General features: G+C 40.0%; 4 protein-coding genes across 11 annotated transcripts; 3 read left to right on the top strand and 1 right to left on the bottom strand.

Moving 5' to 3' along the window:
• Positions 1-14,871: 14,871 nt before the first annotated feature.
• Positions 14,872-90,012, top strand: LOC147040010 (pleckstrin homology domain-containing family A member 5-like). 8 transcript variants are annotated; one of them, XM_085901994.1, is made up of 32 exons: positions 14,872-14,890; positions 15,577-15,691; positions 15,791-15,867; positions 16,384-16,441; positions 55,798-55,881; positions 56,361-56,414; positions 62,264-62,420; positions 63,152-63,256; positions 63,919-63,991; positions 64,102-64,202; positions 64,436-64,581; positions 64,910-65,920; positions 70,926-71,194; positions 71,880-72,112; positions 74,459-74,542; positions 77,026-77,145; positions 78,378-78,431; positions 79,850-79,930; positions 80,941-80,997; positions 81,078-81,158; positions 81,237-81,389; positions 81,692-81,793; positions 81,876-81,981; positions 82,134-82,177; positions 83,930-84,154; positions 85,016-85,154; positions 85,229-85,353; positions 85,431-85,634; positions 85,701-85,844; positions 86,903-87,045; positions 87,158-87,318; positions 87,405-90,012. In XM_085901994.1, the coding sequence occupies exons 2-32, from the start codon at positions 15,600-15,602 to the stop codon at positions 87,437-87,439; spliced, it is 4,518 nt and encodes a 1,505-aa protein (XP_085758120.1). In that variant the 5' UTR covers positions 14,872-14,890; positions 15,577-15,599; the 3' UTR covers positions 87,440-90,012. The 8 variants fall into 8 exon arrangements, with proteins under 8 accessions (XP_085758120.1, XP_085758114.1, XP_085758112.1 ...); XM_085901988.1 differs by lacking the exons at positions 14,872-14,890; positions 78,378-78,431; positions 79,850-79,930; positions 83,930-84,154 and having other exon boundaries at positions 81,105-81,158; XM_085901986.1 differs by lacking the exons at positions 14,872-14,890; positions 78,378-78,431; positions 79,850-79,930; positions 83,930-84,154 and having other exon boundaries at positions 85,247-85,353.
• Positions 90,013-92,931: 2,919 nt separating this feature from the next.
• On the top strand, positions 92,932-96,848 carry aebp2 (AE binding protein 2). Its single transcript, XM_085902109.1, has 8 exons — positions 92,932-93,803; positions 94,715-94,946; positions 95,065-95,172; positions 95,251-95,437; positions 95,811-95,935; positions 96,013-96,080; positions 96,167-96,280; positions 96,347-96,848. Exons 1-8 carry the CDS (start codon positions 93,322-93,324, stop codon positions 96,357-96,359), a joined length of 1,329 nt encoding a protein of 442 aa, XP_085758235.1. The 5' UTR covers positions 92,932-93,321; the 3' UTR covers positions 96,360-96,848.
• A 1,825-nt stretch (positions 96,849-98,673) lies between these two features.
• ndufa5 (NADH:ubiquinone oxidoreductase subunit A5) lies at positions 98,674-103,003 on the top strand. Its single transcript, XM_085902110.1, has 5 exons — positions 98,674-99,004; positions 99,955-99,999; positions 102,458-102,574; positions 102,636-102,701; positions 102,843-103,003. Exons 1-5 carry the CDS (start codon positions 98,984-98,986, stop codon positions 102,942-102,944), a joined length of 351 nt encoding a protein of 116 aa, XP_085758236.1. The 5' UTR covers positions 98,674-98,983; the 3' UTR covers positions 102,945-103,003.
• cog5 (component of oligomeric golgi complex 5) lies at positions 102,288-116,522 on the bottom strand. The gene is made up of 22 exons (XM_085902112.1): positions 116,369-116,522; positions 116,110-116,249; positions 115,729-115,786; positions 115,579-115,633; positions 115,259-115,328; positions 115,014-115,134; positions 113,842-113,972; positions 113,558-113,717; positions 111,239-111,351; positions 111,077-111,154; positions 110,410-110,491; positions 110,111-110,306; positions 109,887-110,048; positions 109,425-109,524; positions 107,799-107,909; positions 107,656-107,718; positions 107,386-107,489; positions 106,369-106,606; positions 106,215-106,291; positions 104,072-104,198; positions 103,637-103,716; positions 102,288-103,422 (listed from the first exon to the last, which is right to left on the bottom strand). Exons 1-22 carry the CDS (start codon positions 116,421-116,423, stop codon positions 103,302-103,304), a joined length of 2,442 nt encoding a protein of 813 aa, XP_085758238.1. The 5' UTR covers positions 116,424-116,522; the 3' UTR covers positions 102,288-103,301.
• Positions 116,523-122,194: the final 5,672 nt, after the last annotated feature.

The raw sequence follows: 122,194 nt of genomic DNA, 5'->3' as shown, positions 1-122,194 counted from the left end.
CTTCAGGCAGAGAAGAAAATGTCGGAACAGCGAGAGCCATTGTGCTGACGAATTGGCAAAATAATTTGCAGTGTGACTGACAAGGGTGGAAAATGTGAAAGTGATTAGTTTTTGTGGGACACTTATATTCTTACACCACACTGTAGGAAATAAAACAAAGAAAGCAGCTTGAAGTTATATGATATAAAACCTCCCATATAGTAAATGGCAAAGTGGTATCAGTGTTGTGGTATTGAAGCACTTTATGATACAAAATATATCTGCTATCTATTTTGGGGCATCCCTGGTTTTTTTTTCTCCATCCTCTTCCACTGTTGCATTGTAAGGTAATATACAGTGAGAAGAATTTATTTAGTGGACCGTTTATGCAGTCTAATCCTCCATTTATAAATGGATTTCACTCAACTGGCTGTAATCCTTTTTGCACCCTGGGAGGCTGCCCTTTACTTTTCGACTCTCTTGATCTCTCTCAGACATTATTTGGCGTGTTTCAGCTTTGATGCACAGCTTGATTATAATTGTTTGGCCTCTTTGCCATCAGCCCAGGAAACAAGGACATATGTTTACATTAGGTTGTTATTCTTGAGAACCGGGGTGGGGCATTTATCTAAATAGATTCTGATACTGAAGTCAATGGTTGTTAGCTATTACTGTTAGCACACACTGGCAGATTCACAGGGAGATTGCTCACTCCTGAAATATATTATATTTAGTCGATTATAATATGCCTTTCTCAGGTGCCAAGCTGATAAAAGACTTGTTTTTTATTTTATTTGGATACTCTGAACCAAGGGTACCCAAATATTAAGCTTAAACGGCCAAATATGTTTCAATAATTCAAAAGTTAATGTACTGAAGTCAGTCAGACCAAATTTGACAATCGCATAATATCCATCCATCCATTTTCTGAACCGCTTTGTCCCCACAGGGGTCGCAGGCGTGCTGGAGCCTATCCCAGCCGTCATCGGGGGACACCCTGAACCGGTTGCCAGCCAATCAATCATCTGCACTTGCATTCATACCTAGGGACAATTTAGAGTCTTCAATCGGCCTACCAAGCATGTTTTTGGGATGTGGGAGGAAACCGGAGTGCCCGGAGAAAACCCACGCGGACACGGGGAGAACATGCAAACTCTACACAGGGAGGGCCGGAGGTGGAATCGAACCCGGACCCTCCTAACTGTGAGGCGGACGTGCTACCCAGTGCACCACCGAGCCGCCACAATTGCATAATATTAAAAATAAAATGCCCCTTTCATCCAAAACAAAAATTCAACTAGAGCTGTCACTTTCAAAAATTTTAAGAATAGATTATTCTATTGATTTTTGATTAATTCAATCATCAAATACAATTTGATTTGCTTTTAAGTGTCTTAAAAAATCCCACTTACTCCATATTAATCAATTATCTTTTATTTGGTGATTAAAAATTAAACTAAAAAGCAAACTTTTATTAGTCTGCTTTCATAAAGTTCTAGACAAATCAGAGAATTATTACGTTTGAGAGGCTAAATTCAGATGATTTGGACAATCTTCAGTTAAAAAATGGCTCTCAACGATGCCTTGATTATTTAAAAAAAACGTGGTAATTAAATTGATCAACAGTTTGTTGTCGATGAATCAATTAAATTTGATACCTCTCAATACAAACTAAAAGAAAATATTTCTATTTTGACATCTGTAAACGAAACATGACCTCTGTCATAAATCCAAAAATATGTATCAGGAGTGGGGTGAAGAATCTTTTTAGAAACATTTAAGACTTTCTGTTGGAGAAACAAACGGGCTGGACAACCAGGTGCTATTTATTGCGGAAATGAGGGGATTGGGTGGCGTTGGATCTTGATCGTTGGACGGGTGCTTGGTCAGGGCTGGTGGCGAAAACAGGTTGGCAACTGGGCAGCAACAAGGTACAGTGCAAGCACACGAACGGGTAGCGTACTGGGACGAACTGACAAGGGAAGGAGTGATGTGTGATGTTTAAACAGGAACTGTTTGATGAGCAGAAACAGGTGTGGGTGATGAACTCAATAGAAGGGGCATGACTGTGAATGAATGACGTCATGGTGTCCATGGTGACTGTGACAGAGTGTTACCGACTGATGACAGTTGGCACGGCACGTGACACTTTCCCTGTCTAACATCATGTATAAAACCAGCGGGGTAAGAGGGGACCACTTGACGGGGGGAGTGACCACTGGACTGTCAGTAAAGAGAAGGGGTCCCTGCACAGAGCCTTGAGGGACACCATGGTGTCTATTCATAGCTTTATGATTTTGAAAAGGCCCATAACGCTTAGTCGGCAAGACAGGGGTGTGTTTAATTGTGACTACGTCTGCTTCACAATTCTGCTTTGTGGTTCAAATATCCGCTCGGATCTTCCTGTTCTCACTGCGTTTGCCAAGGCTGTTCCTGTTTCCTGCATATACGACCTTCAAGGAACCATGTCGGTCATGGGAAAAATATTTACAGAATTGATCCTTTATCTTGCTTGGAATTGTTTCTGGTAATAGTAGATGATTATTTTAACTTTATTCTCAAGAGAATAAAGTCACAACAGTCAGTCATTTTGTTTCTGCATACTCAGCAGCATCTCCTTGAGTCTTGAAAAAAAGGGGGTCGTCTTATAATCAGGGTTGTCTTATGTTCGGGCCAATACGGTAATAATAATAATAATAATAATAATAATAATAATAGTAAAAGTAATAACAATAATAATAATAATAATAACTAGAATTTGCAATTCCTGAGGAAATTGCGTGTGAAGGTGAAGAAGTTGAAGAAATACTCGGGGAATGCCGAAGAATGATGTTGAAACGAGTCGAATCGGTTGAAAAATGTCGAAATTAGAGTGGAAAAAGGAAATTTCGGAAAATTTGGTTGAATTTCAAATTTGAAAATTTGGAATTTATGGTAAGTGTGAATTTGTGGAATAGGGAGGAAGAATATGAAGAGTTGAAAGTTGAAACGAGTTGAATCGGTTGAAAAATGTAGAAATTAGAGTGGAAAAGGGAAATTTTGGAAAATTTGGTTGAATTTCAAAATGTGGAATTTATGGTAAGTTTGAATTTGGGGAATAGGCAGGAAGAATATGAAGAGTTGAAAGTTGGAATGGGTTGAATCGGTTGAAAAATGTAGAAGTTAGAGCAAATTATAAATCCCCATTGAGAATGAATGGGAATTTTAAAAAAAAATTGCGCCAAAAAGTTTTGAAATTTGGAACGAAACGAAATATACGGCCGTCTAGTTGTCACTCTCGGAGTTAAATGTTGAAACGGGTTGAATCGGACAAAAATTGAAAAAGTTAGCGAAAATGCATAAGTTGAACATAGTGAATACAATTGGAATGGGTTGAATCGGTTGAAGAATGTTGAAATTAGAGTGGAAAAAGGAAATTTTGGTTGAATTTCAAATTTGAAAAATGTGGAATTTTTGTTAAGTGGGAATTTGGGGAATAGGTAGGAAGAATATGAAGAGTTGAAAAGTGGAATGGGTTGAATCGGTTGAAAAATGTGGAAACTAGAGGTGAAAAACGAGAATTTTGCAGAATTTGGTTGAATTTCAAATTTGAAAAATGTGAAATTTTTGCTGAATGGGAAGGTGTGGAATAGGTAGGGAAAAGATGAACAGTTGAAAGTTGGAACGAGTTGAATCGGTTGAAGTATGTTGAAATTAGAAGTGAAAAAGGAAATTTTGTGGAATTTTGTGGAATTTTGTGAAATTTTGTGAAATTTTGAAACGTGAATATGTGAAAATTTTGAATTTGCCAAGTTTGGGAATGTCCCCAATGTGATTTGAATGGGTTGAATGATGTGAATTTCAAACTGGAACAACGTAAATGTGAAATGTTGAATCTGCCATTAAGAATGAATGGGGAAAAATTGCCGGAAATTTGTGAATTTTGTGAAAACGGAAAATTTTTTGAATGTATAAAATTTGAGCGCGCGATTCCTGAATATTTGGAATAAGTGAAAAGTGGAACGGAGTGAATCGGTTGAAGTATGTGGAAGTAGTTTAACGGCGAAAAAACAGGCAGAATAAGTAAAATAATAATAATAACTAGAATTTGCAATTCCTGGAGAAATTGCGTGTGAAGGTGAAGAATGATGTTGAAACGAGTTGAATCGGTTGAAAAATGTAGAAAACAGAAGGGAAAAAGGAAAATTTGAAAAATTTGGTTGAATTTCAAATTTGAAAATGTGGAATTTTTGGTAAGCGGGAAATTGTGGAATAGGTAGGAAAATGATGAACAGTTGAAAGTTGGAATGGGTTGAATCGGTTGAAAAATATAGAAATGAGAGTTGAAAAACGAAATTTAGGAGAATTTGGCGTGAATTTCAAAATTAAAAATTTGGAATTGTTGGTAACTTGAAAGTTGTGGAATAGGTAGGCAAAAGATGAACAGTTGAAAGTTGGAACTGGTTGAATCGGTTAAAAAATTTAGAACTTAGAGCAAATGATAAATTTGATAAAATGATACATTCGACCAGCTCAGTGGCCTAGTAGTAGAGTGTCCGCCCTGAGACTGGAAGGTTGTGGGTTCAAACCCCGGCCGGGTCATACCAAAGACTATAAAACTGGAACCCATTGCCTCCCTGCTTGGCACTCAGCATTAAGGGTTGGAATTGGGGGGTTAGATCACCAAAAACGATTCCCGAGCGCGGCGCCGCTGCTGCTCACTGCTCCCCTCTCCCCCAGGGGATGGATCAAAATCACATGGGGATGGGTTAAATGCAGAAGACAGAGCCCTTTGAGACTGCTTGTGATTTAGGGCTATATAAACTTGACTTGATTGATTGATTGATTGATTGATTGATTGATTGATTGATAAATCCCCATTGAGAATGAATGGGAATTTAAAAAAAAAATTGCGCCAAAAAGTTTTGAAATTTGGAACGAAACAAAATATACGTACGAGTTAAATGTTGCAACGGGTTGAATCGGACAAAAATTGAAAAAGTTTGGGGCACTTTGTGGTGAAATAAGGTCACTTCCGGTTTGATTTGGGTCATTTCCGGTTTTATTTAGGTCATTTCCGGTTTATTTGAGTCACTTCCGGTTTACCTGGGGTCACTTTTGGTTTGCCTGAGGTCACTTCCGGTCTATTTAGGGTAACTTCCGGTTTGCCTAGGTCACTTCCGGTTCAATTGGGGTCACTTCCGGTTTGCCTGAGGTCACTTCTGGTCTATTTAGGGTCACTTCCGGTTTGGCAGAGGTCACTTCCGGTCTATTTGGGGTCACTTCCGGTTCATTTGGGGTCACTTCCGGTCTATTTAGGGTCACTTCTGGTTTGCCTGAGGTCACTTCCGGTTCATTTGGGGTCACTTCCGGTCCATTCAGGGGTCATTGGGGTCACTTCAGGGTCAATCCAAGATGGCCGCCACACTGGAAGTGGGGGTCAAGGGTTGAATTGTGGAAGGATAGTGGAAGTGGGGTTGAAGGGGTTGAATATGGTAAGCATAAGTAGAACAAAGTGAATAAAATTGGAATGGGTTGAATCGGTTGAAGAATGTAGAAATTAGAGTGGAAAAAGGAAATTTTGGAAAATTTGGTTGAATTTCAAATTTGAAAAATGTGGAAGTTTTGCTAAGTGGGAAGGTGTGGAATAGGTAGGCAAAAGATGAACAGTTGAAAGTTGGAACGAGTTGAATCGGTTGAAGTATGTAGAAATTAGAAGTGAAAAAGGAAATTTTGTGAAATTTTGTGAAAATTTTAAACATGAAAACGTGAAATTTTTGAATTTGCCAAGTTTGGGAATGTTCCCAATGTGATTTGAATGTGTTGAATTATGTGAATTTCAAACTGAAACAACGTAAATGTGAACTGTTGAATCTGCCATTAAGAATGAATGGGGCAAAAATTGCCAGAAATTTGTGAATTTTGTGAAAACGGAAAATTTTTTGAATGAAAAAAATGTGAGCACCCGTGTCATGAATATTTGGAATAAATGAAAAGTGGAACGGAGTGAATCGGTTGAAGTATGTTGAAGTAGTTAAGCGTCAAAAAAGTGGGCACAACAAAAAAGTACAATAACAATAGTGTGAAGGTCTTCACCTTCACACTAATAATAAAGGACAGGAATAACAATAGTGTGAAGGTCTTCACCTTCACACTAATGAGGGTCAGCACCTCCAAATCCGAGTCCATGGTCCTCGGTCGGAAAAGGGTGGAATGCCCTCTCCGGATCGGGGATGAGATCCTGCCCCAAGTGGAGGAGTTCAAGTATCTTGGGGTCTTGTTCTCGAGTGAGGGCAGGATGGAGCGCGAGATCGACAGGCGGATCGGTGCAGCGTCGGCAGTAATGCGGACTCGGTACCGGTCCGTCGTGGTGAAGAGAGAGCTGAGCCAAATGGCATAGCTCTCGATTTACCGGTCGATCTACGCTCCTACCCTCACCTATGGTCACGAGCTATGGGTCGTGACCGAAAGAACGAGATCCAGGATACAAGCGGCTGAAATGAGTTTCCTCCGCAGTGTGTCCGGGCTCTCCCTTAGAGATAGGGTGAGAAGCTCGGTCATCCGGGAGAGACTCGGAGTAGAGCCGCTGCTCCTCCACGTTGAGAGGAGCCAGATGAGGTGGCTCGGGCATCTCATCAGGATGCCTCCTGGATGCCTCCCTGGGGAGGTGTTCCGGGCATGTCCCACCGGTAGGAGACCCCGGGGTCGACCCAGGAAGCGCTGGAGAGACTACGTCTCTCGGCTGGCCTGGGAACGCCTTGGGATCCCCCGGGATGAGCTGGAGGAAGTGGCTGGGGAGAGGTAGGTCTGGGAGTCCCTCCTAAAGCTGCTGCCCCCGCGACCCGACCCCGGATAAGCGGAAGAAGATGAAGGTGAAGAAGGTAATAATAATAATAATAAAACAAAGAGAGGCACTGGGCAAAAAATAAAGGAGAGAGTGTGAATATTTTACGGCTCTTGATCACGCCATTCACTAGCTGCTCTCGTATAATTCTCAAAGAGACTCTCCACGCTTCTCTTTTTAGCCATATGACATGGTGAAAATAAGTAATTATTCATGCAAAACATAAAACTGTAAACTACATCAACTTCATTAATTTATGTTAGTACTGACCAGATGAAGAAAGCCTCATATCGGTTGCTATTTTCGATTTGAAGCTGCGAGGCCACTCACCTTTGATTCAAATTTGAATCGCCAACAGTCATTCACTTGTGAATATTGGTGGCAGAACACTGCACATTGTGCAATAGTCTAGTGGCATTCGGCCGCATGGTGCGGTACGCGGCGGGCCTAAGCGACCAGATGGCAGGCGTTATCTCATCCCATAGAGCGCCAGTCTTAATCACAGATCACTCTATACTTGACACACACATTGAGCAGCTTCTGTACGGACACCACACAGCAGTAGGATTAGTATGGACCCCTGCTGACAGTTGATCCGTCTTGTTTGTGTGTAGAACCAATAAAACAACAGAGTTCATGCTTGAGAGTGTATATATGAAAAGTCAGATCGTACAAAATCCCAAAATGAAGTTTGGCTGCACAGGACTCCAAAATCAGATAAAGCAGATTCCCACGGACACAGGTGCCACCCTGCTTCTGTTTTAGTTCTGATACTGTATCTGAAGATGCTATATGAGAACTAGCCCTCGTGTCAGTGTCGTGTATACAGAAAAACAATCCAGGAAAAAAAACGGGCGGAGGAATGCCCCATCGACTAATTTTGCTCTCAGTCTGTCCCTGCTCTTCTCTCTATACTACTAAATCTGCAGACTTGGTTCAGTTCTCCTTCACAGTCTCTTCTGCCTCCTTTTCAATTTGTGTTCTGCACATGCACTGACGATAGACTTGATGTCTACTTTCACGACACTACACTACACTACACTACACTACACTACACTACACTACACTACACTAACTTTGGTAGACATTGGGGCTCTTTTATTTTGATCTTGTGATCTGCCTGCCTGCCTGCCTGTCTGTCTGTCTGTTTCACTCTATCAGTCTATCTGTTTGTCTGTCTGTCTGTGTCTGTCTGTCTGTCTGTCTCTCTCTCTTGCTCGCTCTCCCTCTCCCTCGCTCTCATATATGCAAAATGTTATCACTGTAATGTCACCTTAAGATTTGTGTGATTTTTTTTAAAAGATGGTTTTTAGAGATGTGATTCCATTAATTTATCTGTCTTTATTTTGAGTTCAACACAAAGTACTCTAATTTACTCTTATCACGGGAGCACAAGAAACAATGGGCTGTATTCAGCAGTTGTTATGAAAAAAATATGTTTTGCAGTCCAAGCCTCACAATGTTTGAGAAAAATGTGACATTCAGCAGAGGATGTTTCTTATCAACGCTCAAGAATGTTCTCAGGTACACTTCAGAGGGAACTTTCTGGATGTTTGTACTTTATAGACTCGAACTCCGCCATTGTGAATTCTTATTTTTTCTCAAAATTTAAATTCAAAATATAATCAAAAGCACTGAAATGGGCAGTTGTTCGTGCGCGTTTAGTTTGTTTTTTAAGATCCAGTAATCTATAAAGACCCCTTCGTGAGTTGTCACCTTATCGTGGTGGAGGGGTTTGCGTGCCCCTATGATCCTAGGAGCCATGTTATCTGGGGCTTCATGCCCCTGGTAGGGTCACCCATGGCAAAAGGGTCCTAGGTGAGGGGCCAGACAAAGCACGGCTCAGAAGACCCCTCATGATGAAAAAGACAAATGGACCTAGTTTTTCCTCGCCCGGATGTGGGTCACCGGGGCCCCCCTCTGGAGCCAGGCCTGGAGGTGGGGCTCGAAGGCGAGTGCCTGGTGGTCGGGCCTACGCCCATGGGGCCCGGCCGGGCATAGCCCAAATAGAAAACGTGGGTCCCCCTTCCCATGGGCTCACCACCTGTAGGAGCGGCCAAAGGGGTCGGGTGCAAAGTGAGCTGAGTGGCCGTCAAAGGCGGGGAGAACCTTGGTGATGCGATCCCCGGCTGCAGAGGCTGGCTCTAGGGACATGGAATGTCACCTCTGGCTGGAAAGGAGCTGGAGCTGGTGTGTGAGGCAGAAAAGTTCCGAGGAGGCCCCCCCGATCTGAACCCGAGCGGTGTTCTATTATTGGACTTCTGTGCTCAACACGGAATTTCTATAATGAACACCATGTTCAAGCATAAGGGTGTCCATGTGTGCACTTGTTGGTGCCTGTCGTGGCGGCAATCCCCGAACCCGCTGGTGGACACCGGCGGTAAGGGATGCCGTCAAGCTGAAGAAGGAGTCCTATAGGCCCGTTTTGGCCTGCGGGACTCTGGAGGCAGCTGACAGGTACCGGATGGCCAAGCGGAACGCGGCTTCGGCGGTTGCTGAGGCAAAAACCCGGGCGTGTGAGGAGTTTGGCGAGGCCATTGAGAATGACTTCCGGACAGCTTTGAGGAAATTCTGGTCCACCATCCGGCGTCTCAGGAGGGGGAAGCAGTGCACGGTCAACACTGTTTACAGTGGAGATGGTGTGCTGCTGACCTCGACTCGGGATGTCGTAAGTCGGTGGGGGGAATACTTCGAAGACCTCCTCAATTCCACCGACACGCCTTCCATTGTGGAAGCAGGGCCTGAAGACTCTGAGGCGGACTCTCCAATCTCTGAGGTCGAAGTCACTGAGGTAGTTAAAAAACTCCTCGGTGGCAAGGCCCCGGGGGTGGATGAGATCCGCCCCGAGTTCTTAAAGGCTCTGGATGTTGTGGGGCTGTCATGGCTGACACGCCTCTACAGAATTGCGTGGACATCGGGGACGGTGCCTCTGGATTGGCAGACTGGGGTGGTGGTTCCCCTCTTTAAGAAGGGGAACCGAGGGTGTGTTCCAATTACAGGGGAATCACACTCCTCAGCCTCCCTGGTAAGGTCTATTCAGGGGTGCTGGAGAGGAGGATCCGTCGGGAGGTCGAGCCTCGGATTCAGGAGGAGCAGTGTGGCTTTCGTCCTGGCTGTTGAACAGTGGACCAGCTCTACACCTTCGGCAGCACCTCGAGGGTGCATGGGAGTTCGCCCAAGCAGTCCACATGTGTTTTGTGGACTTGGAGAAGGCGTTCGACCGTGTCCCTCGGGAGGTTCTGTGGAGGGTGCTTCGGGAGTACGGTGTGCCGAGCCAACTGATAAGGGCGGTTCGGTCCCTGTATCACCGATGCCAGAGTTTGGTCCGCATTTCCGGCAGTAAGTCGGATTCGTTCCCAGTGAGGGTTGGACTCTGCCAAGGCTGCCCTTTGTCACCGATTCTGTTCACAATTTTTATGGACAGAATTTCTAGGCGCAGCCGAGGCGTTGAGGGGGTCCGGTTTGAGGACCTCAGCATCGCGTTACTGCTTTTAGCAGATGACGTGGTCCTGTTGGCTTCTTCAGGCCGTGATCTCCAGCTCTCACTGGAGCGGTTCGCAGCTGAGTGTGAAGCGGCCGGGATGAGGGTCAGCACCTCCAAATCCGAGTCCATGGTCCTTGGTCGGAAAAGGGTGGAATGCCCTTTCCGGATCAGGGATGAGATCCTGCCCCAAGTGGATGAGTTCAAGTATCTTGGGGTCTTGTTCACGAGTGAGGGCAGGATGGAGTGCGAGATTGACAGGCGGATCGGTGCAGCGTCGGCAGTAATGCGGATTCTGTACCGGTCCGTCACTGGTGAAGAGAGAGCTGAGCCAAATGGCAAAGCTCTCGATTTACCGGTCGATCTACGCTCCTACCCTCACCTATGGTCACGACCTATGGGTCGTGACCGAAAGAACGAGATCCAGGATACCAGCGGCCGAAATGAGTTTCCTCCGCAGGGTGTCCGGGCTCTCCCCCCTAGAGATAGGGTGAGAAGCTCGGTCATCCGGGAGAGACTCGGAGTAGAACCGCTGCTCCTTCATGTGGAGAGGAGCCAGATGAGGTGGCTCGGGCATCTCATCAAGATGCCTCCCTGGGGAGGTGTTCCGGGCATGTTCCACCGGTAGGAGACCCCGGGGTTCACGAGTGACCGAAAAGAAAACGGTATATAGGACCCAGGACGCGCTGGAGAGACTATGTCTCTCGGCTGGCCTGGGAACGCCTTGGGATCCCCCGGGATGAGCTTGATGAAGTGGCTGGGGAGAGGGAGGTCTGGGAGTCCCTCCTAAAGCTGCTGCCCCCGCGACCCGATCCCGGATAAGCGGAAGAAGATGGATGGATGGATGGATAATCTATAAATAACATTTTCATGTACAGGGAAGTCTTCAATTCCTTCAAGACACTGTCTTTTAGTGTTTTAGTGCTGGTGTTTTGCACAGCAAAGAGGTGCAACTGATTACGCAATTCCCTTTTGCACCACACATGAACTAATAAAAGAATGTAGGTGCTCAGTGGGTCATCTGGCTTGAAACCTTCTGGAAACTTGGTTGTGGAGAAATTTAACCTGGAACAGCCAGCCAGTATCTCCAAGATCATAATTGCTCTCTGGACTAAAACAAGAAGATGGCGCAAGCGTAAAGATTTCAGTTGACCGGGGAAGTTTTGAGACAGGCTCCTATTTCTGTAATTGATGTGTCATTGTCCTTTTTGTTGGTAAAGAACAACACATATTATAATATCTTTAACCTTTACCACATTTTTCCTAATTTCTATCCCATTTTTGATATTGTGTTGCTTTTTTTTTTTTGCTTTTTTTTCACGTAATCTCTTAATCCAGGGCTGTCAAATTCCAAATTTGGCCCGCAGTGTAATTATATTTGGCTCGTAAGAAAAATTGTGCATCCACTTTGTGTCAATGCTACAATTGCAAATTGTCTTCACTTTTGAAAAATAGACATGTTTCCAGCAATTTTTATCACCATTCATCTTCTTAAAAATTTGAACTGAATTATGTCTTCACATCAAAACCATAAACATATTTTACTTTTAATTATTCAGTCTGTACAGAGATATTTTTTTCTATGGTAAATTTATAAAGTCTGTATGAGGGAATGTGTGGGTGAGGCAAACCAGAGGTAGAAGGTGCAACAATCCACACGTGTGTAACATTCCTCGTGTTTGGCCTGCATCGTCTTCTTACTATATGACATCACGGTGTGAGTAGGGCAGGGTGTGCCCGTGAGGGCCTCTAGTTTGTAAGCAATATGAGACCTTGAGGAGAGATTTAACGTCTATGTGTTTTGTCCAACCTCATTAACGCTTGTTCCTTATGGTAATTAATACATTTACAATATCTAAAATGTGAATGTATTGCCATAATCCTAATGTTGTTTTTGAGGAAGTTATTGCATATCGTTTTTGTTTTTTTTTAAATATCCTCCCGAGACCCAGAGGGAAAAAAAAATTGTTTTGAATTTAATTTATTTAGACCACATAATTCTTGACAAAACATTACCACGGTAAAAAAAAAAAAAAAGTCAAACTCTGTTTAATTTTTTACAATATGTCTTAAGAGACTTGCTTATGACAAATGTGAAAAGCCTCGTATGTCCTGTATAAGGGCCAACAGGAAGTAACACAGTGGCATGAATGGCTTCAGAGATACAAACCAAAAACATACGTCCTCTACAGAGGACAAAAATGAATTGCTGGGTCTCAGGAGGTTAAACTTGGTAGTGTCAAATGGGCTGTCCCATACTATTGTATTATAATGAAGAACATTTAAATTACTCACCATATCCTAATATGCAAAATATATGTGTGTAAATATATGTTGAAATGTCTTCTGGTGGCTTGATTGTGAATGCTACAGTACTCTGATTGGAGATCAATACAGCAGGAAGGGAAATGCTCCAGAATATGTTGTGCTCTGACAGACAGTTCTTGCAAAATGAGCCACTCATCATTACAGAGCATTAGCTCTGTTATTAGACTGTATTAGGGCTGAAAGAGAGGATTGAGGATTAGTTGGGTCTGCTACCAGCTGGAGATATTCTTTCACCTGGACTGGCTAAGGTTGGCTGTGACATTTTTGAAAAATGCAAATACAGGAAATATGTAGTAAAATGCTAAAAAAATAAACGGTATACGGTTTGAAACTTGTTGAATCTCACTGACTAAACTGTGTCCATCTGAGGTCACTTTTTGCCACCAGCCTTCTTAATGAGTGACCGGAGGGCCGTTGTTGCTACCCAAACATTGAAGGTACTTGCAACCCCCACCTGGTCGGATATCTCCAGCATTTTGTTGCACACATTCAAGGAACTGTGTGGATGATTAACATGACTACAATTTTCAATATGAAAGCATGCTTCTGCAATCAAAAAAGCTTTCAACACCTCTAAGTCAAACGTACCGTAAAGTTGTTTCAATGTATTGATAAAGTTATTCTAACGTAAATGATGAAGTCATTTGACCGTATCTGTCAGGGTACTGACTTGCTGATGCGCAATTGTGACGAAGCTCAGCCAGTGAAAATTAAGAAATTAGACATACCGTAATTTTCGGACTATAAATCGCGTTTTTTGTCATAGTTTGGGTGGGGGGGGGCGACTTATACTCAGGAGCGACTTATATGTGATGTTTTCACAAATTTTCAAAATTAGAAAAATCCGCGATGTAGTGAAACCGCGATAAACGAACCGCGATGTAGCAAGGGATTACTGTCATTTGAACTGCAAGTGACGTCACCCGTGCCACGCGGCGGTTGTTTACATAAAGGGCAAAGGATTCGATCACGGGATGACGAAGATGACAAAGGGCCTCACGTACTACCGGCATCATTAGCGGCTTTGTATGTAAGTGACATGAAGGACGAAGAGTTTGAAGGATTTAATGATTTGGAGTGACACAGAAGGTTTGAAAAACTATTATGGCTTTTACGCACGCCCGGTCCTTGTCGACGGGAGCTCTCTTTCACTTTCGTGGATGAAAGTCGGGGGCCGGCGCTCGGCCGGGTGGCTGTCCGGGGACGGTGGAAGGGGCTCGGACATGGCTTTTACGCACGCCCGGTCATACTCTACGGAGCTGTCTTTTACCTCCGTGGATGGAAGTCGGGGGCCGGCGCTCGGCCGGGTGGCTGTCTGGGGACGGTGGATGGGGCTCGGACATGGCTTTTACGCATGCCCGCTCCTATTCTATGGAGCTCTCTTCCACCTCCGTGGCTGGAAGTTCAGTAGTTGTTGGCTCGTTGAACTCTTGTTTTGAGCCGTTTACCAAACCCACGTCTTTCCTGGTACTTTGTTAACGCCTCAATGTAGTTATATACTAGATCTCTGCTGCACACGCGCGGCGTTGTTGACATAAAGAATGAGGAATTTGATCGATGGATTTAATGATTTGGAGTGACACAGATAGTTTGATAATATTGTTGTAATATGATAGTTATTTGAAATATACTTTATATATCGTTATATGGGTCTGTGGAATAATTAGAAATGCAATTTACAATGGGTCCAACATCAGCATATGCGGCGCATACGCGGCATTGTTTACAGAAAGCAAGATCGATGGATTTAATGAACTGGAGTGACACAGATGGTTTTATAAATGTGTTATTTATGTAATACTTACTTGAATAACCAGGCCCGTTCTCAGCTCCTCGTTTGTGTATATGTCACGTTAGCATACCGTATCATTTAGCCTGTTGTTGCTGGTTCATGTCTGTTCTTGGTGTTGGATTTTGACAAATAAATTTGCCCCAAAAGTGCGACTTATACTCCGGTGCGACTTATATATGTTTTTTGTTTTTCACTTTATTATGCATTTTATGGCTGGTGCGATTTATACTCCGGAGCGACTTAAAGTCCGAAAATTACGGTAATTCTGCTGCGGCTATTGAAGGTCATTTTTCGGCATCATTAAATTGTCAGCGTCTAAAATCGAAGGTAATGGATAGTAAAGTTTGATACCATTTTTTTTCAGACCAATACGAGTACCAAACTCTCGAGTAGTCAAAGATACTGGTAGAGTACCAATACCACTCGTACCTTTGACATATAAAATCCCCATTCCCCGAAGAAATGACACACAATTTTAAAGAACGAGGTATGTATCCTAATATAGCACTTTCCATTACAATGCACGAAACAAATGGCAATTATCTATTCTTCGAATTGCCACTTCCTGATTGGAAAACAGCCACAAAGGGCAGCAGATTCTCGTATTGGCTACTGTTATGAGTACCACTGCCTTGAAATATAGGCCTGATACGGTAGCTGGTATTGATACTTGTCCATTCCTAGTAATGGGAATATCTGACATTTTCTTTGGCAGTTCCATGCTGTCTTTTGCATTTAGCCGAAATTTCCACAATACATTCAAATGACTTTACTAATTACGTATTTTATACTTGCCTCATAAAAAAATGAGCAAATCACAAATTAAGAATTGCAATGTGTTTCACGAAAAAGCCACAAAACTGTCATTCTAGAATATTAATTATTTTCCTATCTTAATGATCTCATTTGCATGCACTTGACGTCTACCAAGGCGTTCTCAAGAATTGACGCTCATACTTTCTTTCAGACTCATGATTTATTTTAAAGGCGTTAACTCTCCGAGCACAACTTGAGTCTTACGTAATTGTGAAGGAAAGCGAGCCCGCCTTCTGACATTTGGCAGAAATCATTTGCCGCCGCTGTCTTGTGTTTTCCAATGCGCGTTCTCGCCCGTTGGTTTGCCGCGGACGCGCGCACCCCAGCCCCCTTGTTTGACTGTGAAGTCACCCGCAGCTCGAGAGGCTTTTCGGCTAGACATGGCGGCGGACCCTAAACCGGACTGGCTCTCCTGTCTTCCCCCTTCTTGGAGTTACGGTGTCACCCAGGATGGACGTATATTCTTTATCAAGTAAATATCGCGTGGATTTGTGGATTTATAACTGCTCCTTCGTCATTTTTTTCCGAAGCGCTCTTATCCTCATTTCCCTTCGTTTTCTTCTGTTAACAGCGAAGAAGCCAAGAGTACAACCTGGTTGCAGCCTATTAGCGGAGAGGCTGTAATAACTGGGCACAGAAAAACTCTAGGTAAGTCATTTTTTTTTCTCTCGATCTCACGATAAAATACGTGCTAGCGAGGAAGAGAACGCGGAGAAGTTGAGTGAAGACCTCTGCAGCAAAGCAACAAGCCTCCTCTTCTCTCCTCTGGCAGCCCCCTCACGAACGCCCCCCCCCGCTAGTCCACCTGGCTCACTTTGCGACACACTTTTTAAAAGTTCCGTCACGTAGGCGTGCGCTGATGTAGCAAATTCCCCCCGCAGTGCCACTTGGAAAATACATTTTGAATCCCCGAAGCGTCGTGATGCTGTGACGTAGGCGTATGGTCAAGTAAAACACACATCTGTAGGGTAGCGAGGCGAACATCTGGATGTGATGCAGACCTCGCAAAAAAAAAAAAAAGAGGAATAGGAATCGTGGAAAACGATACTCGCCAAATCAGATCTTTATCGCCCAGACGTTGCATGTATCACACGCGAGTGAGTGTTGGTATGTACCATCTCCCATGCCCAGCTGTAACACTCGTTCTGTTGCTGCCCTTTCCAGATTTACCAACAGGATGGGAGGAAGGCTACACATTCGAGGGCGCTCGCTGCTTTATCAAGTGAGTTTGGGATTCCCATAAATGATGAGTGATGCAGATATGTATAGGGCTGCAGTAGCCATCTTCAAGGGGGGCTTGCTTTGTTTAGTAGGCAAGGCAGAGATTTCCCTCCTTGTCTTCGCCACCCACTAAGATCCCTTGCTGCCCTGCTGGAGGAATACGCGACATTCCCGGCAAATGAACATGGCCTTCTCTTTGTCTGCTGATGTTGAAGCTGTGTCTGCGGTTATCCTCTTGATACGTACGCAAAACACATGTAGCGTAGTTCCTCAAAAGAGCTTCCTCCAGTAGACACTGGAAACTTCAATCGACTTTTCATTTTGACTGGGCTATATTGTTCGAACATACTGCAAAGTCATTCAAACACATTTGGGGAAATGGTAACTTATAGTGTGAATGCTAAAAACAGCATCCCCCCCAATGCCACTGGGTATTTAATGGAAATGTTAAAAAGACCGATCTCCCCATTACCTTTTATTTTTGGCACCAACAATTTAATGATGCAGAAAACAACATTCAATATTTGCAACATTTTCTATCAAAAAATATTTGCTTTCAGTGTTGGTGAGCTTCCTTCTGTCCATACCGTCTGGCCTTATGGTATTTTTTTAGCCTACGTTTTAACAATATGTTCAAATGACTTTGCAATGATTTTGTAATGGGTTTTTGGTATTTAGCATATGTTTTACCTATATTCGAGCATTCAAAGTTTACCAAATACGTTCAAATGACTTTACCAATACATTTGAAGGACATTATCAATTGTTGGAACTATGTTTTTAGCATTTAAGTTATGTTTTACTAATACATTTGAGCAGCATTACTCAATAAACTAACACGCAAAGACAATTTCAATTAGAATTTAGAAATGTGGATCCAAGCTGACAAAAAATGTATCTGGAATTTATACACATAATGAAATAATAATAATAATAATAATAAAGAAAAATACACATCAGTGATAAAAATCATTAAATTGTGGTTCAACAGAATTATTAAAAAAATAAATAAATAAATCATGAAACATGCCTGGGGGCAACATGGCTCAAGTGATAGAACTGTTGTTTGATTGTCAGCCTTTTTGATTGTCAATATCCTTGAACAAAATAGTGATTTCCAGAGTTGCTCATGATGCTGTGTCATCACTTGCTCAATGAGAAAATACTGAGTATTTTGTCGGTAGAAAAGCTCATTCACCATTTGCTTGGCCAAAATGATGGTACCCATAGAAAAGAGTGAAATAGTATATGCAGTGATATGAAACCACTCCAAGTCGGTTTACGTTCCCATAACCACATTGCTGTTCATAAGACCACCGTGTAGACTTAAATGAATGAAAACAAATAATTGTTGAGGCAATGGACACAAAGGATCAAAATGGGCATACTTGTGTGTCAGTAAAACAGATGGACAGTCCACAATTTTATTGAACCATTTGGCCACCCAGTAAAAGTGAACGCGCGTTATCATTTTGGGTGCGGGCGTCAGTTGGTTTTTGGGGAATCCTGTTATTGTCCAATCGGGGTGAATTGTCTGCAGTGTCAGTTAGAATCATGTTTGTCAAACGAGTGTGACTCAGAGCTGAACAGGCTCTTCTTGTTGGTGCACTGTTTGCGTGCTTCCTTATTAGGCTTATTAGAGTGTGGTGTGCATTTGCATGTATATTTATTGGACCTGTTTGACAGAAAAAATGACTCCTTGCTCACTCTCACTATGTCTCCGTCTGTCTCGCTTTCTCCAAGTGCTAATGGGTTCATTTGTTCGATGACTTTCCTGGCTAGTTTTGCCGCATGTGGTCTGTGGCCATTATGAGAACAGCAGCTGACACATATGGTGTGCTAATATAGCTGCTCTAAAAATAGCACAGAACCGCTGCTCATCTGTACGTATGAATGCATGTAGGATGCACAAAGGCATGCGTGTATGCAGACAGGTAAATACAGTATGTAGGACGTGTGCAAAAAAGGTGCCATCATCACGTCATCACATGGTAGGCTGTGAATGCAGATGTGAAATTTCTATACCCCGAATCCGCATTACGATTGCAGCATCAAGCAAAGGCCTTGTTAAATTTTCAGTCTGTGATCCACCTCCACTGTACCAAAACCATTATAATGGGATAGACATCTTGAATTTAAAAAAAAAATTTTTTTTTTTGCTGCTCCAAATATTTTTAATCGATAAATTAATGACGCCAATTTAGTGAAATTTTGAACGAGAGTCCAGGGCAGCCTGTTGTGCCATCAATACAAGGAGTTTCAATATAATAGTGGAAGGGGAGGCTTGCTTAGAAATATTGAAAATAAGAAATACCATAATTTCAAAATCAGTTTGCCTTGAATCAAATGTTTCCCCTTTTCCCCTTTCGAACGGTTACTTAGACAAAGTAGCCTTGATTGTACTTGAACGGTTATGCTAATGTTAGCCTCTGTATCTATGCTCTCGGCTACATGTTTATTAGAATTTGGGTGATAATGTTAGCTTGAAGTGCTTTGATGATAAGCAGTCTTTGTTGTACAATTAGTACTGTTGCGTTTTGTTCATATTCTCCAAGCATCAATTGGACATTTTTGTAAAAAGAAACATAACATAAATCAAGGTGTCAGTGTGTTAAAGATAAGGGGCACTGAGAACTGTTTTGTGTCACTGGAGTTGGCAGAATAGACACTGTTTTTCAAAAATGTTTGATATGTTTTGAATGATTGTTAAAACTCATGACCTTTCTTATTTGCACTGATCAGAAGTAACAACAGTTCATCTGTTTTTATAACTGAAGTGCAAAGTTAAAGGACTAGAAATGGTTCTATCACCACAGAAGAATGACTTCAATATTAGGACCAATCTAGATTAAGATGTGTCTCAAGTAATAATGTGGAATTTTGACTTTCTGCCATTGCAGTTAGCCCGACGGTGCCAAAAACTATCAACAGAATGAGTCAGATGAGCATGTCAAGGATTGTTTGGCCTAAGCCAACTGAGATTTTTTTAGCACATTCAGCAGACGTCATAGAGACACAATCCTCTTGATGTATCGAAAAGTTTGTGTTTGATTTATCTATGGAACCCTGAGCAAGTCGACAGAAAGCCGTCACAATCTGGACCTTAGTGACAACTCGCTGAGGGTTTTAATTTTGTGTTGAATTTCTTATTTACTGAGTACATCGTGTCTATTTACAAATTCTTTCCCAAGGTCTTTCACAGCAAACTGTTTGGGCTGCCAAGATTTCTAAGCGCTTTTATTGGTTTGAAGCTCTTCGTGGCTAAATTATTTCACTCAACTTCAAGTGTCTACAAGAGTGGTTTCATGAACTGCATTTTCTGAGCAATTGATAATTGTATCTAACCGATGTCTCACGGTTCTTCAAGCGGTGGTCATGTAATATAGAGCCACTAATTGCTTCAGTGCTATTATTAAAATAATCACATTAAGGTGGGAATGCTTTACAAAAATGTATTGCAATGACCCCGATTACAACCTTATGTGGATCCTTGCTGGAGTTCTATAAATTCCCAATGTCTGTGAGGCAGTGAAGGTGTCAGAGTGATTTGTGATTGGATGAGCGTGTAGCTGGAGTGTGTAGACTTGGATGTTTCTCTTGGAGTTCTGTTGTTCATTGTCACAATAGAGATCTTGTTGAGCGATCACTGCTTGTCCTCGTTTCATCGTCTGAGTAGACTCCTCACTATACTCTCTTGTCTTTCTTCTCTGTTCCCAAAAGGGCGTTTGGTGAATTTGCTAATTGACAGCTGACGTGATGATTTAGTCTTTTCAGATGGGAATGCGTAGCACTTTGATTATGCAGCGTTTCCACGGGTCATAAAAAGTCTTGTCATTAAATGGTTTTTATGAAATTAAAACCATAAATTGCATTAAAAGCATTAAATTTGATGTTGAGAAGCATTAATGAAATTAAAAGTGGTAGACTGCTAATTAGCAGTTAGCACCGTGCTAGGTTACTACAGCTCTCAAAGAGGTCTACGTGTATTGTACACTAGGCACTAGTTGTAATTTACAATAGTATATTGAATGGGCAGGGGTCCATGAGTTCATTCATGGTCCAATTAATTTGCTCTTAATTTGAAAAGAAAAATCAACAGTTCCTTTCACAATCTTCCAACACGTTGTGGCAGAAAATGTTTCCCAACACAAATCTGACTCCCTCTTACACTCATTTTATAGCGTTTTAACCTCAAATAACTTACTAGAAAATTTCAGTATCAATGACATAGTTGTCCACTTTTATGTCAATTAACAAGAGTATTACCGTAATTTTCGGACTATAAGTCGCAGTTTTTGTCATAGTTTGGGTGGAGGGGCGACTTATACTCAGGAGCGACTTATATGTGATTTTTTTCAAAAGTTTTCAAAATTCAAAAATCCACAAAAAACGAACCGCGATGTAGCAAGGGATTACTGTCATTTGAACTGCAAGTGAAGTCACCCGTGCCGCGCGGGGGTTGTTTACATAAGAGACAAAGGATTTGAGCACGGGATGACGAAGATGACGAAGGGCCCCAAGTACTACCGCCATCATTAGCGGCTTTGTTTGTAAGTGACACGGAGGACAAAGAGTTTGAAGGATTTAATGATTTGGAGTGACACAGAAGGTTTGAAAAACTATTATGGCTTTTACGCACGCCCGGTCCTTCTCGACGGGAGCTCTCTTTCACTTTCGTGGATGAAAGTCGGGGGCCGGCGCTCGGCCGGGTGGCTGTCCGGGGACGGTGGATGGGGCTCGGACATGGCTTTTACGCACGCCCGGTCATACTCTACGGAGCTGTCTTTCACCTCCGTGGATGGAAGTCGGGGGCCGGCGCTCGGCCGGGTGGCTGTCCGGGGACGGTGGATGGGGCTCGGACATGGCTTTTACGCACACCCGGTCCTACTTATGGAGCGCTCTTCCACTTCCGTGGCTGGATGTTCAGTAGTTGTTGGCTCCTTGAACTCTTGTTTTGTTAAATGAAGAGCCGTTTACCAAACCCACGTCTTTCTTGGTATTTTGTTAACGCTACAACATAGTTATGTACTAGATCGCTGCAGCCCACGCGCGCCGTTGTTGACATGAAGAACGAGGAATTTGATCGATGGATTTAATGATTTGGAGTGGCACAGATAGTTTGATAATGTTGTTGTAATATGATAGTTATTTAAAATATACTATATATACCGTTATATGGGTCTGTGGTATAATTAGAAATGCAATTTGCAACGGGTCCGACGTCAGCATATGCGGCACATAGGCAGCATTGTTTACATAAAGCACGATCGATAGATTTAATGAATTGGAGCAACACATATGGTTTGATAATATTGTTAGTATATGATAGTTATTTAAAATATACTTTATATATCATTATATGGGTCTGTGAAATAATTAGAAATGCAAATCATGACGAATCAGAGGGCGAGCGTACTCTGCATTGTTTACCTAATAGACGATCGATGGATTTAATGATATGGAGTGAGTGACACAGATGGTTTGATAATGTTGTAGTAATATGATAGTTATTCAAAATATACTTTATATATCGTGATAAGGGTCTGTGGAATAATTAGAAATGTCCGACGTCAGCATATGCGGCGCATACGCGGCATTGTTTACATAAAGCACGATCGATGGATTTAATGAATTGGAGTGACACAGATGGTTTGATAAACGTGTTATTTATGTAATACTTACTTGAATAACTCTGAATGTTACGTCAGGCCCGTTCTCAGCTCCTCGTTTGTGTATATGTTACGTTAGCATACCGTATCGTTTAGCCTGTTGTTGCTGGTTCATGTCTGTTTTTGGTGTTGGATTTTGACAAATACATTCGCCCTAAAAGTGCGACTTATACTCCGGAGCGACTTACATATGTTTTTATTCCACTTTATTGTGCATTTTATGGCTGGTGCCGGAGCGACTAATAGTCCGAAAATTGCGGTAATTGTTTGATTTTAAGTTTAGAACAGATGTGCAGTTTGTAATATTACTAAGATTAATTTACAATTAATCTGTACACCAGTACAACTGACTTTGAACTCATACAGTACATTGTACCGTTTTTAAAGTACACATTGTAGCCGTTTTACGGTAACAAATAAAGCAGTTGAGCAATCGTAGCGTTAGTTTAAGTTTTTGGACAAGAAACTGTTCATCAAAAGCAAAGCTCAAGTCAACAAATAAGATCTTGTCATAAACCCTCAGGTCTTTGAGATGCTAAAGGTAAAAAATACTTATTCTCTGGAGGATTGGATAGCATACTTTAGGAACAGTGCTGCTTTTTGTTTCCCAAAGCACAAGAACAGTATGAGTCTCCAGAGACAATAAAAAATGGCGCACAAAATGGTCAGTTCAAATGAACAGAATTTATGTAAACGAGCTAGTAACCCATCCGGCACGCCAGATATCTTAATGCACACACGCTGTGTGCATTTTGGCCCATTCAAATTATGGAGCGGCAAAAACAGATACTGTTGCCCAATAGCTGTTGAACGGAATCTTCATTTGGAGGGGGGGTTGCAAGCAAGTGTGTGTGTGTGTGAGTGTTTGTGGGAGCTACTGAGTACTTTGGGAATCTTGCAAAAATAAATAGAGTAACACTAATGTAGCCTCTTTGTCCCCCATGTGCCAGTAAACAATGGTGGTGCTTTCAGTGCAGAAGTAGCAGCTGATTCTGGCACACTATGTACAGATCAGCAAATCGACAACAGTTAATTAAAGCGGTGCACAGGCCCTTGCACCCTCATCCCTGTGGGGTGCATTTGATTTGTGAGGTGTGCCAGAAGCAGGACTCAAAGTGACTAAGGTGTTCTTGTAGAACGTTATCTAGCTGTCTGCTTCAGAAATCTTACTCCAAATCCCGTTTTAATGAGTTTAAATGTGTTTTGAGGCAAGGCGAGGCAGCTTTATTTATATAGCAAATTTCATACATAGGATAACTCAATGTGCTTCACATAAATAACAGTCCAACATGAAAATTATTTACAAACAACAGAGTTAAAGATATTTAAAAGTAAAGAGATGAAAAGAAGCTTACTGAAATTACTAAAACAACGTACAGCGTAAATACAAGATTTCTGAATAAATTATTTAAGAAATGGTTTCTTAGATCTATGTCTTAGGTATGAGGGGGGTAGCATATTTTGTTTTAACCTGGATTCACTTCATTTGTCAGCTTTTCATTTGTTTCATTTGTGTGCAGCATAACAGCTAAATGCTGCTTCACCGTGTTTACTTTGAACACCGGGCCGAGTGACTCGAGTCTGTGTGTGTGAAAAAAACAATCACTCGAAGCAGGGCTGGTCTGGAATGTATCTAGATGTATACATTCCTGCCATTAGGGTCCCTATAAATCTCTTGAGGGCAGGACCTCCATCACCCACCAGACGTTTGGTCTGACTCTGTCCTTGTAGAGCTGATTTCTGTTTCGTGTTTTATGCCGAGTAATGATATTTCTCTGTCATGCCCCTTATACTGTAGATGCATTGATGAACATTTGAGTTTTTAACATTGTCTATTTGTTGAGAGTACATATACTTGGAGGTTATTAGAATATCAGACAGGTTTATTTTTAAGGACTATCAGAAATTGACAAAATGGCTGCTTAAAAGCAAAAGTGGACTTTCTGTATTTATTTTCCAGGGATAGTTTCATCACATTTTTTGTTGTTGATGTACCTATGATAGGGTAAGTTCATATTTATTCACTTATTCTTCAAACACATTTTTAGTGGGCTGGATATGTCACTTATAAGTTAAATAAAATCATGGCTATTGCATGATTGCAGTGTGCCGGATCAATATCACCGAGTGGCTCTTCCATGATACATATTGAACACATAATTGAATTAGAGAAGTGAGTGAATATGAGAAAATTGCTAGAAACAAAGGACTTTACATCCAGTCTTAGTGTAGTCATAATATTGACTAGTAGCGTAATTGCCTAAATAATTTGATCTTACTGTTGCCAATTCAACAAAAAATACTCATGTACTTTTTGGTTTGATTTCCTGACACGACTTTTATCTCGGGCGGGTCGGTGGCGCACTGAGTCGCACGTCCCCCTCACAGTTAGGAGGGTGCGGGTTCGATTCCACCTCCGGCCCTCCCTGTGTGGAGTTTGCATGTTCTCCCCATGTCCGCGTGGGTTTTCTCCGGGCACTCCGGTTTCCTCCCACATCCCAAAAACATGCTTGGTAGGCCGATTGAAGACTCTAAATTGTCCCTAGGTATGAGTGCGAGTGTGGATGGTTGTTTGTCTCTGTGTGCCCTGCGATTGGCTGGCAACCGGTTCAGGGTGTCCCCCACCTGCTGCCTGATGATGGCTGGGATAGGCTCCAGCACGCCCGCGACCTCCGTGGGGACAAAGTGGTTCAGAAAATGGATGGACTTTTATCTCTTACATTAGAGCTATATAATTTTTCGAGTCCATAATTTGCTCACTATTTTCAAGATGCTTTATGGGATACATTGAGAGCACTATGCTAACTTGACATTTAGCATTAATCTATTCTCACAACACATTCAAAGAGCATTACAAGATTGCAAAGTCACTTTAAAGGCAACAATAGAGTGGATATAAAATGATTCTTAACACAGCTTATCAAATTTGTTGTTCTTTGAGGCAACCTAAAATGGACTAAAACTTTATGTAGGTCAGAATGCTACTGCGTCCAACTCTGGTAACAGCATTAGCGCAAGAAAATGTGCTTCCTGTTTGATTTGTTCTGCAGTGTGGTCACAGAGCCCACAAGTTTGATTCGTGCAAAAATCTCAACAGTTTCTTTGTTCGGAACACATTCATAACATAAATGTGGATATTATGGTGTTTTATTCAAGCAAAGAAGAAATACTGCTAGCTTGCGAGTAGCTTCTATACTGCAGTAGACAACCATATAGCGAACAAGCCCTTTCAAAGAGCAAATAGCCTTCAGCTCTCAAAAATCAGACTCCTCACCACCCACCTTTCACCAACACAAGACACTAACTATGTGTTTAAAATGTTGCTGCTCTAAAAGAAGCCTGAAAACAACAGTAGCCGTTGTCATAAGTTAAGTGGCGCCGTGACACCCCCACCTACTGCACTCTAGCGTGAGCAAATATTAGCAAGGGTAATAACTTGAGGACCGTTTGACACCTGTGGAATAGTGTGAAAGTAATGGCTCAAAAATCAAATATAATAATACCGAGATTTTTTTTATGGTATGGAAGATTCTTGGAAACAAATTTGTACGTGTTTCAATGCCATGTAGTGGAGATCTGGTTGGATGCAACTCAAACTTTCATAGCTATCACGTTGCTCCACTTTAGAGTACAAATTTGTTGAGGCTGTTTTTTTTTTTTTTTTTTTGCCTTAGCTGCATCAAGAACGATGAATGAACAATCAGTTTCCACAGACTTCTTAAATATCAGTGAATCAATTATACCCATGCTGAAAAAGTATAAGTATGATAATACAAGATTCTTCAATAAAAATATTAAATGTTAGGGATGGGCAAGTACGTACTGATATCAGGTACCAATAGCTGGTATTGTTACCTGTACCAGGCATCGGCATCGATACTAGGCATCGGTACTAGGTATCGGTACTAGGTATCGGTACTCGCGACGTTGGTAGATACCAGTATTGAACTTCCTCTTCTGGTTATTTTCAGGATTGCAATATTGGTGTATATATAAGTCTTTAAAATGATCTGTTAGTGTTCTTTGGGAAAGATTTTATATATCTAAAGTATTTGTGGTATTGGTACTTGGTATCGGTATTGGTGACCACTCAAGAATTGAGTGCTCGTACTTGTATTGGTCTGAAAAAACTGTCATCAGACATCCTTACTAAATGTATCAATCTCATGCAGATTTAACAAAAGACCGCCGTTGTACCGGTTGTCCCATGGATTGATCAACATGGCTCGTCAAGCTTTAGAGATTAACTTTAGACTGAAATAAAATCCCATGGAAGAGAATCTTTGCCAAAGTGCAGTACAACAAAACAGTCCTGCAATAAATCCTTAAATCCACCCTATGCAAGGATTAGCTTCATTTTTTCATCGAATCTGTTTGAGAGATTGATAGTGTTGAGTTATTTCAACAGTGTTTTGGAGGCTGCACTTTCCATTGCACTGAGCTGTTCCAGATATTGTCCTTTCTATTTATATGAATTATTGTTGCATAATATTACATAAATGTCAAATTCTTCATATACTATGTAGTGCATGACACTAAACCTGTCTCGTTGATGATGACATCTAAGTCCCATATGGGTGGGTGTGTCTGATACAGCGTATCATACACTACAAATAGTTCTTAAGTAGGTCATGGGCAAGGTGGGGCAGATCTTCTCCTTAATTATTTCCTGTACAATCAGCACAGACCAAACACACATGTTGTTTGAGTCCCACTCTTGAATTGAGAGCTGCTGATTTTGTGTTTGGTTCCTTCCTGGTTTGGAACAAATGCCAGATTCAATGTTTTTGTAAAACATTTTTTATAGTGATAGTAATTTTAGACGAGAGTGTTCACTGAAGGGAAAGTGGGCCAGCAAAGGGGTCGATTACCAGAATCAGAGACATCTGAGGAAATTTGAAAGTTCTGCGTTTTTTTTCATTCTTATTATAATCCGTCAAGGTGAAATTCAACTGTTTATTTTGTGTAGCACACCACACACACACACACACACACCAGATAATACAGATGGGGGCATGCAAGGAGAGATGTCAGAGTGAATGAGGCGTGCAAACAGTTCTGCACCTCTTGAGCTGCGGGTTGGTGCCTTGCTCAAAGGGCACCTTGAAAGAAGCCAAAAAGCAGGCTAGCTTCTTAAATCGTCTGGTTCCAGAGCTTCTGCCGCTAATAAATTACTTGATGCTGCTCTTTGAGGTGTTATGTTCTGTACATCCTTTGAATATGGTACAAGCAGTGTGAACGTTCCCAGTTCAAGAACCAGCATGGACACTTTATCGCATTATGTTATAGTACTGACATTGACATGTTCACAGAAATAAAAATACATCAATTGCATAGCTTCTTAATTTGTAAAAATGAGTATAGCATTTATCAGTTTACTAAAAAAAAAAACATAAAACCCATCAGACCCAGTTGAGTTCGTGTCAATATGAAATTGTTTAATTTCCTTCAAAATCGACAGTTTACCCTACAAACGGGTGTACCTTATGTATGGATTTCAAATGTAAGTTGAATTAAAATGGACTCATTTGTTGTACTCATTTTTGTCTGTTCAGGTGCAGTAATGCGCCTTACAACCGGTAGCACACTATACATGGAAATTTCTATAAATAGACCTGTTCATTGAGAATGCAATTTCTAATCCTGTGTGTGTGTGTGTGTGTGTGTGTGTGTGTGTGTGTGTGTGTGTGTGTGTGTGTGTGTGTGTGTGCGCCCACATGTATATTGTATTGCACCTAAATATATACGTATATATATATATATAAAAACATTATATATACATTATAAAGTGGGTTCAATGCAATTTGAATTTTAAAGAATTTATGGAATCTTGATGTAGTATTGTGAATCCTCAGTCTGCAATTCGTCAAAACGGATTTACCAATTCAAATCGGTCATTCGTTATACTCCATTTATTAGTCTTTTTTTTCCCCTTCTAAAAACTCATAAAAAATTCTAATTGAAGTTATTCTTAAGGTTACTGGTGCAGAAGAACTGAATCAAAATATCCTTCATTCATCTCCCTGGCCCTGAATTTAATAAGACAGATATTACTTATGTTTCTACGTCACAAATATTTTAACTACATTAACAATTATATTATGCATTTGGTTTCATCTGACATGTTATTGTTAATTATATTCACATGCTCTTTTAAAATTTGTTTTCTTTATGCAAATCAAATAGCCACCGGCATAAAAATGTACAGTTGTACACTGTATAATGCTGCAAGGGAATGTGAATTTTTATTTTCCTGATGAACAGGTGTCTAGCAGAAAAAAAACATGAAATACCAGTTGAAAAATGGACTTAAGGCTAATGAAAGCGGGACGTGACTTTCAATGACCTCTGCCGGATTCTTTTAGCGGTGCTGGAATTTTGTGCCATAGGATTATGATGTATGTTAATGGTCACACGTTCCCTTTTACATTTATGGATGCCCTTTAACAGTAATGACTTCAGATTTGGAGGTCAATGCTGAAGCACATCAGGACAAGGGGGAACCAAAGTTTCGAAGATGCTCATGAATTAACTGAAAAAGATGTATTGTGTAGCATGCCAAATAGAAGCATATTACCGAGTTGTACATGCGAGGTGTCCATGGTCAATGAGTCGTGCAATTCACATTAGTTCATGCAGCTACGAGCTGCTGTCTACATCAATGCACGAGCCGCTAATCATTTGTGGGCCCAAGGCAAACATAGTCATACAGAAGTTAGCGGTTCGTCACGCCGCCTCAACATGGCTGCCTTGTAAACATAATGGGCTTTGGCACTAAACTGCGGCTCAGATGAGCCAATGTGAACTATATGACCAAACAGATGGAAAACAGCACTGTGGAAATAAGTATAGCACAAACAACAAAAATCTGTCTGTGTTTATCAAAAATTGTTTTGTGTAAATCACCATCTTGTTGCTTCTACTGGTAATTATAAATCTTTTTGGGTGGGTGAAATACTCTTGGACTTTTGCCAACCCTCTCCCCCGTAAATATCCGAGGTTTTCCCCGACTGGGGAGGTGGTTAGGTGACATCCAAGCTGACAGCGGCTATCTAGATTCTCGTGGACCAAATTCAGGATGAGGGAACTGCAGCGGATTACCCTCCTCGAAGACACTGCCAGGACGATCGAGGGCACCTCCGACAGCTCTTCGCTTTGGCCTGGGCATCCACTTTTTGATTTCCATATTATGTATTTTATGTGCCCTCTTTGCATCCATTGCAGCCTGGTGATCCTGAAAGCGGGATCCTTCCATCTGTGGTCCCTTCTCAAGGTTTCTCATTTTTCCCCTGGTAGGGTTTTTTTTAGTTTTTCCTTGCCCTTTTGGGAGCTCAAGATCAGGGGATGCTTTGAGAATAATTGTCAATTGTTTGTCTATGTGAAGCCCTATGAGACTGCTTGTGGTTTAGGGCTATACAAATAAACTTGACTTTCTGTAATTGTATCTTGGACTTTGACTTAGTATTTGTCATTCTATTGCCAGAGATTTGTCATGTGCGCAAAACACAGTTTGATTTGGATCACGTTCAAATCGAGTTGCTAACAATGTTTGTGCTATCCACCTTAATATTGTCTCATTAGATTAATTTTGATGAAGTTAAAGCAATTGGCAGCAAGCCAGTGGTGGGTTCCTTTCGTGCAGGGATAACGGTGGCAGACGTCAGGTAGGCCGAGATGGTAGCCAAGTTCAGGGACAATCTGAAGATGGTTGTGAAGCCTTTAGCAAGAGTTAGATCATGAATATTCCTGGGGGTGACCCTGCTGAGCAAAAGCTATGTGCTTCCAAACGCAAATATTTTTCCAAGATTACCTTGCCTCCCTTCGAGAACTATGCACGAGAAAAATAACTTGATATCTAGAAAGGCTGCACACATGCAGAGTTGTCAGATTTCTGTCATGATCACACCAGAGTTTTCAACAAAGCTAGGTTTGGGAAGAGTAAGTGGTTTATTATGTCTAGTGTCTTATACTTCATAATAATTTGCTAATTATTTTAGGACCACGAACACCATTACAGTTATCCCAAGAGTCTTAGGACCTTAGAAAAAAACATTGCCTTGGGCTTAAACAGACGTCTGAACTGAACTTTGAATGATCATACATGTTCTTTTTTTCCTGGTCTTTGTTTTGATTGATGGCATTTCCTTAAAGTCTTGGTTTTGGTGTTGCTTTGTGTGCTCTTGAAATTACTGTCACTGGTGATGTCAGTGGTCATATTGTGGTCAGTGTACACTGGAACGTAGAACTTTCCGCCAGAATCCAAATAGCTAATTGAGATATCATCCCCGAAAACAATAGGAAATGGCAGAGATCTGATGTTTTTGTCCAATCTCCAAACCTTATTGTTTTTGCTCTCATCTCATTTTGGGAGCAGAGGACTAGCAGGTTAAATGGGAGCTTCCTTCTTTTTTCTGCACATTGGGCACATTATTTTCCCAGAATGAAAAGATAATCTGCTACTGAGGCTGGCCAGGATTACAATGATCAAGGGGATCTCGTCCAGGCTATGCCAAATTGATGAAATTCTCTTGATCCAGTCCAGCAGGTGATTGGCTGTTTGCAATATGTTCATGTTTTCATTCTGGTTTGTGAAGAGTTGAGCTAAAAGCACGCAAATCCACTTGGCATTGTGTGCACGTGTATTCGTACATGTGAGCCTGGAAGCATTTGTGCAGAACAAACAAACGCACAACATGAATAGGATTTTGAGGCGATCCTTCTCTTCTGGAATCAATAGGAGGCTTATGGTTTATGATTATGGATTTAAAAGCAGCAGATGGAAGCACAAACAAAACTTGACTGTTTAGAATAACTCAAGCAGAAGCATTTTTTGCGTTACAAAGCAGAAAGTTAAGGGTAATATTCACTTCAATTAAATGGGTACTGTCATTCGAGTCGAGTTTGCTGTTGATTCACTTTCCCTAATTTTTCTTTAGGGAGGTGCGACTTATCACGAGCGACTTATATGTGAAATTATTAACACATTATCACTTGATCATTAACACATGACTTACTTACTAATATAGTTAATCACTTCACGTTATTTTCACTTCAAACCACATGAGGGCGCGCTAGGCCTGTGGAATAATTGGAACTGCAATTGACGACAAGTCTGAATTCATCCACTGACTTCCGGAGTCAGTGGAGTTTATAAGCAACACAGAGGACGAAGATTTCGACTGTTGTTGCCTATTCATGTCTGTTCTTGGTGTTGGATTTTGTCAAATAAAGTTCCCCCAGAAATGCGACTTTTACTCCGGTGCGACTTAAATATGTTTGTTTCCTTCTTTATTATGCATTTTATGGCTGTTGCGACTTGTACTCCGGATCAACTTATAGTCCAGAAAATATGGTACATACCATATGATTATGGTTTATAAAAGGCATTACCGCCGACAGCTCAGAAACTTGTCGGTTTTTGTATACTGCGCATGCGCAAAACCCTCCTCCCCACCCACCCCTGTTGTTTTTAGGAACTGCCTCCACACTCACATGCATAAGCGGCATATTTCTTAAAGACATCAAAAACAGACTTTCTCTTGCGAGAACCTACATCCTTACGACGTTCATCACCCATTTTCACTCAGAAGTCAAGCAGGGAACGCTACAATTAAACCAGAGTGTCCAAAATTCGCAGAGTTTTAATCACAAGTTACGTGCATGCATAGGAACGTGAGCAAGCATGGAACAAGGAAATAAAACCCGTAAAACAGATTGATTGATAAGTAAACTGACCAATGTTTCCATTATTCACGCCTACAATGATTGCTTAAGGTTTTTCTGGTCCCACAGAGCGCCCGGTTCATATATACAGTAATCCCTCCTACTTCGCGGCTTCAACTATCGCGGCTTCGCTATATCGCGGGTTTTCAAAAATGCGGAAATGAATTATTTTATCGCAGAAATTTCATCATTTCACGAGGTTTCGCGGCCACTTGAGTTTCTTCATTTTCCTTTAATAATGATAGCTTACGTTTAAAAGTGAAATGAATAAATTAAAGAGTCAGTACAGTATACTTTATCGTCACATGTGACTTCAGGGCGTTCTCGCTGTTGTATATTTTGGACTAACTCATGTTCCGTAGTGGGAAAACCCCGGATGTGGGAGGGGGAGCTTCGGGGACGTTCAGTGTCGCGATGTACGGCCAGTGAACTGACTGTGATGAAAGGAATAAAGCAGTACCCATCACGTCGTTGTCCGAACCATGCTTGCTACATCAGAACCTGGAAAATAGTAAAGATATAACACTCTCCACCGGCGGTGGCCTTCATCTGGACATAGCAATACACTGTTAGTCTCGTCGCTAAGGCATGAATGCGGAGCGCACAGTCCATTGATATGAAAGTCCCCTAGCAGCGAGCTGGTTGATGTCAGCGATAAAAATAGAATATCTTCCAAGAATAGCTAAAAAAAATCTAGTTTCTATTTCGCGGAAATTCCCATTTCGCGGTTGGGTCTGGAACGTAACCCCCGCGAAGTAGGAGGGATCACTGTATTAATATATATATTTTAAGATGACCTATGTAACAGTCAGTTTGTGGTATGTGGGGAGAAATTTGATAAATATTACCAAATAAATTTTAAATAAGATCCTCTAATACTTTTGACCAATTATTTTTCTTTGTTTGATATTATTTATTAAAAAAAACAAAAAACAAAACAACAGTTAAGCAATATCACACAAAATAGATTGATGGTCATTGTCTTATTTTGACTAAACACAAAAAAATTAATCAATCTGCTTTCATGTAGGACTAGAGCAGGGGTGCTCACACTTTTTCAGCATGCGAGCTACTTATAAAACAACCGAGTTAAAACAATCTACCTACACACCACAAAAAATGCAAAACATATCACTATTTTCAAATGTCTTAAGGATTCTTTGTATGTACAATGTATGTTGATGTACCTTGCATAACTGAATAGGCCAATATTGCACAACACACATAATAAATACAATTTTTTTTTGTAATTATTTGATGATAGGCTGACAAATTTTTTTTAACGTCACGCTGCGATCGATCAGTACTGCCTTCGATTGGTCGATCGCAATCGACGTAACGAGCACCCCTGGACTAGAGAAATGAAAAAATGTGTTAACATTTTTTGTTAAACAATGTCTCTAACAATTATTTGATTACTTGGTGATTAACTTGACAACCGGTTTGCTGTCGATTAATTAACCTTCGAGTTCCTATAATTCTCTAAGGTGCCTAAATTGACGCCGAAAACTTCTCTAATAAGATTTGGTTTTAAGGATGTACAGTATAGTGATATATCCAAATTAGCTTTTGTAAACTGGGAAGGAGCCTGACATGTTGTAGATTAGCTTGAATTGATGATTGATGTGAGTTTATAGGTCTTTTTTGTTATTTGTGATAGGGCTTATAGTCCCTATCCCCCGCAAACACTGTTTTTAGATGTGGTCTTTTCAGACATGACTTTCCTGCTTTCGTTTTTACACAGCGTGAGTGGAGGATGTGGAGCTATTCGCATAAAGCATTACGTTCAAGGAGAAAATCACCCCTGTCACAGACTACAGTCATAAATCAGATGATGTTAGCTGTGCAGTAAAGCCCCACTGTTCTCCCTCTGGGCTCAGCAGATAGGTGTCTAACCACCACTACTGCCCATTTATGCCGTAATGTTATTTCTACTTTATTGGATAGAAGAAACCTGGACTACAGCGACAAGAATACTCAAAGAAAATAATGTGCTGCACTACTGGGTGGACAGCAGGAATTTGAAGGTTCTAAAGGTTGTAAGATGAAAGCTTCACTTTTTATGTAATATTAATTCATACTTTGCTCTTGCAAAACTTGGATAAGTGGTAAATGAGTCATCAAAAATTCTTTTTGACAGGAGAGTGACAGACAGCCTTGAGGTGTAATATAGGATTACGAGCAGCGTGACAAGCAATGTGCTAGCTGTGAAGCAATGCTCAGTCTCAGTCTCCTGTCCGAAAAAAGTAAAAAATTCAAGGAAAACGTCTACACTAATGCTAACGCAATGCAAAATTCCTCTGATAGGCTAACGAAATTAGTGTCAATAAAACAATGTCGCAACACAAACACAGGACTGCAGCTATTGAATATTTGGATATTTTTATTCTATTGATAATTGGGTATTCATATAAAAAAATAAAATATATACAGTCAAACCTCTACATATGAATTTAATTGGTTCCGGGACCTACTTCGTATGTTGAAATAGTGCTATGTTGGATCAAACATTCCCATAAGAATACACTGTAATTAGTTTAATTTGTTCCACAGCCAAAAGACAGCTATAACTCCTTAATAAATACTCCTCAATAAATAGTTGTATGTTGGAACAAACATTCCCATAAGAATATACTGTAATTAGTTTCATTTGTCCCACAGTCAAAAAATAGTAATAAGCAATAGCATAGCAATAAGCCAAGGCAAGGCAAGTTTATTTCTGTTGCACATTTCAGCAACAAGGCAATCCAAAATGCTTCACACAAAACATGAAAGGCATCAAAGAAAAAGAAAACATTGAAAGCATCAGGGCACAGTTAAAAAAAACAATAATAAAACATTAAAAACAATTTGATTAAAATTTAAATCCGTAAAAATCTAAATAAAACAAGAACTGAATTACAGTGCAGTGTTAATTCAAATAAAATCAGCAATAGGCAGCAGCAAACAGAAAAGTCTTCGGCTCTGACTTAAATACATTGAGTTACAGCAGACCTGCATGTCTCTGGGAGTTTGTTCCAAATATTTGGAGCATAGAAGCTGAATGCTGCTTCTCCCTGTTTAGTTCTGACTCTGGGAACAGAGAGCTGACCTGGTCGATCGCAGCATGACGTTAAAAATAAATAAAAAATAAATTGTGAGCCTATTTTTAAATTTAAATATTTATTATGTGTGTTGCGCAATATTGGCCTATTCATTATGCTAGGTACATCAACATACATTGTACATACAAAGAATCCTTAATAAATTTGAAAATAGTGATATGTTTTGCATTTTTTGTGGTGTGTAGGTAGATTATTTTGACTTGGTTGTTTTATAAGTAGCCCGCATACTGAAAAAGTTTCAATAGCCAAAATGCACATTTTCCTTCTTTTTTTTTTGTTGAGACGTTTAAAAATCCACACCTGACTTTTGTGCGAATTTTAGGCCCCACATTTTTTTTTTTTTTACTTTGTCGTGTTTTCATTTAGGTTTATTATTTGCAATTCTACAAAATTTGACTTAAAAATAGGTGGCTGGAACAATTGGGTCCTCTTCCCAGTGGGACAGGCTTTGAACACATCACTTGGCTGGTGTTCAGAAATGCTGAGTCTGCATCACTGCAAACAATAGCACAATCTTACTTTCTGTTCTCCCACACATACTTGCACTCCTACCCCTCTCACAAAGATTGGTTCTGGAGCCCAAGCTGTGTTGGTTAAGGGAAAAAGAGTGGGTGACCCTGCTTGGGCATTGAATATATATAATTGGGATTCACAAACCCTTCTACCATTCTAAGGTGAAGGCTCAAAGAGGAGTTATTTTACTTACTGAATAGAATTCTATCCAGTTTTACATAACATCCCTTCAGAAACACGTTTGCCACCATTTTCATTTATCCTCTGTGAATAAGTGGGTTCACTCCATGCTGTTTTTGTTCTCACTCTTGCTATGCTTGATTTCAATCGTTTATTTTCACGCTTTAACATTGGTCTAGAGACATGCCAATGGAGAGAAATGACAAAAATGTTTTCAAGGCTTACCACAACTGAGAATGACCTCTTGCTAGTTACAGGGAGACATGATATATGTGGCCTTTGGGCACATTTCTATAAGGTAGAATCGACTTCATTCAGGGTCTTGGAACTCGCCATCAGTATCATAACTGGAGGTGTCAAAATGAATCAATTCATCAACAAGAAATCCATTATGAAATTTACTGCCTCATATTTGAATAAGTAGTCGTTGAAAGACATTTTTTAACTTAAGATGTCCCAAATCTTCTGATTTTAGGCTCTCAAAAGTAAAAATTCTCTGATTTCTATAGTCCTTCATTAAAGCAGGCTAATTTATTTTTTTTATTTACTCAAAATAAGACTTTTGCAAACATCAGTTTTTATTTTGCAAAACAAAGACCATCAATCCGTCTTGTGTAATATTGCTTGATTGTTGTTTCGTTGCGTTTTAATTGCTAAATATGATCAAATAAAATATCGAATTAGTTAAGAGTAATTGCAATAAACTTTTATGGGATTATTCAATTTATCGATGGAATAATCGATAGAATATTGATTCTAAAAATATTTGATAGTGTCAGCTCTAATTACAACTGACGGTGGAGAACATGCTTCAAATGAAACTTCATGATTTGAACAACTGTTTTTTTACATTTCACTATTGGCCTATAAAGTAAAACAATTAGGCTTTTAAAGCCCTTATTTTCGCAGTTAATAGCACAGATGATCCAATTAAGATTAAATCAATTCCACGATTTCTTCATCAATGCTGGAATATTATAGTGTATTACTTATGTATTAAGTGAGGTTAAAAAAAAGTCTAAAAAACAAAAAAAGTCTAGGAAACTGTAATAGTCTTCTTCGCTAGAAGTATCTTCTTCTTTGCTAGAGCTAGTATGTCCCCATGAGCCTTTGTGAGCTGCGACGTGCGTGACCAAATTATTGACGCATCCCTCGCTCAGGCCGTCTGTCTCTTCAGTCACTAATTGTTTTATTCATGCCACAATACGTCAAGAAATAATAATTAAAAAATAAATTAGTATAATATAATATTCGACTATCAGGTCAAAAAGACAGCATTAGCATGTATGACAAAAAGTGGTTTTTTTTTATTAACTATCCCACACTTATTAATTAAACTGAAAGCAAGTGACAATGGAAGCGTGTCGCTAGCTCGCTAGCTCACAACTCAATCGGCGAATGTAAATGCCTGCAAATCTTTCTTGGCACATTTTTCCTGGTATTCTAGAAATGTTTCAATCTTTAAAGCTTTCAAGAGTTAAAGTTCCAACCAAATATTTATTGCCATTCATTATAACTGGAAACTGTTTAATACTAGACTTACTAAACTATCGCGTAGGAAATACAATTCAGCAACAAGAGGTGACATTGTGGGACACAGGCTGAAAAAAAGAATACTCAAAGGAACAAGAGAGTATGGGCTCAAAGGTGAAGCGTGGATATGTTTCAAATCAGCAATTCAAGAGAAGACAGAGGACAGAAGAAGGCAGAATCAACTCGTATGTATGCAAAATAGTCGGTGGAGGTGGAGGCATTTAATAAGGGCATTAGCATTCTTTAGCTCCCAGTAAGTGTAATACTCTATCCCGTTAACTAGTACTTCATATTTGTGAATTATTCATTTGCTGTGCCTGGATTTTTATTTTATACTTCTCAAAACAAATGTGTATTATTGAATGGGATTTTGATTGAATCTGCTTTGAATCTAGTTTTTACAAGGCTTCCATATTATGTATGTTCTTTTCCCTGCTTTTGTGTACAGTGCTTTTTTTTTTAGAACAAAAAGTATTAACTTATTCACTGCCATTGGCAGCTTTAGACGTCAAAGATTCGTTTTAGCAAAGCTGACAATGAATAAGTTGAAAACAAAAACAAATGACATGTACATAAGTATTCAAAACCTTTGCCTATTGCTTTGTTGATGCACCTTTGGCAGCAATATAATCTGAAATCTTTTTGAATATGATACCTGAAGTTTGGCAAACCAAGCTTTGGGTAGTTCTGCCGCATTCTTCCTCACAGCACTGAGGTGCACACATTTTCAGATCCCTCCAAAGATCAATCGGATTCAAGCCTGAGTTCTGGCCTGGCCCCTGCAGCACATTTAAAGAGTTGTGCTGAAGCCACTCTTTTGATATCTTGGTTGTGTGAAGGGTTCGTTGTCTTATTGAAAAATAGATCTGCTCTTTGGCAGGTTGCTGTACAATTTTGAATATTTTTTCCTGTCACTCCTCATCTGGTAAGGGAATTTTCTCTCTTGTGGTCTGAGAGTCCTTTTGGTAATTCTGAACAAGCAAACTGCAATTGGACTTCCTGATTGGTGAATTCCTGGTGGTCCTTTGTTTTCCTCTTCCCCCAGAGGAATGCTGAATCTCTAACTGAGGAACCAATAGGTTCTTTGCCACCTCCCTTCTTCGGTTCTTCTGGTCTAAGAAGAACCCTGGTCCCCTTCTTGACTGACGCCACTGTGTTCATTGGGACCCCAAAATCTGAGGACAGTTTTCTATGTCCTGTCGTGAAGGTCTATGGAAAATTCAAGACATTGTGCTTTGTGCATTGACTTGTGTACACATTTTCTTACCTGTCTATCTTTCAACTCTGCCGTGAAGTTCCTTTGCCAGAAAGCTGTTTTGCTTACCGTTCCCATCTGTGTTCTCTTTAACGATGATTATTCTCATTGACAAATACACATTTTACTCCAAGCAGCTGGCTCTGCTAGTTAAGCCAATCTTTTTAAGACAACACAGGTTAGCTAAAAATTGTGTGATCTGGCTTGATTTCCGATTGATTTGGAAACGAAACAACTCTATTTAGAACAGAGGTCAAGATCAAATGAACTTAGAGATTCACTTTTAAGATCCTCTCAAATCTGAATTTGTGGACAAACCTTAGCTTGTTCTTTCTCTGAAGCACGTGCTGTGCTCATGACTTGTCTTGTTCACTCAAGCTTTTTCATAAATATTACGGTCTTGGGTTAGTAAAGTCCCTTATTCCGAATGGAATAATGCAGATTGACGATCTCTGGTAATGTCTGCATTTTGCAGATGTCATGTGATTTATCAAGATGGATGTCAGTCATCTATTCAGCACAGTAATGGAAATTTTGTTTGATCAATGTTAACATTTTTATTAGGTTTGAGTATTCTGTTTCATTGTAACCTGAGTACACTTCATGGAAACGCTGCTGCTGTTGTTTAAGTTTACATATTTCTTTCTAGTGACCAAATATACCGTATTTATTCTAATTATCGCCCATATTCTAGTAATCACCCAGTGTGTGTTAGCAATGACATAAATAAAAAACATTGATACCTCTAATTATCGCCCATGCTGCTAAAAATTACCCCCAAAACTTACATTTTCCTCCGCGACCGCATGGCGACGTCATTGCGCAAGTTTAAATATGACTGATTTGACAGCACGTCGAATGTCCCTTTTAAATTCTTTTCACTAGTAATGTAATTCACTATGCTTATTATCGGGTTCAAGTTCACAATTCAGCACAGTATCAATTTTGGCATTTATCACACAAAGCTGTTCTTCCGACAAGTGTGAATTTGTAGCCATTTTATCAAACACCTTCACTCGCTGCCTGGTTCTGAGAGAGAGGGAGAAGGAGCAAAAACAAACTCCAGCCGAATCGGCCACTACAGGTTAATTAAAGGCCATATCATAGAAATATGTCTTTAAACGTGTCTTAAATGTTTCTACTGAGGTAGCAGTTCTACCTTCGCTTCTTAGAATTACATCGTTTCTATAAAAAGTGCAGTGAAGTATAAAGATCATATCTCCATGTTCCAGGCACACTTAGCAAAAACATTTTTTTTCCACATTAAGCCATTATTTTGGATTAGTTCATTGTGTTATCTTTGGAAAAAGAGTTGAAGTTACTCCCTTCATTTGTAAAACAAAAACAAAAACAATCTGATCATATTCTTCTTGTTGTAGAGATTTAGAAATAAGAGCATGCTTTCAAGATAAATGCTTACAAATTGTAGTAAAGCATCACTCCTCACACAATGTGTCCAGCGAACCTTGTGTCACCTTGATTTAAAAATACAGACTGCTCAGTTTGCTCTTTTTGTTTCGATGTGCTAGATAGTAGTGGTGTCACGATACCAGAATTTCAGTAGTCGGTCCCAATAGCTGTGATTTAACACGATTCTCGATACTAATTCGGTACCTCGGTAAAAAACAACAAAACAACAGAATCGACTTACTTTTGAAATCACTAATTTATTTAAAACTGCTTAAACCGTATAGTAAACTTTGTACATTAAAAAAGAGCAGCAGTGGCATGGAGCCTTCAAGTCACACATCTATAAAAACAAGCAAGACTGATAATAAATAACAATATTCAACTACCGTAATTTTCAGACTATAAATCGCTCCGGAGTATAAGTCGCACCAGCCATAAAATGCACAATAAAGTGAAAAAAAAACCCCATATATAAGTCGCACCGGAGTTTAAGTCGCACTTTTGGGGCAAATTTATTTGTCAAAATCCAACACCAAGAACAGACATGAACCAGCAACAACAGGCTAAACGATACGGTATGCTAACGTGACATATACACAAACGAGAAGCTGAGAACGGGCCTGACGTAACACTCAGAGTTATTCAAATAAGTATTACATAAATAACACGTTTATCAAACCATCTGTGTCACTCCAATTCATTAAATCCATCGATCGTCCTTTATGTAAACAATGCCGCGTATGCGCCACAAATGCGCAGCTGACATCAGACTCTTTGTAAGGCATTTCCAATTATTCCACAGACACATATAACGATATATAAAGTATATTTCAAAACCCTATCATATAACAACAATATTATCAAACCATCTGTGTCACTCCTAATCCATCGATCAAATTCCTCATCCTTTATGTCAACAACGCCGCGCGCGCGCCGCACAGATCTAGTATATAACTATATTGTAGCGTTAACAAAGTACCAGGAAAGACGTGGGTATGGTAAACGACTCTTTATTTAACAAAACAAGAGTTCAACGAGCCAACAACTACTGAACTGTAACGATAAAAACATATACAAGTTGCTACACGAAATATATCAAATAACTATAACATAAATACGTTTTTCAAACCTTGTGTCACTCCAAATTATTAAATCCTTCAAACGTGGGGCCCTTCGTCATCTTCGTCATCCCGCGATCTAATCCTTTGTCCTTTATGTAAACAACCGCCGCGCGGCACCGGTGACGTCATTTGCAGTTCAAATGACAGTAATCCCTTGCTACATCGCAGTTCGTTTATCGCAGTTTCACTACATCGCGGATTTTTGAATTTTGAAAATTTGTGAAAAAAATCACATAAGTCGCTCCTGAGTATAAGTCACCCCCCCACCCAAACTATGACAAAAACCACGACTTATAGTCCAAAAATTACGGTATACGTTTTGCATTTTTGTGGTGTGTAGGTGGATCATTTTTACTTGGTTGCTTTCGCCTCGAATGCAAAATATTTCCACACATGACTTTTTGAGCGAACTGGCTTCTCAACAAGCCGGCGTGTTGGACTTCCATTCCCACTTGCTGAAGCCATTGTTATGAAAGACCAAACGTTTTCTTCTTCTTCAGCGCCGCTGACTGCTGCTCCGTGCTGCTGGCATGTGTATACTGCCCCCTTCAGTTCCGGCAAGAATTGACACAGCTCGCTGAGTGAAAAGTTAAATATTCGGTCGTCCGTACCACAAAAAGCAGGTAGCGATGTATTTTTCGCGTGTTGGTACCGAAAGTATCAGTTCTTTTGACAACACTGATAGCATGACATTGTCCTTCGCACAGCAATGACAATGTCTTTGTAATCGACAGGTGCGGAATGTAAATGAGACAGGTATGAGTAGAGGCCAAAACAGTAGCTGCTGTTTATGTATTTGTATCCCATGATCGGAGAAAAATGCAAACACTACCATTTCAAAGGGGAACTGGAAAAGGAATGAAACAATTTTAATCTCTTGATTGACCCACCCATGTAAATTTTGAATCGATAATCACAATCAGATGAGTGCCTGGATCAGTGCTGATTTGCTCCATTTTATGTCATGAAGCGTCTCTCTCTCACTCGCACTCTCGCTCGCACTCGCTCGCTTTCTCGATCTCTGTTTCTGTCTCTCTTTCCCTCTCTCTCATGACTGCAGTTAACAACCCAACAAACTGCTCTGGGATTACAAAGCATTTTTAATTTGACGTAGTTTAGAAAAAAAAAAGACCCCTTAACCGTAGGCTTCACGAAGGATTTCTCATTCAACAGCTCTCGCACTGCATGACTTAATTGTCCCCGCACTGTAAATTCTTTCAGTTGCAACGACCCAGAGGTCGTCATTCATCACTGGAAGCTGACGAACTGAAATACATGATAAATCAATCCATGGGCCTGTTTCTAAAAATAGCTCTAAATAGGGACAGGTCATGGGATGATGTAGTTCATCAGTACATGACAAGTTGCTCTGCGTTTCCAAAATTCTAATGACCCTTGTATGCATTACAGTACATTTGGTCAGTGCAATCTGGCTGCTCACTGCTTTAAGCCATGATTAAAGAGCTACAGATAACTATCTTGTATCACCATGTCATAGATGTTAGATTGTGTTATTGCAGTTGTAAGCAGTTCAGATGATCTTGAGCTTCTTTTTAACTGTAATGGAAGTGTCAAATTACATTATATGCTTGGCTGTTGAGGTTCTTCGCATTTGCTATTTGTGTATCTGTGTTTACTTTTTGTTTGGTTTTAAGGTAGAGGTCAAGCATCCTTCAAAGGCACACAGAGAGAAAACAAAATGCTTTTTTCATATTCTAATATGAAGGTTGACCTTGTGCCTAATTTGCACATTTTGTTAGTAGTGGGTTCCTGTAAAAGGAAGGTCATCCATTTGTCAGTTTCATGCACATCCCCCTTTCTAATCTCTTTTCCATTTATCTTTTCACCTCAATTGTTTGTGGCTTTTTAGGTTTAAATAATTGTATAGTACACTGACAGGAGAAAGCTCAATTTTCCTTTAACAGCACAATTCCCAGAATCAATGTCACAGCAGTTCCCCCACATGTTAATTTGGCAGTTATTACATAACTGTTATTCCCTGAAAGGCAGCACGTGAATAAGATGTTAGCACAGTTGTGAGTTTCCCTGTGGAATCTATATATTCGTCTTATTGACGAGCTGAGCCAATGATCAACATCTCGGTTATATCGGTGTTAAAAAGACATCCTTTGTTTTATCTTTGCAATGCACGCCTTTCGGTTACACCGGTTGCGTGGGCTTGTTATTGCAAATGGCCTATATAATTGGGTGCCATCGACATAACAGCAAAAATTAACGTTATATTTAAGTTAAATGTCTTTCAGCGAAAGCATGTCGATGCTAAACAATTGAGTACCAAGTACCCATCCCTGCAAGATGCTTTTTGCTAATTACCCATTGCAAAACTCAAAAGTCGCATTGTCTTCATTCAACTTTCTGATTGTTTTTATGCTTGAATTCTGAGCCAAGTGAAGGTTCCTCAGTATAAAAATATAATATTAAGAATGAGGAAACCAACACCAGCTATTGCCATCCCAATTATGCCAAATGTCTGCCTCGACATGATGCACACACGCACCAGTCATACTTTATTACAAAACCCTAAGGATATATGTATGCTGTCCTTCCATGGCTAATTGAACTGATCTACGTCGCAACGACACGGTCTCTTTTGTGCGTGTGGTCCGATGTGCTCGGTCAGCCTCTCTCCTTTGGCTCACAGGCATTGTGCCATCCATAAATGGTCCTCCCAGTTTTCACATATCTGTCATGAACTCCATCGCCCAGATGAATGGAAGTTGCTTTGTGGTTCACGCTGTATTGAAAACTAGCAAACTTTATTTGGGGTCTGAGTCAGAAGCAAACAATATTGTTTTAGATCTTTTTGTTCAACAATAGTTTGGGAAGTTGGGCTGTATGGTGTTTTCGTGGTGGGGATGTCTGCACGACAATCGAGATTTAGTGTTCAAATCTTTGCTTTGTGAGCAGGAGTTGTTGTTGGGGTTTTTTTTCTTACCGGTTTGACTAGAACTGCTTTTCTTGCATGTCGTTTTGCCTCGTGAAAGTTACTTCTTATTTCCATGCGCATTTAAAAGATCTATTATAAATTACATGTACAGGTACTCTTATATGAATTAACTTTCTTCATTGTATAGTCTTGAAACAATGCAGATGTTATTCAAGATTTTCAAAATGTACAGTTTATTGGGAGCGTTTATGCTATTCCGTGACGCTATTTTGAATATTCACTTTCATTTCTCAATGGAACTATCATTCATACTTCAATGAAGGAATTAATATTTCATCCCTGCGAGGCTTCTGAACTCTAAATCCTTTCCCCGACACAAAGAGGGAATCTCCTCATTGCTGTATCTGCATTATTAAACCACTTGTCAGAATCCAAAATCTGCCTTTTAATGCACTTCATTCTATGTACGGTGAAATAATTCTGCACAGAATACTCGGCTTTCAAATAAGTTGTGACTTTGAGATGATACATAAGAAAATGAGACACAAGGTTTCGTCCTTTTACGATGATTCAATTGTTTATCCCCGTGGTTGCCTGGTTTTACTCCAAGCACTTTTCCTGGCACAGTCTAAAACCTGATACTATTGTAGATTCCAAAACTGTTAAGCGTCAGGTGTGCATGTGTGTGATTGATTACTGTAATTTGTAACCAATATACTTGATACATGTCTTTTTCTCCAGCGATACGTGTACCGTATTTTTCGGCGCATGGGAATGTAAGGCACATTTGTGGAGAAATAAACCAGGACAGCTAAAGAGTCAAACTTTATTCAACTTCAATTTGACACCATACATAAGGATGTTAATTTTTGATAGAAAAATAACAGTTTTAGGTGTACCTTATAGTCGGAAAAATATGGTAAAGCTGTATATTGTTAGAAATCTTCAAATTGAGTGAAGTGAACTGTGTGTGTCAACTTTGCAAATGGACGTTGAGGTCTCTTGAACTCCTGTTACTCATCTCCTCCCATCTTTTGCTCGAAGCTAATTGCCGCAATCACGGGGAAATTTGGGTGGAGCGGATAACGCTTCAGTGTGCTCTTGGCACTGTAAGCATGCTTGTATCAAATCCGGCTTTGATCACAACAATCTCTTGGGATGGAGCCAGGAAAGTTCGGCTTTTTTTTCCCATCCTTGTCTGCTTTTATTTACAAATTCGAATGAAGTCTACACTTGACTTCAACACATTTAAAGAAAGGGAGATCCCATCCTTTGCGTGCTCCTAACTTTTAAGATATTTTCTGTGACATCTTTCCCTTTGGAATAGATTATTTTGGCTGTCTGTGTCAATATACTCAACAGTTGCCGTCTTTCCCCATTTTGTATTTTTGTTTCTTTTTATGGCATAATAAACACACCTAAAGGCAGAACTTGATAATATTTTGAAATCTAATTAATGTGATTCATTGGAATGAATCAAATTATCAAGTAATTGTGTGTGGGTTTTTTTTTTTTTTCAATTGATTATGTTTTAATGACTTTTTCTGAACTCAACCACTTTGTCCTGGAAAGTGTGATAAACAATTGAGTTCATTTAATAACAACAAAAGCTTCAGCTCAACTTATCTTTGTTTGCTTCAGCCAAGAAAATTAGACTTGTTTGTATTAAAACTCTCTGATGTTCTCATATTTTTCATCAGGAAAAACAAAATCCATGCTCCAAATGTGGTCAATTTGTAATATATCTATCACCTATAGGGAATTCAGAGATTTTGGAATAAATACTACCCGAGGGAATATTGTACACTATTTCCATAATATGTCAGTGGCCACAAGAGGGTACTAAAGTACTAGAGTAATATTGCTTCTCTCTCAGTTCTGCAGAGAGTATGATCTTAATATCTTGGGGCTTCATGAGGTAGCAGAGGAAGGAGAAAATGTCTGAAGTAAAAATTAAGAAAATAATTTGGTGGTCAGTAACAGTTACTTGTGAAATGTGGAATCACTCAATTCTGTGAAAAACAATTATAGATTCGCTCTGTAAATTTCCATTCGCCTAACACCTGTTTTGTATTAGATCTGCTCTTTAGTCTGCAGTTAAACAGGAGTGATCACACCTTGAAGAGCTTTTGCATCCAGTGCATTGAGATGAATCATGGCTCACGGACCAGAGATGTCTATTGAAACAAAGGAGAAGATGATCAAATTAATAAAACTATATAAATAGTATAAAAAGGACTAAAAAAAATAAATCAGTGAATATTCAAATCCGCGAGTGCTCTATGCGGAGGTCGACTGTACTTTTATTATCACTTTATTGCTTTTATTCAGCATCATTGGGATTGTCAATGTAGTCGTGCATGAAGTAGCTAATTATATGTTAGCACTTTAGCCCATCTCTATAACAATACCATTCAACTTTAGTGCTTTGAACACAAATTCCCATCTTCAAATATGTTAGCTTACCAAATATTTGCATGTTATCATCTGAGCTATTCTCACAGGTGGGGTGAATGTAGTTGTAAAATCCATATCACTCTTCCTCAAAGCTTTCTAGAAACAGGTTGCTGTCCGAGTGCATGGTAGCAAAACAAATGTTAGCATACTAGCACTGTACTGTATAAATTTTCATTGAGTGAATGCTGGAGGGATTAACTTGCAACAGTTAGCAGGCTCTAAGAATTTTCACACGACATTTTCAAAATTTTAAATTACCGTATTTTTTGGACTATAAGTCACGGTTTCTTTCATAGTTTGGGGGGGGGCGATTTATACTCAGGAGCAACTGATTTGTGAAATTATTCACAAATTTTTACATTAAAATATCCACGATGTAGCAAGGGATTACTATATTTTGAACTGCAACTGACATCAGCGGCGCGGCGCATACACGGCGGTGTTTACATAAAGGACAAAGGATTTGATCACGGGATTTAATGACTTGGAGTGACATAGATTGTTTGATAAAATTGTTGTTTATAATTATATGGGCCTGTGGAATAATTTGAACTGCAACCGCCATCAGCAGCGCGACGCACACCCGGCATTGTTGACATAAAGGATGATCGATGGATTTAATGATTTGGAGTGACCCAGATGGTTTAATAATATTGTTGCTTATATAATAGTTATTTGATATATAATTTATATATCGTTATATGAGCCTGTGGAATAATTTGAACTGCAGCCGACGTCAATGGCTTGGCGCACACCCGGCATTGTTGACCTAAAGGACGATCGATGGATTTAATGATTTGGAGCTACACGGATGGTTTGATAGTATTGTTGCCTGTATAATAGTTATTTGATATATAATTTATATTTCGGGCCTGTGGAATAATTTGAACTGCAGCCCACGTCAGTGGCGCGGCGCACACCTGGCATTGTTGACATAAAGGACGATCGATGGATTTAATGATTTGGAGTGACACAGATGGTTTGCTAAAGGTGTTATGTTATAGTTATTTGGATAACTGTCAATGTTACGTCAGGCCCGTTCTCAGCTCTTCCTTTGTGTTTATGTCACGTTAGCATACCGTATCGTTGAGCCTGTTGTTGCTCGTTCATGTCTGTTCTTGGTGTTGGATTTTGACGAATAAATTTCCCCCAAAATGCAACGTATACTCCGGTGAGACTGATATGTTGTTGTTTTTTTCATTTTATTGTGCATTTTATGGCTGGTGCGACCTATACTCCGGAGCGACTTATAGTCCGAAAATTACGGTAATTAAAAAAAAAAATCATATTAAAAAATAAAGGGACCGTTTTTCTTCATAAAAAGAACTAACAAACCTGGTCTAAAAACAAATTAAAATAAGTCAAAGAGAAGTAATATCTACAATTTTATCTATTATGAATCAATCCAAAATGTATCATGATTTTCTAATTTAATTTATTATAACCCTATTTTTTTCTACTCACTTTTTCTTTGATGTACACAGCACTTATATTCCGAGCGATTTTTAGTCCGAAAAATCAGTTGTTTTTGTTTTTTTTACAGGTTTTAAGGTTTACTGCTGTAATTTGGTTGAACAAGTTCATATCTCAGATGGTTAAATAGGCCACTCAGAAATTAAATTAGTATCCTTGAGTATAGCACTTCATCCTAAAATACTCTTTCACATAATTGTAGAAAAATTCTATTGTGATTTTATCTTTTCTGTGTAGTTTATTTTTTTAACATTGTTTATAAAGATGTTTTCATTCATGTTGATTCAGTTATGTGTGTAAATACGTAAATGAGCATTTATTTTTTTTATTTTTTTAGGGCTAGTGGTAAAATAATGAACGGCCTTGTAATTGTTTTCTGTCAATCAAATGATTACCCATGAGATTTAACATGGTATCTACTGTTAATATATTGTACCTCTGTGTAGATGGGTTATCTGAACCGTGAGTGTGTTGGTATGCTAATTTATATGTGTGCTTGAGGCACATGCATTTGCGTCTGCAGATGGGTAACCATGACAACTGCAGCCTGAAGCAGGGATACGGTGGCAGCAAGCATAGCACAGTTCACCATCTCGTTTTTTCCCCCTCCCCTCAATAGATCCAGCTATTACATGTCTCTTCATTTCATCTTCACCCTGCCTGCCTTTTTGAATTATCAGTACTTGTATCTTTTTGTCATTCAGAATGAATGCAGTTTTTCAGAGACCTGTAATTTCAGTCTGTAATTATGCAGACCATGCATCATCACGTGGTAGCTCCAAGAAAGCATTTTCATGGCTTTGGATGTTTGTGTTAAGCATTCAGTGGTTGTTTAGATCGCTGCTTGATATTCACCTGGAGTGCTGCACAGCACCACTGGAAGCAGTGTTTGTTTTGTGGACCAAAAAAACAGACATGAAATTGATACACTTGGGGATGTAATCCAGATTTTTTTGTTGTTTTCTCCAAAATGACCTCTAGATTCAGTCATTAGTACTTCAAGAGCGGTCGGTGTCTTTCTAAAGACTTAAACATATAAAAGAAAAATCATTATTGATGAGTGAACGAGTACCAGGGCAAATAGAACTGAATGTAACGATAGTCTCATTGGTGAAAAGATGCCATGTCAAAGATTCCTAATGCATTTTAATTCCGATTACCGTATTGTCCGCACCATAAGGCGCAGCTAAAAGCCTTGAATTTTCTCAAAAAAGGAAGTGCCTTTTGTGTGGACCAAATTCCCAAATCTGTAAAGCCGTTTTGTGTGGCTTCCGTAATATACAAGCGTAATATGTAGACCCGATGAACCAATCAGAGGACATTACGTTTTACGTAGATCGGTGTAAAAAATAATCAGAGGACTGTGTGTAACACATCGAGTATGTACCTCCGCCGCCATTGATAACTAAATACCATAATTTTTGGACTATAAATCACTCCGGAGTATAAGTCGCACCAGCCATAAAATGCACAATAAAGTGAAAAAAAACCCCATATATAAGTCGCACCGGAGTATAAGTCGCACTTTTGGGGCAAATTTATTTGTCAAAATCCAACACCAAGAACAGACATGAACCAGCAACAACAGGCTCAACAATACGGTATGCTAACGTGACATAAACACAAAGGAAGAGCTGAGAACGGGCCTGACGTAACATTGACAGTTATCCAAATAACTATAACACCTTTAGCAAACCATCTGTGTCACTCCAAATCATTAAATCCATCGATCGTCCTTTAAACGGCTAAACGATACGGTATGCTAACATGACATATACACAAACAAGGAGCTGAGAACGGGCCTGACGTAACATTCAGAGTTATTCAAATAAGTATTACATAAATAACACGTTTATCAAACCATCTGTGTCACTCCAATTCATTAAATCCATCGATCGTCCTTTATGTAAACAATGCCGCGTATGCGCCGCATATGCGCAGCTGACATCAGACTTGTTGTAAGGCATTTGTAATTATTCCACAGACCCATATAATGATATATAAAGTATATTTCAAATAACTGTGATATAACAACAATATTATCAAACTATCTGTCACTCCTAATCATTAAATCCATCGATCAAATTCCTCGTCCTTTATGTCAACAACGCCGCGCGCGCGCCGCACAGATCTAGTATATAACTATATTCAGCAATGAGAAGAGCTTTCAAAGCTTTAAATAACAGAGAAACAAAGTCAGTCTGAAAAAGTACTGAGAGCTGACTGCATAAACAAGCTAGTTTCCATGCTAAAATTACAACGAAGGCTTCTTATGTTGAGGCCTCAAAACATTTGATTGAGGTTTTGGAAATTTTGGGTTGGGGGGGGTCAAGTCTACGGAAGAGGATTAGGGCCAGTGAAGAAAAAAAAACGAGGGGTGGCAGGAAAGTCAGAATTCTGACTTTATTCTCAGAATTTTGACTGTAAAGTCAGAATTCTGACTTTATTCTCAGAATTCAGAGAATTCAGAATACTGAGAATAAAGTCAGAATTCTGACTTTAAAGTCAGAATTCTGAGAATAAAGTCAGAAATTGGGAATTCTGACTTTAAAGTCAGAATTCTGACTTTATTCTCAGAATTCTGACTTTAAAGTCGGAATTCTGACTTTAAAGTCGGAATTCTGACTTTAAAGTCAGAATTCTGAGAAAAAAAGTCAGAATCCTGTCACCCCTCGTTTTTTTTTTCTTCACTGGCCCTAATCCTCTTCCGTACAAGTCAAGTTTATTTGTATAGCCCTAAATCACAAGCAGTCTCAAAGGGCTTCACATAGACAAACAATTGACAATTATTCTCAAAGCATCCCCTGATCTTGAACTCCCAAAAGGGCAAGGAAAAACTCAAAAAAACCCTACCATGGGAAAAATGAGAAATCTTGAGAAGGGATCACAGATGGAAGGATCCCCCTTTCAGGATCACCAGGCTGCAATCAATGCAAAGAGGGCACATAAAATACATAAAATGGAAATCAAAAAGTGGATGTCGTACTGGCAGTGTCTTCGAGGAGGGAAATCCGCTGCAGTTCCCTCATCCTGAGTTTGGTCCACGAGAATCTAGATAGCAGCTGTCAGCTTGGGTGTCACCTAATGTCACCTATGTCTACCAGTGGGGTCGGGGAGAGGGAGCAAAAACAAACTCCAGCCGAATCGGCCACTACAGGCTAATTAAAGGCAATATCATAGAAATATGTCTTTAAACATGTCTTAAATGTTTCTACTGAGGTCGCAGTTCTAATATCCATTGGTAGGGCATTCCAGAGCTCTGGGGCCCGAATAGAAAATGCTCTAGAAATAGCAATAGGACCCTCTAAAATGGCATAAACAAAGAGAGATGCTTACGAGGCAGAATTAAAGCTTTCTGAAAAGCCAGGATCATTGCAAAAGAGCAACGTGACAATAATGAGACAACAACGAGAAGGAACTTGGCATGTTTAATGGCAAACTTGCCCAACTGTTTAATTCGGATACAGAAGATGATGGATTTACGTAGATATTGATTAACAATATGAGTACAATACAGTACATGATTAAAAAATAGAATAAAGTACAACGGAATTGACTGCTTTGGTCCTGTGATATTTTTTGTTTACCGTAAGTGCAGTGTTGAGTGTAGTTACATTGTTGTTACTACAGCATTTGTGTGAATAGCAACACAGATATGACTTTTGTTTTGTGTTTACAAAGACATTTCTATCATACACCTTGGTGAAATAATTCTTTGACCAGAGAACAACTTGAAAGTGTGTGCTGTGCTCTTTAATTCGTATTTGACTCTGCTCTAACATTAAATAGTTGGTGATAAATTCGAGAGTAAACTCTCAGTTTCAATCCAGCATCATAATTAGAGATTTAAATAGCAATATATAATATTTTCACAAAACTGATGGGGATATAGTAGCACATAAAAATAGTAGCTACGACTTGAAACTGCAGATTGTACACCACTATGTGTTTCTTTCTGGGATATATAAAGTCACCATTCTGAAATAGAGTGGAAGTCTCTTTATTTATCAACTGTTAATAATACACCACAATTAATTATGGATGGAAAAATAAACAACAATCACGAGTAGTTATAGGGAGGGAGGACAAGTTATCACCAAGGGCCAGTGTATAGAACAACCCAAACATAAAATGTAAGCAGTCAAGTCGATCCAGACTTTTTATGGTTGGTCTGCTGGGGCCGAAGACTCTTGGCAGCATCAAAAACTGAATAAAGAAAATGTTTAGGATTACTACTTCTGTCCTGGGTCAACGTCTGGAATCATAAACACAAAACCTGACAAGGTGTATGCTGTATGCTATTGCTAATATAAAGAAAATTGTAACAGGAAAAACAACTTTAATTGCACAATTAAACGAGGAGAAAATGACCAAAAGGTTAGGAAGGAATGTCCTTAATGTGTGGATGGGAAATTGCTACTGATATCCTGCCATTGAACACACAAGATTTTCAGTGTTTATTGTTTGGTATTTTTTGGGTGGTGGAGTAAGCAACGAACTGAACATTCTATAGTAGATTCATTGGCAAAACAAATATATATACACTTTCATTTTAAATCCATCTAAGTTTTTAGGAGCCTAATTCTAACCGGCGCTACGCTAGTTTGTTTCTCACCATCTAAATTTGAAAATCCCTTTCGTTTGTTGCTAGCACAGCGTTTGCCGGCCAACGGCGAGGGATTAACTGACCAAATATTCTCATTGCTAGTACGGCGTAAGCGTGCCAACAACGAAGCGTTAACCGTAGCCCGCTAGCAGTAAGGCGTTAGCTGGCCAAATTTTCCCACAACGACTTCCGGGCAAGGTTGGATTAATTATCTTTACCCATTGATTTGTGTTGAAAATTAGATTTTTGCAGGCTGAAGAGTTTAAAATGGATTTAAGATTTGTGTACTGAAGTTGAAATAAATTTAATGAAGCAGTCTTTGGTGGATGATTGACGGCTCAGTGTGACACGGGGTTTGAGGTTCAAATCCTGGTCAGGACAGACAGACCACCCACAGGAGGTTTATCTCATCAGTATGCGTATTTGGTACCACTTGTAGGATTAAATTCTTAACCCAACAGGCTGGGTTAAATCTTCAACACTTAGTCCCTCTTGAATTGAGTGCCCGGTTAGCTTTTTCACCCAATTTGAATTACTTTTGGCCCATCTGGTTTAAGAGTGTAAATCAGCCCATTCCTTAAAATATTTCAAAACAGTGACATTTTAAACCGAGCTTGTTAGCATACAAGACAAAGTCACAACTTGCAGTTTGGAAATTTAAAGGCAATGTACTGTAGCTCTCTGCAGGAATCGATCTCGTGCTTGTTCGGTTTTGCTGTGTTCAGTTGAAACCTTCCTTGTGGCACATAGTACAACACAACTTTGACACGTCTGAAGAGAGAGAAAGGCAGGGAGTGCAGTCGAGCAGCGACATATACTAGCAGCATTGCTGTCTTCACTCGGAGGAAAGCCCCATGCGCAAGGCTGCCATCCTCCTGGCTCTATTTTCCCTCCTTAACACCTTCTGCTATTCATCCGGTGAGTCAACAACCTGCTCATCTTTTTATGATCATCTTATATGTATGTGCGCGGTAACTGAATTCATAGATGGATATGCCATCCGGTTGGCTCAATGCCGATGCACAGCCAGTTGCCAGGGCACATTCGTTTGAGCTTGTGAAAAGCTGGTCCACCATGGCTCTGTTGTTTCTGCTAGTTCTTTCAAAGGTGCTTGGAATTAAATATTATAATTGCGTGTTAAATATATAGCCCTTTGTAACTTAATTTCAATAAAATAAATACTGTTTTGAGATTAAATATCACATCACAATTTAGTATCTTGAGCCTAGTGTTGAACCACTCAGGTTTGTTGCGAACCACTTAATAGATCGTGGTGTTATGAAAGAATGAGTCACCTTTTGACCGATTTGTATGCAGTACATACACACTGATGAGGTCACGGGTGCGCCTAAGCCTATCCCAGCAGTAGGCGGGGGACACCCTGAACCAGTTGCCAGCCAATCACAGAGACGAACAACCATTCACACTCACACACACCTACGGGTAATTTGGACCGGCGGTGGAATTGAACCCACACACTAGCTTTTTACGCAAGAGGACCCAAAAATGATGAATAGGCAAGTTTCTCAGAAAATAGCACCATTTTGTTCTCTGACCCAGTGTTGGATTTTTGTTAAATTCATCGTATGTAGACGCTAGCTTGTTGCTCCTCTGCTCTCAAATGGTCTGTGCTTGTTAGTTGTGCTTAAATGCTCATGTTCTTGTGTATGTACTTGTCACTTGCAATCATGTGGAGAAGAAAAATAAGGGTGATGCTGTGGAAGGTATGCTGCTTATGTATGCCTATGTGTAGTGTATAATTTTAACATTTAACGGATTTGATGAAATTGGACTGTCCATTTGAGATGCAGGAGAAACAGTTGCATAAGCCAGCCTTGTCTAATAGTTTTCCTGGAAAACAGATCCACAGTCCTCGGAGACTGCTCTTATGTTTTTCATAGAGGAGTAGATAAAATGCACTACTATGAACTACTACTACTGTGTTCAGAAAGAATAATTTCTAACTGAGGAAAATGGAGAATTGCATTTCGGTGACCATTTCCATATTATTCACTAAAAAATACACGGTAAAGCAATCTGCGTATTGTCTAAGTAAAATGTGAAGATATGTAATGGTTAAAAAGTGAACTCAACTATTTGATGATTTGGAGCTTCCGCAATAGTTTACTTTCAGTACTTTGGAAAATGTGGTTTGTTCAATTTCATATACACCCTGTAGTCTTATGTTACAAAATAATTGCGCTTTTTCAAGTCCTGCTATGTTGACGCAGTTGTCACTGTCCACTGATGGTTTGATCAGAGAGTGGAATGCTACATTTTTCTGTGTCAGCAAAAACATTTGGAGAATACCACTTCACTGGGTTTCTTTGTAAAATGGAAGTATGGATAGATGAAGGCTTTTCTATTGCCTCTGATGCCACATTTGCAATGCTTAACAACAAATGTCTGGTCATGCAACAGTCAAGAACAAAACATTGGAGTTTTGTCCTTGAATTAAAAAAAATATCATAACCATTTGTTGTTTGTGTTAAACCTAGCTTAGGTGATAATAGTGTATCAAGATTGTGAAATGTGAGCGGTATGGATAAAAACGCACAGAATGTGCAAAAAAACAAACCCAGAAGGACTTACAATGGCTGTCTGGATAGCTTGTTTGCTAGCTTTCTGTCTGGCCTGCAAACTACACTGTAAAAAATGTTAGGTGAACTTCAACAAACTTCATAATTCAAGTAAATGTATTATGTTTCGAAGGACTTGCAATGGCTGGCTGGATAGCTTGTTTGCTAGCTTTCTGTCTGGCTTGCAAGCTACACTGTAAAAAATGTTGGGTGAACTTCAACAAACTTCAATAACATTTTAAATTGAATCATTCAAGTAAATGTATTATGTTTCGCTCGTGTGAAAATTGTTTTTCCTGCATTTTACAGAACATTCGTGCCTTAGAACCCCAAATTAAAGATGCAAGTCAAAACAACTTGCTTGCTTTGTGGCGCTGACATTGTTGCCATGAATGTCGGTAATCTATATTCTAAATATTTTCCACTGTTGTAGTACAAAAATACAAGTTGCTAACAAGCTAGCTGTGGGTATGAGCTGGATTTTTCATATAGCATTCGAAGTAAACCAATTTTTCATCTCACTTCAAATAAGCTGGTTTTCCATTTACAAAAACAGACCATTGGCTCCTAGATGAATGCAAGAAAGCCTTTTCCTTTTGTTTTTTTGGAATTGTTATTCCCACCATCATTCTTTTTTTCCCCCCTTTTCTGTTCCATATCCTATTCCAGTTGTATTTTTATAGAAAAGAATAATGCTTGTGTTGCGTGTGCAATCATTTTGCAAAGTTTTTCGTTGTTCCTCCAGGCATGGATTTACCATTACAAATGGTTCACTGTATTTTACAAACACGTTTTTTTCCAATGTTCTTTTATTTTTCTTCTACAGTCACAATGAGCGAAAGGTGATGTGTAAGCACCCTGTGTCAGGAGCTCCCTCGCAAGACAACTGTATCTTCGTGGTGAATGAACAGTAAGTCTGTTTTCAGGGTTCTAAGTTAAAAACGACAATGGCAGTAATGATGATCACACTCTATCTTGGTTTTCAGCAGGTTTTTGCAACTTTACATTGTTGTGTAATTTAGCAGTGGCAAGCAATTCAGGTCAGCAAGATCTCTGCTGGTGTAAACATTATCAAAAGCAATGTCCTCCCTTTAAAGCCTTCATTCTATTTCCTTTGTTTTTATTTATTCCTAACAGTCTCCTCTTTTTTTCGTAATGTTTTCTTGGATGCACTGCTTCAAGTACAGTTTAGATTTTTTTGAGGGAGGGCTATCAGATTTCAGCCTGTGTGTTGATGACATGGTGACAGGCATCTTCATTGACTGTTTTTATGCTGTGTTTTTGTCATCCATTGTCATCATTTACTTTTTATTTGACTCAGTCTAATTTGTAGTCATGGTTTTGCATTCTTATTATTTTTGCCATCTTGTCTTCCTCCTGTTCTTTTAGTGTGAAATATGGAAAGCTTGTCCATCCTGACAAGCCCCTAGAGGCTGACACCAGGTAATAAACCCCAATAATTACAGAAAGAGTAATAATAATTGCCTTTGGCTTTTTCTGTCAAGACTACTATCATTCGAATTCTTACTGGTAAGCGGGATGCATACAGGGGGGTGAAAAGTAAATTATAGTAACTTATTTAGATTATTCAAAAAATTCTCTGATTTCCCTTAGGAAATAATTAAAACTGTAGAAGCTCCATCTCTCTTCACCGCTTTTCTTCCCATCTCTGATTTCAACAAAAAATTGTGTGATAGAGAGTTTCAATTTTTCCAAAGCCTTTGCTTTGGTATAATAAATTTACTTTAAGCAAACCCAAAGAAAGAAGTTGCATGGTGTTGAGTTGGGGCTCCAGGCTGGCCAAGACAAAAAAAATCAAATACATTCTTTAAAAGTATTTTAAATTGGTAAATAAACTAGTTATTACATTACTTTTTACCCACGCTGTAATGCATGTAGGGAAAGTTGTTGATTTCAATAGTGTTCAAAAATAATTCTGTTGGACAGCAGTTCAAAAGCAATGTTTATTAGTAAATTATCACAAAAATTATATATACTGTATATCATGCTATACGGACTGTCAATTTTAAATAATTTCTGACTGGGCTCTCTAGAAGCCTATTAATTATGCCTACATGTCTTATCTTTCTTTCTTCAAGTGAAGTGTTTTACTCATCTTTCATTCGGCCCTAAAACGAACAACCGTCAACATTTCCAGTAAAGATGCAAATATACCGTATAAGTCGCTCCGGAGTATAAGTCGCACCAGCCATAAAATGCACAATAAAGTGAAAAAAAACATATATAAGTCGCACCAGAGTATAAGTCGCACTTTTGGGGCAAATTTATTTGTCAAAATCCAACACCAAGAACAGACATGAACCAGCAACAACAGGCTAAATGATACGGTATGCTAACGTGACATATACACAAACGAGGAGCTGAGAACGGGCCTGGTTATTCAAGTAAGTATTACATAAATAACACGTTTATAAAAACCATCTGTGTCACTCCAATTCATTAAATCCATCGATCTTGCCTTCTGTAAACAATGCCGCGTATGCGCCGCATATGCTGATGTTGGACCCGTTGTAAGTTGCATTTCTAATTATTCCACAGACCCATATAACGACATATAAAGTATTTTTCAAATAACTATCATATTACAACAATATTATCAAACTATGTGTCACTCCAAATCATTAAATCCATCGATCAAATTCCTCATTCTTTATGTCAACAACGCCACGCGTGTGCTGCAGAGATCTAGTATATAACTACATTGTAGTGTTAACAAAGTACCAGGAAAGACGTGGGTTTGGTAAACGGCTCAAAACAAGAGTTCAACGAGCCAACAACTACTGAACTTCCAGCCACGGAGGTGGAAGAGAGCTCCATAGAATAGGAGTGGGCGTGCGTAAAAGCTATGTCCGAGCCCATCCACCGTCCCCAGACAGCCACCCGGCCGAGCGCCGGCCCCCGACTTCCATCCACGGAGGTGGAAGAGAGCTCCATAGAATAGGAGCGTGCGTGCGTAAAAGCCATGTCCGAGCCCCATCCACCGTCCCCGGACAGCCACCCGGCCGAGCGCCGGCCCCCGACTTCCATCCACGGAGGTGAAAGAGAGCTCCCGTCGAGAAGGACCGGGCATGCGTAAAAGACATAATAGTTTTTCAAACCTTCTGTGTCACTCCAAATCATTAAATCCTTCAAACTCTTCATCCTCTGTGTCACTTACAAACAAAGCCGCTAATGATGCCGGTAGTACGTGGGGCCCTTCGTCATCTTTGTCATCCCGTGATCGAATCCTTTGTCCGTTTATGTAAACAACCGCCGCGCGGCACGGGTGACGTAACAGTTCAAATGACAGTAATCCCTTGCTACATCGCGGTTCGTTTATCGTGGTTTCACTACATCGCGGATTTTTGAATTTTGAAAATTTTTGAAAAAAATCACATATAAGTCCCTCCTGAGTATAAGTCAACCCCCCCCCACCCAAACTAAGAAAAAAAATGCGACTTATAGTCCGAAAATTACGGTACTGTTGTCACACTAAATTATGTCGGGAGTACAGCCAAGCTAAGCGGAGCTCCTAACAGCTGGTGGTGTGTGCCATAAAGGTCAACTGTTAATTCAACTAAATATCACTGGACTCCCTCACTTCTACAGTGAAAAGAAGAGCAATTTGGAAATAGCTGATTACAATAACAGCTAGGCATTGTGGCTGTTAGCGGTGATAAATCTGCAGTCAAAAAGGAAAAAATTCATTAGTACAGTCATCCCTCCTACTTCGCGGCTTCAACTATCGCGGCTTCGCTGTATCGCGGGTTTTCAAAAATAAATTAATGATTTTATCGCAGAAATTTCATCATTTCACGAGGTTTCGCGGCCACTTGAGTTTCTTCATTTTCCTTTAATAATGATAGCTTATGTTTAAAAGTCGTTTTCTTGTTTTGAAATGAATAAATTAAAGAGTCAGTACAGTATACTTTATCGTCACATGTGACTTCAGGGCGTTCTCTCTGTTGTATATTTAGATGTTGTATATTTTGGACTAACTCATGTTCCGTAGTGGGAAAACCCCGGATGTGGGAGGGGGAGCTTCGGGGACGTTCAGTGTTGTGATGTACGGCCAGTGAACTGACTGTGATGAAAGGAATAAAGCAGTATCCATCACGTCGTTGTCCAAACCATGCTTGCTACATCAGAACCTGGAAAATAGTAAAGATATAACACTCTCCACCGGCGGTGGCCTTCATCTGGACATAGCAATACACTGTTAGTCTCGTCGCTAAGGCATGAATGCGGAGCGCACAGTCCATTGATATGAAAGTCCCCTAGCAGCGAGCTGGTTGATGTCAGCGATAAAAATAGAATATCTTCCAAGAATAGCTCAAAAAAATCTAGTTTCTATTTCGCGGAAATTCCCATTTCGCGGGTGGGTCTGGAACGTAACCCCCGCGAAGTAGGAGGGATTACTGTACTCATCTTTGAAATGGCCAAATTCTCAAAAACCTGAGTACTTTTATAAATGAATTATCTTTTAAGCCACAGATACAACAGTATTACTGTCCATTTGCTCCTACAAATATCCAAATGAACTTAAGCGTTAGCATCAATCTATTAGCACTCCGCTCTGCTAACTATGGTAATTCGCATTCATAATTTTTACTTAATTTTTTGTTGATTTTTGCACTGAACCATCCATTCTGTTGATTTTTTTTTTTTTATCATGTTCTTGAATCTATATTAAACACTGGCGGTCTGAACTAATTAATCATCACTTGTTGCCAGCTAACATAACATATTATGCCAACCCGTTGAAGCTCTTTGTGTGCTCTTAGCAACTTTGGCTTCAAAGATATTCCTCATTTCATTTTTTGGTTAAAATTACAAACTACATTTGACATTTGGAAAATTTGAAGTCGAACATTGAAAAATTATTTAAACAAACAAGATTATATCATTAGTTCAACACCACTGCTGAGCAGACTGCTTTGTGGTTTCCCAATGTCTGTTCCACATCCAAAAAGCCCAGTACAGCTGCGGTTGCCGGTGTCACATGGCTGCGGGTGTCAATTTCTCATCCAGCGTCCTTGTTTACACATGCTCTTGTACGCATCTGTGTGCTCAGAGCTATGCTGTTCTTAAAATTAAGTGTAGTCTGGGGCAAAGTACAATTACTTATTGTATGTTGCCTGTGGAAACTTATTTGCCTAACAAAACAGTCTGTGCAGAAGCAAACAGTTAACAGTGCAGTTGTTAAGAACTCAGAGAAGAGAGAAAAGCAAACTAACGGAAACTACCCTGTCGAATTGTTGCTGCTTGCAGGTGGGAATCACCTGTAAATCCATATTTCAAGTAGGTTTTCTGGTATTGTCTGGAATCCACCTTTCTTTTTCTTCTTAGAAAGGAGAAAAATGAGCCTTTTTCCAACTACAAAGAAACTTTCCAAATCAGTCCAGATCATTCTCTTTTTTACTTATTGTACTTGAGTCATGATCAATTTACATGTCATTTTAAATCATTGGAGACGAAAGGAGCATCTGGGGCTCTCAGTTTCTTCATAAAAGTTACATAGATATCGCTACTCATCATTCAAGTCACTGAAGCCCTTCATTTCCTTATCTTCCTGTCGCTCATGAAGACGTAGATGATGAGGTCTGTTTAATGAGACTGTCTGGTATTGATTGCTGGAGTACAATTTGACATAGAAATGAACAATCCTCATCTTAGTAGCAGAAACACACGCAATGTGGTACACGTTGACGTACACACACAACCATTTTTACAGAGCATTTTGACTTTTAGGTAAATTTAAATTTAATTCACACTCGTATATATTTGAGTCGCACGCACAAAAACCCTATTTGTCGACAAGTTACGTATGTTGATTGATCAGAACCTGAAATTAATGCTGCAATTCAATTAAATTTATTTAAAATGGATTCTTTGGACTACAAAATGTTTGTGCCACCCTTAGAAGCACTGCGTCTTGTTTCTATATCGTTCCACCTAGGATAGTTTAAGGTTAATCGCCATAACAATTCTTCAGCCTATGAAAAAGTACCGTAATTTTCGGACTACAAGGGGCAAATTTATTTGTCAAAATCCAACACCAAAAACAGACATCAACCAGCAATAACAGGCTAAACGATACGGTATGCTAACGTGACATATACACAAACGAGGAGCTGAGAACGGGCCTGATGTAACATTCAGAGTTATTCAAGTAAGTATTACATAAATAACACGTTTATCAAACCATCTGTGTCACTCCAATTCATTAAATCCATCGATCGTGCTTTATGTAAACAATGCCGCGTATGCGCTGCATATGCTGACGTCGGACCCGTTGTAAGTTGCATTTCTAATTATTCCACAGACCCATATAACGATATATAAAGTACATTTCAAATAACTATCATATTACAACAATATTATCAAACCATCTGTGTCACTCCAAATCATTAAATCCATCGATCAAATTCCTCGTTCTTTATGTCAACAACGCCGCGCGTGTGCTACAGTGATCTAGTCTAGAACTATATTGAAGCGTTAACAAAGTACCAGGAAAGACGTGGGTTTGGTAAACAGCACTTTATTTAACAAAACAAGAGTTCAACGAGCCAACAACTACTGAACTTCCAGCTACGGAGGTGGAAGAGAGCTCCATAAATAGGACCGGGCGTGCGTACAGCCCCCCGGCCGAGCGCCGACCCCCGACTTCCATCCGCGGAACGGTGAAAGAAAGCTCCGTAGAGTATGACCGGGCGTGCGTAAAAGCCATGTCCGAGCCCCATCCACCGTCCCCGGACAGCCACCCGGCCGAGCGCCGGCCCCCGACTTCCATCCACGGAGGTGAAAGAGAGCTCCCGTCGAGAAGGACCGGGCGTCATAAAAAGCCATAATAGTTTTTCAAACCTTCTGTGTCACTCCAAATCATTAAAGCCTTTAAACTTTTCGTCCTCCGTGTCACTTACAAACAAAGCCGCTAATGATGCCGGTAGTACGTGGGGCCTTTCATCATCTTCGTCATCCTGTGATCGAATCCTTTGTCCTTTGTGTAAACAACCGCCGCACAGCACGGGTGACGTCACTTGCAGTTCAAATGACAGTAATCCCTTGCTACATCGCGGTTCGTTTTTTGCGGTTTCACGACATAGCGGATTTTTGAATTTTTAAAATTTTTGAAAAATATCACATAAGTCGCTCCTGAGTATAAGTCGCCCCCCACCCAAACTATGACAAAAAACGCAAGTTATAGTCCGAAAACTACGGTATGTCTGTTCATTTTCATATGTCATACAGATCAAAACTTTAATCTCTCTGTCTGTCTTAACTTGTGTCAGGACAACACCAAAGCCAGAGGAGGAAAATAGCGGCAATAAAAAGGAGCGTCCCATGAGCACCATGAGCGAAGCGTCCAACTACACAGGTGGCTCAGACAACAGCAACTTCACCGGGAGCCCTGCCGCTACTTTGACTCACTCTTCGTCATTCACACGGGTCAGTATAGCCTTCAAACAAATCACACTGGTGTTAGATTCTGTGATGACCCATCACAGTTTGCACTGACCCTTCAGAATACATTCATAAGTTGTTCTTGCTTAAACTGGTTGAAAGAGTTAAAAAAAAAAATCTCATGCGCAGTATTTATGTATTCATGAGAAGTCATAATTTATAAACTTGAACGGATCTAGTTTTGTGCACTGCAAGGGGGAAAAATTGGATGGTATTAAAAAACTGGAAAACTGAGTATAAATTATGAATTTAAATGCGTTGCTGTCAATTTAAGATGCAGCGTAATGTGGCAACTCAGCTGAAATAACAAATGATGTAACAAAGATTGCTACTGTTGAGATCCCCTTAAGCAAGACGACCTACTTTAAACATCGGCAGAGGTTTAGATTGTTGTATTGTAGATGCAATATACGAGTCAGTGATTCTCTTCAATATTGTATAATTTACTATTTAAAATAGATTTGAAAACAAGTGTGTATTCTGTGAATATTGGCTTTGTCTTTCTATTTCTTGGTGAAAGAGTAAAATAAACCACATTATTTATGGACTTGAACGAACAGTTTTGTGCAATGTCGGCAAAAAACACACCAAAGGTGACAAAAAAATGGTGCCTAAATGATTAATTTCATTGATTGGCAGTCCATGATTTCAACTAAAATGTAAACTTGAAAATACTGTATATAAAATAGGTTTGCCTTTATTTTCTATTTTAACAGCCTTCAAGGTCTTCCAAAAAAGTTCACAACTTTGGCAAGAGGTCCAACTCCATCAAGAGAAACATAAATGCCCCAGTGGTCAAAAGCAGCTGGCTTTATAAACAGGTAAGGCGGAAAGTTGCACTGATGGTGATGATGAATATGTTTTACTCATCCAATTATTAGAAGCAGAGTAGCAACAACCGAGCAAGTCTAGAGAATTTAATCAGTTTGCAAAAAAGCTTGGCTGTAATACCCACCAGCAAACCTTCACTCCCTGGCTGTAAACCTGTAAACAAATTTCTCTCTCACAGATGAAAAGTCATCTGCACCTCCTCCAAATCCTGACCTTCTTTTGAGGTAGGATCTGTGGAGGAAGTCAGAATCAGAATCGGTAGTCAGTCAAAGTAGTCACTGCAAACATAATCAAAAAGCAGGGTAAAATAAAAAAGACATCTGTTTACTACTGATGGGTTATTAAAAAACAAGGTGAAATGAGGCAGCAGAGAGGAAAAAGAAATGATGTAAGTAAAACCAAAATTGGGTTATGTATGTACAAGAGTAAATATTAGTTAGGGGAAAATGAAGCTTCACATTTGCTTCATGAACCGGTTTTATTTTTTACATTAAATGACACTGTATAAATAAGTGATTCAAGAAAGTCAATCCAATGTTGAACCGTAAGCCCCATCTGGAAGTGTAAAAAAAATATATAACTGGTTCATGAAGCAAATTTGAAGCACCCCAAGTAAATGTTGACTGATTTTCTGTTAACTTTGACCTCTAAGGACAGTACAGGCATGAAGCTATGGAAGAAGAGGTGGTTTGTTCTGTCGGACATGTGCCTTTTCTACTACCGCGGTAAGGAGACTCAATAGACTAAAGACATTGAAGTCATTGAAAACAATATTGAACAAAGTATTGATGATTTTACTACCATATTTTAATGTTATTGTTATGATGTGTTGCAGATGAAAAAGAAGACAGCATCCTAGGTAGTATCCTGCTCCCAAGCTTTCATATCTCCATGTTGTCGGTGGATGACCACATCAGCAGAAAATATGCCTTTAAGGTAAAAGTTCTCATCGTGACTGATATAACCCCATAGCAATGGGGATTTATGTCATCAACATGACAGATATTTTGAGTGGGGTCATGCTTATTTTTTGTGATAAATTGGATTAAAAGAAGCCTCAACACACTCAGATAAATCTAGGATGTCAACAGAAATCATATCAAGGCATTGTGCTGTTTGATGCTTCTCTTTCGCTGTCTCTCTCAATATCTCTTATCTTATCTCTCTAGGCCACTCACCCCAATATGAGGACGTACTATTTCTGCACTGACACAGCCAAAGAAATGGAGTCCTGGATGAAAGTCATGACAGACGCTGCCCTTGTCCACGGTGGACCTGTCAAAAACTCTGCGGGGAAATGCCCACAAATAGACATGTTAGTTTTTATGTCATATTTGATATTGTTATCATAATGCAACCCTAATTAAAAACTCGCATGGGAAACAAAAAGAGCAAAAACGCACAATTTTATTTTTATCTCATTCACTGCCTTTGACAGCTATAGATGTCAAAGATTCATTTTAACAGAGACGACGATGAATGATTTTCAATACTATACAGTGGGCTTCATACTTTTTGAGAATTTCTCTCTTTTATGACAGTTACATTTTAGAACGCTACTTATATGTTTGATCTTGGAGCATGAACCTGACTTTTCTGTATTTACAATGAACATAATTATTATTTTTTTGCTTCTGTCACAGGTTGGACAAGTTTAAAGTAGATCAGCCGGCACGTCAGGAATTGAACAACTTATTGAACAGCAGAGTCTTCAGCCGACCAGACATCCAAAACAATGAACGGAATCGTGTGCCCGTACGTCAACATTCCTTATCACGAGCTGATGAGAAACGACTGAAAGATGCTGATAAACCGCACGGCGAGAAGGAGCGAGAGTACTACACCTTACAGAAAGATGGGGGGAGGTATTGCTTAAAGCAAGACTGTGTTAGCTACATGCTCCAAAGGGATGGTGACAAGTATCTCCTGCACAAGGGAGGTGAAAAGTACATGCTGCAGAAGGATGGCGAAAGGTACTCCATCCAAAGGGACTTGGACAAGTGCTCAATTCGAAAAGTAGACGACAAATACAGAGCGACACCAACAGAAGAGAAACTTGCTACAACTAAAGTTGGTGAGAAATGTTTTTTGTCAAATGATGAAGAAGACGCATTCCTACTGCAAAAAACCCTTGTAAAACAAACACAGAAATACGTCCCTCAGAGAGAAGTGAGGAGGCAACTTTCATTAAAGGAGACACAGAGTAAATATGGAACATTACAAATTGTGGACAAATATAACACTTTGAAGGAAGTTAGAAAATACAGCACGCTCAGAGAAGGGGATAAATATGCAACTCTAAGAGACTTGGAAAAGTATGCTACGCTTCGTCATGGGGATAAACACCACTTCCAGCAAGATCCCAGTGTCGAGCTGTCTCACACAAAAATAAGCAACCTAAAACTACAACCAGCCCAGGCGTCTGCCATTGCAGCAGCAGTGTCTGCTTCCCGCCAGGGCCAGGCCACACTCACGCTGCCAAAACCTACACAGGTGAACGGATCAGGCTCAGTAGACCACATAACAAAAAACGAATACCAGGCGAGGGTTGCAGCGACTCCAGTTCAAGAACCAGCTAGAGGGTTGTCCAGAACCAATTCCATTCAGCAGTTGGAGCAGACGAGTCGCAGAACTCGGACAGAAGACGATAGAAGGTAAGATGGCTGAGACGATGTCAAAAAGCATCAAATACCGTATTTTCTGCACCATAAGGCGCTTCGGGTTAAAAGGCGCAGACTCAATTCCGGGGGCTTTTCTGTATTTAATAGGATGCACCGCATTATAGGGCGCATGCATGCCGTGACTTGCGGTTAAAAAACAACAACACAGGAGCAATGCAGTCAGTTCCCCTACTTTATTGTACTGTTTAATAATGTACTGTATTGTACTCACATTGTTAATCGATACGTAAATCCATCAAAATCCTCATCTTCTGTATCCAAATGAAACAGTTTGGCAAGTTCGCCATTAAATATGCCAAGTTCCTTTTTGTCGTTGTCACGTTGCTCTTCTACAATGATCTTGGCTTTCCAGAAAGCTCCAATTGTGCCTCGTAAGCATGTCTCTTTGTCTATGCCATTTTAGGGTCCTAATGCTTTGCAAAAACAATAGTATTTATTTATCTATCTATCAATGGCGGCGGAGGTACGTACTCTACATGGAACGTACAGTCCTCAGTTTGGTTTACCCCCCTGATCTACGTAAAATGTAATGTCTCCTGATTGGTTCATCAGGTCGACATATTATGTCTGTATATTACGTCTCGGTGTGGCGGAAGCTGCACAAAACAACTTTACAGATTTGCACAAACGATAGTATTTATTTATCAATGGCGGAGGAGGTACATATGGTGCGAAAAATACGGAAAACATCATTGTTTAGCACTGACCTTGCTTGCGGCAACTCTTTCAGACCCTTAGAACCAAATGGCTATGCCCGGCTTGTCACTTGGAGTTACTCCAAGTCATTTGCGCGTCAGACTTGAGGCATATTTTGTTCAGCAACTCCTGAAAATAGCATGTGTAACATCCTCAGTGTTCATTCTGGCTCGTTTGCATCAAAGCTCTCTCTCTCTCTAATTACAATGTGGATCATTATAAACTTAACTCACTAAAGGTACACAAAGTTGTGAAAAGGAGTCACTTTAAGACATTAAAACAATAATTACTGTGATGAAAAATATGCGCAATTAATTTACCGTATTTTTCGGACTAAAAGTTGTTCCGGAATATACGTCACATTAGCCATAAAATCCACAATAAAATGAAAAAAAACATCTATAAGTCGCACTGGAGTACAAGTCGCATTTTGGGGGAAATTATTCATCAAAATCCAACACCAAGAACAGACATGAACGAGCAACAACAGGCTTAACGATACGGTATGCTAAAGTGACATAAACACAAACGAAGAGCTGAGAACGAGCCTGATGTAACATTGACAGTTATCCAAATAACTATAACATAAATAACACCTTTATCAAACCATCTGTGTCACTCCAAATCATTAAAGCCATCGATCGAGTTTGACCTCATTTATGTAAACAAGTCCGACGTCAGCGGCGCGTTGCAGTTCAAAATTTTCTACAGGCTCATATAACAATATATAAACTATGTATGAAATAACAATAATATAAACAACAATAAACAACACCTTTATCAAACCATCTGTGTCACTCTAAATCATTAAATCCATCGATCGTCCTTTATGTCAACAATGCCGGGTGTGCGCCGCTGACGTCGGCTGCAGTTCAAATTATTCCACAGGCCCATATAACGATATATAAATTATATATGATAAAACTATTATATAAGCAACAATATTATTAAACCATCTGTGTCACTCCAAATCATTAAATCCATCGATTGTCCTTTATGTCAACAATGCCAGGTGTGCGCCGCGCCGCTGACGGCGGTTGCAGTTCAAATTATTCCACAGGCCCATATAATTATAAACAACAATTTTATCAAATAATCTCTGTCACTCCAAGTCTTTAAATCTCATGATCGAATCCTTCGTCCTTTATGTAAACACCGCCGTGCGGCACCGGTGACGTCAGTTGCACTTCACAATACAGTAATCCCTTGCTACATCGCGGTTCGTTTATCGCCGTTTCACTACATTACGGATTTTTGAAAATTTGTGAATAATGTCACACATAAATTGCTCCTGAGTATAAATCGCCCCCCCCCCATCCAAACTATGGAAAAAAAAAAAATGCGACCTATAGTCCGAAAAAGATGGTACCCTTAATTTGAAAAGAAAAATGTACTGTAGCTTTCACCAAGATCCTACGTGAAATGCTCTTGCCACCTAATGGTAGAAAAATCACATCAATTTATCTTAATCTGACTCAGTTTGTATCCTCATATGTATGTGTGTGTGTGTGTGTGTGTGTGTGTGTGTGTGTGTGTGTGTGTGTGTGTGTGTGTGTGTGTGTGTGTGTGTGTGTGTGTGTGTGTGTGTGTGTGTGTGTGTGTGTGTGTGTGTGTGTGTGTGCGTGCGTGTGCGTGTGTGCGTGTGGGTGGGTGTGCGTGTGGGTGGGTGTGCGTGTGGGTGTGCGTGTGCGTGTGTGCATGCGTGTGTGTGTGAATTAACTTCAAATAACCCAACATTACTACAAACTTACTTACCGTAATTTTCGGACTATAAGTCGCTCCGGAGTATAAGTCGCACCAGCCATAAAATGCACAATAAAGTGAAAAAGAACATAAAGAAGTCGCACCGGAGTATAAGTCGCACACCAAAAACAGACATGAACCAGCAACAACAGGTTAAACGATACGGTATGCTAACGTGACTATACACAAACGAGGAGCTGAGAACGGGCCTGACGTAACATTCAGAGTTATTCAAGTAAGTATTACATAAATAACACGTTTATCCAACCATCTGTGTCACTCCAATTCATTAAATCCATCGATCGTGCTTTATGTAAACAATGCCGTGTATGTGCTGCATATGCTCACGTTGGACCCGTTGTAAGTTGCATTTCTAATTATTCCACAGACCCATATAACGATATATAAAGTATATTTCAAATCACGATCATATTAAAACAATATTATCGAACCATCTGTGTCACTCCAAATTATTAAATCCATCGATCAAATTCCTCGTTGTTTATGTCAACAACGCCGCGCGTGCGCTGCAGAGATCTAGTATATAACTATATTGTAGCGTTAACAAAGTACCAGGAAAGACGTGGGTTTGGTGAACGGCTCTTTATTTAACAAAACAAGAGTTCAACGAGCCAACAACTACTGAACTTCCAGCCACGGAGGTGGAAGAGAGCTCCATAAATAGGACCGGGCGTGCGTAAAAGCCATGTCCGAGCCCCATCTACCGTCCCCGGACAGCTACCTGGCCGAGCGCCGGCCCCCGACTTCCATCCACAGAGGTGAAAGAGAGCTCCCGTCGAGAAGGACCGGGCGTGCGTAAAAGCCATAATAGTTTTTCAAATCTTCTGTGTCACTCCAAATCATTAAATCCTTCAAACTCTTCATCCTCCGTGTCACTTACAAACAAAGCCGCTAATGATGCCGTTAGTACATGGGGCCCTTTGTCATCTTCGTCATCCCGTGATCGAATCCTTTGCCCTTTATGTAAACAACCGCCGCACGGCACGGGTGACATCACTTGCAGTTCAAATGACAGTAATCTCTTGCTACATCGCGGTTCGTTTATCGCGGTTTCACTACATCACGGATTTTTGAATTTTGAAAATTTGTGAAAAAAATCACATATAAATCGCTCCTGAGTATAAATCGCCCCCCCCCCTCACCCAAACTATGACAAAAACCGCGATTTATAGTCCGAAAATTACGGTACTTACAATTACCTAAAAGATACTTGTATTCTGTGCAACATATTTGTCCATTGTTATGTTAGTTAACAAGAGTATAAAAAATTTGGAAAAAAATCATTGTACATTTCGAACAATTACAAAATGTTTAATTAACAATTAATCCTGAGTGGAAATTATGCAATTAATTGTGGGTATATGTATGTATTTGCAGTAGTCATTAATTTTACATTAACTAATTATGCATTGAAAAGTCTTAAATTAGTTTTGCTGATCCCTGCAGAAACCCTGGCTGGGTTAAAAATAAATATTGCATTTTGCAAGTAGTTGCTTCGCCCTTTATTGATGTAACTGGAAATAGGGCCAGCCTTGATTTGTATTTGGAATAACAATAGACAATGTTATTAGTATTTCTAAATTTCCCTCTTGTGAAAAAATTAAGACAATTAAATGAATTAATGAAATGTCAGGAAGCGAGTTGCTTAAGTTTGCAGGATTATGGCAAATGAATAGGTTATGATAGCTTTAAAATATAGAAAATCTGATTGTGTGATGCACATACAATGTAATGGTAATCATCACTCTGTATGATTTTCTTGACCTACAACACACAATAAAAACTGATGGTTCATTGACATAACAAAATAGGCCTTTATTAGTTCTGCAATAGAGAAATTTAGGACAGAAATGATGTTACGTAGTTTGTACGCATGCAGTTGGTTCATCTTGTGCTCCTTTATAAAACTTAAAAGCTTTTCTCCCTCATCACTCTTTGTATAGAGTCCTTCATCCTTGTCCTGAGAGAGATTAAAGCTTTTTGTGTCACTTGTTAAGTGCGGATTTTGTTTACCATTTGGTCAGCCATTTAGAGAAATACAGGAGCAAAGCTTTTTATGGTACTCTAAATAAGAACTTCAGTGTTCAGTGTGCTTGCAATGGGAATATAAAATCAATAATAAAGGGACAAATGCTTCATAAAGGCCCTTTGGTCACTTAAAGAGTCTCTATCTTTCTTGTCATGCAATGACATTGCCTGAACATTGACAGATGAAGTGAGTAAATAACATTTGAACACAGAGAAGGCTTTCAAATCTTAAGCAAGAAATACGTGGCAGTGTGTTCAAAAACAATCTCAAGGGACACTTGTTTGGCTATGTTGCCTTTGCATAATTTAAGAAAATTCCTCAATAAATCTGTAAAGGATGGGCATTTCATTGGAATGAGTGAACAAGACCGTCTGGTTTGTCGAACTTTTTTTTCATACAAAATGAAAGGGAAATTGCAAAATAGTAATGAAAAAGTAACAAATATAGAGAGAGCTAACCAGGAATCTCCATTCTTCCTTTGTTTCCCAGTGTTTCATCCTACCAGACGTTACCCAGAAACATGCCCAGCCACCATGCCCAGCTTGTACCCAGATACCCAGAGGGCTACCGCACGTTACCCCGAAACAGCATCTGCAGTGTGGCGGGTTCAACATATGATCAGGCTCTTCGACCTGCCTCAACCAGCATCGTCACCACAGCGGAGAAGAGGAGGTCAATGAGAGACGACACCATGTGGCAGCTGTATGAATGGCAGCAGAGGCAGGCCTTCTCCAGGCAAAGTCTGGCTCAACCAACAGGTAGCAGCAACAAACAGTTGAGCAAATGCGACTGAAAATTCAAGTTCTCGTGAGGAATCGCTACACTGAAAGTTTGGAATTGTCACTGAAGTAAACTATCTTTGATATTAATTCATTCTTCATTTACCTCCATTATAGTATGCCATAATATAATAATAAGTTATAGCTGTCAAAATCTTTTGTTTGCAAACTTCTGCTTTTACTTTGGATCAATTTGAAAAAGGTTGGTGAGTACAACAGTGATCTCAGTTATGTGATATTATTGGTTGTTTAGTTGTTTTCACTTAAACAATACCATATAAATAACCAATAATGGGGGCAAAATTTGTTTTATAATACGAAATACAAATACAACCGATTAATTGATGGAATTATCGATAATTCTAAAAATATTAGCTAGTGACAAACCTAAGCCTAATTCATGAGAAATACAAATTTGATGTACACCATTAGGAAGTTATGTTTCATGGTCCAGGTGAGAAAAAAAGCTAACAGTATAACGTTGCGTTGTTGTAACTGCAAGTTATTTTTTCTACAAACCCAAATTACTGTGGTCCACTGAAATTATGTTATAACTTTAAAAAAAAATAAAAATAGGAGTAGTGGCAAAGTAGACAAATAAAAAGTAAGAAATTACGAAAAGAACAACTGACATGCTTTTCTCATTTTGGGTTTTTGCCTGCAGGTCATTATGGCACCCTTCCCAGCACAAAAACAATGGGCAACATATCAGAACACGCCGCCGTACACTCCATCCCCACCTCGCCATCGCACGGATCATTAGCGCTCTACAACACTCTGCCCCCTCCAAGCAAGCAAGGCGTTTCCAACACCGGCAGCTCCCACTCCGAAGTGTCATCACATAACTTTAAAGAAGATGGGACGCTTGATCGTCTCCATAGGACACACCCTGCCAAGGTAAAGAGGAGATCATAAAAGTTTGACTAACTGGCATGCCCTTATTTTCCATGCGGGGGTTCAAATTAAAAAAACTATTTATTTTTGCATTGGGAGTTATTGACACTCATTTTTGAAAAAGAATACATAAATAAATAAACAAACAGGCTGGTGTCATTCAAATGCAAACACAACAGTATATTGAGAAAACTAGGGAAATGGATGGAACAAAAATATTGTACCCATTTCTCTGTTTAAAATAAGGAAATCCCGTTTTTTTTCCCCCAAACTACCAAAATTATTACCGCACAATACACTTCAATAATGATGGCTAAAGATGTACATTGCAAAATGATTCTACAACCCTTTGCTTTCTATCGGCATATAAAGTAGGATTAAAGAGGATTTAACATTGGATAATCCTTTGAAAAAAGTATAATCTTAAAATATTTCTTGTTTTCGCTCTTCTTTCTCCAAATTTACAACAGAAATGTTCCACCATCTAATGGTCATCAGTAAAATTACACACAAAATAAACATGAGCGAGAAAAAATAGTCCCGTATTGGCCCGAATATAAAACGACCCTGAATATAAGACAACCCCCTCTTTTTCAAAATTCAAGTTTGAAAAAAGACTTTTTGAACACCAATTTAATTTTTATACAGAAAATAATTACAGTACATTTGAAACAAATGATTATAACAATATATTCGACAGAAAAAGCATGTTATTTTTCTCATTCAAATCATGCAAAAATGGTCTATCACATCTTAATATCTGAACATTTAAATATGTAAACTAAAGTGCAATCACATTTATAAATGAATGGCTTCAGGGCTTTTGAAATCCAAATCAATCAATTTACTGTGATAAAACAACAAAATTAACTAGAATTGGCAATTTCTGGAGAAATTGCGTGTGAAGGCGAAGGCACTTCACACTATTGTGGGACTCAAAATGATGATTAAATGAAATAAAAATGGTAAATTAATGATGATTAAATAAAATAAAAATAATAAATTAATGATGATGAAAATAATTATTAAAATGTGTTAAAATTGAATGAATGAAAAATTAATGAATAAAAAAATTATCGCCCACCGGGATCGAACTCCCTCGCGGAAGTGGCTCGTATTCCAAACGCCATTGTATTCTTACTGAGCTAAACAGCGGCTTAGTGTTGCTGTGGTGGAATGATGATATTAAACAAGAAATCGGTAAAAACGGTAAAATGATGTTTTTAACTTAAAATTAAATGAATAACTAAATGAATGATGAAAATAATTATTAAAATGTGTTAAAATTGAATGAATGAAAAATTAATGAATAAAAAAATTATGGCCAAGCGGGACTCGAACTCGCTCGCGGACGTGGCTCGTGTTCAATGGACCATTGTCTTCTTACTGAGCTAAACAGCGACTTAGTGTTGCTGCGGTGGAATGATGATATTAAACAAGAAATAAAAACGGTAAAATGATGTTTTTAACTTAAAATTAAATGAATAACTAAATGAATGAACGGAAAATAAATAAATAAAAAATAAAAGAGTTAAATAAACGAGTTAAGGAAAGAAATCGTGAAAAAAGTTGTCAGATGTCAAAATTTGAACTCACTCCTGAACGTCGCTCGTTTCTAATGCGCCATTAAGAATGAATGGGGGATTTTAAGGCACAAATTTGCTAATTATGCAAAAACGGTAAATGTTATGAACAAATAAAATACTAGCAGTCATGCCGTGAATTTTTGGAACGTGTGAAAGTTGGAATGGAGTGAATCGGTTAAAGCATGTGGGAGTAGTTAGGTGTCAAAAAAGTGGGAGGAATAAAGTAGGATAATAATAAGAAGAAGAAAAATAAAGTAGAATAACAATAGTGTGAAGGCCTTCGCCTTCACACTAACTAAGCAATAACTGCATTAACCAACAAAGTGAAGTCTAACTGTAACTGTATTCTTGAAACAAATCTGAATAAGGAAAAATATTGCAATAAAATAATGCAAACTGCTACAGCTATTTTTATTTTTCTTCTTTGTGACAGGGGTTCAGCATTCGCTTCAAAGATATCTGGCGCCATCTAGTGTTGTGAATGGGTATAATGTCTAGACCCCGAATGCAAGACAACCCCCACTTTTTCAGTCTTATTTCAATGCAAAAAACACCATCTTATATTCGGGCCAATACGGTAATAAAATACAGTTGTACAAAAGAGAATGTGCAAAATAGCGGAATAGTAGAAGTGAGTATTGTGAAACTTGCAGCAATGCCCCACCAAAATTAAATTCTAGTTTCCTACGGCTTGGTACAAAGGGCGACAGAGCACTTTCTTTTTTCTCAAATATATTGACACAAATCAAAATTTCTTCCTCAGTTCAGAAGCACACTCGATCGCCGTTCCATGGTAGCTGGTGTTCCCTCTCAGCCCATTACATCTCAGTCGCTGCAAGGCAAAACGGTGAGTCTAAGAGTACTTATTTGCGACACTTTTACATTTGGCTTTTTCAGACATCAGTTTCCTCGCAATTGCTTGTCACCAAAGGCTGACTCCATTATTTATTTATTTATTTTTTACTGTTTCACAGATAGGGCCTGACTTAGGCCGACATAAACTTTAGCCATTATTATCATCTAGCATGTAGTCTATTGCACCATGATGACTTTTACCTCCGTTACCTCCATTAGCAACATTCTATGATCATGTGTCAGGATCGGAAATGGAGCAGGGCGACCAAATGCAGCTTGGACCTGGGTTTATTGGGGGGGGGAAAGGTACTTGGAAGGGAGCATGAGGCGAACAAACCAACAGAACCAGCAAACTAACATAACTTAACGGAGACAGAGTGACAGGGGTAACCGACAGACCAACTTGGAGAGAAACTAACCGAACCGAAAAACAAACCAACGAGACTACAGACAAGAGACGAGAGCAATCCGACGGGGGAGTGAGGGGCAGACAGGACTTAAATACACGACAGGTAACAAGAGGCAGGTGACTGTGATTACATTGATTGTGAGGTAACTCAGGAGGGGAGGGGCGACGCGAACAGAAACTATGGTAACATACACATCAAATACACAGTCGTGACATGTTGACGTAAACACAGATGTTTTAAAAGCACAACTTTGGCCAATTGTTTTGTCATCTTGTCTTTTTGTGGAACAAATTCAAAATAAAAGTATTTATTGTATTATTTGGGGGGGGTTCACTTTTGCCATTATAAGTCTCAATCTTATTTTTTTTTATCTGTGGCTATAAAAATATTAATTGTTTGACATACTGGAAAATACATAAGGCATTACATGTTGGATTGTTATATTGTTGTCTTGATTAAAGGCAATTATGTATGAAAGTAATATATAAATGAAATATGAATATTTCATTTGCATCTCTGTATTTTTTTTTATCTTATAATGTGTCACAGGCCTCCTAGAGTTGTCATTTGAACTTTCTGTACAAAAATGTGTGTGGGGTATACAATCAAATACGTTCAAACGTACTTGCGAGTTTGTTCAAACTTATTTGCAAGTATGCTTGAATGTATTTAAATGTGTTTGAAAATATTTACGAGCACGTTCGAACGTCTTTGCGAGCACTTCAAAATGTATTTGGGATCATATTCAAACGTATTTGTGTGCACATTTAAACAGATTTATGATTACGCTCGAAAGTGCTTGTAGGCTAAACGCTACAAACATGTTTGGGTTTTTTTTCCCCATATGCCATCCATCAGTTTCTGAACCGTTTTGTCCCCACGGGGGTTGCGGGCGTGGTGGAGCCTATGCCAGCCGTCATCGGGCAGTAGGCGGGGGACACTTTGAACTGGTAGCCAGCCAATCGCAGGGCACACAGAGACGAACAACCATTCGCACTCGCACTCACACCTAGGGACAATTTGGAGTGCTCAATCGGCCTACCAAGCATGGTTTTGGGATGTGGGAGGAAACCGGAGTGCCCGGAGAAAACCCACGCGGACACGAACATGCAAACTCCACACAGGGAGGGCCGGAGGTGGAATCGAACCCGCACCCTCCTAACTGTGAGGCGGACGTGCTACCCAGTGCGCCATATGCCACGGGGTGTTAATTTGTGTGTGTGTGTGTGTGTGTGTGTGTGTGTGTGTGTGTGTGTGTGTGTGTGTGTGTGTGTGTGTGTGTGTGTGTGTGTGTGTGTGTGTGTGTGTGTGTGTGTGTGTGTGTGTGTGTGTGTGTGTGTGTGTGTGTGTGTGTGTGTGTGTGTGTGTGTGTGTGTGTGTGTGTGTGTGTGTGTGTGTGTGTGTGTGTGTGTGTGTGTGTGTGTGCATTTGGCCCACTATAACCAATACATTAGAAAATTAAGTACCAATTGTTTATCATAGTTTTTTCAACGTTTGGCGGTGCGCTGCAGTTGCGCGATCGGACCAAATTAAGCTCCCTGCGCACTGAGGTCCACTTAAATTTTGGAAAGTCCATTAGGACTTTGAAACTATTTTCTAAATTTTAGCGACCGTTATGTCACAATAATACGACCAGCGCGGTGCAGTTGCGCGGTCGGGGGCGCGCTGCGGTTGCGCGTTTGGCAGTGCGCTGCAGTTGCGCGTTCGGACAAAATTAAGCTCCCTGCGCACTGAGGTCCACTTCAATTTAGGAAAGTACATCAGGACTTTAAAAATATTTTCTAAATTTCAGCGATGGCTCTGTCCCAATGAAGCGACCAGCGCGGTGCAGTTGCGCGGTCGGTGACGCGCTACGGTTGTGCGTTCGGCGGTGCGCTGTAGTTGCGCGATCGGACAAAATTAAACTTCCTGCGCACTGAGGTCCACTTAAATTTAGGAAAGTACATCATGAATCCGATGTAAGGTCGTCTCAGTCCGACGTTTGCGAACCATCAGTCACTTCACTGTATGGTGTATTGTTTTTAATGTAGCAGTTGATTTCTCCTCTGTGTGATGCTTCACGTAGCCTGAGGAACTGACACTGATGCTCATCAAGCTCCGCCGGCAACAGGCAGAGCTCAACAGCTTGCGGGAGCACACACTATCCCAGCTAATGGCCCTGGGAATAGAGGGCCCCAATCCCAAGGTCAGCACTGAGCATATGTATGTACTGAATGTTCAAGCACGGAGAGTCTTTGGTGCTAGGGTTGCTTTGGTGGTCCAAACCTTGCATTAAGTGTTGGTATGTGTGTATCAGCAGATGCATGTGTTTTCAGGTGGCTTGCTGTTTAGTTCAAATGAAATTGAATTTGGTTTAATGTTACAGGAATCACATTGTTAAATTGAGTTTTAGACTCAATAAAAAAATAAGATGGGAGTCTATTGGATTTATTTTTATTATTATTTTTTTTACACACCAAAATCAGTTTCATATTGAACGCGTTGCAGTAATTTGTGGTGGTTGATTTGTGGCTGGTGATTTTTTTGGGGGGGAGTAAGTATATTTGTGTGTCTTGAGCATGAATATAGGCTCTCTGCCCATGCATATTCACGTTGTGACAGCATTGTAATACTGTGAATTTGTTGTAGTAGATGCATTTGACATTTATGTTGCATTTGTCCACTTATAAATCTTCACTAATCAGAGTTTTTAAAACATTTATTTATATTCATAATTATCTGGTGATAGTCATTTTTATTGTTTGGAGAGTAAAAGTACAGCACAACAACTTGTTATAATAAAGACTTCATAGTAGGGATGGACGCATATCAGGCAGATTTCAAGGTATCTAGTCCTTGTGAGGAATACCGATACCAGCCACTGATACTTAAAGGAAAAATAGAACTCTGACAGTCGAGTAAGTCTTTCTTGCCTTTAGTTCATTATTGTGTGTCAGAAAGACAGAAAGGTTTCATTCAGATAGCAAATTATTTGTAATTGTCTAAATTGAAATTGTATGTATCGTAATTACAATTGGTATCGGTAAATACTTGTTCAAGTATCTTTCTGAAAATTGCTGTGTTGCTCAATCTTACATCTCAATCTTCTCACTTGCGCACATTGAGCCTTATTATGCAATTGTGTGTATTTCCTTACCGTCTTTGTACTGTGCTGTTCTGTCAGCATACCATATGTTCCTCCTTTGAATTGGCATGCTAATTGAGTATTTCCTCCTTAATTCTCTCTCATATGAAGCAATTGAAGTAAAGTTGAGTGCACTATTGAGCTTCAACCAGCAGAGGTGCTGTTGATTCGGTCTTAACTGTTTTGTAAGTCTACAGAAGACCAATCCAATGTCGCTAGATTCCTTGATCCCATCTTACCAAACAGAGCTCGCTTTCTGCTTCTTTTCTTTCCTTTTCCTGCTGCCACTGCAGACTGATGTTCTTTCTCATCATCTTCAGAGGAACCTTGTTTACCTGGACAACCAGGTGAGGACAAACCTGTATCTATGCCCTACTCCATATGAGATTCTTAGGTCCCAATGACGAGAAATACAATGTTATCAAGAGGCAATAATTGGACCATTTTTGTTTCAGAGGGTCCAATCAAAAAGTGTGCCAACTCCACACCAGGGCTCCGTCTCGTTTGTCTTATTTGCGACCTGAAAGTCGATTTGAATCCAGTTAATTACGCTGCAAGGATCTATAGTTGATGGGGCTCCATCAAGATTATTTGAGGATGCAGTCCAAAAGCAAAGGACGTCGATTTGATTGGTTGGTTGGTTGGTTGGTTGGTTGATTGATTGATTGATTGATTGATTGATTGATTGATTGATTGATTGATTGATTGATTGACTCAACACTACTCTCTGAGAACTCCATAAGTGGTTTTCTTGAGTCCTTAGTAGAGTCTCTGGTGGAATGGGTTAAGATGAAAACACTTGACAGAGGATGTCCCTTCTAAGAGTTTGGAACAGTGAGGCCAATTTGTTTTGAAACGATGCCATAAGTTGCATAATCAACTTTTGATGTCAAAATGTTTTTAAATTTAAAGTAAAGGACTTGGCCTATGGTCTCAACACTTTGGGAATGAGGACAAAGTATATTGTGCTGTTGCTCAACAGCCCTAAGGTATTTTTTGAATCAGTTCATCATGGAGCAAGATTTTCTAGATGTTGGAATCTGAATTTTGACAAGGTTTTCCTGTTGATAGAGAGATTGATTGGTTCATTGAGAGATGCAACAGTTGTCAGAAGCAAATTTTTTTTCGAGGGTTAGTCTTATCCACGCTACTTTTTTTCTGGTCGTTGTACACTGATCTGCCGGAAAAACTAAAGTGTTCAACTGTGCATATATGAAGTGCTTATGAACTGTAAAGAAACTGCTGTTAAGATACTCTGTACATTATGATTGTCAAATTCAGTTCTGGTTCTGGAAGGCAATGTCATCTGTTTAACATCCCTGGTGTTGGTCTTGGTCATCATGACAAGGATAATGCGACATGCTGTAATTGGGCCTCTGGTAGATTGTCAAAATTTGCCCTGCTATGGCCAAAAGAGAATTCCTGCTAGTTTTCACCTTGCGGATGCATTGCAGTGGATCGTCATCTTCTAAAATGTAGTGATGGATAATTGAAGCTTCAAATTTGCTTCATGAACCAGTTGTATTTTTTGACTCCTTAGATGGCACTTTCTGTTTAACATTGGGCTGGAAGAAAACTCACTTGCAATTTCCTCAGTCCCTTATTTCAACCAACAGTGGCATCTAGAGTCCAAAGATACAACTCGTTCGTGAAGCAAATTTGAAGCTTCATTTTCCCATCACGACTAAAATACCACTTACGAAGAAACTTCCATTGAAACAAAGATGACAGCTACGTGTCCTCTTTCCCCTTAACATTCTGCTAGAAAAAGGAGAATGAGCCTCTTATCTTCATGATTCACACTATGATCGAGAACTCGGCACCACGGCCGCAACTCTACCAGCAAGTAAGATTTCAGGCAGGTTCTGGCTTGAGTCTCTGTTGAGTCAGTCAAATTAGCATTCAGCAAATTGTTTAAGCAACAAATGTTTATTTTCTCAGAAGGTCGACTCAAGCCAGACCCGTACCTTTGTATCTGACATGATGTAGTTATCCATGTCTTCCCTTCAGTATGCACCTCCCATTTCTCCATTTTGGATGTAGTCATCACCTCCACAGAAAAAGCTTATTATTTCTCATTTGCATACATGGTTTTAATTTATTTCATTGCCTGTTTGCTGTTGAGTTGACTTGAACATGGCTTATAGTCCAATGCTATATAGTCATGGATTTCCCATTTACCCTATCCTTGTCCACAATACTGTTAATGGTGAACATTGTGTCTTCAAATAAGGAGTCTTGGTCATTGGTTTTTTTTTTGGTTTTTTTTTAACAGTCACATGTCATTCTGCGGTCGCATTTTTGTTTGCCTCCCTACTATGATTACTGGGTTCATATGGGTAGAGGAAGGTGGAGAAAAGTGAATTGATCTTTGGAAAAATGAATGGAAGGTTTTATCCTGGACTGCTAAAGATTTTGTGAAATGTTCTCAAGCAAAACTTTGGGTTGACTATCCACTTTGCTGAATGTTGCCATGTGGCAGAGCAGTTTATTTTCCTAAATGTGCCCTTTTTTGGTCAACACATTTCCTAATCTTCCAACCTGTCAAAGAAACAGAGTTTCTGATTTTAACTTCATTTCTATTATACTGCGCTTCAAACTTCTATTATACCGCGCTTCAAACTGCATGGGATGATTGCTATTTGAAAAGTTAATTTCACACATCAAAACATCATTATAGAAGGGTGATTTTTCTTATTTGGTATTTGGAAGGTTTCACAGTTTCCCATCGCACTTTTTAGAGCGTTAAAATGGTCTGCTTTTCATCACATGAACAGATTTTTTTTCCCTGAATAATTTCAATTCATCCACCCTTTATGCATAAACATTTTCCTCCCGTGTTTGTTTTTCCTCCAGATAACTCCAGATGACTACAAAGACTGCTCTATAATCCAACCTGCCGACGACATTGATGTAAGATGAACTGTATTTCGTATTAGCCATATGTATCTCACAAACAACTGTCTTTAATCCTTTATGATTTGCTATGCTAGACCAAATTAAGCAGGTTTTGTGAGCAGGACAAGTTAGTGAGGATGCAAGAGGAGAAATTACAGCAACTACACAGAGAAAAGGTAATGTGAATCATTTGTTGTTTTGGAGCTTATGTTTATTGCAAACTTTATATTGGAATGTGAATTGTCCATTTCCAGCACACTCTGGAGACAGCGCTGCTATCCGCCAGTCAAGAGTTAAGTGACCAGAGTAATCCCAGTGCGTCAGCTACACAAAGTCTGGTCCAGCAGCGAGATGTGCTCCAAAATGGCCTACTTAGCACTTGCAGAGAACTTTCCAGAGTCAATATGGTGAGCATTCCTCCATATTCAGTGAGAAGTCCAAGCACGGTTGGGTTTAGCGCTCATTGAGGCACACACGGTTGTTAGGTCATGCAGGAGCAAAAGGGAGGTCTGCTTTGTTGTAGGCGTGAACACAGCCGACTTGCTTCCAACCACTCGGGATATGATTTATGATATGCCGTCATATTTATGAATGCAATACAATGACATCCACCAGAAGGCTTCAAGTTCAGGCTACTTTCAGCCACCAAATTGTCAGGCGTGCCAACAAAAACCAGGATTGACATTGGCTGCATCATGGTTGCTTTCAGGAGCTGGAGCGCTCATGGAGGGAGTATGATAGGTTGGAGGGAGACGTCACATTGGCAAAATCCAACCTACTGGAACAGCTGGAAGCTCTGGGCAGCCCACAGGTTACACACCAGACACACAGAGTCACTTTTTTTGGCAGTTATTTACATTTGGTTTTCTGTCTTTGTGCATCTGGGGCTTTAGACAGAGCCTCCAAGCCAGCGGCACATTCAAATCCAGAAGGAGCTGTGGAGAATTCAGGATGTGATGGAAGCATTGACTAAAAATAAACCACAGCGCAGCATTGACAGTGAGTGTCATTTGTGAATGAGCTATGCTTTATTGTGTTGTGAGAATCACACAATAAAGAAAAAAAAAATGTCTTTAATTATTTTCTCAATTTAGCTAACAAAACACGAGAAATGTCAATTAAAGTCTAATTATAGAATTTTATTTCTACAGGTTGTTCTGATTCCAAGCCACTATCCAGCCAACACAAGAATGAGGTAAGATTCTGCATTAGCACATTTTAATCTTGTTTAACCTTTATACATATTTACAAACGTGTATTTTAGGTAAATTTAAGACATTGCCCCATTGGTGTGAATGTTTCTCTAAATGGAGACCTTGGGAGTTACTGGCCTGTCCAGCATGTACACGCAAACCCACGAAATGCAAGTCGTGTAGATTGTACAACATGGATGGACAGAGAAGAGAGAGATGAATCTGAAGATGAATCTTAAAGACAATAAGAATAACACTTGTTTTGTTATTGTGGCTGCTCATTGTGATGCAAACCTTTAACGTCACAATCTGAAGATGAATCTTAGACAATAAGAATCACACTTTTACATTACTTTACTTTAACATTCCAAACTAAACTAACCTACAACTGTGCCAGTCTGTTCAGTGGAACCCATAAATCATCCATTAAATGATGATTTAATTCAGTAAAAAAATTCAGTATTTCTTCAAATTTTATATGCTAACGTCTCTTTGCTATGACGAACTACACCAACTTATTGTGGTCTTCTTCAGCATGCAGTGTTTTTTCTTTTCTTTTTTAATTTTACAGTGGTTTACCGAATTCCCCATTAACAATATGCTTTTTTTTCTCTAATATATATATATATATATATATATATATATATATATATATATATATATATATATATATATATATATATATATATATATATATATATATTGTATAAACAGTTATCTCAAATCTGTCGATTATTGTAAAAGGTTCAGTGGGAAAAAAACAAGAAAACATTTTCACATTGTTGATAAGTTTGCTAATACCGGGGGGATGTAAAATATAAAAAAAAGTTTGAAGTACTATTAGCATATTGTAAAGTCACCTAACAATCGTTAGAATTTGTTACAATTTTTCCATGTACGTCAATAAGTGTAGTTTTGTTTTGTAGCCACTAGATGGGGTCATCACACTGAGCTTTTAGGCGACATACAAATAAAAAACATACTCAAATGTGCTTCACATAAAGTACAACATTCAAAACCAATTAATAGCATTTGGAAGCAAAATAAAGAAACAAAATGTATCTAACTAAAAGAGGACACAGTGTAAGAAAACATATTTTGGAAAATATGATTTAAAAAATGCTTTGAAAGACCTTATGAGAAAAGGTAGGAAAGATCTTTTTAACCTGTATTTAAAAACATTGACACATAATTAGTATGTTTTCAATCTTTATTTTTTCCTCACTCTGATAATTAAGGAAAATAACAAATCGGGGTACCTCATTACACAAAAGTACAGATGTCTTATACTCGTGAAATTGCAGTATGTAGTTCTTCATCACTTAATCATGTGATTTGTGATTTTGCGATTGCCTCATTACAGCTCCGGACCAGATCTTTACTAGTTACATGATTTCCAATAGTAAAAACTCACCCGCCATCCTGAACCCAATTGTGTTTGATATCAGTCAGAGGTTCTCCTGAATATTGACACTGGATTAAGTTTTATATGCAATAACTGTCCTTGGCAATGTGGTCTTCAAATCAAATTTTAGATTCTTTTCATACAAAAAAAGAACAATTTCTGATTACAGGTCACTCTCTAACGCTTGCAAACCGAAACCTTTAAATTGACTTCACACGATTGTGATTGTCAGAAACAACAATTACAAACAGCGACACTGCCCCCTTCCCCTTTTCTTGCACGTCATCGGTCAACCAAGTAACATCATGTTTCTTGGAATGAGACCAGCCGCTGTGTTAACTTTTAACAGGCAGTGACATTGCTGCCACTCAGTCCTATCAAGACGGGAAATGGCGTTCCCCCCCGTCCACCTCTTCCACAGTACTACTATTCATCCGAGCAACCCCCTCACATGCCCTCCCACCATCCAAACTCCAGCAGCCGTCCGCCTCCTTATACGCAACGTCCCGAGGACCGCAAAACCGGCTCTAGGAATGGCGCGCACAGTGTAAGAGCAGCGCAAAACGTCCATACCGTGCGCATCCTGTCAGCATGTTTGGTCTAGTTTTTTTCTGTGCTGTCACTCGGTCATCCTCAGACGATTTTGTGTTCTTGCTGTTATTTGACATTCATTCTCATGTATTCCAATTTTATTTGAGACCCTTAGTTGAATGCTGAAGCTCGTTTTGGCAGTTTTTGAGGATCTGACTTTTAATATTAGAATTTCATTCAAAATCGACTTGAGAAAAATCGCTTCAAGTTGACTTTTTTTTCTGGACGCTTGGGTGACGTCAAAGTGTTTAAAACGAAATGTTCTGAGATTTTAGGATTTCGGCAGATGGAGCCCACATGAAAGCAAATCTGGTTATTGTGTATTTAATGGATTTTAATCCGTATGTTTATTTTTACATTGCTATTCATGTAAAGAGCTATTAAAAAATATTGAAAATAGGGAATAACGAATCTTCCCAACAGACAAGTTCTTATATTGCACACTTTTTTTTTTTTTTACTTTGTTCATGCTGTTTGTAAATTTTTAGAAAGGACTCATGGTACCCAGATCCACTCAGCTTTATTATGTTGCCATTTTTCTAATAATTCATTCAACATCAGCCATCCCAGTTTGTCACACAGATGTTTGCATTTGTTTTTCTGTGTGTGGGTTACACATGCCGTTCTTCTTGGTGTGGTTTGCAACGCCAATTTTACTTTGAAATGTGGCATGAAATAAAACGTTAATGACAAAAATCGCCTATTTGATTGAATTTCATAGCAATATCTCATAACAGACGATTAAAATGACCATCAGTGTTATGTTTTTTTGTTTGGTCAGACATGAAATACTTTGTGTGTGCCTCAATGTCACTCAATGTTTCTCAACCCCTACACCCCACAGCAAGGTCCAGACTATCGGTTGTATAAGAGCGAACCTGAGCTGACCACAGTCAAAGAGGAAGTGGATGAAGTCAACGGTGAGGACAAAGACAAGGACAAGAATGAAAGTGCTGAGAATATTGACACTGTAGCCACAAAAGGTACTTTTTTTTATACACACTTGACTGATTCTCTTGTATAACTTGTGATTAATTATGATGATTGTTCAACACAGCTGTACCCCTCTACCCAGTGGGCATTGTTCCTCCGAGAACCAAATCTCCCATGAGCCCTCCCGAGTCCACAACTATTGCCTCCTACGTCACCCTGAGGAAGACTAAAAAGCCAGAATCCAGATCGGTATGTTTTGCTTTTAGCTTTAACTTAGTAGACAACACCTCCAAGATTGATTAAATACTCTTAAGTCTGTGTTTCAGTCTTTGCAGGATCGTCCCAGAAGTGCACTTGTAGATCAGATTGGCTACGGGGAGAGAGAGGTGGGCCGACCCAGGATGAGTGTGGAGGAGCAGATGGAAAGGATGAGAAGACACCAGGAGGCATCATCTCAACGAGAGAAGAGAAGAGAAGCCCTATCTCGCTCGCATTCGTTTGGCAAAGATGACCCCTTTGTTATGCCACAGGTGATAAAAACATAACATCAAAATAAAGTGGTTTTGTGTTTGAAATTTGTATGTTGTTTTACTCAGTTCCGGGACCTCACAGAGGGAGCCTGCGCAGACCCAATTGAGCTGGAAGCACCCCTGAAGCAAGTTGCAATGTTTCACAATGAGCAGAGCAGGATGGAAGCTGAAAGTGAAACCTACACAGAGAGAGTGCCAAATACATCAGAGGTTGCTAGAATGTTGCTAGAATTAGTTACCACAGCTAAACAACTCATCAGTATATGATGTACTGTATTTATGAACACTACATCATACCACCTCTAAATTGGTTTAAATCAAAGGTGTCAAACTCAAGGCCCAGGGAGGCCAGATACGGCCCGCCATATCATTTTATGTGGCAGACAAATTGTGCATCAACTTCATGTGTCAATACCATTAAAAGTACTTCGTGTTAATACAAAAGTTACAGATGATCTTCACTTTAAAAAAATTGAAAAATTGTGAGCAATTTAAAGTAGCATTCACTTTTTGACATATTTGAGCAGATTTTACTCATCTCTGATTTGAAAATGATTCATCAGTTTGTTGTGTGATACTATATATCGCATAAGGCATTGACAGTCATAATGGCCAAAAGAAACTGACTACGATGCGGCCCGTGACAAAAATGAGTTTGACACCCCTGGTGTAAATCATACTTGTCATCCTACAGTTTGTAAATATAGGCAAAAACTCTATGCCTATTAACTACGGTGTACCGCAGGGGTCTGTACTTGAACCAGAATTCTTTGGTCTTTACAAGCTTCCCTTGTGGAGTATTATTGGACAGTCTGTCAATTTTCACTGCTAGAAAATGGAATAGAAAATACATTTCTATCCTCGGGATTTTGAGCGGCTTCAACAGAAGCAAGAATTACTGACACAGTTTACAGCTATCAATGTTTAAGCACCATTTGTAATCCTATCTTGCATGCTGGAGTGTGGTTACTTGCCCAGTGAAGCTCAACTATCATCTCAGAGTGTAATCTGGGACTCTGCCAAGATTTGTGGAATAATTTTAAAGGAAGTCAAGTTGGCCTTAAATGTTTTATCTGCTGGATGCAGCCAGGGTCTGGGCTGCTTTCCAGCAGGCTGACAATCAGACAGAGTGTGTTTTCTTTACCAGTCCTCAGGATACATTTGAAATTCATTTCATACATGCAAGTCACACAGTTTGAGGTAACAATACAAAAGTTCTCATGTTTGTTGAAAATGATATGACATCATGTTTGTGTTGTATTTTTTAGCTGTGTGAAATGCAGACAGCAGTGATTTTGGACCAGCACACTGAGACCCAGCATGTGGAGATTGTAAGCCTTCACTCCTTTGAGGATGACAACAGCAGAGGCGATATGACCAGCTCACCAACCAATATCACAACTGAAAATAGGTGTGTGCTTGTTTGGAGTATTGTCCCATAATGTTGAATGGTTTGTGTGCAAATCATTTGTCAACATCATCTCTTTTACTAATTCCAAATTGCTGTCATATTTAATAACCAGCTTCCAGAGTCCTGATCCAGAGACACCAAGTCCTGAGCCAAAAGAAGGGGAGGTAGATGTGCTACAACAAAATACCAGGGAGGAAAGCCTTGAGAAGCATTTAGAATCTTACAACCAGCTACCAGAAAATGACAAGAAAAACAATAACAACTTATTGGCTTGTGAGTATATACAGAAGATAGAATCGGTGTAAATACTGCGAAGTTAAAAAAAAAAAACGTAACTTTCATTGTTCTCTGCCTCACAGCACAAATATTCACGATGGTGAGCAATGACACATGAGCATCAACCTGGACATCCACGATTGCATCACATAGAGCCCAAATGTAGCAAGTTGCAAGGAGCTCACTCCCCCAGTTTCCCACATTTACAACACAACTACGATGACATAAGGAGACTGAAAAAGATGATTGCAAGTGGTCAAGGCAGAGACTTTAGGTGTACATGTTCTTATTCCAAAGGTTTTTTAAAGTTTAACAAACAAAAAAAACTAACTTTGTATCAGTACTTCAATTCAAAAAGTGAACCTCATATTATATAATGTATTTTTTTCCATGTAGTATTTAAATCTGTACAACACAAGTATCACTTTTTGAATTAAACTACTGAAACAAAATGAATTTGCACTCAATTGTCTAACTTTTGGGATGCACCAGTATATAATAATATTCCGTTTATCGGTTATGTTTGGAATTTTTCATGCGTACTTGCCTAAAATATATGTTCCGACAAAACAACGAGAGTATATTTGTCCACAAAGTCTTATAAGTTAGCTTTCTATGGTTCTGTTTCTACACCAGTTTGTTATTTTGCTATAAAACCTTCTGAACAAATTTCTGACCAGTTTGCTGCTGAGCAGTTGTACGTGACATGTGGATGGGCATCTGACTACAATTGTAAGAAAAATAGATGGATCAATAATATTTATTGATTGATTCATGAATTAAATCTCTGAATGTTCAAAAGTCCTGTTTCCATGCTGCTCAGAGAACATGCCCATAGTGAAAGGAGGAAACTGAATTAGTTGAGCCTGAATCAATTGAGCGGACGTAATAATGCAACTTGATGCATTTTGCAACACAAGCAATTTAACTACTTTAGTTTGTGTGAAGTATTAAGTCTACACTGAAAACTGAACAAAAAGACATAGTTACAAGAATAAAGCATATTATGTAGTGATGGGGGGAATGAAGCTTCAAATTTGCTTCATGACCATCTTGTTGTATTTTTGTACTCCACTAGGTGGCAGTGTAGGTTTGAATACAGTTGTTTCAGAAATGGCAAGTCAGTAATGCTGCACAGAGTCGACCACCTACAGGAATAAAAAGCTTTATTTTCCATCACTAATATGAGAAAAGGCTTTGTTACAAGATTTGAATGTTACTAATTATAAGTCATCGTGTGACATTAACATTAATTTGTGAAATCATAATAAACTTCCAATCGTCTTTACCAAGAACAGTCGCAAAAACATGTATCAGCTTGTTCTTCGCCTATGTAGTATATTTCTGCTCATGTGTTGATTGAATCCTATTAGCATCATATTTTTCTCATGAAATTACATAAAACTTGGTTTTGCAAACCACTTTTGCAGAATTAGTTTATTTGGGTAAAAGTCGATAAATTGATAAATGCATTGTAGAAAACACAACTTGTATTTTGATGGAGGGCTTCAAATATCAATTATTGACATTTACGGCAACTATGTTACTTCGCACAACAAAGCAAGTTGTTTGCACCAAAACAATTTCCCAAGTTGGTTATAAATGTTTAAGTTGGGGGGGAACAATACAAGTTACAACTATTCTGGAAACTCGTTGCTGTGAAAGAGAATTTTCACAACAGCAAAATGTAAAATATTCAATTAGAATGCCCAATGTAAAATTGTATTGAAGTTTGTCACCTAGAAAGTTCAGAATTTTTTTGTGCAACATTACGGTTTAATTGTATATGCTTTATTCTCTTTTTTTTTCTTCATGAATGTCCAACATTAATCTGACAAATCGACTAAATTACAACTTTATCCCTTATTTTTCATATCTTCACTGTAATATTTTCATGACAGTGTAGCACTAAGACTTCATAGGTTTACATACAAATAAACGCACTATCTCTGATTTTTTTATTTTGCATAGTTATGTGTCCTACATCAGAGGCGGAAAGAAATATTTTTTTTGTTTTTGCCTTTTTACACTTTAAGCAAAAGCTAGATACAGTCTGATCTTGGAAGTTTAGCAATTCAAAAAAAATTGTGAGTGAGATGTGAAATTATAGTAATTAAATTTTGTTTCTAACTACAGGACAAGTACATTTTGATATACAGTTCATATTTGTAGATATGAGTATTCAAACTAGAATATAATATAAGGATGACATTGTACAGCCTAGAGAGGGATAGTCGATAAATTTCGTGTACAGCTGTATATAATGGAGCATTTGAGAATTCGTACGGTGAATGGCACCAAAACACAACACATGCAGTGCTTTACTTCAACTCCAAAGTGACCACAACTGGATTCTGTTTGAATTTATCATTTTCATCCATCTGGGTTGACTCTCCAGTGTCATTTCCAGTCACATTTATTCCATTCAAGGGATGTGTAAGAGGTAAAAAGGTAGACAACCTAAAACAGAAAATGAAGAGAATAGCACATGTACAAAGCAATAAGTGGGACCTGAGAACAGGAAAGAAATGAAAGCGATGTAAAAATCTGTATATATAATTATGTACAAATTAAAAAGAAAAAGAGCAAATATAGAGATTATTATTAATGTTATTAGATCCAATATGCAAAACGTTCATACCCCATGTGTTTTATATTGTGGAATAAATGTTGATGTTCATACAAACTTGATTGTTTTTTGTCTGGTTTATCCTCTTTACCCACTATCATTTTGTTGCACTAATTTAAATCCATTACTCTGTCTATTTTTTTCATTAAATAGCAAACAATGAGAGAGAGAGAGAGAGAGAGAGAGAGAGAGAGAGAGAGAGAGGGGGGGGGGACGGACAGATAGATCTACATACGAATTTAATTTGTTCCAAGACCTACTTCGTCTGTTGAATTAGTCGTATATTGGATCAAATATTTAATTTGTTCAACAGCCAAAAAAATCAATGATTACTTCTATCTACTTTAGACTGCAGATAATTACATATAGCAAAAAACAAATGCATTATATCAGAAATATGTAAAAATAAATGACAAAGAAATAATCCATAAAAAGGGATTTTTTATTGTCGCTGTACCTTACAGACACATAGAAATACATACGTTCCTTAACTTACTGTAATTTACAGTATGTGAACTTCAAACCCATCCATCTTCTTCCGTTTATCCGAGGTCGGGTCGCGGGGGCAGCAGCTTTAGGAGGGACTCCCAGACTTCCCTCTCCCCAGCCACTTCATCCAGCTCATCCCGGGGGATCCCAAGGCGTTCCCATGCCAGCCGAGAGACATAGTCTCTCCAGCGCATCCTGGGTCGTCCCCGGGGTCTCCTACCGGTGGGACAAGCCCGGAACACCTCCCCAGGGAGGCGTCCAGGAGGCATCCTGATGAGATGCCCGAGCCACCTCATCTGGCTCCTCTCCACGTGGAGGAGCAGCGGCTCTACTCCGAGTCTCTCCCGGATGACCGAGCTCCTCACCCTATCTCTTAGGGAGAGCCCAGACACCCTGCGGAGGAAACTCATTTTGGCCGCTTGTATCCTGGATCTCGTTCTTTCGGTCACGACCCATAGCTCGTGACCATAGGTGAGGGTAGGAGCATAGATCGACCGGTAAATTGAGAGCTTTGCCTTTTGGCTCAGCTCTTTTGTTAGGTCTAAGTATGATCAGACACTATATCACATGCTAGAACAAAGAGGAGAAGACAACCAGGATGAGTTTACTCGCGAGGAGAACGATAGAGAAAGGAAGCTCAGTTACAATCTCCATCAATTCTGAGTTCTTACTCCACGTGTTCCTCTTTTTAATGTTTTGGTTGCCCTGGTTACAGAGGCGTTGCTACACTAAAGGGAGGGGAGATCGTGGCTGTAGCAACGCTGATTAGCTAAGGAATGTAATGTGGTGTGATTTGGCACTTGTCGGCCCATGCCCCCCGCAGTGGAGTCGCAGAGTCTGATTTCTTCACCCAACCAGTTGTCTTCTCCATGGGCGGCCGACACCTCCTCGACGGTGACCAGATAACTTTGAAGCACGTTGAATGCCGCTTACCTGTGGAACAATGCAACTAAACCCTTGCTAAGTTTATCTTCTTAGTAAACTAACACAACACATAATAATAATGAATATCTAGCCCTACTTAAACATTTCAACACATATTAAGTAAATGTAAGGTAACTGGTATACAGTTCCTTCAACGAACATTGAGTAAATATGGGATAACTTTAATGTGACTAGGACAAGGACACTGATGAAGGCGGAAGTTCATGCCGAAACATGTCAGGTAATGTAACCAAAATACCCTGTTTGTGATAAAAGAACCAAAAAGGGATTTAATGTGACTACTTCAAACTGTATATAACCAGTTTCGATCATCTACAATCTATGAATCGAAGCTACAGTTAACTAAAAGGAATGAAGTTCCTTTGCGCCTATGTAAAGAAGCTCTGCTCATTGTTAGTGAAGACCTCTTACAAAAGAAACACAAAAGTAACATAAGGACAGGAAGGATACATAAGGCTGACGAGGATCAAAAGACATTCCTTGAACTGAGTAGAAAGTACTTAGTTCAAAGGAGAGTCGTAAACTCGTAAAAGATAAGGCCTCCTGGTCTGGCAGGCCAAGGCTTCCCCGAGATTATTCCAACATCTTTGTTCACCACGATGGACCGGTACAGAGTCCGCATTACTGCCGACGCTGCACCGATCCACCTGTCGATGTCGTGCTCCATCCTGCCCTCACTCGTGAACAAAACCCCAAGATACTTGAACTCTACCACTTGGGGCAGGATCACATCCCTGATCCGGAGAGGGCATTCCACCATTTTCCGACCGAGTACCAGGGACTCGGATTTGGAGGTGCTTACCCTCATCCCGACCGCTTCACACTCGGTTCGGAACCGCTCCAGTGAGAGCTGGATATCACGGCCTGAAGAAGCCAACAGCACCACGTCATCTGCAAAAAGCAGAGACGCAATGCTGAGGTCCCCAAACCGAACCCTCGGTTCCTCCTCTTTGTCCCTTATCGCGGGTGGTTTTTAGAACCAATTATCCGCGATAAACGAGGATAGTCAGAATTTTATTTCTCCATCGGGGTAGTGGGGGAATTTTTTATTTGTTTGTACATGAAAATAAAGCTATATTTCATTTATGTAAATAAAGCAGTATTTTAAAAAAGTTCTTTCACTACCTGCTTAAGGTGAAATACAATTCTGACCAAATTCTATGGGTCAGTAAAAGTAGAACACCTTTTTAACAATAAATGCCTAAGGCCTTTTTTAAAAGTACAAAAGGCTGGTCTGCAGACAAATATTTGTATCATCCATCCATCCATCCATCCATCCATCCATCCATCCATCAAGGCAAATGGAGATCTGTGTGAAGTGAGAAAAAATGGGGTGGATATGGAATCAGCACACAAAAATGCATTCAGAAAAGTTTACTTGCATCTCTGATTTGAAAAAAATCGTAAACGTGTCAACCAGTGTAGTGCGTATTTCAGTTGGTCAGAAATTAACAATTTTCGATTCGTTAAATGTACTGTGGGATTCCTTTTTTTAAAGTGAAATCTTACGTGCACCTTGCAAGATGCGAATTTCTTCATTTCCTGTTTGTTGGAACACGTGGAGGGGTTTCACCACAGTGCCAAAGATTTTCGATGCAAGCGAAAATGAATCACTCCTACCAACGAAAGCGGTGGTGCTGGATTTGCAGTTAAATTGCAACTGTTTTGGGGGTTTTTTCAACGTAGCGCTGCTAAGATTTTTTTTTTCCACATGCGGGATGTTTTTATGAAAAGTCCATAGTTTTGGGGGCGGGGTAAATTTAAGTTAACGAGTGACAATATATTTATACAATCTTTGGCCGTAAAGAGTCGTGACGTCACCACAAACGCCTGCTATGTTCAATGCTTGAATTGCAGACTGAGTGGACGAGGAAAGCATCAGGAAAGCAACTTTTTCACTGGAATAACCCCAAAATAGATACTTTTGACGAGCAAATATGGCTCAAATAACCTCTGGGGAAGTTGAACAAGATTCTCAGTCAACGTTGGAGCATAATGACAACGGAGAAACCGTCCACACCGGCTTTGGGGGACAGGCCGTGTCGGACTCCAAACAGGAACCGGGTAAAAAGAACGACATTGGGCTCGGAATGGACGTTCGTGGCGGTCGCGGTGCCGGAGGGGAAAACAACGACAACTCGTTGCTTGACGACGGCAAAGATGAGGGAGACTACGGCAAACTCTCCGACCCCGGCAAAAGTCCCGCACAGGGGAGTCTGGCGAGTAGCACCGAGTCGGCCCAAGAGGGCTCCCGGGTGCTGAAAGCAGAACAAAGGGAGGGAGGCAACGGTTCTTCCTCGCCTCTGACAGAGCATACAAAGGCCGCGGAGAAACACGAGCACGGCGTGAAAAGACGAGCCAGCGTGGAAGTGACCTCGTCGGACGGGGAGCCGCTCAGTCGGATGGATTCTGAGGACAGGTCTGGGAAAGTAGTAACTCAAGAAGCATGGCGACTTGGTCACTGGCAGTCTAAATATTACTCCTAAGAATAGGTTCCCTTAAAATAACCCTAACGCGCCAGCCTTTTTAAACCTTTCCTGTGCAAATAACGGCACACTCAGCCAAAACGAAAACAATGTTAAATTTGAAATGCGTGCCGCTGCCATCCTGCCTCATGTCTTGAAACAATTGAAACGAATTGGAGTGCAATACCTGGCTGCAACCAGATGTGACGCTGTCGTCTCACGCTGAACTCAAATTGATTTATAGACACGTTAAATCAAACGCACGGAAATGCAGCTACTGGGTCTACAATCGGTTGGTTCTTTTCCCCAAAGAGATTTCTCAAGATATAAAATTATAAGAAAAAATAAATAAATGGTCAATTGTAATAATCATATTTAAGCATCAACAAAAATTGTAAAGTAACGGCCGAAATCAATTCCCTCGAATTAACAGCACATTTTACCAAATGGAATGAATCTATTTGAGGGTCAAATATTTGTCATCATAAAACATATAACTGTACTTATAATGTTTTAAGACAGATTTGAACATTAACTATAACTGTTAAAACAAAGTGTAAATGTGGGATAACAGAAGTTAAATAAAATAAATGATGAGTTCAAGTTAAGTTCTGCCATTCTGCTGTTCGAAATTATAAGGACTTACTGTCATCATTCACACATGGCAAAAAACTGCTGAACACAAAATAAGAACTTGTGTTCTATTTGTCCTCTAAAATAACTCACTTAATATTTTGATATTATTAAGGTAACTATATTATCCAGCATATCAGTCAATATCAGCAACAAAAAAATATATATGAGGAAGCATAAGACCCATTCTGCCATCACAACCCTAACTTCTTTGTTATCTTTGGTCTTCTAGTATCAGCAGCACTCTAATGGACATGGAGAGCATAGCATCAAGTGGCCGTTCCACACCAGCGATGTTCAACAGTCACGGCGGGGCCGTGATTGTCGGCAACGGCTCCATACCGGTGAACGGCAAATCGTTGAGTTATACGTGCTGTTGGGATCACTGCCAAGTGCACTTTTCCTCCAGCCCCGATTTGGCCGATCACATCCGAGCCACGCATGTTGATGGACAGAGAGGAGGAGTGAGTTTTATTCCATGTTTGTATGACAGTGCCTGTTAGTTTCTTAATTTTGCTTTTCTCAATTTGAAAGCTACTTCAAGTCACTTCTTGACTTGCATTTTCGGTTTGCTCCGCACAGGTTTTTGTGTGTCTGTGGAAAGGCTGTAAAGTGTACAACACACCGTCCACCAGTCAGAGCTGGCTACAGAGACACATGTTGACTCACAGCGGCGACAAACCATTCAAGGTGACATGCGGTTAACTAATTGATTGTCAAAACCGCACACTTTGTCTGCTGGCTTGTAACGGGTTTGTGTGGGTGCAGTGTGTGGTTGGAGGCTGCAATGCCACATTTGCCTCCCAGGGTGGGCTGGCCCGCCATGTCCCCACTCACTTCAGCTCGCAGAGTTCGTCCAAAGTCTCCAACCAAGGCAAAATGAAGGAGGAATCTCCGTCCAAGGCTGGCCTCAACAAGAGGAGGAAGCTCAAGAACAAGCATAGACGTTCACTCCGTACGTACAGCGCATGACCATTCAAACATTTTTGACAAGTAATTAGAATACATCTAAAAAAAAAAATATTTAGCTTCTCATTAGTAAATATGCTGCTGACTCACGCACATGTGCGTGCAACTGACGGAAAATAATTTATCAATAAAACCACGCTTGACACACAGCTCAGGTTGTTAATTTGGTGTCTGCAGGGTGTCTGGAGTAATTTTATTATTGATAGTAAAGGGAAGAAAATAATGACTTGACGCGTTTACCGTCCAGTTGAACCACTCATATGAACTACCCATATTGTAATAAGTTCTAGAAGTTAGACAAATAATGCATGAATCAAATAATCATATAACAAATTGTATTCCCCCCTTTCTTTCTTTAGCCCGTCCACATGATTTCTTTGACGCCCAGACCATGGACGCCATCCGCCATCGAGCTATATGCCTCAACTTGGCCACACATATAGAGAGCCTTGGAAACGGACACAGTGTTGTGTTCCACAGCACGGTACACACATGAGATTAAAAAAAAAATAACTGTACACGTGTTTTTGCGTTTTTATGAGCGTATGTGTGTCTTTCCAGGTAATAGCAAGGAGGAAAGAAGAATCTGGGAAAGTGAAAGTCCTTCTGCACTGGACACCTGAAGACATGTAGGGTTTTTTTTTCCACTCCCATTCTTGTGATTTTGTGATTATCTGTCTTTAAATGTCAACAGATAACTTTTTTTTTTTGGAAGACTCCCTGACGTTTGGGTGAGTGAGAGTGACCGATTGCAGCAGAAAACCAAAGTTGTGCACCTGTCCAAGCTGCCGACCGACACGGCTGTTCTCCTGGATCCCAACATTTACAGGTGTGTGACAAATGAGGCGCAGGAGAATTATTATATTATATTATTATATTGTTTCCCCACTCACAGGATGTTCTTCTAAGGATTTCTCCCAGGACTGAAGTAGAGCTATATACAAAGATTTTTGGAGCATTTAGAGACTTATTTTTGTGCTTAGTTGCTTAATCTCGTAAGATATTTAGGGATGTGTTACTCTTACTAGATTCAGAACAGAGTCAATTGAGACACATTTGTAGAGTAAAGCAGTTTGTAAATACTTGAGATTTGTAATATATTTTTTTACCTTGACTTTGAAAAGTTTCTCAAAACGGACTGTAGCTGTATGTACCTTTTATTTTTTTTAAATACATTTTTAAATAGTTGGTTTTATCTAGGTCGTTATCAGGTATTGTCAGCACCATGAAAACCAGGAGATTGCCTTAACCGTCATTAGTGCTGTGCCACTTTTTTACTCATTTCTACAAAATGTGATTTTTAATCTGAGTGGTTCAAAACAACTGGTCTATCTGCTGTATTGTTTCTGTGTAACTTGTGTTTTTTAGTGACATAAAAATCCCAAATTGAGACTTCATCCATCTTTTCTTATTCACATACAAATGATACAACGTCAACGTCTTTCTGACAAAAAAAAAGTTTGTTACTTAGCATATTTCAAGTGCACAACTACAGGACACCATTTCTTAACAGGCCACACATTTAACAAATGCAATATTCTGATATTCATTTGTATTTACAAGGCAAACAGCTACGATGAGAGCAATTAGTATTTCCAAATGGAGGAAACGTAGAAAAGTCGTGATGCTTCCCGGGCCAACAGAAATTTTCCCAAGCACTGCGTTGACTCATTCAGGTCACGTCTGAAGAACTGCAGGCCTCTCTGGCCTCAGTTAAGGTGAGTGAACATGTCAGTGAAATCAAAGTTGAACTTTTGGAAAGTGGAAAAACAACATTTCAGGAAAAACAAAATATCAAGAGTTGAACATGGTGGGGGACTGTAATGGGCTGGGGCTTTGCATTATTGTGCTGGCTGACTGTCTGTGATTGATTGAATCATGAATTTGGCTCTTTACCAGGAAATCCTGAGGGAAAATATTTAATACAATCGCGGTCGCCTTGCGGGTGAGACGGGAGGTGTAAATGTCCTTCCGGGGGTGGGAGTGAAGCCCCAATGATCTTACTAGCTGTGTTCACTATGCGCTGCAGGGCCTTCATGTTGTATTCAGTGCAGCCACCACCCCACACAGCGATACAACTGGAGAGGACGCTCTCAATGGTGCCACGGTAGAATGTGGTCATGATGGCAGGAGGAGCACTTGCTCGGCTGAGTTTCCGCAGAAAGTACAAGCGGCGCTGAGCTTTCTTCGCCAGCGACGCAGCGTTGGTGGTCCAGGAGAGGTCCTCACTGATCTGGAATCTGGTGCTGCTCACTCTCTCCACCACAGCACCGTCGATGGTCAGCGGCAGGTGTTGGGTGTGACCCTTCCGGAAGTCAACAACAATCTCCTTGGTCTTGCTGATGTTCAGCAGGAGGTTGTTGTCCCTGCACCACGTGGCCAGAAGGTCGATCTCCGACCTGTATTGAGTCTCGTCGCCCCCGGTGATGAGACCCACCACAGTCGTGTCGTCGGCATATTTCAGCACGCGGTTGCTGCTGTAGGTTGCAGTGCAGTCGTGCGTCAGCAAGGTGAAGAGCAGCGGACTGAGTACGCAGCCTTGAGGGGCCCCCATGCTCAGCGTGATGCTGCCGGAGACATTGTCGCCAACACGTACTACCTGAGGCCTCTGACAGAGCCAGTTGCAAAGGTAGGTACTGAGGCCCAGCTTGTCGAGTTTGCAGATGAGACGCTGCTGAACAATGGTGTTGAATGCAGAACTGAAGTCCACAAACAGCAAGGGGGTCTATGGTGGGGGGGAAGAACAGATCTGACGTGCGCCATGACAAGCCGCTCAAAGCACTTCATGACGATGGGTGTCAGTGCCACAGGGCAGTTTAACATTAATTATATGGTATTTATTTTGAAACTTTAATTTAGTTAGTAGGCGGCACTGGTTCGCCTCACAGTTCAGAGGGTGTAGGTTTAATTTCACCTCTGCCCCGTGTGGAGTTTGCGTGTTCTCCGCGTGGCTGCATGGGTTTTCTTCCCGCACTTCGGTTTTCTGCCACTTACCAAAAACATGTATGGGAGGCTGATTGAGCTCTCCCAATTGCCCTCTCCTAATTGCCCGTATGTGCGAGTGCGGATGGTTGTTTGTCTGTGTCCCCCACCTAATGCCCGATGACTGCTGGGGTAGGCTCCAGCACGCCCGCGACCCCCGTGGGGAACGGCAGTACAGAAAATGGATGGATGGAGTTTAGTTAGTTTATATTCAATTTAGTTAAGCACGAATGTTGTGTAAATGTGTAGTGATATAATATTGCCTGACCACATGGTATCATTAAGGGAGCACAAATGGTTGATTGATTGAATGATTGAATGATTCGCCGTCTGTGTGTTTGAGGTAGAACTAGAAAAGTAACCCAATTTGCAGCCTACGTTGTTCGTGAGTTTATTTATCCTAAATGTGTTGATATTGACAGCAAAAGAAACTTAAGAAAAATTGGTTGAATTATAACGAAGTTGGTAAGGACACCAACCTCCGTTTCGGGATCTTTTCGTGACGTCATAACAAGCGGCCGGAAATTGCTCACCGTCCTGTGTTGATCCGATGGCTGGACTGCTGAAAAAGGTATAAGTAGAGGTCAATGATTTTTGTTTTGATATGAACCAAAAGCTAAAAAGAAGACAATTTCTTTGTTCGTTTGGTCGTCGCGTTCCAATAGTGTTTTTTGTAGTTGACGTCATATGCGCACCTTAAAAGTGTTCGCTTTAGCGTGGTAGCTTACCTCATTTCATGACCCATTTGACTTGAATATTTGTACGTAAATTTTTGCCAATATACTATTCACATTCACCACATGTCTGTGTTACACAAGCACCGTTAAAGCAAGCAATTGTTTTAAAAAAATAGTTTTGAAACTCGCCACAAGCAAGAGTCTAATCCAAATTGTACTCTTAGCAACATTTGTTATGATTTGGATGTTTTGTCAGGAAAATATTTTGGGATTTGAGGAAATGATCAAATCTTTCCCATTCGTCTTACTTTTGCCTAAACGCATTGTATGTTTGGGTAAAAAGGAAAAGAATGATGTGTTATATTATCAAATATGTTCACACCATTAGTTATCAGTGTGTCTAGAAATGGTCTGCTTTCACAGTGATTTATGTCATTCTCGGCAGTAGCTAAAGAAAGCTATGCTGTATGATTATTTATCGGAGAATATCCAATAATTTGCAATGATGGAAAAAATACATTGCTGGAATTGATGTGCACACAATGCTTCAAATGAAGGCAAATAATACCCGACGTATGATTCAAGACAAAGTAGCAGAGCGTGACTAAATGAAATTAAGTAATTTACTAAATTACCAATACTCTCAACAGTGTAAGATCTACATTAGTTTCAAGTTAAATAATGGTAGACATTGAAATTAACAGTTTGTTTATCTCACAAAGATAATTTACACCAATTTCGAATGATTTCTTTTATCCAGTAGTATAATCGTGGATGTGAAATAACAGTTGCATATCTTGATGTGATGTGTTCATTGCTGTCATTCAAATCATCTCTCTTGCAGACGACCGGCCTGGTTGGCCTGGCAGTGTCCCAAAATCCACATGAGGTAAGACGCCGACATCCAGTCGAAAGTATGCGTCAGCAACATTTTATGTCTGCGGGTGGCTAATGCTATAGTGACAGCTGCTGTACGCACGAGGCTATTTCATGTCAAAATCGGCTGCTCTGTTAATGTTTCGAGGAAATTTACGGATCAATATGGAAGGGAAACAAAGTCAAAAGTCAAAGTCTGCTTTATTGTCAATTTCTTCACGTTAAGACACACAAAGAGATCAAAATTACGTTTCCCACCGTCCCACGGTGACTAGACACATTACACAACACATACAAGCAAATAGCACAAAGAGTAAAAACAAATAGACAAGACCGATGAATAAGTAATAAGCAAATAACCCAATAAATAAACAATAATAAATAGACAAATAAGAGGGGCAAAATGGAGCAAGCGTGCATACAGCAGACAGCCAGAACATAGCGCAAAAGAACTGAGTGTCGAAGCGAGCAAAGAAGCGGTTCAGTTCGTTGAGCAGAGGGACGTCGCCCTCCACAGCTCTGCGGCACGGGCTTGTAGTCTGTGATGGTCTGAATGCCTTGCCACAGGCTCCGAGCATCCCTGCTGTCTTTGAAGTGGGCGGTAATCTTGGAAGAGAATGCCTTTTTCGCTTCCTTGATGCCGCAGGACAGGTACGCCCTAGCTGATCTCACGCCCGCTTCATCCCCAGCCCTGTAGGCTTTGTCTCTGGCCCTCAGAAGCTCGAGGACAGCCCCTGTGAGCCATGGCATCCAGTTACCTTGAGTGACGATGGATTTTGTGAGGGTCACATCATCAATGCACTTGGCGATGTAAGAGTCAGTATACGCCTCAATGTCCGTCTGATTGTTGCAAGTGGCTGCCTGCTTAAACATTTCCCAGTCTGTAGTGCCAAAGCAGTCTCAAAGAGCATCAGATGCCCCCTCAGGCCACACTCTTACCCACTTGCGAACCGGCCTGGAAGCTCTCACTCTCTGTCTCTACGTGGGCATAAAGCATAACAGTGATGTGGTCAGAATGTCTAATGTGGGGGAGGGGGGTGGCCTTGAAAGCACCTTTATGTGGAGTGTAGACCAGGTCCAGGAAGCTGTCACCACGTGTTGGAAAATTAACATGCTGGTGAAGCTTTGGAAAGACAGACTTCAGGTCAGCATGATTAAAATCTCCAGCGAAGATGGTGAAACCGTCAGGGTGCGCCATCTGCTGATCACTGACAGCCTGGTACAGTTCACTAAGGGCCGTGATCCTGTCGCTTCCAACGTTGGAAGGCGGGATGTAGACCGCGACAAGCAGAATCGCAGTAAATTACCTCGGCAGGTAAAAAGGACGGCACTTAATGATCACAAACTTCGCCAGTGGCGAGCAGTGTCTGCGTACAACAACCGAGTCCCGGCACCATTCGTCACAGATGTAGACACAGATTCCTCCTCCACATGATTTTCCCCCTTTTACAATGGCTCGGTCCGGTCGATAGCATGCTAGCTGCTCCAGTTGCACAGCAGAGTCCGGAATGTTGACATTCAACCAAGTCTCAGTGAACACGAGCACACAGCAGTTACTCACTGTCCAGTTCGTAGATCTCAGCAGTCGAATGTAATCCATTTTGTTGTCCAGCGACCGAACGTTCGCCTGGCCCGGACGCCTCCACGCTTGCCCCGCTTCCGACGCTTTCTATCCGGGGAAGGAGTAGCAGACGAGTCCGGCGTCGTTTCAGGCTGGAGTAGTGCCTTTAATGTCCCTGTTTCAAAGTTCAGAACGCCGCAAAACTCTCTTTCGCCGATGTCGAGCAGAACCTGCCTGCTGTACTTGTAGCACGACGTGGTAAGCTCAGACGAACACGTAAACCTGTCGGACAAACACTTATTAAATGAACAAAACACCGATCGGTTGGGACAGAGAGAGGTTGCTGCGTGTGCACGCGCCGCCATCTTGTTAAAGTACCAAGGTGTTAGATCGAACTTTAGTCAGTTCTGATCATTTTATAGGATAGTTTGAGAAACGTGATTGTTTACAGAGGGCCCATTGGTTATTGGCTAGTGGATGCATACCGCAACCCTAGTCAACTGCAGTTTGTTGCAGTATAGCTTCTATTTTATGCGCCCTATATATGGACAAAGTTTTAAAATGGGCCGTTCATTGAAGGTGCACCTTATAATCCGGTGCACCTTTTGGACCGGGAAATACGGTAACTACAAAATGATCTCTGTTTTCACTATTTAATGTATGATACATACATGAGCTTATGGCCTTCATTTTAAATCTATTTTCTTACCGAAAAGAGGAAGCTCCAACAGTCATTTGAGATTTGCAGTATACTTTATTAAACAATACTTGACAAATACACCATTCAGAAAAAAATACTACCAAAACTAAGGAATACAAAACTAAAATGAAGCATGTTTGAAAATAGAAAAACTAACCAAGATTTCTTTGTTTCCCCCCCACCTGTTTGATTCCTCAAAACATGACTCAGCGACTGAGGATTCTCTACTCAAAAATCCTGGCATCAGTGCAGAGCATGCCACAGGATGCTGCCTACCGGAAGTATACTGAACAGTTGGTCAATGAGAGGTTCAGCCACGTCAAAACGGTCAGTTACCTTTTAATTATTTAATTGATCAAAGCAATACAAATAAATATGTTGTTTGCAGGAGCCTGATGTTGAGCAATTAGAGAAGAAGATTAATGGTGGACAAATTGAAGAAGTAATTTTTCAGGTACTGAGATGGGATTTTGACTGAGTCAAAAACATTATTATTGAATGATTAGTCTTTTTCTGTTTCATTTCAATTTAATTGTACAACTAAATTTAAATCTGGCACAGTAATACAATGAAGGTGCTGTTTTCACGTTTCCAGGCCGAATGTGAGCTGGCTCTATCAAGAAAGATGGCTGAGTGGAAACCATGGGAACCCCTAATTGAGGATCCTCCTTCTAACCAGTGGAAATGGCCCATCTGAAAATAATTTTGACTTATATTACTGCCATTATTATTAAAATGAATCCATTCAGACAGAAAGTCAGTTTCACTGTGTTGGATCCAAATTATTAAGGATGTTTTTGTCACTGCAATTTTAATATTTTATAATCTGTCTTTCATTTAGTCTTTTTTTTTAAATACGTAAATACAATGTTCCAAAGTTCACATACAATTACTTTTCTTTTTTTTAAACTTAAAATTTAAAAAGTCCTTATTTCATCCACTTGATTTGTCACAATTAGATTTTGGCCAAAGTTTAATTTTTCATCAGTTCCAACTCAAAAAGCAGAAGTCGAACTAAAATATAGTAGCATAGACCATTTTGAGCACCCAGTTATCATCCTTTCACTTCCAATGAGGTGGCCCTCTGCAGCAGCTGGAGCATTATGGGATAGATTGGAGCAAACTCCTTCCCCTGCCGAGCCCTTACGGACTGGACATACGCCTCCAAAGTACCCCTGTTGAAAAAATACAAATGATCAACTTATATCTGGAAATTATTTTACTCTGTGCAAAATTGATAGATTTTTTTTTTTTTTAAAGAGGATAGCTGTAAAATCACAACGAGATCAGAATAAATTTATTAGGTTGCGAGTAAAAAGTCTTTTGTAGCGTATTTGTCTCGGGTGTTCACCATAGTACAAGAAAAAAAAAAAAACATTCATTGATTACCTGATGAGCATGAGACGGTCTCTCTCTGACGGATGGTCATCCATCCATCGGGAGTAACGAGTGACCGACCACTCAGCTCTCTGAGGGGACAAACGTACGTCAACTACTAACTCTATATATATATATATACATATATATATACATATATATATATATACATATATATATATACATATATACATATATATATATACACATATATATATATATATACATATACATATGTATATATATATATATATATGTATATATATGTATATATATATATATGTATGTATATATATGTATGTATATACATATATATATATACATACATATATACATATATACACATATATATATATATATATATATATATATATATATATATATATAAAAGCACCTTTGACCTCTTTTTTTTTTCCCCGGTGATAAATGTGTGCAATTGGTACAGACCTGGTAAGGTGACTTGAGCTCGGACGGAGCCCTAGCAAAGAGGAAGTGAAGCACGGTGCTGTAAGGAATCAGGTCACCCACAGCCGGACTCTTGACTATCAGGTTACTTGTCTGAAACAGCAATGGCCTGAAAGATAACATCAACAGTAATGTAGAGAGAGTAACATTAACAATGTTGATTGGAAGTATTGTTATGCTTTGCCCGTGACCACAATAACAGCCTGTTATTGTGGTTAAGCAGCATATTTCTGCTCATGTTATCAATATTGGCCATACTTGCACATCAAACGTCAAAGTTAGCTTAATGTCAGCATTAGCATGCAGCTCATAAGGAGCATGTTGAGTATTCGAATACTATAAGTTTGTTTTTAACATGAGCTTGAATGTGATTGGTTAATTTTCAATACAGCCAGATCCTACTAGGAACATGGTACATACTTGTGCAAACACATTAATTGCCTTGTCAGCATATTGTAACAAATTAATTTACTCTTGTTTTGAGCTACATTTGAATTTAACTTGTTTAAATGTGTCACGTGCTAACGTATCGCTTTTTAAATTCTTTATACGATCAGCAAGTCGTAACAAATTAATTTACCGTAATTTCCGGACAATAAATCGCTCCAGAGTACAAGTCGCACCAGCCATAAAATGCACAATAAAGTGAAAAGTGAAAGTTGCACTATTGGGGCAAATTTATTTGTCAAAATCCAACACCAAAAACAGACATATGTCTATCAAATTCCTCGTCCTTTATGTCAACAACGCCGCGCGTGCGCTGCAGAGATCTAGTATATAACTATATTGTAGCGTTAACAAAGTACCAGGAAAGATGTGGGTTTATATGACAATATTATCAAACCATCTGGTTCACTCCAAATTATTACATCCATCGATCGAATTCCTCATCCTTTATGTCAACAACGCCGCGCGTGCGCCGCAGAGATCTAGTATATAGCTATATTGTAGCGTTAAAGTACCAGGAAAGACGTGGGTTTGGTAAACGGCTCTTTATTTAACATAAAGAGTTCAACGAGCCAAGAACTACTGAACTGTAATGATAAAAACATATACAAGTTGCTACACGAAATAAAATATATCAAATAACTACAGCATAAATACGTTTTTCAAACCTTGTGTCACTCCAAATCATTAAATCCTCGAAACGCGGGGCTCCTCGTCATCTTCGTCATCCCGTGATCAAATCCTTTGTCCTTTATGTAAACAACCACCGCGCGGCACCGGTGACGTCACTTGCAGTCCAAATGACAGTACCGTATTTTCCGGACCAAAAGGCGCACCGGATTATAAGCCACACCTTTAATGAACGGCCCATTTTACAACTTTGTCCATATATAAGGCGCATAAAATAGAAGCTAGACTGCAACAAACTGCGGTTGACTAGGGTTGCAGTATGCCTCCACTAGCCAATCACCAATGAGCCCTCTGTAGACAATCACGTTACTCAAACTATCCTATAAAAGAATTGATTAAAGTTCTGGTACTGCTTACCTATGTTTCCCTTCCATATCGATCCGTAAATTTACTCGAAACATTAACGGAGCAGCCTATTTTGAAATGAAATAGCCTCACGGGTACAACAGCTATTCAGTGACGCCCCCTGACCACGGTTGCCGTAATGCTGGTAAGCGATGCGACCTTGTAATTTACGAGTTGTACTAAAACGTACTGAACATTTTGGCAGAGCACTGTGTACAACCAGTATGGATCAACAAATTCATAAATTGATCCATTTATAAGGCGCACTGGACTATAACATTTTAGGTTTTTAGGTGCGCCTTATAGTCCGGAAAATACGATAATCCCTTGCTACATCGCGGTTAGTTTATTGCAGTTTCACTACATCGCGGATTTTTGAATTTTGAAAATTTGTGAAAAAAAATCACATAAGTCACTCCTGAGTATAAGTCGCCCCCCCCCCCCACCCAAACTATGAAAAAAAAAAACGCGACTTATAGTCCGAAAATTATGGTCCTCTTTTTTTAGCTACATTCTAAGTTAACTTGTTGAAACGGGTCACATGCTAACGTATCGCTTTTTAAATTCTTTATATGATTAGCAATTTTGACAAAGTAATCTCTCAGCTTTTCCTCAACGTCAAGTGAAAGAGTCAAAGACATACCTAAAGGATCGGAGTACTCGATAAGGTTTCCCCAAATCCGACACTCGTCTGCATAGCGAAGCCACAGCCATCTCCATCTTGGAAAAGACAAGTACAATTACTCCAAATAACACAAGTGTAATGTCAACTAAGAAACATTCTTTTAAGACCAAACTTGTGCAAAGTCAGCAGCCAGACGCATCTTCCCCCCTTCGCCCAGTGGGCGCAACAAGCTGGCGTGCCGAACGAACAGCTCGATCGCTCTCTGAGCTATGGACTCGGTGCTTTCATAGATGAAATCTGTACACTCGAAGTGTCGGAGGTAGTCAGTCATGACTCTGGAGATAAACCCCTGCAACTCTTTCATGTAGAGGGAGCAGACAACGTCAGGCTTATCAGGACTGGGCAGCTTGCTGCAAAACACACACACACACACACACACACACACACACACACACACACACACACACACACACACACACACACACACACACACACACACACACACACACACACACACACACACACACACACACACACACACACACACACACACACACACACACACACACACACACACACACACACACACACACACACACACACACACACACACACACACACACACACACACACACACACACACACACACACACACACACACACACACACACACACACACACACACACACACACACACACACACACACACACACACACACACACACACACACACACACACACACACACACACACACACACACACACACACACACACACACACACACACACACACACACACACACACACACACACACACACACACACACACACACACACACACACACACACACACACACACACACACACACACACACACACACACACACACACACACACACACACACACACACACACACACACACACACACACACACACACACACACACACACACACACACACACACACACACACACACACACACACACACACACACACACACACACACACACACACACACACACACACACACACACACACACACACACACACACACACACACACACACACACACAAAATACTCTATAAATATGTATGATGAATATGGGAAGCTTGCTGCAACACACACAAAATGTACTCTATAAATATATATAATAAATATGTACTATAGTCTTCAAAGAAATAACTGACCCGGAGAAGTCCTCCTGGTGCAGCGTGATAATGATTGCCTCAATAGAATCACTGACTGACTGCAAGAGCGGCTGCACGGCATTGCTCATCAGGGCCTGCACTTCCTGAAATCCAAAAAAATATAAACCAATGTGACTGCATGCTCGCCCATACAGTGGTAACATGAAATTACAATGCAAACCGGAGTCCAACTAAAAATCTTATTGAAGAAAATCTTGTCTGCTGCATCATTTATTTCGTCTATCTATCTAGTTGAGCTTGATTGTTCACCTCCAAAGACAAAGAGAGCGCCTCTACGGGAGCTGTCAGACATGACCCCAATCCAGAAATGATCTGAGAAAAGAAAACAAAACGGTTACTTGCAACAAGCTGTATAGGCCAACTGTGCCTGAATTTCAGAATCTTTATCAAACCTTGGCAACGGCCTGCTGCAGACGGTAGAGTGAGTTGACTACTGCAGTGTTCCTCCTTTGGCCTTCAGATAATGGACCAATCACCTGACTGGCATCACTCTGAGTACACAACTATACAACCAAAAGAGAATTACCGTAATTTGTGGACTATAAGTCGCGTTTTTTGTCATAGTTTGGGTGGGGTGGGCAACTTATACTCAGGAGCGACTTATGTGATTTTTTTCACAAATTTTCAAAATTCAAAAATCTGCGATGTAGTGAAACCGCGATAAACGAACCGCGATGTAGCAAGGGATTACTGTCATTTGAACTGCAAGTGACGTCACCCGTGCCGCGCGGCCGTTGTTTACATAAAGGGCAAAGGATTCGATCACAGGATGACGAAGATGACAAAGGGCCCCATGTACTACCGGCGTCATTAGCGGTTTTGTTTGTAAGTGACACGGAGGACGAAGAATTTGAAGGATTTAATGATTTGGAGTGACACAGAAGGTTTGAAAAACTATTATGGCTTTTACGCACGCCCGATCCTTCTCGACGGATCCTATTCTATGGAGCTCTCTTCCACCTCCGTGGATGGAAGTTGGGGGCCGGCGCTCGGCCGGGTGGCTGTCCGGGGACGGTGGATGGGGCTCGGACATGGCTTTTACGCACGCCCGGTCCTATTTATGGAGCTCTCTTCCACCTCCATGGCTGGAAGTTCAGTAGTTGTTGGCTCGTTGAACTCTTGTTTTGTTAAATAAAGAGCCGTTTACCAAACCCACGTCTTTCCTGGTACTTTGTTAACGCTACAATATAGTTATATACTAGATCTCTGCAGCGCACGCGCGGCGTTGTTGACAAACAACGAGGAATTTGATCGATGGATTTAATGATTTGGAGTGACACAGATGGTTTGATAATATTGTCGTAATATGATAGTTATTTGAAATATACTTTATATATCGTTATATGGGTCTGTGGAATAATTAGATATGCAACTTACAACGGGTCCGACGTCAGCATATGCAGCGCATACTCGGCATTGTTTACATAAAGCATGATCGATGGATTTAATGAATTGGAGTGACACAGATGGTTTGATAAACGTGTTATTTATGTAATACTTACTTGAATGACTCTGATTGTTACGTCAGGCCCGTTCTCAGCTCCTCGTTCGTGTATATGTCACATTAGCATACCGTATCGTTTAGCCTGTTGTTGCTGGTTCATGTCTGTTTTTGGTGTCGGATTTTGACAAATAAATTTGCCCCTTGTAGTCCAAAAGTGTGACTTATACTCCAGTGCGACTTATATATGTTTTTTTTTCACTTTATTGTGCATTTTATGGCTGGTGCGACTTATACTCCGGAGCGACTTATCGTCCAAGATAGTTTTAAAACTGTTCCATACTGGTGCTGCATAGATACAAAGAGTTATTTAATTTTATTTTTGGGGCTATAAGGCACACCGGATTATAAATTGCATTAAGGCACATTAAAGGATAACAGACCAGTACAGCAAATATGTAAACCTTTATTCAACTTTAACTTGTCATCCATTCATAATGCGAAACCATCGATTTTTGAGAAAATTCAAAAGATTTGAAGTGCGCCTTAAAATCCGGGAAATATACGGTGAACTTACCAGCTGTTCAGATTTGACACAGAAGAGCTGCACGGTCTTGGCAGCATTCTTGGCAACAGCAAGAGAAAGGTCTGAATCCATGGATGCAACATTCAGCTCACTGCAAACAATAAAACAAAGACTTTTAACATATTTTCTTAAATTAATCAAACGCTATTTAAAAAGGTAAGAAACTTGGCATCTTGCATTTGAGCAAATACAGAGTATTCAGGGAAGTTGCAAGTAATGTGCTGGATTTTTGCACATTTAAAATCTGTTTCTCAAAATTGACTGTGTGTGCGCCTTATGTATTCATGTCAAAACAAACTAAAATAAAGTTTGACTCATTTGCTGTACTGGTTCGTGTACATTAATGTGTGATAATGCGCCTTATAACCCAGTTTGTCCCGTATATGGAACCCCCCCCAAAAAAAAATCAGCATTGAGACTTTCCCCTTGTGGTTGGACAAATACGGTACTTGCCTGCTGATGGTCTTGATGATGCTCTCCAACTCATCATTGGAGGGCGGGTTGCGACCACCCATTGGAAACACAAGGTTAATGGGGTCAAAGAGCCGAGAGAGAGATTTGGAGAGGTACGCTGCTTCGTACGGTTGAAGAGAATCCTTCAGGGCTCTTTCTGGACTGCACGCACACAGATAGATTTAAAGGTCAAACACAAATTTCTCTTCAAATGAAATGCTCACTTGTAGTCCTGTTTTCTTTGAGAGAATAGGTCAAGGCTGTCCGTTTCTGGCTCCAGAGTGGTGTCCATCCCGCCGCTGTTGATCAGTGAGCTGTGCAGGCTAGCACTATACTGCTGGAGGCGACGCCACAGCTCGTTGTAGAGTCGCAACAACTTTGGATACTCTCCTTCAAATGCTTGCTTCAGAAAAGATGAGGCTGATGTAGAAAAAATAAAGGATGAGGCGCACAATTGACCATGTCATATTTTTTTCCCCCAACTCTGTTGCAATTACTTTACAGTGGTAAAGCAAATTCTTACCTTGAGTTGCTTTGTGAAATTCTTCTCTTAATTTGGTAGTTACATCAGTCCAAAAGGTGTGGAGTATATCAGGCTCTCCATCCTGTCATTACATGAAACAAAATTATTATTTTATACTTAGGCTCAATGTACATTAATCGAGCACTCATAGCAAAAATAAATAGAACTGCTATACATTGGAGCAAAAACCCATCAAGAAAGGCAATTAAATATTTTGTGTTTTTGTTGTCAAACAAAATGCAGCGATTCACTTTGATGCTGATGGTGATGACCAAGGTTATAAAAAATACTGAAACTGAAAAGCATTAATAAAATAAAAGAAACCCAAAAATGCTTTAAAAATACTGAAATTACATCTTACGTTCATAAAACTAACATTAGCAAACATTTTCATCAAATAATCATACATGAGCCTTCAAAGTTTATTTTAGACGCATTAGATATTTAAATTGGTCTTGCTGTATGTCGGAACAAAAGGAGAAAGGTCAAGTCATCGTTTGATATTCATATTTTTTACACAATATCTAATTAACTTTTCACCTTCATCTTGCGATTGACAAATACTCTATCGCAGAACTAATGCTAAAACTAATAAAAACAGGCATGAGGCATCTAAAAAAATAAAACTAAATAAAACAACACATCCTAAACTATTACTATTACTCACCTTAATAATCTCATCAATAAAACACTTATGAGTAACAGGATCTCTTTTCTTCATTAAGACCTTCTGAAGATGCTGCACCTGAAAAAAAACAAAAAAAAAAACGATGCACAATTGCTGAAAATCTTTTATTTTCATATTATCTCCTATTCTTCACTTCCTCACTTGTTTGCAGGCAGCACATATCTGGTCCATTAGTTTCTCCAGGTTTGTCCAAAGAGCAGCACGGAAAGCTGCTGTGCTACCTGGAGTTGGAAGAACTGCTCTTCCAGGGGGACCTGAAGGGAAGATATTCCGTTGGCTACACTTTAAATTTGTGCAAAGAATTTGTTTTGATTTATATTTACAGTTCTGGCTACATTTTCTAAATACAGCACAGTCACACAGTGGTTGTGCAAATACAAAGTAGAAAGAGGCCCTAGAGCAGGGGTGCTCATTACGTCGATCGCGATCTACTGGTCGATCGCAGAGGCAGTACTGGTCGATCGCAGCGTGACGTTACATTATTTTTTTTTTTTTGTCAGCCTATCCTAAAATTACAAAACATTTCAATATTTATTACGTGTGTTGTGCAATAATTGGCCTATTAACCTATGCAAGGTAAATCAACATACATTGTACATACAAAGAATCCTTAATAAATTTGAAAATAGTTACCGTAATTTTCGGACTATAAGTCGCACCAGCCATAAAATGCACAATAAAGTGGAAAAAACCATATACCGTAATTTTCGGACTATAAGTCGCAGTTTTTGTCTTTCACCTCTGTGGATGGAAGTCGGGGGCCGGCGCTCGGCCGGGTGGCTGTCCGGGGACGGTGGATGGGGCTCGGACATGGCTTTTACGCACACCTGGTCCTATTTATGGAGCGCTCTTCCACCTCCGTGGCTGGATGTTCAGTAGTTGTTGGCTCGTTGAACTCTTGTTTTGTTAATTAAAGTGCAGTTTACCCAACCCACGTCTTTCTTGGTATTTTGTTGTTAACGCTACAACATAGTTATGTACTAGATCGTTGCAGCCCACGCGCGCCGTTGTTGACATGAAGAACGAGGAATTTGATCGATGGATTTAATGATTTGGAGTGACACAGATAGTTTGATAATGTTGTTGTAATATGATAGTTATTTAAAATGTACTATATATACTGTTATATGGGTCTGTGGTACAATTAGAAATGCAATTTGCAACGGGTCCGACGTCAGCATATGCGGCACATAGGCAGCATTGTTTACATAAAGCACGATCGATAGATTTAATGAATTGGAGCAACACATATGGTTTGATAATATTGTTACTATATGATAGTTATTTAAAATATACTTTATATATCGTTATATGGGTCTGTGTAATAATTAGAAATGCAAATTATGACGATTCTTTACCTAATAGACGATCGATGGATTTAATAATATGGAGTGACACAGATGGTTTGATAATGTTGTTGTAATATGATAGTTATTCGAAATATACTTTATATATCGTTATATGGATCTGTGGTATAATTTGAAATGCAAAGAAATAAACAAATAGTCCGACGTCAGCATACGCGGCGCATACTGCAGCATTGTTTACATAAAGCACATCGATGTATTTAATGAATTGGAGTGACACAGATGGTTTGATAAACGTGTTATTTATGTAATACCCAATGTTATGAGTGGGTTTGGTAAACGGCTCTTCATTTAACAAAACAAGAGTTCAACGAGCCAACAACTACTGAACTTCCAGCCACAAAGGTGGAAGAGAGCTCCATAGAATAGAACCGGGCGTGCGTAAAAGCCATGTCCGAGCCCCATCCACCGTCCCCGGACAGCCACCGGCCGAGCGCCGGCCCCCAACCTCCATCCACGGAGGTGCAAGAGAGCTCCCGTCGAGAAGGACCGGGCGTGCGTAAAAGCCATAATAGTTTTTCAAACCTTCTGTGTCACTCCAAATCATTAAATCCTTCTAACTCTTCGTCTTCCGTGTCACTTACAAACAAAACCGCTAATGATGCCGGTAGTACATGGGGCCCTTTGTCATCTTCGTCATCCTGTGATCGAATCCTTTGCCCTTTATGTAAACAACCGCCGCGCGGCACGGGTGACGTCACTTGCAGTTCAAATGACAGTAATCCCTTGCTACATTGCGGTTCGTTTATTGCGGTTTCACTCCATCACGGATTTTTGAATTTTGAAAATTTGTGAAAAAAATCACATATAAGTCGCTCCTGAGTACAAGTCACCCCCCCACCCAAACTATGACAAAAACCGCGACTTATAGTCCAAAAATTACGGTATACGTTTTGCATTTTTTTGGTGTGTAGGTGGATCATTTTTACTTGGTTGCTTTCTAAGTAGCTCGCATGCTGAAAAAGTGTGAGCACCGCTGCCCTAGAGAATTATAACAGCACATGATATTTTGTGTTTCTTGCTTTCGGCAAGTATCTCTGCCTTCAACCATGAACATCTTTCTTAACCATTTTGTGTGTTTTGAGTTGTTTACCTCTGGGGTTGGACGGCTGTGTCAGGCCCTTAATGTCCAGAGCACTGATGATGCTGTCCCGTATGCTTGTCTGGTAAGCCCCCACAACGGAACTAATGGTCTCCCTCAGACTACCAAGGTTGTAGAAGACCTGCAAGGCGGTGCCAACCTGCGTAGGATTCTGACAAACACGGAGAGGAAATAATGAAGCAACTCCATTTGCAGAGAGTATCCAAAACTCGCATTAGAAATGTGATGTTTCACCATCATGATCGCCTACTTTGTGTGTGTCTGTGACTTCCTACCTGAATTTCTGTGCCCTGGTCCAATAATCGCTTGGCCTGGTTTTCCACCTCCAGCCTTGCTCTACTGATCAGTACCAGGTCATTCTCAATCACCTCAATGCCGCTCAAATCGACTCCTTGTGACAGATAATCTGGTGTATTTGCAGGGGAGAAGAAAGGGAAAGGATTTACAATTTAATGTTTTAATGAATTCCACATGTGGCAGTGTGACTATGGAATGAGCGCAAAAATGCCATATCTGAAATGAATGAAACTAATGGTTTTCCACCACTAATTCTAATCTCAGGCCACCTCAACAACTCAGATCACAATACCAATGGCCACTATGACTTTAACTGAAGGTCCACGAGTGCGTTCTCTTCTGAAGTAATTACTGTCAACCCCAAGAAATTAGATAAAGTCCCAATGATCATCGTCACACACACATCTGGGTGTGGTGAAATTTGTCCTCTGCATTTAACCCATCGCCATGTAATTTTGATCCATCCCCTGGGGAAGAGGGGAGCAGTGAGCAGCAGCGGGGCCGCGCTCGGGAATCATTTGGTGATGAGGGAAATTCAGACTCTGATTAGAGAATTTTAATTTACATCTCTCACAGGAATACAGCATCCAGTTCAACTCTAGATAATCTTTAGCATGCAGCACTCAACCATTTCATTAATACTTTTATTTCCTCTTACAAACTTTGTTTTTTAACTGAGACATGGAGCAATAAATACACAGTTAATATCCAGATGAATACAGATCTAAAATCGGAGTTGTTGTTCTGCTGTACCATTTTTTTTTTTTTTTTTTACAGAGGTGAGAACACTGTGCAATAACCCCTGGTGTAACTCTAAAGTGGTTCAATTTCTGTTTCGAGAACAGGTCGTACTTTGTTGAAATTGGTAATCACGTTCCTCAGGGGTCAATCCTAGAACCCTTCTGTTCATGCTGTTCAAACTTCCATTCACAGCTGTCAAGTGTCCAACCACAACTCTGCAGATGATACACAGATACTACTTCTCACTGATGACGTTACTGTACGCGTTTGTACAGTGCTGGTTACACATGGTCTGCTCACTGGGTTTTTTAAACGAGCTATAAGACAGCTGCAGTACATTCAGAGTGTTCCTGTAACAGAACTAAGAGGCTTCACTGTATATTCGAGTTGGGCAAAATAATGTCCTGACCTAGTTCATTGAGACTGTGAGCAGCCTTCGTTATCTCCCGACTGCCACCCTGAAGCTGAACCTGAAGCCTCTTGCTCAAGTGTAAGATACGAATAATTCTTCGCAGAAGGTCACAGGCCACCTGGACAGTGAGGGGATAGCAGAAACGAGTGATTGAGTTAAGGTACTGCTTTGAATATCACTCATACCAATGACAAATGTAAAGAAAGAAAATTGTGAAAAGTAAAGAAATATACAGGCTTTACCTGTAATCTGCTCAGCTGAGTGATCCTGGCCACGATCTTGTTGTACGGGTCAACTATTTTCGTTCTTATCCTGAAAATACATCAGGAGAAAATAAGGACACACTTATCACAGTGTAACACACCAGGCCAGGTAAACTTTACTTTTTAACCTCCTACGTGAAAAATAAAAGAGCATTTTATATCTAACAAATTGAATTCTGAATAATCGTAGAGTTATACACTTATCAATATCTGTTTGACAGGAAACATAAAAGCATCCAATGATAATTGCGTCAGTCTGGGAAAAAAACATGACGACAGTTAGGGGCCACAATGTTTACCTGTCAACAGCTGCCTGTAGTGCACTGATCCTCGTCTGCATCATCTGGAGGACCCCTGATGACAAAGGTTGGGTTTTTTTCGTAAAACTTTGCAGTAACCATATTTTTTTATGTTACCTTTGTGTTATAAAAGATAGTAGTAATGCGTACCTTCAAGAGACTCTATCCCAGTTGCCTGAGCCAGTAAGTCTTCATGTCTGGCTACTACCTGGAATGCAAAGAAAAACATTTACATACTGTTGTTTACTATTAAACAGTATATATAGTCTTATATAAGAGTCCAATCAGATTGTACTGGCGTTATCTTAACAGTTCGAGTGTCTGACGCGCGCGCGCGCGCACGCACACCCACACAACACACACACAATTCAGAAAATTATTGGTGCTTTGTTACTGTGGTGGAATTGATCATTCCAACCAGAATATCAAAACTCGATGTATTTTCTTTCATCTCTAGGTAAAACTCGAAAATGGACTGCAAACGTCAGCCGCAATTCGGTGACTTGAAGGTTCTGTGTGTGGCGTTCCTGCCTGGCTGTGCAGCTCTTTATCAAGTTGACTGATTCCTTGTGCCAGCTTCGCCAGCTGTTCAGCGATGACAGCATGGTGGATCGCTTGAGCTGTATAAACCTTCACATCGAAATCCCCAGACAAGAAATCTGCGTAGAACTCTACAAATTCAGAAACACAATTGATTTTACGCAAAGTTCACCACATTTTTTCAAATTACGTTGTACACGTTTCAATAACAGTAGCTCAATAATATTATGTATTAATTGATTTATTTTACCGTCTTTTAACGACAAATTTATGGACGCATCTTTGCTGCGAGACAAGTTATCCATGTTGACTTCCGTAAACGACCCGAGGTAGTCAGAATTCTTCTTCGGCGTGTTATTTTCTTCTTCGTGGCAGCCATAGACTCAATATATAATAGATGCAGCCATAGGTACAATACAAGCTTGCGCCTTGAGATCGTTCTGTCCGCTGCCACGGTACATCAGTCTGTTTACCATATTGAATGTGGCAAATCCGCCTTTAGATGGGAACATAAATGGGTCATTTCCATAAAGCGGCTTTCTACAAAGTGCAAGTCTCGTTGGATCATCTAAAGATATATATAAAATTTAAAAATTTAAAATGTAAATACTTATTATGGTAACATTACATTAATTGTTAGCTATAAACACTGATATCTCTAACATATATCCTACCAGTAAATCTTTGTATTTGTCCTCTACAGTGTTCATGAGCATAATAGCAAGATCGACATTTACTTCAATAAAACATTTATTTTTTACTCTCTGTTCATTTTCATATGCCAGATCAATTATAGTTGTCCGTCTGTGGTGGTGAGTCTGTGCGAGTCTGTCCTGGTGCTTCTTTTTTCACATCATTATACTTAGTTTTCTGCCATTTCTTGGATTTTGATTCCTATTCGGTATCTCAATTGGTCTTTTTGAAATTACTTTTATTTGCACTTGTCCTCATAAATTTAGAAACCAGACTGCTTCACTTCACTTGTACCAGTGTTGCCCATCTCTAACATATATCCTTCCAGTAAATATTTGTATTTGCCCTCTACAGTGTTGATGTGCATAACAGCAAGATCAACATTTACTTTTAAAGTACTTTATAACAATCTGATATAGACTTTCAATTTATAAAGATTACATTAAAGGAATTTACATAAAATGATACAGAGTAAGAAGTGTTTTATAATATATTTGAAAATAATAAAGAAAAAATCTCATGATACTCTACTGAGCGTAACTAACAAACAATTTTTCGAATTTGTTAAATCAGCCCAAGTAAATTAATTCACTATCCTCACTGATGTGCACCCCCAGGAATCTGGTGCTGCTCAATCTGGCTGTCTACTGTATGCACGCTTGCTCCATTTTGCTCCTCTTATTTGTCTATTTATTTATTGTTTATTTATTGGGTTATTTTCTTATTACTTATTCATCGCTCTTGTCTCTTCGTTTTTACTCTTTGTGCTATTTGCTGTATGTGTTGTGTAATGTGTCTAGTCACCGTGGATCTTTGTGTGTCTTAACGTGAAGAAATTGACAATAAAGCAGACTTTGACTTTGATCTTGTACTAGCTTCTGTGATTTTTTTTCCAAGAAAAAAGACATTTCAAACAGAAAACAGTTCTGGGCCTCTCAGTCAGACTACATAAAAAAGGATTCTTAAGAGGTTCAGTTGGTTTTCTTTATATATGGAATATGTGTGGAGTGCAGTCTCACCTCTAAACCGAAAGTGCCTCAAGATGACGTTTCTCAATAATTGCTGATATTTCAATACTGACCCGACACTTCAGAGTACACACAAGTGTAGGAAAATTAACTGTACGAAATCAGATTACATTGACATTTTTTTCATTCTTACAGAACAAAATAATAATAAAAAAAAAAGAATAACCCCGCAATTCCTTGGCAATCTGTCCAGTCAAACCTGTCTTTTTCACTTTCGCAGTATAAAACAGGTTTAAATCTGTCTCAAATACAAGTGACCCCCAAAGTAATCTAGGATAGTACCATATATTTTGTCCACCTGTGTGCATGTTTTGGTATAGCTCATATAGAGTGGACAATGGCTATACTGCCCCGTTGTTTCGAAGATACTCCTCACTTAAAATGTTGGGGCTCTTCTTGAGTCTGAAGGAACATAAGAGTTTGATCTTAAAATAGTTCATTAGACATCTTGTGCATGAGAGTATGAAACTGCTGAGTGTGTGACATTGGGAACAAAACAAAATATGTGGTTGGTGCAAGGACGTCTGCGTTCCAGAACAAAAGATAACCCAGGAGCAGCAAGGAGGACAAGACCCACAGGGCCAGCTGGTAGATAACAACTGGTGACCCTGGAAGGAAAACTACAACCAGGAGGAGCGAGCAAGTTATTCGGCAGGAGAAGAAAGACCAATGAGAGCAAGCTAAAGTTAACTGCAGTTTACACATAGCCAATAGAATAATGACAGAAGGCCTTTGTTGATGTGCCATTTGCATATTGTGTAGTATAACTAATGGCTGGGCAACTCGGATGTAGAGTACGTCTGCTGGTGGCAACAGAGGCGTACAGAGGTGTATTGAGAGGGACCCGAGACCCAGGTGATGTATTAGATTTGTGTGTTAGGAATAAATCCACTCGTGTGTGAAAATGCCGGCTTCCTGATACCTTTCTATTGCAGAACGAGCGCGCATATTGTTGGATGAGTGGCAGTTGGGTAAAGTCACAAATTGGAGTCAGATTAGTAACTCGAGTTCAGGTTAAATTAGAAATATATTCCAACAATTTATGGTGACCCCGACGTGATGCAAGAGAGGTAAAAGAGTCTGGGACTCTAAAGAAGTCTGGGACTTCGGTAACCACAAGAGTCTGGGACTCGGGGTCTGGGACCCACGTCCACACCAGGTGACGACCTGATAAAGACGCCACACGTCCGACCGTCTTTCCTCTTGGGCCCACAGTGAGACAAGGTAAGCAGATTCCTTTTCAAATTCTGCACATTGGCAACGCTAAATTATAAGAGGAAGGATGAGCGGAACAGTGAAAGTGTGTAGTAGGGTATAAAATCTGGGATTTACCTACTAGAATAGTTTGGAACTATTTGCGGTTACTATACGGTTTAAAATCTGGGATTTACGTATCAGTACAAGTGTGGACTTAGTAGGGTATAAAATCTGGGATTTACCTACTAGAATAGTTTGGAACTATTCGTGGTTACGATACGGTTTAAAATCTGGGATTTACGTATCAGTGTGGAAGCGGTGTGAGTGGGAGTGAGAGTGTGGAAACTAAAATTGTTCTGCGTAAAAAGTGGTTGGGAGACACGCGAGTGGATTTAAAGATGGCGGATAAGAGGAAGTGGGATAATGGTCTCGGGTCCCTTCAAATTAAGGGTTCCCTTCAAATTAAGGGTCCCTTCAAATTAATGGAATTTAAAGTAAGAAAATTAAGAAGGAAAAAGAACGGTGTCAGAAGTTGTTTCTGAAATTAAAGAAGGATGAATTGTTTCATGGAGAAAGAGCAAAATTAATATCCGAGATAGTTTAAAATGTAAAGATTGGAAAATAAGTGAAAGGCAGGATCCTGATCAAAATAAAAATCTAGATAAACGGATCAAACCCATGTAACAGAGTGGGAACCTGGCTGAGGAAAAAAAAAGAAACGGAAATTATCTTAAATGTACAGGAGATATTCGCGTTAAAGGAAAAGTAAGAGAGAAACACTGAAGTTAAAATTTGCAAAATAAAAGGAAAAGAATTACAAATAGCGTCTAAAAGTAAAATAGAGAATAAATCAGACAAGTAAGATGAGCAAAAAGGTGTTCTTAGTGTGCTCTTTGTGGTCTTTTATGTTGTGCGCCAAACGTGTGTGTAGCGTGTGTGTGCGTGCGTGTGTGCGCAGAGGATCCTCATGAATGAGTGTGTGGGTGTATGTGTGTGTGTGTGTGTGTGTGTGTGTGTGTGTGTGTGTATGTATATGTGTGTGTGAGTGAGATGTGTGTCCTATGGAAGAAATTAGTCATGGAGAAGGTTCAGGAGCCTGTTGAGTGATAATAGGGAAGTTGAGAAGTAGACGATGAGTATGTTTAAGTTGGTTGGAGAAACTAAGATGATCGAGGTGGGGCAGTAGAGAAAATAAGGTGTGTGGCAGTAGAGACTATAAAGTGTGTGACAGAAAGTGACTAGAAAGGTGGTCTAATAGGATGAGAATAAGAGACAACAAATGTTGTGTAGAAGACAGTGAAAGATGTTGAATGTGAACATGATGAAGGGGGAACAGTAAAGTAGGCCTGCCCTTTGAGAGGGTGAGATTGAGGAGCGTGCCTGCGCTTGCGCGTAGTCGTGGGTCTGTGCTATGCTCGTGTGTGGTGGGCCGGCATCATGATTGTTGCAGGAAATGGCCAGCCTGTGAGCAATCAACATTGATGCCGCGTCCCCCTCGCACGGGGTGTGTTATGGCTGCGGGTGAGGCAGAGAAAGTGTGAGTTTTTCAGAGAATGTTTGAAGAAGAGTGATGCTTAAGGAAGTGGTGACATTTGCATGAAGGATAAAACTCACTGATGAGAAAAGAGTATAACCAAAACGTCATCCTCTATGACCTTTGCGCAGCGTTATTTGTTGGTATTGTTTGTGAGCTGTGTCTCTGCTGTTTTTTGTGTTGTCTGTGTGCTGTCAGTGTTATGTGTTAAAAGGATGAAATTGGCTAAAATAGGTAAATAAAAAGAATTTATTAGACTGTAGTCTATCTGATTTGCACCGCAAAACAAAAGCAATTTTGAAAGATGTGTCATATTAAATGATAATGTAATCGTATGTAGTAATACAACACCTTATATGGGTTCTCTAAGTTATATAAACATACATTTTGTAGAGCTTGTTTGACATGTGCTAAAGAGAATCCATAGGGTTATAATGCCTGATCATAATAGATGCATTCTCAAAATGGATTGAATTGTTTCAAAATTAACACTGAATGCCTTAACAGTGGCAAAAACGTTATGTAAAGAAACAATGACGTTATTGCATGTTAGGTGGCCATCTTGGTTGCCGTTTTGTTAACTTTAACAATATGGTATTTGTGGGAACCAAGCGTCATAATGAATAGGGGAGAGATGAGTTGGCAATTTATAGAGAACACTCCCAAAATGATGCTGCATTGTGTTGATTTAAAAAAGATCAATTTGGCCTTTGCAGTGTGATCCGCTGTGTTGCATCTGGCCATGGAGAAAGTATGATGTTTATTTGTGTACTTTGTCAACAACCGATGTAAATGTTAACGAATGAAATTAATATCTTTAAAATGAATGTGGATTGAGACCACAGGTAAACACCCAGGCAGCTACCCTGAAGCTGAGATGATGTTCAGGACGGCGATGCTGAACGGCCTCCCAAATGAGGTGCAAGCGATTATGAGAATTGATCCGGACATTTTGGTCTGTCCGGAACCGAGATTCAAGAGGCATTTGATACACCATTGCCGCATCTACATGGAAAAAGCAAATAAAGATCAAAAGGAAACTGATGCTCTGGCGACTAGTTTGGTTAAACTACAGTTGGCGAAGTTGCATGGTGAAGCAAAACAAGAAAAGGTTAAACAAAAACAGATGTATCAGACTCGAGTGGGGGCTGGACGGGGCCGAGGCCAAGGGTTCCGTGGTGGATACAGAGGGCGTGGTCGTGGCGCCCCCCTGGGACGAGGGCGGAATTGGTTTGCTCCAGGGACTTGCTTCAACTGCGGGGCCCCTGATCACTGGGCACGAGATTGTAATGGCAACCCACCACCACCACCAGGGGCGGAGCAGCAGAACCAGCAAGCAGGGCCACCACACCAAAGGGGACCGCAGCAGCCCCGCCCGTGGCCACAGTCAAATCCACAAGGGCAGTATTACCAAGCCGACCCGTGGTACGGCCCGGACGAATAGGGGGGCCTGGGAAGCTCGGGAAGCACTGGCCAGGCAGGACCAATGCTTCGGTTGACAGTGGCAGACACTCCGGTCCAGATGTGGGTGGACACTGGAGCAACACATTCATCGATCAACATGCCACTGCCAAGTACAGCGTTGTCGAAACGAGTTACAACGTTGGTCGGCTTCTCGGGACGT

Source organism: Syngnathus leptorhynchus, chromosome 21 (genome assembly GCF_054491065.1).
Source record: "Syngnathus leptorhynchus isolate UIUO chromosome 21, UIUO_Slep, whole genome shotgun sequence".
NCBI lineage: Eukaryota > Metazoa > Chordata > Actinopteri > Syngnathiformes > Syngnathidae > Syngnathus > Syngnathus leptorhynchus.
The sequence above is the reverse complement of the archived record's forward strand: the minus strand, read 5'-3'. Positions and strand labels throughout refer to the sequence as shown.

Excerpts from the sequence above, each read along its gene's own strand:
- LOC147040010 (XM_085901994.1), top strand. The coding sequence starts at position 15,600 with ATGGCGGCGGACCCTAAACCGGACTGGCTCTCCTGTCTTCCCCCTTCT. Across the intron at positions 72,113-74,458 it reads ATAGGACACACCCTGCCAAG|TTCAGAAGCACACTCGATCG; the intron begins GTAAAGAGGAGA and ends TTTCTTCCTCAG. Across the intron at positions 85,845-86,902 it reads GAGTGCCAAATACATCAGAG|CTGTGTGAAATGCAGACAGC; the intron begins GTTGCTAGAATG and ends TGTATTTTTTAG.
- cog5 (XM_085902112.1), bottom strand. The coding sequence starts at position 116,423 with ATGGATAACTTGTCTCGCAGCAAAGATGCGTCCATAAATTTGTCGTTA. Across the intron at positions 116,250-116,368 it reads AAATTTGTCGTTAAAAGACG|AGTTCTACGCAGATTTCTTG; the intron begins GTAAAATAAATC and ends CTGAATTTGTAG. Across the intron at positions 103,717-104,071 it reads AGCTCAAGTCACCTTACCAG|AGAGCTGAGTGGTCGGTCAC; the intron begins GTCTGTACCAAT and ends TTGTCCCCTCAG.
- aebp2 (XM_085902109.1), top strand. The coding sequence starts at position 93,322 with ATGGCTCAAATAACCTCTGGGGAAGTTGAACAAGATTCTCAGTCAACG. Across the intron at positions 95,173-95,250 it reads GCGGCGACAAACCATTCAAG|TGTGTGGTTGGAGGCTGCAA; the intron begins GTGACATGCGGT and ends GTGTGGGTGCAG. Across the intron at positions 95,438-95,810 it reads CAAGCATAGACGTTCACTCC|CCCGTCCACATGATTTCTTT; the intron begins GTACGTACAGCG and ends TTCTTTCTTTAG.
- ndufa5 (XM_085902110.1), top strand. The coding sequence starts at position 98,984 with ATGGCTGGACTGCTGAAAAAG. Across the intron at positions 102,575-102,635 it reads GGTTCAGCCACGTCAAAACG|GAGCCTGATGTTGAGCAATT; the intron begins GTCAGTTACCTT and ends TGTTGTTTGCAG. Across the intron at positions 102,702-102,842 it reads TTGAAGAAGTAATTTTTCAG|GCCGAATGTGAGCTGGCTCT; the intron begins GTACTGAGATGG and ends TCACGTTTCCAG.